The sequence below is a fragment of the Hypomesus transpacificus genome, chromosome 15, assembly GCF_021917145.1.
Source record: "Hypomesus transpacificus isolate Combined female chromosome 15, fHypTra1, whole genome shotgun sequence".
Lineage (NCBI taxonomy): Eukaryota > Metazoa > Chordata > Actinopteri > Osmeriformes > Osmeridae > Hypomesus > Hypomesus transpacificus.
Genome location: NC_061074.1, coordinates 336,651 through 459,150, shown reverse-complemented (window position 1 = coordinate 459,150; position 122,500 = coordinate 336,651). Strand labels below are relative to the sequence as shown.

General features: G+C 48.3%; 7 protein-coding genes and 1 long non-coding RNA gene across 10 annotated transcripts in view; 3 read left to right on the top strand and 5 right to left on the bottom strand.

Annotated features, from left to right (window-relative positions):
* Positions 1-1,113, bottom strand: part of hepacama (hepatic and glial cell adhesion molecule a) — a 3,227-nt gene extending 2,114 nt beyond the window's left edge. Inside the window, exon 1 of the mRNA XM_047035782.1 lies at positions 807-1,113. Coding sequence (XP_046891738.1) covers positions 807-915 — 109 coding nt within the window. The 5' untranslated portion in view covers positions 916-1,113. The remainder of the gene's footprint in view (positions 1-806) is intronic.
* Positions 1,114-5,304: 4,191 nt separating this feature from the next.
* Positions 5,305-14,871, bottom strand: LOC124477402 (neurogranin-like). Of its 3 annotated transcripts, none has more exons than XM_047035141.1 (3): positions 14,611-14,871; positions 9,968-10,169; positions 5,305-6,313 (listed from the first exon to the last, which is right to left on the bottom strand). In XM_047035141.1, exons 1-3 carry the CDS (start codon positions 14,821-14,823, stop codon positions 6,258-6,260), a joined length of 471 nt encoding a protein of 156 aa, XP_046891097.1. In that variant the 5' UTR covers positions 14,824-14,871; the 3' UTR covers positions 5,305-6,257. The 3 variants fall into 3 exon arrangements, with proteins under 3 accessions (XP_046891097.1, XP_046891098.1, XP_046891099.1); XM_047035142.1 differs by having other exon boundaries at positions 10,014-10,169; positions 14,611-14,868; XM_047035143.1 differs by lacking the exon at positions 14,611-14,871 and adding an exon at positions 11,521-11,618.
* A 114-nt stretch (positions 14,872-14,985) lies between these two features.
* LOC124477874 (sodium/potassium/calcium exchanger 1-like) lies at positions 14,986-17,997 on the bottom strand (the record flags this gene model as incomplete). Its single annotated transcript, XM_047035944.1, has 5 exons — positions 17,917-17,997; positions 17,405-17,624; positions 17,230-17,300; positions 16,971-17,035; positions 14,986-16,462 (listed from the first exon to the last, which is right to left on the bottom strand). Coding segments are annotated over exons 2-5 (1,767 nt in total), but the record flags the coding sequence as incomplete, so codon positions are not given.
* A 90-nt stretch (positions 17,998-18,087) lies between these two features.
* LOC124477724 lies at positions 18,088-23,670 on the bottom strand. Its single transcript, XM_047035701.1, has 10 exons — positions 23,497-23,670; positions 22,709-23,053; positions 20,532-20,591; positions 20,230-20,277; positions 19,679-19,783; positions 19,534-19,558; positions 19,313-19,356; positions 19,168-19,218; positions 18,862-18,974; positions 18,088-18,577 (listed from the first exon to the last, which is right to left on the bottom strand). Exons 1-10 carry the CDS (start codon positions 23,540-23,542, stop codon positions 18,431-18,433), a joined length of 984 nt encoding a protein of 327 aa, XP_046891657.1. The 5' UTR covers positions 23,543-23,670; the 3' UTR covers positions 18,088-18,430.
* A 1,441-nt stretch (positions 23,671-25,111) lies between these two features.
* Positions 25,112-78,827, top strand: si:ch211-286b4.4 (SCO-spondin). The gene is made up of 102 exons (XM_047035943.1): positions 25,112-25,136; positions 25,178-25,808; positions 25,937-26,024; positions 26,269-26,460; positions 26,664-26,751; positions 27,001-27,177; positions 27,269-27,370; positions 27,873-28,064; positions 28,340-28,450; positions 29,100-29,292; positions 29,383-29,519; positions 29,792-30,016; positions 30,270-30,411; positions 30,596-30,719; positions 31,317-31,508; positions 31,631-31,768; positions 31,915-32,097; positions 32,620-32,814; positions 33,262-33,410; positions 33,724-33,892; positions 34,332-34,466; positions 34,789-34,941; positions 35,026-35,227; positions 35,343-35,483; positions 35,787-35,972; positions 36,425-36,623; positions 36,823-36,956; positions 37,282-37,467; positions 38,103-38,252; positions 38,673-38,852; positions 39,096-39,212; positions 39,450-39,599; positions 39,690-39,842; positions 40,306-40,521; positions 40,931-41,035; positions 41,376-41,520; positions 41,619-41,830; positions 41,929-42,147; positions 42,472-42,578; positions 42,668-42,821; positions 43,087-43,186; positions 43,749-43,918; positions 44,139-44,372; positions 44,715-44,902; positions 45,250-45,370; positions 45,564-45,714; positions 45,890-46,029; positions 46,291-46,437; positions 46,560-46,688; positions 48,138-48,293; positions 48,939-49,055; positions 49,294-49,455; positions 50,075-50,293; positions 50,695-50,880; positions 52,587-52,709; positions 52,993-53,208; positions 53,840-54,018; positions 54,163-54,265; positions 54,399-54,557; positions 54,680-54,842; positions 55,237-55,340; positions 55,589-55,768; positions 55,897-56,109; positions 56,851-57,030; positions 57,324-57,515; positions 58,019-58,168; positions 59,002-59,105; positions 59,241-59,443; positions 59,863-60,083; positions 60,281-60,427; positions 60,908-61,072; positions 61,240-61,391; positions 61,770-61,938; positions 62,162-62,270; positions 62,987-63,123; positions 63,199-63,324; positions 63,564-63,743; positions 66,746-66,970; positions 67,127-67,253; positions 67,470-67,669; positions 68,082-68,294; positions 68,392-68,537; positions 69,423-69,550; positions 70,386-70,530; positions 70,881-71,013; positions 71,099-71,245; positions 71,579-71,705; positions 71,852-72,063; positions 72,391-72,553; positions 72,734-72,822; positions 73,847-74,013; positions 74,360-74,489; positions 74,644-74,876; positions 74,975-75,035; positions 75,775-75,903; positions 76,019-76,354; positions 76,548-76,684; positions 76,780-76,886; positions 77,146-77,225; positions 77,730-77,758; positions 77,971-78,051; positions 78,254-78,827. The coding sequence occupies exons 1-102, from the start codon at positions 25,112-25,114 to the stop codon at positions 78,620-78,622; spliced, it is 16,506 nt and encodes a 5,501-aa protein (XP_046891899.1). The 3' UTR covers positions 78,623-78,827.
* A 2,177-nt stretch (positions 78,828-81,004) lies between these two features.
* Positions 81,005-92,574, top strand: scn3b (sodium channel, voltage-gated, type III, beta). Its single transcript, XM_047035295.1, has 9 exons — positions 81,005-81,700; positions 82,438-82,507; positions 83,428-83,506; positions 83,674-83,807; positions 84,148-84,237; positions 85,892-86,055; positions 86,343-86,568; positions 88,912-89,050; positions 91,690-92,574. The coding sequence occupies exons 5-9, from the start codon at positions 84,189-84,191 to the stop codon at positions 91,694-91,696; spliced, it is 585 nt and encodes a 194-aa protein (XP_046891251.1). The 5' UTR covers positions 81,005-81,700; positions 82,438-82,507; positions 83,428-83,506; positions 83,674-83,807; positions 84,148-84,188; the 3' UTR covers positions 91,697-92,574.
* Positions 92,575-115,254: 22,680 nt separating this feature from the next.
* LOC124477486 (myelin-associated glycoprotein-like) lies at positions 115,255-117,695 on the bottom strand. Its single transcript, XM_047035296.1, has 6 exons — positions 117,363-117,695; positions 117,017-117,116; positions 116,358-116,460; positions 115,979-116,032; positions 115,582-115,680; positions 115,255-115,506 (listed from the first exon to the last, which is right to left on the bottom strand). Exons 1-6 carry the CDS (start codon positions 117,598-117,600, stop codon positions 115,492-115,494), a joined length of 609 nt encoding a protein of 202 aa, XP_046891252.1. The 5' UTR covers positions 117,601-117,695; the 3' UTR covers positions 115,255-115,491.
* Positions 117,696-121,456: 3,761 nt separating this feature from the next.
* On the top strand, positions 121,457-122,164 carry LOC124477487. Its single transcript, XR_006957153.1, has 3 exons — positions 121,457-121,679; positions 121,792-121,843; positions 122,018-122,164. It is a non-coding gene; the product is annotated as an uncharacterized LOC124477487 (long non-coding RNA).
* The last annotated feature ends 336 nt before the right edge of the window (positions 122,165-122,500 follow it).

The window sequence follows — 122,500 nt, the reverse complement described above, 5'->3', positions numbered from 1 at the left end:
GAGAGAGAGATGCTCTTTGTGACTGAGCAGACAGGGACAAAGACACAGGGTCTAGTGATTCTGTTAACAGCAGCATGACACAACCCAACACACAGCCACACAACCCGCCGTCCAGGCCTGCTTGAACAAGCTGTTTGGATCCAACCAGGTTCTTCCAGGTCCCTGCCTCATCCTATCCCCTCAGATAACAACAACAAAACTCCGGACAACCTACAATACTTAAGCTACACATCTCCCTCTTCTGCCCCTGCCCCAACCTCAGTCCAGCCCAGCCCTAGCCTCAACTCCAATCCCAGCCCTTGGCCCTGCCTCTGCCCAACCCCTTTCCCTTCCCCCATCCCCCAGATAGTCCCAGCCTGGCCCTGTCCAGCCCAGCTGCAGGCCTGAATAGAGCTGCCTTTTGGAGCCCGTCCACCCAGCAGCGAGGCACTGCCAGGACAAAGTAAGCCCAACAACACCAACTGGGATGTACTGGATTCTACATCACTTACTCACAATATGACACTGTACTCATCAGCTCGGACACAGTGCTCAAGAAGTGTGTAATGTAGAGAAAAGATTCAGTTATTTAGCTTTACGACAAGTAAGGTCATTGTTGAATTTAAACAGCTTTGTTATTGATCCTATAAAACAAGATCCTTCAAATTTGTCGGTACATATGCAGGCCTCTGACAAGACACCTCTCAACTTTACAGACTTCACTAAGTGAATGTAGTCTCCGGAGCAAACACACAAACCAAACGAATCCTCAAGTGTTGTTCTCGTCCAAAGTTGTGTCAGAGTTGTTAAGTTTGAGCAGTAGTTACCTGAGGGGAGAATCAGAATCAGAATGAGGAGTTGAAAGCCAGACAGATGACATGGATAAGGGCTGTGTGTGGGGGGGTCTGCAGAGTTGCTCTCCTCCTCAGTCTTCATCTTGGGGTTGCTGAGTATCTCTCACGCCGCCCAAACATGGTTTAGCTACTCCAGACACGTCTCTCTCTCTCCTCTCCTCCGCTCCTCTCCTCCTCTCTCCTCCGGGCTGTTCTGCCTGAGGACTGTCTGCTTTACTGATCTGCCAGCCTGCTCAGTGCCTCTCTCTCTCCTCCCCTGCTCTCCTCTGTTCCCTCTCTCAACCCTCCTAACAACAGCCCTGTGTGTGTGTGTGTGTGTGTGTGTGCGTCTCTGTGTGTATGTGTTGCCTGTGTGTGTGTGTGTATGTGTTGCCTTTCTGTGTGTGTTTGTTGCCTCTATGTATGACAGACGTAGATGGGCCCTTCTGTTCTACCTCATCACGGGTTTCCGGACCTAAGAGTGCAGCACAAGTTGTTTGTTGATCTCTGTTTCTGTCTAACTAATGTTTACTTCCTGTTTCAGCTGAAATGCATCGCTCTGTTTCCGGACTAAATCACCCATATCCCAAATTATATAAGCATCAGTCTTCAGATAGTTTAGATTGAAGATACATGGAATGAATGCAAACAATAGCGTACGGCAAAACAAATTGATTCAGTTGCTTTCCTGGAATCCCTGCAGAGGTGCACTCCAACTGAACTAAAGCGTCTCTGCAAAGAATCTACTTGAAGCTCTGAAATGAAAAAACAACCACCTCCCCTGCCTCTTCTAAGCACCCTCTCTACCCCCACCCCCCCGACCCCCTCCAAAGACTGACAATAAGCCCTCGATTTATTGCCCTGTTTTCAATTCCTACTGCCAAGCAACAGCCCTTGTGCGCGCAAACACACACACACTTACTTGGGTGCGCACACACATGCACTTACTTGGGTGCGCACACACATGCACACACAAGTATCCTCACACACAGAGTCCGCACAAGCACGCTCCTGTTTTTCACACATGGCGTGTGTTGTTTCCAGAGTGCCCTCTAGGTGGCGCAGTAAGAACAGCAAACAACCAAGTTCTGAACAGACCAGGAGGACCTGCTCTGGGAAGGCAGAGATCAGACACACCACGACACATCTCGTCACGGCTGATCTTCTCCTGCTCATGCGGCTGTGCTGCCCCGTGCAGTAAATCCATCTGTCTATCTGACTGCAGCAGGATGAGCGGGAAGCTCGCGTCGCGGCTCGTTTCGGATGTGTCAGAGTTCATGCAATACCCCGAGTGTCACTCTATGTCTCGTCGGATCAAAGTGAGGCCGCAGGCCGCGTCTGTGGGATTGATGGTGACACACGTAAACATGAGAGGGAACTCACCCACAATCGTCTGCACTAAATGGAGGAGGAGGAAGACGAGAAGGAGGAAGACGAGAAGGAGGAGCAAAGAGGATAGTGAAGAGGAGAAGCAGAAAGAAGAAGAGGAAGAAAAAGAAGAGGAGGAAGGAGGTGGAAGAGGTGGAGGGGTAGAAGAATGAAGAGGGGGGGAGGAGGAGGGAGTCTGAGAGAGCTACAAAGAGAGCTGTGATCAGGAGTTAGACGAATGTCACTCAGGTCGGCTGCAGCTGCTGGAGGAAATCTCCCAGAGTGCTTTGCTCTCGTCCCTTTCCTCTGTACTCCCTCAGATCAAAGTCGGGGGGCCACGCTCTCGCACTGCCCGGGAGCATGTTGGGGAACGGTGGCCCACCCTCTGGCCTCTCATCTTCTAAAGGCTCTAAATCAGAGAGAATCGTTCCACGTCGATGGAGAGGACGAGAAAAGGGCAATGGGGTGAGAGAGGGGAATAGAGAGAGAGAGTGTGTGTGTTTGTGTGTCTCTGTGTGTGTGAGAGAGAAAGAGAGAGATGATATGTTTGTGTGAGAGATTGAGAGAAAGAGAGTACAGTATCTTCACTGTCATGACACCTTGTGTGTGCCTGCATGACTGTGTGTGACTCAGACTGTCATCACACACGGAACCTGAACAACACAGCAACACACGGGACATGCTGTCATTTCAGGGTTGTGATGATGGCCATTACCTCAGATTCCCTCAGAAAGGGTTCCTGTCAAACTTTCATCGCATATAACTTCAGACTGGTTTCTTATGATTATCCTACTTCTTCTTTCCAAGGGAGTTAGGTGGAAGGACAGTTGGGAGGGAGGGAGGGAGGGAGGGAGGAGGGAGGAGGGGGAGGAAATGGAGGGAACAATGGTTCACACAGATGTTTTGATTCTTCCCAATGGAGATATAGTCAATAATCCAATGTGTTTTTGTTGTTTTCTAAACCAGTTGTGTGTCAAGCAAAAACAAATCTAAGTTTCATTGTGTTCAACATGAGACCTGCTAATACCCTCCAAACTATTTTTCAATTTTAATTGACAGCTTCCTGGAGATGGTATGTTATGTTTAGAGGTGTGTGGGTGTGTGTGGGTGTGTGTGGCTGTGTGCATTTGTGGCTGTGTGTTTGTGTGTGAGAGAGTGTAGTGTGTGTGTGTGTGTATGTATTTCGTATTGATTCTTTACCAGCAGTAATTAAACTGAGCTGACAAGCTCACATGGAGCCATCAGAGGTGGAGTTTTGCAAAAAAAAGAGGGAGAGAGAGATGCAATAGAAGGGATAGGTACAGTATGTAGATGGAGGGGTGAGAGAAAGAGAGGTGGATGGGGGGAGAAGGGAACAGTGGATGAGGAAGAGCTGTCTTGCCTTTGTGTTGCCATGGAGAAAAGCAGTTTTACGTCTGTTAGTTAAATGAAGCCTTCCCTGCTGCTGCAGCTGGTGATGGAACCCTGAGCATGTCCATTATGTGTGTTTGTGTTGGTCTGCGTATGTCTGTACCAGACTGCCTGAGTGTGTGTGTGTGTGTTGTGTTGTGCAGGGCTGAGGCTCAGATGTGAGTGGGTGTGAGCGTGGGAGAGCTGGGAGTCTGATAATGCTCCTGCTCATTTCTCACTTCCAGCTTCTCTCTCACCCTCTACTTAGCCCATCCCTCAGTCTCCCTCCCAGCCTCTCTCTCACCCTCTACTTAGCCCATCCCTCAGTCTCCCTCCCAGCCTCTCTCTCACCCTCTACTTAGCCCATCCCTCAGTCTCCCTCCCAGCCTCTCTCTCACCCTCTACTTAGCCCATCCCTCAGTCTCCCTCCCAGCCTCTCTCTCACCCTCTACTTAGCCCATCCCTCGGTCTCCCTCCCAGCCTCTCTCTTAACCTCTTTCCCGGCCTCTTTCCCAGCCTCTCCCCGGGTGTGGGAGGGTAGACCACCATGCACCCGTTAGCATGGTAAACACACAACCAAGCCATCAGAGAAGGAGACACCACCTGACACTAATCGCAGCACTTTGATCCTGAGCCTCCGCAGTGACGCAGCACAGAGGTTTACAGTAACAAGGCAAACAGAAAATACAGCAAGCCACGCTGACTTGTCTGCATGTGTGTTTGTGTGCGTGTCATCGGATGCGAGTTATTCCTGAAGTTTCCCTGGAGACCGTATCCATCGATGTGGCTCTGCTTCTCTGCAGCCTGGTTGTTTACACTCTCCAATTAGCAGTCGTGTTCAGAGTACAGGAAGCTGCCGTCATGGCTGAACAGGAGTGCAGCTGTCTGGAGAGTCACTCTCACGCTCACAATTCTTCTAGTCTGAGCCGGTCGAGTCGATCCAGTGACGCACTTTTGAGTTCCACTTCATCGACCAAGCAAAAGTCATTAAAATCTTGGAGCATTGCCGGTGTTATTTCATAAATGACAACTGACTGGGTTATCAATGACATGCCAGGAGTCCTGAAGTCGTGGGCACCTCAGTAGTGGGCTATCCAGTCAACCTAACTAGCCTGACCTTCCAGGGATGATAAAAAAAGAAAGGGAAAGGTTTCCCAGACTTGATGAGGTTAATGTACACTATGGCTCCATGGCTCCAGGTACACAGCAGTGTATATTTTATTCATGGTCTGTATATGGTCCTCATTAGCTGGTGAGAACCCCCAGTGGGCTTCCCCCAGTCCATGGCTTCCATTTACAGAGACAGAGAAGGGCAGACTGCAGGGTTAGCATGCCCTAGGGCTGGCCTCAGTGTAACATTTACCATGTCATGAAACATGGAATCATATAGATACATTACAACCCCCATTTTCTCAGATTGTCTTACAATTCTGTGTGACCCTAGAAACTTGTGTTTACTTCCTGTTTGTTTAGGAAGCTTTAGTGTCAGTGGTGGCCTTGACAACCAGGTTGTGACTGTAGGCACCAGGGAGTGTACTGATCCAGCTAATAGCACTAGATGAGGATGACCATTGGCTGAGCAAGGCAGGAAATGATGCAACATAGAGCAAAAGGCTAGAGCTCAGCTGAAATCTATTTCTAAAGAAAATCTGACATTGAAAGCTCAGTGCCAGTTCTAGCTAATACTTGTAAGAACTTTCCATTACAATGATCAACAGAGGAAACCAAATAGACAGATGTTTCATAGATTTATTCAAGTACAGCGATTACAATCAGAGCCTTTATTTAATTCAACACAAAGCATGACTACAGTGTACACTCACAGGAATCCAAACATCTGATACACCTGATTAATGTCCAACATTTTATACAAAAACACACGTGAACACCCATCAAAACAAAACCAAGGCTACTGCACGTCTCTAAGAATAGGTTGTATGCGAGAGTCTGAGAAATAAACCAACTGCATGCTTACTGTGCTGGAAGATCAGATTTGTAGAAAATTCTGAAGTTAACTAAGAAACGGCAAAATAATATTTGTGCTTTGAAAGACAAAATCACTGCAAATCATTATCTATATCCTATAACCTGTAATTAAATACAAACATAATAATACAGTATTCATTATGGTAATAATCATTTATGAATCATACAGTTAGGTGCAGCGAAACTGATAAATAAATACGGATTAGGCTTCACACAAGCACAAACAATAACGAAAACAAAACAATCATTCAAGCCGTTTGTAGGATAAGTCTAACAATGATGCACACCAGCTGTCTGGTGATCCTCCACAGACATGTGAAACATGCCCTGTTTAGCTAAAGGAGGACATTCATCTTCACATTCACAGATCCTCATCTAAAGTAGCACACTAGCAGAAGTTTCACAAGTACATGCAGTGAGTTGCAAGATCTGGGTCAAAGACAGACACATCCACACTGATGAGGCTTCTGGAAGCGGGAGGGGTGTTGGGGTTCACACACTCACATGACGCACAGCGGCCCTCCGCATAAGGGATCACACTACTGGATTTTTGTGGTATATAGAAAGTTGCTCCCCGGGTATAAAGGTATGCCTGAGCCAGCCAGCCAACCAAACATGCTTCTCTACCTCCTCCCCCTCTTCCTCTCCTCCCCCTCTTCCTCTCCTCTTTCCCACTCCTCCTCTTCATCCAGGTCAGGGCTGTCACTGCTCTGGCACAGATGTGTCTTCCAGCTCTACGCCCCCTGATCCTCCGGGCTCTGGAAGTAGAGCAGGCAACATTTTAGCGGTGCAGATGGCGAGGGCACTTATACAGCCTCTGAAAGGAACACAGTCCTATTGAAATAAAAATGACCTGGAGAAGTCTAATAAAAGTTACGGAAACATAGGGATGGCAGGATAGACACTAACACTAGGAGGTTTAGATCAGCATGTTGTGGCTTAAAGAAGAACTGGAGAACTTCCGAGAGAATCTGGATGTTGTGGTATAGAATTAGAATGTTGTGGTACGGAATCTAAATGCTGATGTTTAGAAGTGGTTTGCATGGAATCGGAATGTGATAGATAGGGGAACGGAATATTGTGGTTTAGAATCAGAAAGCTGCAATAGGGAGACAACATCTTTCAGTTTAACCATGTGGTCGAACCTCAAATAGGCTTACCATATCCAGTTTACTGTAAACTGGATATGGTAAGCGTACTTTAGGTGTATGAAGGAATGAACCTGACCCAGAGAAAGGGGGTATCCTCCAGTGGGAGGGGCTAATGCTCCATCCTGCTATGACAGGTCCATTAATTCTCCTTGCTCTCCCAGGGATAATGCACCTGAAGTTAAAAATAAACCCCCACCTAAGATGCCTTTCTTCTGGCCGGCCTGCCTGTCTGCAAGGATTGTCTGTCTTCTTGCTTGTTTGTCTACACACCTGTCTGTCTGCTTGTCTGTCTGCTCCCTTGGTTTTAAACTGCTTTAACTGCTGAAACTGCTTATCTACCAGCCTGTCTGTCTGTCTGCATACCTGCTTGTCTCTTAACCGGCCGGTTGACCCGAATCCAGGAAAGAGGGACTCTTTCCTGGACCAGCAAAAACATGATGTTACACCTCGGTGGTTCCACCTACAGTAGGACTGAACCCTGGGATCTGCAGTTCTGAGCAGATCACGACAGTATCGCTGGTGCAGCTCCAGTAACGCATTACTGAAGGTAACCCATTCTCCTTCCTTGAAGCCTTCTAGAAACATTCATCTTCCCTCCTCCAGTCGCCCACCACGCTTGTCAAAGATGTCAGAAGCTCACAGGTTTAACTGCCTCCGTAGCTTCTATTCAAACCATACAGCAGCCAACAGTGCTTAATGCCAATAAGGAAAGACACACACGCATTGTACATCACTGTTAATCTGTATGTGACCTTTATGCGATGTTGATGTCATTTGCTGTATAAATGTTGCCATAAACCAGACTGCTGTATGATAAACACATCTACACCCTCTATTAATCTCTCCATCTCTCCCTATATTTAATCTCTGCATCTCTTCCTACCCTCCATTTGTCCCTACCCTCCATCTCTCCCTACCCTCCTCCTCTCCATCAACATGACAACTCCTTATTGAAACTTCACAGTTGTATTCCTTAATAACCAGTGAATAAAAGGTTTAACGGTAAGTTTCCATCAGGCTCTGGGGCCTTTGTGGAGTAATTAGAGAATGTAACAGAGCGCAGCACAGAGCTTACAGTGAACTGGGTCGTTAGGGAGCGTTAATAGGAGTATTTAATAATGGATGCCGTTGAAATGGGCTCCATGCTGGGTCTGGGGGGAGATGAAGGTGTGGATCTGCATCATGGCAGCAGGTTATTGGCAGGCTCTGGTGGAGATTATCACTCAGCTCTGCTGAACCAGGATAATAAGGTGATCAAGCACCGGGTATACATTAGCGGGATGTTTGACAAACCTGGCAACCCATCCTAGAATTACTTACTAGCTGTTTATTAATCTGTGTTTTTTTCCCATTCTTGTGTTCTCGTGAACCCGTTTGACGTTATCTTTCATGACCAAGTACTGTTCCAAGCCAAAGAACACAACTGACCAAGAATGGAAAAATGCCCAGATATGTTCTTGATCTACCCTTTTATCGAAAATGTATGGGTTGGTGACTTGGTCAGCGGGAACGCATGTGATTTCCATGTGAAGCCATTGCATTGCTTTCTCCATCCTCACAATCTTGCAGACCATTCTCATCAAGAACGTTCTTCTGAAGAACACAAGTAAGTCCTTAGTGTTCTTTGGATTAAACAGTCTTTGTCAATCAATTCTATGATTGTTAAAGGGAAGTATGTGTGTACTTTCTATGTAAACCTGGGATGTGTGCTTGCCTATGTGTGTATCACATGTAACTTTTAAATTTTAATTATAGCTTATGTTCACATTGCCCAGCTAGATGTTACAAATAAAGTAAACCTATTACTGTATATTGTTAGTATTATTATTATTATAGTTCCGTTGCTGTATATTGTTACTGTTATAGTTTTTATTACTAGTTGGAGACAACGGGGGACTGGCTGTTTTCATCCTTATTCGTATAAGTATAACCTACTTTAGAGTTCTTTCCCCTGGAACAGATTTCATGTTCCAACTGAGGGGGGCTGTCGTTGTTTTGGTGTGTGGGGCTGCATCAAATACCCTTTTTGCTCTGTTAAATTGCTGCACTAGTCCACACTTGACCGGTGGGGATCTCATTCTATTTTGACTGTAACTGTTAGCTGCTCCTGGCATTCTCTAATCCCTGCTCTCCTCTCTGTCCCCCCCCCACACATTCCCTGTGGTGTGGGGGGTTTGAGCTGTCAGGACCTGCTTGGTCGTCGGTCTGCCAACGCTGAACCAGGTCGTCACCCGGAATCCAGTCTCCATGACGGCCAACAGCGAGTTTCCCGGTCCCATCCAACGTCTATAAAGCCGAACAATGGATTTTGGTGTTTCAAAACCCATTGACACTGTATGACTATGTTTAGCTTGTGTTCTGCTCCTCTCTCTTACCAACCGTCTCTGGAGGAGGGGATCCCTCTCTGAATTGCTCCTCCCAAGGTTTCTTCCATTTTTTCTCCCGGTGGGAGTTTTTCTGGGAGTTTTTCCTTGTCTTCCTTGAGGGTTTAGGTTGGTTGAGGGGCAGTTCTATGGGCGCATGTGAAGCCCTCTGTGACATGCTTGCATGTAAAAAGGGCTATACAAATAAATTTGATTTGATTTGATTTGATTCTTTGTCTCTCTAATCCACTGTGTGAAATCTGACCCCTGGATATGGGACATGGTGGCAGTCAGTGCCTTTTCACCGCTCATGCCCAAATCTCAAGTTAATGACAGTCCGACCTGTGTCCCCCTTGTTAGGGTCAGTACTGAATCACTGACCTGTGTCCCCCTAGCTGAGTTGTTAGGGTCAGTACTGAATCACTGACCTGTGTCCCCCTGGCTGAGTTGTTATGGTCAGTACTGAATCACTGACCTGTGTCCCCCTGGCTGAGTTGTTATGGTCAGTACTGAATCACTGGCCTGTGTCCCCCTAGCCGAGTTGTTAGGGTCAGTACTGAATCACTGACCTGTGTCCCCCTAGCTGAGTTGTTATGGTCAGTACTGAATCACTGACCTGTGTCCCCCTGGCTGAGTTGTTATGGTCAGTACTGAATCACTGACCTGTGTCCCCCTAGCTGAGTTGTTATGGTCAGTACTGAATCACTGACCTGTGTCCCCCTAGCTGAGTTGTTATGGTCAGTACTGAATCACTGACCTGTGTCCCCCTAGCTGAGTTGTTATGGTCAGTACTGAATCACTGACCTGTGTCCCCCTAGCTGAGTTGTTATGGTCAGTACTGAATCATTGACCTGTGTCCCCCTCGCTGAGTTGTTATGGTCAGTACTGAATCACTGACCTGTGTCCCCCTGGCTGCCGTTGAGTGCCTCCCCAGAGCTGCTCACCTCCTCGCCCGCCTTCTCATCCTCCGGCTTCATCTTCTTCCTGGTCATGTGACCGCGGAAGCCGGCCTGGATCTTGGCGGCGGCTTTGTTGGCCTCGGGGTCGTCCAGGGGGATGTCCATGATATCTTCCTCCTCCTGGGGTGCACTGCATGGCTCCTGGTCCACACACGCACATGCCAAAACACACACAAGCACACACACACACGCGCAAACACACAGACATAGACAGGTACACACACATACACCAAGGTCAATGCAATCCTCATCTGAAGTGCATCCCAGGAGAAACATAAGAGCTAACACACAGTTCATCACAAACACAGCCTATGGATACTATAGTGATCTCCATGGCTCTGGACACAAGCCTGGATGAAAAACCTGACAAATACTTGAGTGCATTTGATTAATCTTATGTGGTGCAGTGAGCTTAGTCCCATAAAAGCCAGCTGTGACACAAATCACTTCAAATGTGCATTCAGTTAATATGTAAGTAACGGGTTTATAAAATAAATACACAACTCTAAATGTTATAATAAATTCCATTTTATAGATTTGTATTAACCCCCCTGCATGACAGTCCAGAACACAATCTTATTTCTGAGGTTGGCCTTAGGGAAGGGGGTAGGGGGGGGGGGGGAGGGGGAGGAAAGGGAGAAGGAGGTAGGAGGAGGGAAGATGGAAGGTTCTTTTCTTCTCCACCTCATCACGACAGTGAAGCCCAGCTTGCCAGCTTGACAAGCCTGCTCCCATGGGCTGCACCTCCTCCTCAGCCCCCCATCACCACCACCACCACCTTTCTCTCCCAGACAAAGCTGCCTGCCTGTCACCCAGTCAGGCTGCTCTGAGGAGAGCTCTGTGTAGGTGTGTGACCACCCACCTGTACCCTGCATCGCTAAATGACCCCCCCCCCCCCCACACACACACACACCCTGCTCTAAAAGAGTCCCAGACATATGCCAGCTCTCTGCTCTCTGTCCTGGCTGTCTCACACAGCAGGCATGGGGGGGGGGGGCATCTAAACTTGGCATCTATAACACCTTGATTTGGAAAAAAGAAAAAAAAGCTCATTGAAGTTTCCTTTTCTTTCCTATTTCCTCATGTGGTCAGACAAGACTTCTACAGTGGTAAGTTACGCTGGTTATCTGACAAGGTAGCTGCGTGCCACGTAACTGTGGACCACTCGCGTCTGAGCTTCCAGCGGAGGTCAGCAGAGTTTGAACACCTGGATCAGAGCTTCCAGGTGAACTTGTACTTCTACACAGAGCACAAGCTGACACAGCGCTACCCCGTACAGACCTGCAACTTCTGACAATCCTCCACCTTCGTCAAGCACAACACAACCACAAAACCATGCGCCAGCTCCATGAATGGAACCCCAAAATGCTATACGCGAAACTGAAATACTGCGTATCCATGAAAACACGTGCCTGAAAACCTGCATCTAGTAATATGCCTTTCTTGGGTACCTGCTATTACTGTCTAAAAGATATGATAGAATGGTACTCACATTATGGCAGTCCATGGTGACCAGACAGATCAGAGATAGCAGTCTATAGTTGAGCTGACACAATATGCTTTCTGTCTACTGTACTCTGGGCTCACTGAGATAACTCTCTCTCTCTCTATTCCTCTCTCTCTCTCTCTCTTTTCCGCTCTCTCTATTCCTCTCACTCTCTCTCTCTCTCATGAGTCTAAACTACAGATGCCTTGCTCCACTGAGAAAGAGAGAGGGAGGGAGGGAAGGAGAGAGAGGGAAAGTGAGAGAAAAGGGAGGGAGAGAGGAATAGAAAGAAAGAGAAGATGGAGGTGGAAAGGAGAAGAAGAGGGTGGGAGGGAAAGAGAGACCTCCCACGAACAAAGCCACCGTGGTGGTGTGTTTCGCTCATTAAGGTTTGGCAGCACGCTGCTGTGATCAGCGCCAGCTAAGGACAGCGCAGCGTGGTGAGACGGACCAATCGGGAGTTCACCAGTGAATAAGAAACCTATCTTTGAGTTGTGTAGGGATGTGTCACCATGGAGGGCTGAACTCAAACTGGCTCAGAGAGAGACAGAGAGAGAAAATATAATTTCATTTTGAATTGAAATTGAGAGGCAAAGAGAGAAAGAGAGAGAGAGAGAGAGAGAGAGAGAGAGAGAGAGAGAGAGAGAGAGAGAGAGAGAGAGAGCAAGTTATGGCATCAGTAAGTCAGAGTTGAACTCCCAATGAGTGCCCTCTCCCTACTTTCTACTGGGTCTCTGCTGCTTGGAGAGGGCAGCTGTCACACCAAATCCACCTGCTTCACAGCATACACACATCACAGGACAGATGGCCCGACACTGTGCACTTTCATTCTGTCATTCTGATTTTCTTCAGAGAAAACTGTGAAGACATCTCATGGTTTACCAAGAGGTGTGATAAATTGATTCGAGAGAGAGTGAGTGAGCGAGCGACAGAGAGAATGAGCTCTAACTAACAACCTTCTGCATCCCTCAGCTCATCCCAGCTGGCATGGCCGCCCACACTTCTCCTGCCCTCAACGAGGCATGGAAGGAAAAACAGCACGCACACACACAGGCACACACAGGCACACTCACACACACAGGCACACACAGGCACACACACACACACAGGCACACTCAAGCGCACATGTTCACACATTGGTCTAACTTAATCTATGACATGCCTGTCACTTCTGTGCCAGCTCTTTGGACAAGATGGTGTTTATCTTACGACAAATGGGTCATGCTTGGTTTCAAAGACCTGACTTGAGGCATAAATCAAGTGATTTAATCGTCCGTTCACGGGCAATGTGTTGACGAGGTAATGTCAGCCATTAATATCCATATGAAAAAGACATACGTAATGTATCGATGTGTTGTGCAACAGTGGCAATTAGCCTCCTTCAAGTTAAAGATGGTTGTACTGCGGAGTACAGGGTGAATCCATGGTGCTTCCAACAGATGGAGATGTGGGAATGTCCCTGGGAATACAGGGGTGTACTGTTCCAGAACAGGACAACATCACTGGACAAGACACCTGATCCAGGTCATAGCAGATGACCTACATGTGAGGGAGAGGGAGGGAGGAAGGGAAGCAAGGGGGCAGAGAGGAAGATAGGTGTTGTGAGGAAGAGAAAAGGGAGGCTGCAAAAGAAAAAAGGGTGGTGGGGTACTTGAAATGACGCAGAAGATCAGAAGAGCAATTTTGGCCGAAGAGTGAGACACAGCACAAGAGCAGCTAGGAAGGAAGGAAGGTTCTGGTGTTTACGGCTACTGCGCAATATCAAAGTACATGCTAACTATCCACATCTCTATCGTTCATCTAGTCCCTGACAAAACGCACAGGGGGAGAAGGATTTAGGATGGGAGAGAGTTTCCATGGTAACCCCATCTCCCTAACTCCCAGTTGGAACCTAGAGAGACTTAGTGAGAAGGGCTGGGTGTGACAGTAGCTAAACTCACTATAACTCACTGAGAAAACAAAGACATCAATCACAGCCATTAAAGGACAGACACACACAGACACACACACACACTTACAAAACCACCACTCACAAAACACACACACACAGACGCACGCAAGTACACACACACACACACACAACTGATACCAACAGCTATGAGAAATGTGCCTGGTTGAAGATGTGTTTGGTAATGTGCTTTAGCCTTCTTCAGAGTGACATTCAGAGTGTACCCGGCACATTCAGTACGTCATCTGAACGCCAGCCTATTTTGGGTCTGTGTTCAATCACCCAGGCTCTGGAGAGCCAGCCGGAGCTGCTGCAGAGGACCACAGTGATGATCAGAGGCGTCCTTGAAGGCTCTATGTAGGCTAGGGTGTGGTGCAGCCCTGACACAGGAAAGTGAACAGCAGTCTGCAGCCAGCCTGGCAGAGGACCACTCACCCCAGAGTGGCTGTGAGGTCTACACCAGGTGGGTGTGGGGTCTGCACCAGGTGGCTGTGGGGTCTACACCAGGTGGCTGTGGGGTCTACACCAGGTGGGTGTGGGGTCTGCACCAGGTGGCTGTGGGGTCTACACCAGGTGGGTGTGGGGTCTACACCAGGTGGGTGTGGGGTCTGCACCAGGTGGCTGTGGGGTCTACACAAGGTGGCTGTGGGGTCTACACCAGGTGGCTGTGAGGTCTACACCAGGTGGGTGTGAGGTCTACACCAGGTGGGTGTGGGGTCTACACCAGGTGGCTGTGGGGTCTACACCAGGTGGGTGTGGGGTCTGCACCAGGTGGCTGTGGGGTCTACACCAGGTGGCTGTGAGGTCTACACCAGGTGGCTGTGGGGTCTACACCAGGTGGCTGTGGGGTCTACACCAGGTGGGTGTGGGGTCTACACCAGGTGGCTGTGAGGTCTACACCAGGTGGGTGTGGGATCTACACCAGGTGGCTGTGGGGTCTACACCAGGTGGCTGTGAGGTCTACACCAGGTGGCTGTGAGGTCTACACCAGACCTTCCTGTCAAGAAACCAAGGTATTTTATGAGTCAAGCCTTAACAAAGGCTTTCTTTCTCTAGTGTAAGAGATTTGACCAATCAAAACAGGCTCATAGTATCGTGTGGACAAACAAACACACCTCATACAGCCGTGCTGTTGTGGAGAGCTTTACCTTCTCACCAGCCTCTGCCTCCACATCCTCCTTCAGGACTGCGTCTCCCAGAAACCTTGGCTCTTGGTGCTCCTCTTCAGCCGGGCCTGTACTCTGCGAGGACGGGACTGTGACCTCATCACCGACCGTGCTCAGATGGTCCTGCTCTTCAGGTTCCATTTTCCCATCCTCCGTGGGCACCTGAACTGGTGTGTCTGAGGCCTGCTGTTCCATTGGGTCCTCTTCTTTCTCCTCCTCCTCTCTCTTCTTCTCCAGTCTTGTCTCCTCCTCCTTCCCCTCCTCCTCCTTCCCCTCCTCCTCTCTTCCCTCCTCCTCTCGTCCCTCCTCCTCTCCTGGCAGCCTGTCCTCCCCCACCCCTTCCCCCTCCCTTTCACCCCCTGCTTCATCCTCAGTCCCGCTCAGGTCCAATCCAGTTGTTTCCTGTGCACCCATTTCCTTTTCGTCCCCCTCCTCACACGCCTTCTCCTCCTCCACCTCCCCTTCTGCTTCGTCGGTAGTTTCCTCCTCCTTTTCTGAGACATCTAAAGGATGGGACACATCTGTCCCCCTCCTCTCCACATCCTGCCCGCCCCTGGGTGTATCTTCCCAGTCTCCCTCCGGTGTCCTCTCTGTCCCTGCTGCTGCTGTGGGGGTGTGGTGGGCTTCCAACTCCCCGGTACTCTTTGATCTCCCTTCGTCGTGCTCGTCGGCCCCACCCTCTTCCTTCCCCGCCGTCTCATTGCTATACTGAAGATGCGCGCTCTCATCCGCCTTCATCCCATCGCCCTTCCCCTCGTCGTCGCGGCGATCCCTGTCATTGTCCGTGTCTTTCTCGATGCCTGAGTGGGCAGCATCGTGAGGACTGGCCGTCTCTACAGCCCCAGCCTGGACAGGGTGCTCCTCTGCAGGCTCTGTCTCAGCGCTGGGCTCCATCGCCTCATCCTGGCTCTGGACGTGCCCGTCACCCTGGTTTGGTGCTGCCGGCTGATGAGGTCCAGTGGTGTCCTCCTCAGTGACATCCTCGGGAGCCTGGACCTGCCCCAGACCTTCCTCCAGGGTCTGGTTCTCGTCACAGACCTCAGAGCCCTCCTCTGGACTGGCCTGGGCCGATCTCTTTGCATCTTTGCCTGCAGCTTCAGGTTGGTGCTGATGAATATCAACAGCAGTGGGCACACTTTCAAGTGTTTCCCGTGAGTCTGTTTGGGTTTCTCCTTGTTCCTCCTCCAGCACTTTCTCTGAGTGATGCATCACTTCCTGTAGGCTGGCTTCAGGGGAGGAAGGTTCTGAGCTGTCATGGGCCGCAAAGATCTCTTCTTCATCCTTCAGGTCTTGACTGAAGCCACGCTCCCCAGCGGCTCCTGCAGGTTGTCCTGCTGCCTCTCCAAGCTCCTCAGCACAGACGTCCACCCCAGCCAGCCCAGGGATCGAGGCCTGCCCGTGAAGCTCCGCCCACTCTTCCTCCTCCTCCTCCTCAGACATGGCCTCCTGCCATCCTAACTCGGGTTCTTCTCCTCCCTCTTCCGTCGTCCTCAGTCCTCCAGAGCCCTCGTCCCCTTCTGCAGCCCTGCCAAAGGAGGCCGGCTCGTAGGGTTCAGGCTCAGACTGGCCTCCATCTCCGTCAGTGGCACGTCCTTGGTCAGTGTCCGCTAATTCCTCCTCTCCTTCCTCCGTCCACCCTCTACCCTCGTCAGAGAAGTCGGCTGTGTCCGGGAGGCCTCGGCCTGCTCCATCTTGGGAGAGAGCCGGACTGGCGGGGATGAGGTCTTTGTTTGTGGCGTCCTCCTTCTCGTCTGAACCTTCACTCTCCGACAGCTCGGAACTCTCCCCACCCATAGCAGGACTGTTCTTGGCTTCAGATAACTCTATCTTCTCCCTGCAAAGGTTTAAATACACAGTACAATATGTTTAATATAACAAATGTTTTATTCAATTCACTGTAATTCACTACGTCTTAATTCTATATTATAGTCTACCTGTGGTGATTCCCTGCCTTGTCCTGACCATAGTCTTCCTCATCGCCTTCCTCAGGATCCCACAACTGCACCCCTTGTGTCTGGCTCTCATCCTAAGGTCCAGGTAATCTGTCACATTCTTAACTTCTGTTTGTCTGATCTCACCTTCTTTCAACCAACAATACAGTCCTTGATCATCTGTGGCTGATTTCCAATATGCAATATCTAAGGTGGCTCAGCTCTCTCAGGTCGCAACATTGATCGGCAGGACAAAGTATCTGATTAAAACCACATTTATTAAATATTTAACCAATTCTCTAAGCTCATTCCTATTCTGTCACTCAGTCGTCAGTTCCTCTCAGCTCCAGTGTGGCTTCAGCACAGTGAACTCACAAGGCTGGCTCACTTCAGCACAGCCAGGACACTCACTCTGAGCTGACACTGTTCAGGGAGGCAGCAGCTGGGACTTTGGTTGGACTGAGGCCCCTTGAAGACTGTGGAGGACAAGAAACGGATTAATGAAGGCAGGCCTACAGTATGTTACAGTATTATATTTGAGTTTCATGACACATTGAAATCTATTGGCAATGCATATGAATAATTAGTTAATCATTTATACATTTTTGATACTTATATACGGTACATTACTGCAGTGTAATGGGACAAAGAAAAACAACATGAAAAATACCTTGAATGAATGGTTGTTGTAGAATCTGTCTTCAAGTTTGGCAGCCCACTCTGCAGGGTCCATGCCACTCTCTGCATCAAAAATTTAAACCCAACAGAATTTGAGTGATATTATTTCTAAGTAAAACATGATCCTTAGCAAGACCGTTGATAAATAACCAGTAGGCGGGACTTACCTTCTCTTTCTTTGAGAAGAGCTTCGAAGTACAGGGCAGCGAAGGTTGGGATGTCTTGTGGCTGGTCTCGCAGAACCTCTTTAGCCAGAAGTTCCAGAATGCTTCCAAACCCGCGGGGAACCCGCAAGTGGGTGTTCGAGAATGGCACAGACATCGTCCCACTACTTCTGGTTACTTTAGTATGTGAGGCTCACCACTGTCCCTTGCACACACTGGTAAACTGAGTGGATGCATAAGGGGGACCAAGTTTCAAAATGTGCATTCAGTACAAATAGTCTTTTAACTATTAGTTATTGGGCTAAAAAGTTGTTATGTACTCCCATGTTGTCAAGCTAGGCCATCATAACTTGACTTACAATAGTCTAGTCTACAGCACCCTGTAATTAGTAGTAAACCAAGACCTTCAGTTGGTCTAACTTTTTCATTTCGGATCAAAACATCAAAAAAAACTGTCGCTATCTAGACAGACAGTAACTGCACTCTATCCACGTTGTAGGCCTGTACAAACTTACCTTTTATGCAGTTAATAGCAGTATTGCATACAAATTGTTACTGCCTTAAACTGTCCTGAATGAACAACTGCCAGTACGAGTGTTGTTGTCAATGCTTGTTGCTAGGCAACGCGTGGAGATACGGACACCGAAAAGGCTCAAGTAAATGAGGCAAATGGAAAAACGTTAGGCTTGTGTTTTTATTTAGCTTTAATTGACAAAACAAACACCAAAAACAGACCACGAAGAGTCTAATCCATTCATAAAACAGTTATATATCGTCACATCACACCCATCTTGTCAGTCTAAGAACAAATAGATTAAAAAAAAAACATTTACACGAAAAAATGTACAGGAAGAAAATAATACTATGTGGGAATACTATGTGAGTGTGCATGGGGTAAGGGAAATGGTGTTTGTAAATAGCTATATGAGCTTAATTTTTTTAAATTATTTCTCCCCTCTTCAACCCCCCTTTTTTCCATCCCCACCTTCTCTCCATGACTATCCCCCCCTCCACATTCATCCACCTCATCTAAGAGTAAGTGATGACAGCGTACTCAGAGCTGGTGCTCATCTTGCGGTTCACCTCCCTGGGGTAGGGATGCAGCCTGTCAGCAGACCTGCAGGCCTGGAGATTAGCACGGGGGTGGAGGCCCGGCCCAGCCTCCTCTCTCCAACACTGCAGGAGACACACAGCACAACCAGCATCACCAGAGAGCCCAAGGCTTGCACGTGTGTGAACATTGACTTCATGTTGACATTTCCACATTTGAAACTTAAGGTTTGGTTACCAAAACACAGTACAAGTTGCTGCTTTTCAAAGCTAGCTGAAAAGCTGTGTTTTGTTAGAACGTGTTTATGATGATTATGATGTACAGCACCAGTTGTGGGCAGTGACGCAACTTGTGAGTCTGGTGCAGCGTGTGGGTGTGATGTGTTGTGACGATCCAGAGTGCGACCCACCTCTCTGTGCTCCCCTGCGGTCAGGTAGGAGGCCGTGGTGAGTTCCGGTGTGCTGGATCCTCGGACAGAGATCATGATGTCAGCGTAAGGAACCTCGTGATCACTCTGGTCATCTAAGGGGACAGGAAGAGGAGGCCATCACACACACATATTCCCACGCTCACCCACACACACACCCCCCCCCTTCCCACACACACAAACACACATTCAGTTTGATAGGGGCAGCCCAGTACTGACAGATAGGGCAGGAGAGCTAAACTGTAGTGTATAGATCTATAGATAATGGATATTCATCTGACAGCTTACCGGGAGGTGTAATTCTCAGGGCCACTCTCTCTGGTACTACTGAGCTTGGGCCTGAAAGATATCAAACATTATCTTTAAAGCATATCAGGAGAATGGCTGCTTGGAGTTTTCCTCAAATATGCCTCAGGATACCTCAAATGTTTACCTGTCGTTGTGGGTCGAACAACCCTAATATTTTCTGAAGAAGTCCTGCAAAAGAGAAAATGAGTCTTGCTCACTGCCATCACATTACCTTGGCCTCATGGTTTATGGCTTAGTAAATACAGAATATATCACACAGCGAAACTTGTTTTTGAAAATAAATACTATTTTTAATAATACTAAATGATTACATTATTAATACAAATATGTAATCAGATTTCTTACTTGAGAGATGTAAAAGTAGGATTTCCTGAAACACACAAAGGAATTCACAGGCATTACTATTTGCATATGAAAGACAGCATTACTTTTCCATCTTTCTGAGACTGGTTTGACTGATAATATCAAACCTTTTGTGGGATATATTCACCTTTCGGGCCTCTACCACGACTCAAGCACAGATGTGCCGCTAGTACAGTCAACACCACGGCAACCACAACGGAGACTGTTGCTAACACCTTGACACCTGTAGACTCTACAATCAACACGAGTAGGCAGTTGGAACAAACAGCAGGCACAAGAGCAGTTGGTTCTGTAGGCCAACAGTGATTTCAAAATACATTTGCTTTGAATCAATTTAGTTTAATTACTGGTATTGTTATTTTATGTACAAACATATATACGTGTGACTGCTCAGGGCCTTTTGTTGTGTGTGTAACAGACGTGGTCTTGCAAGTTCCGTTAGAGGCACTGTCCGCTCCGACCAGCAGACGAACTCACCACCTCTGACTTCCCAAGCTCCACCACTACCAACTACGCCAACGAAAAGCTAGCAATTCGTTAACGTGGGTGGCCTCTTACATACTTAAGGAGTGAGTTTCACCACACACTGGCTACATGTGCACAGCAAATTAATTTTCGAAAATTGAATATAGAAAATAATACATAAAATAGTAATGTGGTATGTGTGTGTTTTCCTACCCTGATCCTCATCCTGCTCCGTTTTCACCATGGTGGTCTTAGAAACATCTGGAACACAGGGGATAGTAGCAAGTAGGTCAACCAACAGTCTGTTACATTCACGATAATATTCAGCATTTTGATTCATCATTGCTCCCTATGAATCCAATGTGCTCTGTTGATCTTTTAATACATGCTCCCTCAAGAAAGAAACACTGGTCTTAACAGTACTTCTGCTGAACAAATTATAATTTGATCACATTTGTGAATGATAGGAATGAATATTATAATTTGAATTGAGGGTGTATTAATAACAACCTCACCTGAGGCAGCTGTGGTCTCAGCTGGTGAAGAGACCATCTGGCCTGAGAAATCTGAAGTATCTGGGGGGAACAATGATTTACTTGGATGTCTGATGCCAGCTATGCACAGCAGAGATAAAACAGCATTAAAGAGCAGGTTTGTGAAACCTGACAGAATTAAAACACAAGAGACCTCCAGCTCCCCCAAAACACTCATCTGAAAACAAAACACCAAAAAAACATATTTTGTAAGCATATTTCTAATGTATTAGAAATATGATACAGTGCCCTCCAAAAGTATTGGAACAGTGAGGCCAATTCCTTTATTTTTGCTGTAGACTGAAAACATTTGGGCTTGACATCAAACGATGAATGTGAAACCAGAGATCAACGTTTCAGCTTTTATTTCCAGGTATTTACATCAGGATCTGATGCACAAATTAGAAAATATCACCTTTTTGTTCGAACCCACCCATTTGTCACGTGAGCAAAAGTATTGGAACATATGACTGACAGGTGTGTTTTGTTGCCCAGGTGTGTCCTATTACATACATTATTCAATCAATAAATACCACTGAATGTCTACACTCAGGTTCAGATTGGGTAAGATAGGTTTTGTCTATGCAGACTGTATTCAGAGGTGAAAACAACATGAAAACCGGAGCGCTGTCTTTGGGTGAAAAACAAGCAATTGTGAGTCTTAGAGAAGATGGAAAATCAATCAGAGCCATTGCAGAAACATTGGCCATAGCCAGTACAACCATTTGGAATGTCCTGAAGAAGAAGAAAACTACTGGTGTACTAAGTAACAGACGTCGAACAGGTAGACCAAGGAAAACATCAGCAGTTGATGACAGAAACATTGTGAGAGCTGTAAAGAAAGACCCTAAAACAACTGTTAGTGAGATCAGCAACAACCTCCAGATGGCAGGAGTGAAGGTATCACTATCTACTGTTCGCAGAAGACTTCATGAACTAAAGTACAAGGGCTACACCAGAAGATGCAAACCACTCATTAGCAAGAAGAATAGGAAGGCCAGGCTGGAATTTGCCAAAAAGTACAGAGATGAACCTCAAAAATTCTGGGACAAAGTTTTATGGACTGATGAGACAAAGATTAACTTTTACCAAAGTGATGGAAAGGCTAAAGTTTGGAGAAAGAAAGGAACTGCTCATGATCCCAAACACACAAGCTCATCTGTGAAACACGGTGGAGGTAATGTCATGGCTTGGGCTTGCATGGCTTCTTCTAGGACGGGCTCATTAATCTTCATTGAGGATGTAACACATGATGGCAGCAGCAAAATGAACTCGGAAGTCTACAGAAACATTTTGTCTGCCAATTTAAGGAAAGATGCAACCAAACTGATTGGCAGAGCCTTCATCATGCAGCAAGATAACGACCCAAAACACACTGCCAAAACAACAAAGGAGTTCATCAGGGGCAAGAAATGGAAGGTATTAGACTGGCCAAGTCAATCTCCAGACTTAAACCCTATAGAGCATGCATTTTACCTGCTTAAGAGGAGACTGAAGGGAGGAACCCCACAAAACAAACAACAACTGAAAGAGGCTGCAGTGAAAGCCTGGGAAAGCATCAAAAAGGAAGGAATGCAAAAGTTTGGTGACGTCAATGGGTCACAGACTTGCTGCAGTTATTGAAAGCAAAGGATTTGCAACTAAATATTAAGTCTTATTCACTTAAATATGTTTTAAGTATATCTGTTCCAATACTTTTGCTCACATGACAAATGGGTGGATTCAAACAAAATGTGATATTTTCTTAGTTGTGCATCAGATCCTGATGTAAATACCTGGAAATAAAAGCTGAAACGTTGATCTCTGGTCTCACGTTCATTATTTGATGTCAAGCCCAAATGTTTTCAGTCTACAGCAAAAATAAAGGAATTCGCCTCACTGTTCCAATACTTTTGGAGGGCACTGTATATACTAAATATAATGTATGTATTCTAAACTATTTTATATATAACATCTTTAAAAGACAGGAGTGGTAAACCCTGGAAGCAGCTCCTCTGCATGCAAGGGAATCATGTTGAGTCAAACAGACAGGGCTGTTGTACTGTTTATAGGGCACTACTGTCTGTCTTCGACCCTCCAGCATCTCCCCTAGCCTCTTCCATCGCTTCTCATTCAGCTTCTCCCCCAGCCTCTCCCGCAGCCTCTCCCCTCACCCCTACCTTGAGGTAGCTGCAGCTGCACCACCCTCTCCTTCCTGCGTGGCAGGCTCTCCTGCCCCATGTCCTCCGTGACACAAGTGTAGTTGTACCTCGTGTCGTTAACCGTCATGCTAGACACCGTCCGGGACAGAGAACAGAGGTCACCCTGGATGTTGTCCTTGGTGATGGACAGACAATGCGCGTCTTGGTGGCCCTCCAATGGGCCCCGTGTCAAGCCCCCCTGGACCCAGCAGCCCTTGATGAAGCCGGAGGAGCAGTTGTAGGTGCAGTTCAGGACCAGATCCTGACCCAAGACCACGCGCACTGTCTCAGGCCATGTCTGTGCACCCACACGTGACACTGGATCTGAAATGAGAAAGGCACACGATGCAGTCACTGAGCAGACTGATGAGAACAGAAAAAGGCACTGATGCAGAACTATTCAAACCCGCAATTAAGGATGCAGAATGAGTAGACCACAGAACGAAGTAACGTGAGTGATGAGAACATGACACGTAATCTTCAGTGCATGAAGGGTGAAAAGAGAACGATTGTACAAGTGAAGTCAGCAACTTTATATTCATAACATACGTGATAAAGAACGCATCAGCCCCATTATACCAGTCTGGAGGACGCATGTGAGGTGGATCAGAAAGGATTAGGTTCAGCTCAGTGCTGCAGCACTACAGTACAAATCCAAAGGTTGCAGGATCAAATCCACCACTTGTATGCTGCATTGGATATAAGCGTTTGCTATATGAACAACCTATTATGTTTTGGTAATATCATATCATATATATCATATTTACCTGGAATCAGAAGCAATGACAAGCTGAAGGAGACTAGCAGCATCATATCTAGATATTCGGGGAACTTTTTCAGACCTTTCAGATGAGTTGACTGAGCAGTGGCAGCAGTGATGGCTGTCTGGGTCTGAACCAGGCAGACGTAGGTGTAGTGGGGTGGGTAGGGAGTGGTGCTGTGTGCACCCCACAGATAGAAGAAAGGAAGTGGCTTTCAACAGGATGCCATGCTGGTGAAGAACGTGCAACTTTCCACGAGCAGAGTGTTGCTTTTGGAAAAAAATATCAGTTCTAACGACAACTTTGACAAGGCAAACAAGGCCACTGGGCTGCATACTGTTTGATGAAGGGATGAAGGGAACAACAACCTCCACCTAGTCCTGTTGTGTGAAAGCATCCCTTCTAAATATTCCCCCTTGTGTCAATCAAGTATAGTCACTCTGGAACAACTCAATATCACTTTCAGATTTGATTGTTTACCAAACGAACATGATATAAAAATCATGGCTTCACCTTCATTTTGCCACTTTTAAAATGTACAATGTTTTATTTATGGTTTGTGACATTCCTCATTTGGTTGACTGAGGTACAATATTTACAAGAAAGCCAAGGATGCACACAGCCACAATGCTCACCCACTCCTGGATGTGTGAGACATAACAGGAAGCTTCCCCCAGTGCTCAGAACAGTCAGAACCTTCTGAGTCTAACAGAGCACAGTCTCATGCAGCACCATATCTGCTCATTCACATCTGGTGTCTGCTTTGTTTAATTCATTGTTTTGCCCTGGATTAAGACACAATGGTTGTCATAGGACACACACACACCCACACATATAGACATACATATATGCATACACATACACGCACACACCTACACACCCACACACACATACATAAACACACACACACACACGCACACACACACACACTCACATACACACACATTGAACAGAAGTAAAGAAGGTTATAGGGACTAGAGTGTGCAGTGTCAGGCTAGCTCTCTAGATTCATCCATTATGAAAGAACCACAGCAGGTAACAGGAGACCATGTTGAATAGGATTCTGTTCTCTCAGCTGACAACGCTGGGCTCAGGTGACGCTTTCCTTTCACCTTGCTCTCCACTTTCTCTTCCCAGGGACAAGAACGCAGACACAGTCACTCTAGAGAGGTGGGCTGCACTGGGCTTCCACCCACCAGGCCCTGAGGGAGACAGGACTGGAGTGAACATCACCAAGAATGCATGTGAGGCGTGTTGTGTTTGTACTCTGTCTGTTGGCCTGCCGGATCAGTCCTCTGCCCGGACAGCCAACCCTGCTCTCTGGTATGTACTCAGCCTGCACTACGTGGTACATGACATTATCAGATTCATGTCTACTAGGGAAACCTGGGGCAGACTGTGCCCTTAAAACATACGTGTGTGATTCTATTTTATTTGTTGAGGGACGAGGCAGTCATTGATAACCAATACCTCTGTCTGTATCTAAATATGATTATTTATAGTTTTTTTTGCACACTTTATGTAGGTGTCCTGGGGCAGATTACAGACTTCGTCCTTGGAAGAGAGGATGGCATGGAGGCTGCTAAAGCTGGAGGAGAGACTGGGGGAGAGACAGGGGGAGATGCTGGGGGAGAGGTTGGAAAAGAGCACAGAGGAGAGGCCAATGAAGAGGCAGGAGGAGAGGCAGGGGAAGAGGCTGGGGAAGAGGCTGGAGGTGAGACTGGGGAAAAGGCTGGAAGTGAGTCTGAGGAAAAGGCTAGAGTAGAGGCTGGGGAAGAGGCTGCAGAAGAGTCTGGAGGAGAGTCCAGTGAAAAGGCTAGAGGAGAGGCTGGGGGAGAGGCTGCAGAAGAGTCTGGAGGAGAGTCCAATGAAAAGGTTAGAGGAGAGGCTGGGGGAGAGGCTGCAGAAGAGTCTGGAGGAGAGTCCAGTGAAAAGGTTAGAGGAGAGGCTGGGGTAGAGGCTGCAGAAGAGTCTGGAGGAGAGTCCAGTGAAAAGGCTAGAGGAGAGGCTGGGGGAGAGGCTGCAGAAGAGTCTGGAGGAGAGTCCAATGAAAAGGTTAGAGGAGAGGCTGGGGGAGAGGCTGCAGAAGAGTCTGGAGGAGAGTCCAGTGAAAAGGTTAGAGGAGAGGCTGGGGGAGAGGCTGCAGAAGAGTCTGGAGGAGAGTCCAGTGAAAAGGTTAGAGGAGAGACTAGAGGAGAGGCTGGAGGAGAGTCCAGTGGAGGGGAGGCTGAGGAAGCGGCTGAGGCTAGCCAGGACCTGTGTCCTGCAGGAACCTTCTTCTCCCATCAACTCTGCATGGAATGTCCCTCAGGACACTTGTAAGCCACATCAAAACCTTCAAATCACAACAACAAATAATATCCTGAACACAATTTCAGCCACACTGAGACACCATACATGGAGGGCTCTAGAGATGAAGACTATGTTTGCCTCTCCCTGCTTTCAGCTGTCTGGGTGGTGTGTGGGCTCCAAGAAGATGCCCTGCAGGAACCTACAACCTCTACCCTGGCCGAGGGAGCGAGGATGATTGCAAAGTAAGGGACGATGAGAGCCTGGAGGTCTGGAGGTTTATTCTAGAGTGGTTTGGTTGGATGAACCTGCTTTCCATCAATGCCTGAATTGAATCCTTGAGATTTGTCTTTGACATGGGACTGTACTGTATATAGACACACATACAATGAGAGTTCACTTATGAAGTACATATACAGATCCGATGCATTAGTTACTGTATGAATGCCTCGCTGTATTAATGTGTCTGATGTTGTGTCTGGTGCGCAGGCCTGTCCACCAGGCCTGGTCAGTGCTGAGGATAGGGTGGACTGCAGGCTGTGTCCAGCTGGGTTCTCCTGTGATCCAGACCAGGGGGTCCTCCTGTCCGTCTGTCCCACAGGACAACACTCTCCTCAGGGGGTGCTCCACTGCCTGCCCTGCCCCCTGGGGTCCATCTGCTCCACCGGATACCCTCAGAAGGTAGGTGAAACAGAAGCGATTCAAATCACAGACCCCTATGCATTGTACATCTACCATTAGACCAAAGAGGAGGAATCCCCCTCCTCCCAAGACTAAGACAAGCAGGTCTAGTTTGAGGGGATGGTGTCATTGCTCCCTTCTGTGCTCACCGTTGTTCTGGCCCAGCTCTGTCACCCCTGATCCAGCTGTGTGTGTCTCGGCAGTGTGGGCCAGGCCAGGAACCCAACAGGAACCAGACAGAGTGCACTTCCTGTCCACCGGGCCTCTACTCCACGGTGTGCAGTGCCCAATGTCTCCCATGTCCAGCAGGCAAGATACTGACTCTCTCTCTCTGGAACGGGAGAGAGAGATGACTAAAAGCGTGTTAAAGTATTATCCCAATGCAGAATAACACAGGGCTGAATTTGTCTGAGTGACATTCCCTTGTTTCCTTTCCTTTAAGACTCACCAGTGTACTTCCTGTGTCCATAGGACGTTACTGCCCAAGCAGAGGAATGTCTCAGCCTCTGTCCTGTCCTCCTCGACATTCCTCTCTGCCAGGCCAGACACACTGCTACTCCTGTGAAAACACCTCCTTGCCATGCGGGGGCGGTGTGGCGCGTCGATGGAATCCTACAGGACAGCAACATCCTGAGCTGTCTGATAAGCCAATCATCTGCCCTCCTGGAACCTACAAGAACACTGAGGAGGGGCCTGCCTGCCTGGTCTGCCCCTTAGGTCTGTGTGTTTGTACATTTGTGCCTGTGTGTGTGTGTGTGTGTGTGGACTGTGTGTGTGTATGTGTCTGACTCCATCCTGTCCTCACCAGGACACTACTGTGTTGGAGGGTCGGCAGTTTGGTGTCCAGCAGGCTCCTATGGTCCCAAAGAGGGGCTTCAGAGGCTGGGAGACTGCCCCCCATGTCCTGCTGGTAGGTCAACACCTCCACACCCTAACCTCCTAGTCTCACTGGAGCTACACCAGAACACAGAACAGCATGATGTACTGGAGATTAATGGTGACACCTAAACTCATAATAAGGTCTCATAAAGATCTCAAGTTTTCTAATGGTATTGATTATATATTTAGGTTTATATTTAAGTTTTGTAAAAGCATTTTCAACTTTTTATGATGCTGCGTGGAACCTTCTTTTGTTATTTCATTGTTGCAAATAGCTTGTTGAAACATCATTTAAAAAGGGTTCTATGAATACTAGGAGTGGGGGAAAAATCGATTCGCATTTGAATCGCGATTCAGTTTTCTAGGGATTCAGATCGATTCACAAAAAATATATATATATACGTTTGTTTTATTCTTGTACGTTTCATTTTGATTTGTGTATGACAAAAACACTTAACTGCTTATCACAGTCAAATAGAAACAAGTAACACTAAACAGCAAATCAAATGTATGCATATGTTCCCCTTCCCCAGGGTTCTACTGTCTGGAAGGCAGTGAGAGCAGGCCTGGCTCTCACTTCCTGTGCCCCCTGGGGTACTACTGCGAGGAGGGCACCGCCACCCCCCACGGGTCACCTTGCCCTCCCGGCACGGCGGGGGAACAACTGGGCCAGACAAGTAGGACAGCCTGCAGGAGGTGTGCAGAGGGACGCTTCTGTCCTGAAGGTGAGGACGGAGGAGGAGTGCTGAGGCCGTGATATCTGGACGTGGCATCACTTCAGATGTGTGCTCACGGCACATGGAGCAAGTCAAGTGGGAGCGACTGAGAGATGATATGAGAAAGAGATTCGTTCACTTGTTTTTTGAAAGATCTTCTTTTCAATGACTTGTTGCCTGTGTGTGCATGTATGTCCTTTACGTGTGGGTTTCTCACATATGTATGTGTGCTTGTGTGTGTATGTATGTGTGTGTGTGTGCTCCTGTATGTGAGTGTATGTCAGGCTCGGCAGGTCCAGGCCTGGCCTGTGCCAGAGGGAGGTTCTGTCCAGCTGGCATTCTGGAGGAAGTCACATGTCCTCGAGGAACCTTCACCCCTCACCAGGGGGCTATCAGTAAGGCACCTCTCCAGGGTACTGTTCCTGGTTAGGAGGTTTAACATTTAGAACAGGCTAGTTAGTGTGCTGATTCTCAACAGTGAAATCAAGCCTTCTGTTGATTCAATGCACTCATGATTAGGGGCGTCATTAGGCCCTTTTTACTGGGGCACGTGCCCCAGTATAAATCTGCTGTGCCCCAGTAAAATCTGAAGTTTGAGTTTTAACAATTTACTTTATTAGTCAGTGCATTAATTTAGATGGATAATCTCGGAAAAAGTTATGCAGTATCCCAATAAACGCTTGTAAAACTGTTTAACCGAAAACACAAACCTATATGCATGCAGAATTCCATGCCAGCACGCTCTTTTGAGCTTGCCAAATAGCCACTGCAGCACGGACACAGAGGTCCAGGGGGGTAATTCCAGAGAGCAGGTTATGCAACATAACAGTGCATTGTGCGCAGCAAGCTTGAAATAAAAAAAGGGATATGAATGTAGAGTTTGATGTCTAACAACGTCTCTGCTCATGATCACAGTAGAGTACACAATTATAATATAGAAGTGTAGTAGTGACCAGCATGATGAATCACCTTAATATTACAGTAAAGAAGTGTAGAGCCCCACCTACAATCCCCTCTCCTGCCCCCTCCCTTGCCCCCTCACAGGTGTGAAAGACTGTCTGAAGTGTCCAGGGGGGTTCTACTGCCCCAAGGGCACCAGTGACCCCATGCCCTGCCCTCCGGGCACCTTTAACCCCCTGGAGGGGCAGGACGAGCTGGGCGACTGCAGAGAGTGCCACCCTGGCAGAGCCTGCACACAGGTGGGGCTCCGAGCCCCGGACCAGGACTGCATGCAAGGGTACGTCCACTACACCCGACACCAAACACAGGACTCACAGGAAAACAATATTTAGCACCTAAGGTTCACTTCTTGTCCCCATCTGGTTAGATTTGTGTGTCCTCCTGGCTCCTCCACACCCAACGCTCCGGCCAACGCCTGTCCTCCCGGGACGCTGAGCGACCGCACTGACCTGACTGATCGCTCGCAGTGCCAACGCTGCCCGCCGCGATACGCTTGCCTACGGGGTAGGCCCACATGATATAATAATGTCATATATCCAGACCAAATGTCAGCCTTCTGGACATTGGCTGATCGTTTGATATTACATCTGGACCAAATGTCAGCCTCTGGACAGTGGCCAAATCATTTTCATTTTCATAAGACATTCTTGTCTCAGGCTACTGAATGGTGAGGAGCAAGTAATGACGATTATGATGACGATAACAACAGTGACAGTGATAATGGTGATGCCTTCCATAACCCAGAGAGAACCTGACGTCGTGTTGGTCGTCCCCAGGCACTGGGGGGCTCCAGAGGCCACCACTCTCCTGCTTCCCTGGGCACTACTGCCCCCCCGGCACCATGTTCCCCACTCAGCACACGTGCCCGGCAGGCAGCTGGAGCGGGCGCAGTGGCCTGGAGGAGGAGGCAGAGTGCCAGCCGTGCCCCCCAGGATGGTACTGCTTGGCTGGAGCAGGACACCCCACAGGGAAGTGCAGCTCTGGGCACTACTGCCCCCAAGGTACAGAAGCACATGTGGTTCAGAGAGCAGGACATTTACTTGATTACATTACATACGTATATAAACATTTTCACATATGTATGTACATATCATAGAAGTATTCATGTGAACACTATTTAATAAATATGAATACATTATAGAATAGCAAATCAGACCTTAGATTTGTGTTCATTTCTAATGCATGAAAACATTAAGGTGTTTTTGCACAAGCGTTATTTTAATTTGTTTTGCTTCCTGAATCTATTCCCACTAGGGACCATATATGGGTCCCAGTTCCCCTGCCAGGCAGGCTCCTACAGCACCAGGATGGGCAACGGGCGGAGAGAGGACTGCCAGCCCTGTCCTCAGGGGTCCTACTGCAGGGAGGGCACCTCGAAGCCCACACCCTGCCCACCGTAAGAGGGAGAGGAGGGGGGGTGAGAGGTGTTGGAGGAGGGGGAAGTGGGTTAGTGGTGGGTGATGTGGAGCTGTAGGAGGAGCAACAAGGACGTAATGTAATCTATTCTGTGTCCCCTATCTACCCTATCCTCTGCTGGCTTTCTCCTTGCGTCCTCCGTCTCCCCCTTCCTGTCTCCTCAGATCCACATTCCGCGAGCAGAAAGGAGGCCAGAGGCTGGAGGACTGCTCTGCCTGCCCTGCTGGCTATTTTTGTCCCCTCCCAGCCACCGTCAACCCCCGTGTGTGTGGAGCTGGCAGCTACTCAGTAAGTGACTCTCTGACTGGTGGACGGACGGACTAATGGAAGACTGGATGTGTTTATCAACCTCCTCTCATGTGGCCCTCTGATTGGCCTATTTTCCAATCGAGGTCAACATCACTGAAGGTTTTTTTTCTTCCCATATATGTTCTCTTGCCATTACTGTACATTCTCCTCCTAACCTTGTAAGTTCCCATCTTGCCAATGTTCATTCTCCTCATACCAACATATACTCTCCACCCTGCATTTATAAATTATCATCTCAAAGCCGTGATCCACTGACAGCGTTACTAAGAGAAATTCACTTACCGACATGTTGCCCCATACATTTTCAACGGTGGTCATGTGACAGACCAGTATGGGACAGCTGGCGTGTATCTCTACAGACCCGGAGACTTTGAGAGGGCGGGGTAACTGTCATTCATGTCTTATTTGGCCAAATCAACGGCGTATTTGCTAGGCTCACCCACACCACCACTATTCATACACCAAATTCAATCTTCAAAAACAACGCTTTAGTAGATCACTGCCTTTACCAATCCCCTAACCTTCTACGTTCTCCTCCTACCACTGTAAGTTCTCCCGTGTTCTTCCCTTCTCCAGGACGAGCGCTCGGTGGAGTGTTCCGCGTGTCTCCAGGGCCACTACTGCAGTAACGAGACCACCAGCGAGGAGGCCATGCTGAGGGTCATGGTGTGCCCCCCGGGCCTGCTCTGCTCCCAGGGCCTGGCCAGGGACCCCCAACGGTCCGCCACCCTCTGCCCCAGAGGGTTCTACTGTCCTGGGGGGGGCGTCGTAAGTGGCACGCCTGGGTCAACACATGAAAGGGCGCATCACAATCCACGATGCATTGGCTAAACTTGTTGTTTTGGTGTGGTTACATTAGCGCGGTATTGATCTCACCAGTGTTGTTCCAGGACCCCAACCCTGTCCCTTGTCCAAACGGGACCTATGGCGGGCAGCCTGGTCTGCGTGATGTGTCAGAGTGCGCCCCCTGCCCTGAGGGGAAGTACTGCTACTCCCAGCAGCCCCTGGAGGAACCAATCACACAGCCTGTAAGCTCTCTGCTGCCCCTAGTTGACCTGGGAAGAAAAGCTTGTTCGTATACCACATTAACATACATTGTATGTATATACTATTTATATCCTTCCGCACAGCGTTGTAGATGTTCCCATGTGTCTATGTGTGTGTGCATCTCCAGACAGGTGACTGCCCAGATGGCTACTACTGCCCCCTGGGCACTGGGCACCCAGGCATGTTCCCGTGCCAGTCTGGCCTCTACAGGAGCACGTCCCATGGTCACAGTGGAGAGGTGTGTGTGCCCTGCCCTGCTGGACACTACTGTGACAGGCCTGGAACACACACTGCCACGCTCTGCCCACAGGTACGCTCAGGGCTTTGTATTTTTTTTATTTAAACATAACTATAAATATTTTGGGCAGGTAAAATCTCTCTCACTCCTTCACTATACACCCTCATTACTCATTCTTTAATTACTCTCTCTCTCTCTCTCTCTCTCCTCTCTCTCTCTCTCTCTCTCTCTCTCTCTCTTCTCTCTCTCTCTCTCTCTCTCTCTCTCTCTCTCTCTCTCTCTCTCTCTCTCTCTCTCTCTCTCTCTCTCTCTCTCTCTCTCTCTCTCTCTCTCTCTCTCTCTCTCTCTCTCTCTCTCTCTCTCTCTCTCTCTCTCTCTCTCTCTCTCTCTCTCTCTCTCTCTCTCTCTCTCTCTCTTTCTCTCTCTCTCTCTCTCTCTCTCTCTCTCTCTCTCTCTCTCTCTCTCTCTCTCTCTCTATTTCGCTCTCTCTCTCTCTATTTCACTCTCTCTTACTTTATGGCCCCCGCTTTTTCTTGTATTCATTCTCTCTGTCTCTCTCTCACTTTTCTTTCTTCTGCCCCTTCTCCATGTCAGGGCTTCTACTGCCCCGAGGGCAGTTCTGCTCCAGAGCCGTGTGTGGAGGGCACCTACAGCCCCCGCCCTGCCCTCAAAGATGTGTCCGAGTGCGCCCCCTGTGGTGGAGGTCGTTACTGCAGTGGGGTAGGCCTGACTGCACCCACTGGGGACTGTGCAGAGGGCTTCTACTGCAGAGAGAGTGCCACATCAGCTGTAAGAGGGTGGTTCGCTGTTGCTAATACGATACATTTGGAGACCATCCTAATCTTCATATTAATCTTAATCTGATAATTAGGATAGCTATCTTGATGTCTTAACTATGTACCCTGTATTAGTGGGGTTGCTTCTCACTGAATGTACCAGTGAACTATTCTACAAAATGAGAAAACTTTTGATAAATGACAATCCAGACACAAGGAAGCACATTTTTATATGAGTGTTTATAGACCATTTGTCATCATTTGGATGCATTCAAAAGCAAGGTCTGTGCTGGCTCCCTCTAAAAGAATAGCCCCATTAGTCCGAATGTTATGTGCTATGTGTGTAGCTGTCTCTGTGTTTATGTGTACATATCTGTATGTGTTTGTTTATGTATGTGTGTGTGACTATGTCTGTATATATATGCCCATGTGTGTGTGTGTGTGTGTGTGCCTCTCCTAGACTCCAGTAGATGGAGTGAGTGGGGCCTTGTGTCCAGCAGGCAGCTACTGTCCCTCTGGCTCCCCCTTCCCCTCCCCCTGCCCGCCTGGCAGCTTCAGCAGCAGCTCTGGTCTCCGCAGCCCCCTGCAGTGTGTCTCCTGCCCCCCTGGGTAACTCTTCGCTCTCCCACCCCAGCACACACACACACACACACACTCTGAATCACGTTAAGGCTTCTGCAAAAGTCATGTAGCATGTGTGTGTAAAGACTTGTCTAACGAAGAGCTATAGCAAGTAAACAGGCTGTAAAACATATTGATTATTTATTGAATAATTTAATAGTTCATGGCTTACTTTCCAGGCGTTTCTAGTTTTAAACTGAAAACTAAAACCTGTGTTCAACTCCCTGAATACATATTTGTATCCCAGAATCAGGGTACCATTTCCTGTTGAGAAGCTGTTCTGTGTTTGTGTCTTTGTTAGCTCCTACTGCCAGGACTCCAACAGCACCTCTCCCACAGGCCCTTGTCTTCCTGGTTTCTACTGTACGGGTGGCTCTGCATCGCCTGTCCAGAATGAGGCTGAGGAGGGCCACTTTGCCCTCCAGGGGGCGTCCAGGGCCCAGCCATGCCCCCTGGGCACCTTCCAACTAGTAGGACCTTGCAGCTAGTCCTACACACTTCACATCATATCGAAACTCTGTTGTATAATAGTTATTGCATACTTGACTGTGTGTTGGACTTTAGACCTGATTGTTAGGGTAATAGTATTTCCAGATTAATCCCTTTGGACTGTATTGTTGTTATTCTGTGCTTTATAATCCTCTGATAGTTATTTAGTCTTGTCTCTCCACTCCTTTCTTCTCCCTCCCTGTCCTCTCTCACATATCCTCCCCTCTGCTCCCTCCTTTCTCATTTCCCCTCTTTCTCTCCTCTCCCTTATCTCCCCGGCCTCTTCTCCCGCACCCCTCCCCTCTCTCCTTCCACTTCCTTTCTTCCCTCCTCTCGTCTCACCCCTCCCCTCTCTCCTTCCACTTCCTTTCTTCCCTCCTCTCGTCTCGCCACTCCACTCTTTCCTTCCTCATCACTCAGGATCAAGGCCAGTCGCTGTGCATATCCTGTCCAGCCGGCCAGCTTTGCAACCAGACAGGCCTGTCTCGGCCCCCCCTCTGCCCCCCAGGACATTACTGTCCCCTGGGCACGTCCTCTCCCTGGCCCTGCCTTCCTGTCAGTACCTGCTCTAACATGATGGATAATGAGACAGACCAGAGCAGCAGTCTGTCTCAGCTCAGACAGCTCTGTCTGCTGAGGATGGGATTTTAATGCTGTGACTTGTATCTTTCATCACTTAGAAGCTTACCTGCTCCACTTGCAGAACGTTTGCTGTTTAAATTGGATTTTATTGACTGATGGACTGACGGTTTGGTTTTAATATTGGTTCGTGTGTGTTTGTGCATTTGTGTTTTTTTGTGTGTGTCTTGGATTGAATATGTGTGTGCGTGTGGGCGTGTGTGCGTGTGTGTGTGCGTGCTTGTGTGTGTGTGTGCAGGGTACCTACTCAGACCAGTCAGGAGGAGCAGAGATGCAGCACTGCAGGCTGTGTGAGGCAGGCTGGTTCTGCAGCAGGACGGGCCTCTCTGCCCCCCAAGACCTCTGTGAGCCTGGGTTCTACTGCAGCGGGGGGGCCACCACCCCCACCCCGGTACTACTGACACCCCACAGCTAAACACACCCCACCCCTAGACACACACTACCCCCTCTCAGCCCCATGTTGTGGATCCTCCAGGTGGACCAGGTCTCTGGCGGTGTGTGTCCCGAGGGCTACGTCTGCCCAGCAGGAACCAGGTTCCCCAGAGAGAGGCCCTGCCCGGCAGGGACCTGGAGCACCCAGGAGGGGGCCCCTGGCCTGGACTCCTGCTGGCCCTGCCCCCCAGGACTGCACTGCAACACCTCTGCTCTCACACAGCCCTCCGGACTCTGTGCTGCAGGTGGGGCCTGGAAGGGAGAACACATACTGTAGATGTAACATCCTCTTCACTGGGAGGCAGACTTGAAATGATGACTATCAGAAGCATCTTAAGATATATTTGATCTGTCCCCCAGGGTACTACTGTCAGGGTGGAGCTTCCTCTGCTACCCCATCTGATGGAGTGACAGGAGACAGATGTCCTGCCGGTCACTACTGTCCCATGGGCTCCACCGCCCCCATCCCCTGCCCTGAGGGCAGCTTCTCCAACATCACAGGTGGCCTCTCTCTTCCTGCTCCGAGTAGCAGACAGAATTAGTGCAATGAAATGTGATGGAATAAATACGTGACATAATTAGGATGTTAATATGATAGAATAGTTATGTTAATATGAATAAACATTATGGAATTAGAAATTGTAATAGGATTAAATTAGAACAGCAATGTGATCAAATGATCATTGCAATTTGATTTAATTCAAATTTAAATGTGATTAAATTACAATTTAAATGTGATTAAATTACAATTTAAAGATGCAATGTGCAGCTATGCTTTCCATCCCTACTACCCCATGAACTCAGGCTCTGAGGAGTGTGAGAACTGCCCTCCAGGCAGCTACTGCCCCCCCGGTGAGGGCCTGCAGCCCTGCCCAGCGGGGTACTACTGCCTCGGGGGCAGCATGGAGGGCATCCTGCCCTGCCCCCCTGGCACCTACAGCCCCCAGCCAGGTCTGGGCCAGGTGGAGCAGTGTCTGCTGTGTCCTGCAGGTCAGCCTACTGACCCACACGCACGTCACCTTCTACTGCCCTCTGACGGAAGGAGAAGGAGGTTTTGGAGTGTTTGACAGTTTGAGTACATGGTATAGTTTGTTTTTGTGTCCTTGCAATTCAGAAGTCAGTGAGTTGCAACACAACAAGACAGGAAGAGACACAAGACAAGAGCAGAATATGTAATATAAAAGTAAACCGTAGAGCTATGAAAGTGCATACAGGTCTGATACAGGTGTGCTAAGATGTTGTTCTCCTCATCCCTGATGGAACTGTCAAAAGCAAGTTTATGCTGGATCCCTGGAATGTCAAAGTTTCAACTGAACACCAGGAGTGTTTACACAGATCCATCTCATGAGAGTAGACCTATTTAATAATTCAACAAGCAAAATGAACAATCCACATTAGATGAATGCTATTTCTGAGGTTAGCTGTGTGTGTTTGAGTGCCAGGGCTGTACTGCGAGGACTGGGGTCTGGCTGCACCTACAGGAGCCTGCCAGGCAGGCTACTACTGTCTGGCTGGGATCAACTTCAGAAACCCAGACGGAAACATCAGCACTGGAGTGGGAGGGGCCTGTCCCGAGGGGCGGTACTGCCCAGAGGGCACCAGCCTACCACGGCCCTGCCCGCTGGGAACATTCTCTAATAGGTCCGTGAACAAACAATCAGCACCTTGGAATTGCCATATTCAATCGTCAGTCATTATCAACAAATGAGCGTGTCATTCACCAATGCCTTGACTAACATTGTATGTGTGTGGCTCTGTGTGTGTGTGTGTGGCTCTGTGTGTGTGTGTGTGGCTCTGTGTGTGTGTGGCTCTGTGTGTGTGTGTGTGTGTGTGTGCGTAGCCTGCATGTGAGGGAGGCCTCCGGCTGCAGCCCCTGTCCGGCGGGGCAGGTGTGTGGTTCTGAGGGTCTGAGCCGCCCCTCTGGGCCCTGTCCTGAGGGGTTCTACTGCCCCGGGGGGGGCAGCTCTGCTACAGGTAGGGCAGCTGGGCCTGGCCCCACAAACACCAACCTGGGCTGGGTGCCAGAGCCAACTGCACCCAGCCCATTAAAAACACCTCGTCATTCTCAGCCAAATAACTCTGCTGGCAGAGCAGATGAGCTGGCAGTAATGACTCCAGTCAATCAATATCACAACAATTAGGTTGATGATTGATCTGGATTGATTGTGGAGGTAGGGAAGTGGTGGTCAAAGTGTAAATGTTGTTCAGCAGTCCGACCATCTGATCTGTCTTGTCCTGACAGATTGTGGGTGGTTGGCTAGGTGTAATCTGTTCTAATCTGGTGTGTTGCACTCTGCAGAGCTCTGCCCCCCTGCTCACTACTGCCCCCCAGGGAGCGCCCAGCCTCTGCCCTGCCCTGCAGGCTCCTACACCAACCTGACAGGACACACGCTCTGCTCCCGCTGCCAGGCTGGCTACTACTGCCCTGGGAAGACCAGCAACTACACACAGTTCCCCTGCCCTCCAGGGTTCTACTGCCCCGACGGTACTACGGCAGACTGATAGCTGCTCCCACCTCTCGTTCTAATTAGGGATGCACCGAATCCAGATTTTTGGGGTTCAGCCGAATACCAAATCCACTGGTTAAGATTCTGCCGAATCCGAAACCCAATACCAGATCCTACTCCCATCCTCAGTCCATTAACACAGTAAACACATTAATGAAGTAAACAATGTCCACAGCAGTGTATTTTGTTTTATTTATTGTTTAGGGTCCTTGCCGACACGAGCCAATCAGCATTGCAAATTGAAAGTACTGCCAGATGATACTTTTTCTGCTCACGCTCAAGTTCCATTTTCACTTTCTCTCAGCCTACTGCATTGAACGGTCCACCTACGTAAACACCTTCCCATGATCAACAACGGCGTCATTATGTCGACTAGCGTAGCACACGTAGTGCAACGGTAGAGTTCGGGTTCGGTGGAAAAAGATTCTAAGCCCATTATTCGGCCAAATCCAAAACCGAATCCTGGATTCGGTGCATCCCTAGTTCTAATACTGACTCTCTTTATTGACTACTCCCACTAAACTCAGTGTGACAACACCATACTAGTCATAAGCCTGTAATGTCAGTAATGATGCACATCTTGTGTGTGTGTGTGTGTACGTGTGGTGTGCAGGCACCAAGGACGCGACCCAGTTCCCCTGTCCCCGAGGCTACTACAACCCAGAGCCCATGACCCAGACCCTGGACAGCTGCCTGCCCTGCCCCCCTGGTCACTACTGCGAGAAGGAGCGTCTCACCGTCGTGTCTGGGAGATGCAAGGCAGGTCAGTGGTCCTCCGGGGGCTTCTGCCTCCTCTCATGCAGCAAGGCTGGCTCACTGCAGCCTCACCCTCTGTCCTCCTCCTCTGAAGCAGCCAGGCTGGCTCACTGCAGCCTCACCCTCTGTCCTCCTCCTCTCATGCAGCAAGGCTGGCTCACTGCAGCCTCACCCTCTGTCCTCCTCCTCTGAAGCAGCAAGGCTGGCTCACTGCAGCCTCACCCTCTGTCCTCCTCCTCTCATGCAGCCAGGCTGGCTCACTGCAGCCTCACCCTCTGTCCTCCTCCTCTGAAGCAGCCAGGCTGGCTCACTGCAGCCTCACCCTCTGTCCTCCTCCTCTCATGCAGCCAGGCTGGCTCACTGCAGCCTCACCCTCTGTTGTTCTCTTCCTCCCTCTCCTTCCCTCTCCGTCCCCCGTCCCCTCCAGGCTGGTTCTGTGTGTCCGCAGCGTGGAACCCACAGCCGTTTGACCTGGACAACTACACCAACGCCAACTGCCTGTGTCCCGCCACCTCCACTGGGGGGCGCTGTCAGGAGGGCTTCTACTGCCCCTCGGGCAGCTCTGAGCCCCTGCCCTGCCTGCCAGGCACCTTCTGCAACGTCTCAGGTAGTGGACATGACATCCCTCTGATAGACAGGTTGATTGACAAGGCTGTTTAAGCGACAATGTTATTTAATTGACAGTAGGTCTACTGTTTAATTGACTGTGCTGTTTAACAGACAGTATTGTTTAATTGACTGTTCTGTTTAATGACAGGGTGTAATGGTCAACAATCCAGTTTGATTGACAGAACTGGTTGATTCTCAGTGCTGTTTGATTGACTGTGCTGGTTGTCTGTGTGGCCCCCAGGTCTGGCCCTGCCAATGGGCCCCTGTTCTCCAGGTTTCTACTGCACAGGGGGGGCCACCCACCCCAGGCCCTCGGATGGACGGACAGGCGGTATCTGTCCCCCTGGGACATACTGTGGTAAGGCTGCTGACAGACGTGGAACATGGTTTGATACAATCTTTCATTTTTCTCTTTTTCTCACTTCTTTCTTTCTTTCTCTGCCTCTCTCTCTCTATCCCTTCTCTCTCACTTCCTCTTTCTTCCTCTGTCTCTCCCTGTCTCTGCCTCTCTCTCTGTGTCCTTTCTCTCTCACTTCCTCTTTCTTCCTCTGTCTCTCCCTGTCTCTGCCTCTCTTTCTCCTTCTCCATCCCCCAGGTTCGGCTACAGGGGACCCAGAGCTGTGTCCAGCGGGTAGCTTCTCCCCAGTGGAGGGATTGTCCAGACTGTCTGACTGCCAGCCCTGTCCTGCAGGCTCCTACTGCAGGGCTGCAGGCCTCCAGAGCCCCTCTGGACCCTGCAGCCCAGGTGGGTCCCCGCAACGACCCTGCATTGTCACCTGTTCCATCATCTGTCATCAGAGCTGTCTTCCAAGTGTATGTATCTTCTTCCTTCCAGGTTACTGGTGCCCACCTGGTCAGACCCTGGCCACAGCGTGGCCATGCCCAGCAGGACACTTCTGTCCCCTGGGTAGTGCAGCCCCTGAACCCTGCCCCTCTGGAAGCTTCCAGGACCGAGAGGGCCAGGCCGCCTGCATGGTGTGTGAAGCAGGTAACCACCACTCTCCCTCCTTCATGCAACAGCATACGCACAAACTAAAGAGATCTTCCAGAAGAAGTCGAAGATCAATAGATGTGGAATAGATTAAAGATGAATTTTCACTTTTCCACTGCATGGTACTGCCTCAACTGCACCCGACTGCAAATCTTGTACCTGGCATCTGATTTGTTATACCTCCTACGGGGTTCCAAGTGATCTGAGGTGACATTAAAAGTTTATGTGAAAACCCTGCAGACAACCGATTGGTAAGAGAGAATTGTGGCAAAGAACCTCATGTACAAACCTGTCATTTTTATATTGCCAAGCCACTGTTATAGTGGCAGCTGTCTATGATAGTCATAAAACAGAATGACATATTAAAGGGCTATATAAAGAGAATGCCATTTTATTTGAAAACTGGAAAGCTAACAATCATATGAGTACAGAAGCCTACCCTCATCATATCTCCATGCAGGCTACTACTGTGACCTGAGGTTGGGGCTTGCAAACGCCTCCCTGCTGCGCCCCTGTCCCAAGGGGCACTTCTGCCCCCGAGGCACCTCCCTGGCCACTGAGCACCCCTGTCCTCCAGGCTCCTTCAACCCCAGGGAGGGCTCCCACAGTCAGGCAGGCTGCCTGATCTGTCCCCCTGGTCTCTTCTGTCCCTCTGGAGGAGTGTCAGAACCTGCAGGTGAGATGGCGACCAGCCCACACACAGTGTCCTACATGTTGTCCTACATGCCGCCTGCTTGGCCACAGTGTCTCCTCGGGAACCATTATTATTTTTAAACCTGGAACATTGGAGCTGAAGTTGACATGCCCGCAGCTCTGGTCTCAAGCTAGCTGTACTGTTAAAGTGTGACAGGTGAGGCAGGAAGGTGTGTGTGTGTGTGCCTGCCTGCCTGCCTGTCTCTGTGCGTGCGTGTGTGTGGTTGCCTGCCTGCCTGCCTGTCTCTGTGTGTGCGTGTGTGTGGTTGCCTGCCTGTGTCTGTGTGTGTGTGTGCCTGTCTGTCTGTGTGTGTGTATTTCTGTAACTGTGTACTGCATATGTGTGTCTGAGTGTTGTTCCAGGAAGTTGCTATGTACCTGTCTCCATGTAGGTCCCTGCCTGTCAGGCTTCTGGTGCAGGGAGGGAGCGTCTTCGCCCAGTCCTGAGGACAGACAGGCAGGTTCCCTGTGCCCACCAGGACACTTCTGTCCCTCAGGTACCCTGTCTCTGCAGCCTGACTCGCTCCAACACACTCTGCTACCTCTTAGTCAGCTGATGGAGTTCTTACCATAGCTGAGATGGAGGAGGTTGACTTGCCAGCTTCAGCTGGACAGAACTGTGTCTTGTCCTAAACTATTCTATTCACTGTATTAATAATGTCAAAGGACATTCTGAATCGTATCCTAAACAATTCACTTCATCATCAATCCCAAAGTAATTTCAACTTCAAACATTATTTCATTCATGAATTGTTTTCATTCTGAGGTGTTCTCTGTTTTGACTGCTGCGTTACTACTCTGTCAAATATGACCTTTGACCTGTGTGTGTGTGTGCAGGCACCCAGGCCCCGATGCCCTGCGCGGGGGGGTCCTGGTCCAACAGCTCTGGGCTGGGGGCACAGGGGGAGTGCCAGCTGTGTCCTGGAGGGTTCTACTGTGATTCTACTGGTCTCACTGTCCCTGTGGGTCTCTGCAGTGGAGGGTACAGAGACACAGTCACATTTTACATTTGATTCATCTCAAGCAACATGCAAGTAGTGCATATGGAGAGTACAGCACTGTGTGTGTGTTCCTATGCAGCTATTACTGCCTGGAGGGAGCGGTCTCCCGCACACCTTTGGGTGGCACCACAGGTGGGCCCTGTCCAGAGGGACACTATTGTCCCCCAGGAACCACTCTCCCTGTGCCGTGTCCACCGGGGACCTACATGACTGAAACACACGCCTCCCAGTGTGAGCCCTGCCCACCAGGCTGGTACTGTGTGACAGGCAAACTGCTGCTCTGTCCTGCAGGTCAGTACAGACACATCTAACACTGACCAACGCACTAACCCTAACTAACACTAACACACAACACAAAGCAGTGTGTAAGTGCGTGCTGTGTCCTGCAGGGTTCTTCTGCCCCGGGGGGGTGGGGTACGAGTGGGGCGTCTGCCCCGAGGGCAGCTACAGCCCTGAGCCCGGCCTGGCGACGGAGGCCCAGTGCAGACCATGTGACCCAGGGCACTACTGCTCCATCAGGAACGCCACCTCCGTCAGCGGAGAGTGCAGCGAGGGATACTACTGCAAATCTGGAAGCTCCTCCCCTCAGCCCCTCACACAGTCTGCAGGTGGGCCCCTGCACACACACACACGTGAATACACACGCACACACACATATGCACACTCATACATGTACGCATACACACAATTATGTGCATAAATACACAAATACAACATGTGTGTGTAACCATAAACACACCCACAGCATACACACACACACACACAAACACAAACGTGTGCACAAAGACACTCACACACACACACATCAGAGAGAACAATCCTGGGGTCTAGAAAGGCCCGGGTACCCAGCATTGATCTCCTCCCTGACTGTGCTGATGGCTACTGAGTGATATTGACATGCCTCTAAGCTCCTGTGCTCTTCTCATCTCCAGGGGAGGGGGGCCCTTGCCCCCCAGGTCACTACTGCCCCCGGGCCACCTCTCATCCCCTACCGTGCCCTTCCGGAACCTTCTCCAACCTCACCAAACAAGTCTCACAGGTAATGAAGGTTGAGTACGCTCAATATTCCTGTCATCTGACTGACCAGAGGGCTGAGGTTGTTGTTTTACCTGCCCCCACATCCCTAAGGATGACTGTCAGCCATGTTCCCCTGGATACTACTGCCATGGCGAGGGCCTGACAACGCCCACGGGGGCATGCTGGGAAGGGTTCCTCTGTTTGGGAGGGGCGGAGCGACCAGACAGCCCAGTAAAGGACCACAGAGGAGGACCCTGTCCTCGAGGTGAGGAGGGATGGAAGGATGGAGGGGGGGATGAGAGAGGAATGGAGGAACTGATTCAGGGTAAGGACAGGGGGATGGAGGAAGGATTAAGGGAGGAATGGAGGAAAGGATGGAGATATGTGTTATACCCTATCTTTGCCTTCATCCCTCTCCCTCTCCCTCTCCCTCTCCCTCTCCCTCTCCCTCTCCCTCTCCCTCTCCCTCTCCCTCTCCCTCTCCCTCTCCCTCTCCCTCTCCCTCTCCCTCTCCCTCTCCCTCTCCCCAGGTTATTTTTGTTCTCCGGGTTCTGCAGTTCCACAGGACTGTCCCCAGGGAACCATCAGCACAGAAGAGGGACTCGCAATCTGCAGCCTCTGCCCCCAAGGGTAGATACTGTTACACACATACACACACTCATTCACACCCTCACAAACACACACACACACATAACACAGACAAACACACATACACATATGCACACAACACACATACACTCACGCACACACTCACACATACGCACACAAGCACAAAAACACACACACACACAGAAACACATAAGTTATCCAACATCAAATAGATATTGGATGTCATCTCGGTTCTCAAAGGTAAACTAAACAGCCACTGTGGCACACACAGTTCTCACTGTGGAGGCTCTCACTGAATAATTCTTCCACTCTGTCTCTTTATCTCTCTGTGCCCACTATTCTCTCTCTACACCCACCCCCTTTCACTCTCTCTCTCAATTCCGACCCCCTCCCTCTCTTTCTCCTCATGCCCACCCTCCCTCTATCGTTCTCTCACACTATGCCCACTCTTCCTATGTGTACACCTCCCCTTCTAAAACGCTCTCTCTTTCTCGCACTTCCTCCCTACCCACCCCCACCCAATGTATTTATTTGTGTGTTTTCAACACACACACACACACCCACACACACACACTCTTTCCAGTTTCTACTGTCCAGGTAACAGCAGCTCACCCTATGAGAGCCATGAGTGTCCAGCCGGTCACTACTGTCCAGCTGGAAGCTGGTCTGGGCACCAGAACCCATGTCCTGCTGGGACCATTAACCCCTACACCAGGATGTCCAGTCTGACGGCCTGCCTGCCCTGCACTCCAGGTTCTATTGATTTGAAAAGCTTTTAAAGATTAGCATGCCTAATCTAATGATTACAGTAGTGACCCCCGTGGGATTTAACAGGAAAACCATCAAGTTATCGACAACCTAAGGATGTCATGGTTACACTTCTACTGTGGCCTGATACCGTCTCTTCCCCCTCTCCCCTTTTTTCTCTCTCCCCCTCTCTCCCACCTTCTCCACCCCTCCCCCCCTCCTCCAGGCTGGTTCTGTGGCCCCCCAGGTCAGAGGTCACCATCGGGCCCCTGTACCGCTGGGTTCTACTGTCTCTCTGGTGCCCTGTCTCCCTCCCCTGAGGACGGGCCAACAGGTGACCGGTGTCCTGGAGGTCACTACTGTCCCCCGGGGTCCTCCGCCCCCCTCCCCTGCCCCCCTGGCACCTACAGCAACCACAGCAGCAACACACAGCTCTCTGCCTGCCTGCCGTGCCCTGCAGGTGTGGACTGGGATGGCTAGCGTGTACAGAAGACACTCTGTTCCATATCAACTCCCCATAGACTACTGTTCCTCCTTTAAGAACTGATGCATTTACCTACTGAATGTTGTTTGCCCGTTTTATCTCTCTCTCTCTCTATCTCTCTCTCTCTCTCTCTCTCTCTCTCACTCTCTCTTTCTCTGACTCTCTGTCTCTTTCTCTCCCTCTCACTTTTTCTCCCTCTCTCTCTCCTCCACCCATCTCTCTCTGCCTCTCCCTCTTCCTATTTCTCATTCTCTCTTCCTTTTCACATCCATGATTTCTCTCTCCCTTCTCTTCTCTTCCTCCTTTTTCATCCTGCAGGATTTATCTGTACCAGCAGAGGGCTCCCTCTCCCTTCTCATCTCTGCCCAGCCGGCTCCTACTGCCCTCCCGGACACAACAGCAGCCTCCCAGCCTCCGTCCCCTGTTCCCCTGGGCACAGGTGCCCTTTGGGCAGTGCCAGCCAGGACCCATGCCTACCAGGGAGCTATCAGGACCTACCTGGACAGGTGAGTAGGAGGAGGAAGAGGATGGAAGAGAAAGGTGGGGGGGGGGAGAGGAGATGGAGGCAGGGGAAGAGGAGAAGAAGGGGGAGGAGAAAATGGAAAGAGTAGATGGAGGAGAAGGAAGATCAAGGAGGAAAAGGACAAGAAAGGGGGAGGAGAAGAAGAGGAAGGAGGGAAAGAGGAAGAGGAGAAGAAGAGGAGGGAGGGAAAGAGGAAGAGGAGAAGGAAAACGAGGAGGTAGATGAGAAGGAGAACAGGGAGGAGGGGTAAGGAAGAGCACGCATATGAGATGATATTCAAGAACATGTCTCGTGTTTAAGGAGTCTGTGTTCCTCGACCCCCGTCCTCAGGCAGAGTGTCGGACCTGTCCTGCAGGGTCTTACTGCCCCGGCTACACACACCCCCACACCGGAGAGAGGACAGGGACTCACTCACCCCTGCCCTGCCCCAACGGACATTACTGCCCCTCAGGTACAGAATACAGATCCCTCAGGCTAAAGACTTTGAAACAAAATATCTGTCTGCTACCTTAGGTCCTCAAGAGAATAAAGAATAAATGTGTCTAAATTTGAATATCATGAATGTTAGTCCAACCTGGAGGACACAGACAGTGAGTCGTGCTGTGTTGCCATGCCATCTCTGGATGTTCTGTCTCTCTCTCCAGGTACCCGGGCCGGAGTGGAGCACCCGTGCCCAGCAGGTACGCTGGGTCCTGGGCTGGGCCTGCCTGGTGTGGCTGGCTGTGAGCCGTGCCCTCCAGGGAGCTTCTGCAGCTCTGCTGGCCGAGCTGTCCCCACAGGGCTCTGCTCTCCTGGGTGAGGCTCTGCATCTCTCACCCTCTCCTCTCCCCGTCTCTCTTTGTCACATGACAGTCTCTCACCTTCCCCTGACTGTCGTTTCCACCCTCTCTCTCCGTGTCACCTCCATCTCTTCCCCTCCTCTCACCCCCTCTCCCGAAATACATTTTCTCGCTCCCCCCTCCCCCTCAAGCTACGTGTGCATCCAGGGCTCTGTCTCCTCCCAGCCAGCAGGAGGCCCGACAGGTGGCAAGTGCTCTGCTGGGTCCTACTGCCCCCAGGGTACCAGTCACATGCTTCCCTGCCCTCCTGGAACCTTCAGCCCTGCAACAGGTGACATTTCCACTGAGCTCCAGTCAATATGCACGTTTTAGCTGTGGTGGTTGGGCATGCGTGGTTTCATCTGGTCAGCTTAAGTTACACCGTGACAGACCCTAGTCAAGGTTAATGTGTTTTGCTTGACACAGATAAATCAAATAGGAAACATGTTCCATAGTGTGGCCCCTGGTCAGGGGGCTGTGGTATAACAGGGTGTGACCTCCTGGGTCTCTTCCTGCCAGGCAGAGTCCTCTAGTCTGGGTGTGTTGTGTTTAGGTGGGCTGTCTCTGGCTGCCTGCCAGCTCTGTCTGCCAGGACAGTACTGCTCTGAACCGGGCCTCGCCGCTCCCTCCGGACCCTGCAGACCCGGGTTCTACTGTCCTGCTGGCTCCAGAACTGCCACGCCACGCCAGAACCTGACAGGTTATACTGCAATACTGCTAGACCACTGCAAAACTGCTAGAATTGTGAACTCGTAATCCTTGGGTCTTACGACATCACTGTTAAACAACTGCTAAATGATTCATTATTATCCATGATCTCAGTGACAGGGAACAGAACCTCGGCAGCTCTGCCAGCTAATGAGGAGATTCCAGGGCGTATCCATGGAGACCTGTGTCCTGGAGGGCATTACTGTGTTGAAGGCAGTGACCAGCCCACGCCCTGCCCCCCAGGTAGGATAATGTACAATGACTCTCAGATAACACATATCCCCTCCCCTCTCCCCAAGGTACAATATAAATACTGTATCTGCCCCTACTTACCAGGTGGGGTACTGTACATACCCACCCCTGCCCCCCAAATAACACAATGTATGTACCCTTCCCTACTCCCCAGGTAAGATATAACACACCCCTCCCTGGTCCCCCAAGTAAGATATCTGCCACGCTCTGCTGCCTGTAAGGCACTTGCCTGCTGTCTTTGCCCAGTTATGACCACCACAAGACCCGTGGTGCTACCTCACAGGCCCAGCCTTCATTAACTCCAGCTGCTTTCAAGGTACCTGCTCTATAGGGTCCCTCTGGCTACAGTGTATCACCGCCCTGCTCCCCAAGGTGCTCTGAATGATGGGTCCCTCCTACAACGTATGAGGGATCGTACAACAATCACTCCAGCCTGCTCTTTGGGGCTAGTAGTATCAGTCTGCACACAGGACCCCCAGCTCCCCAAGGTGGTAAAAACGAATGGAGGAGCCAATAAAGCTGTCAGACTGGCCAGCCACTTAAAGGAATTAGGTACCGAATGTCGCTGGTGCGTTGGCCTGCGATGCATTATGTTGTTGTTCTGGTTCGGGCGTGTGTGTGGGGGGGGGGGTGGAATCAGCCCCAATCCAACCTTGCAGATAAGAATTGATCATCATAATAAACGTATGCTATATTCTACCAACTATAACTGCCACTTTAGGTCACCACAGTCATTAGATACAGTCAACATTTGTGACCTGTGTTGTCTCCTACATACAGATACATGATGCTGTTACTTTGCTGAAAGCGGAGCCTAAGTGTTTCTGCAAACCAATGACCATATTAGGATCTGTTTCTACTGCAGTCTGTCTGTGCTGCAGTGTGGTGTCTGGATTTGCTGCAGTCTGTCTGTGTTGCAGTGTGTCTGTGCTGCAGTCTGTCTGTCCTGCAGTGTGTCTGTGCTGCAGTGTGGTGTCTGGATGTGCTGCAGTCTGTCTGTCCTGCAGTTTCGTGTCTGGATGTGCTGCAGTCTGTCTGTGTTGCAGTGTGTCTGTGCTGCAGTCTGTCTGTCCTGCAGTGTGGCTGTGCTGCAGTGTGTCTGTCCTGCAGTGTCTCTGTGCTGCAGTGTGTCTGTGCTGCAGTCTGTCTGTCCTGCAGTGTCTCTGTGCTGCAGTGTGTCTGTGCTGCAGTGTCTCTGTGCTGCAGTGTGTCTGTGCTGCAGTCTGTCTGTGCTGCAGTGTCTCTGTGCTGCAGTCTGTCTGTCCTGCAGTGTCTCTGTGCTGCAGTGTCTCTGTGCTGCAGTGTGTCTGTGCTGCAGTGTGTCTGTGCTGCAGTGTGGTGTCTGGATGTGCTGCAGTGTGTCTGTCCTGCAGTGTGGTGTCTGGATGTGCTGCAGTCTGTCTGTCCTGCAGTGTGGTCTCTGGATGTTTTTGTTTCCAGGCTCCTTCCTGAGCAGGCTTGGAGCTGAGGCAGAGGAGGACTGTGAGGCCTGCCCCCCTGGGTCCTACTGCCCCTCCTGGGGTCAGACCTCTGCTGACCTACCCTGTCCCCAGGGTTGGTTCTGCCCTCAGGGGTCATTCTCTGGACAGCAGTCAGGTAAGGGGTCACCAGGGTTTGGGAGGTTGGGAGGGATGTAGGGGTGGGGGACCAGAGGAGGGAGAGGAGATGGGGGGCACATTTTACATAGCATAGCTGGATTCGTTTATGCATTTTGAGTGAATTGTGTAGCCACGGTGATCAAGAAGAGCACAGAGACGTCCTCTGGTGAGTACACAAAATTAAATTTGCATCAAGGATCTACCGCCCACCGTCATAGAAAGAGGGAATTCATGAATAAGTAAAATATGACAACATTTCTGGATCCCTGCTCTCTATTCAAGCCAAAGTACACAGAAGGAAGTTTCCAGAAATAGTCTGACTCCTACATGCTGTTGTGTAGTCATGGTCACCTGCTCTTTGAATCCCATCTACTTGCCTTTTACTGGATCTCCATGCAGGGGCTATGACACGCCAAAGCGTTGCCATGACGCCAACGCAGGTCCTCACAACTGGGGATTGTAGACTGTCTGGCTGACTGAGTAGTTAGCTGAACAGCTGGGTGATTGATTCGTTGGCTGACTGTTAGCTGGTTGGCTGGCTTACTGATTAGTGGGCTGACTCGCTGGATAGTTGGCTGACCGTTTGGTTGGCTGACTAATTCATTGGCTAACTGATTGGCTGGTTGGCTTCTCGTGTGTTCAGGCTGCCAGTGCCCGAGAGGTCACGCGTGCCCGTCTGGGAGTTCCGTGCCTGCATCCTGCCCCCCTGGCACCCACCAGTCCTCCCCCGGCCAGCCCAGCTGCCTGCCCTGCCCTCCAGGTGATCCTCTGTCTTCACTATCAGTACCTCATGTAAACGTACATACTGACTGTAAGTCATGTACTCAGACTTACTCATAAACACATTAATACATAGTCATGTCTTACTCCTATGACAATGGCTTCATGCCTGCCTGTGTTTTAACATTGTCAACAAGTTGGCTCAACAAAATCAGTGAGAGAACTCTTAGTCCGGGTGTCCTAAAATGCCTGCTGTTCTTCTGGCCGTGTCTCCCCAGGTTTCTACTGTGAGGAGGGGGCCATGGTGCCCACACCCTGCCCACCTGGCCACCTCAGCCCAGCCGTGGGCATGACCTCCCTGGACTCCTGCTCCCCTTGCCCCCCTGGGTCTTACTGCAACAGCAGCGCTCTGACGGCCCCCTCTGGCCCCTGTGGTCCAGGTCTGGTCACAGACAAACATAGACACAGGGTCCATGCCCTTCTCTTCACATTGGAGTCCCCTGTCCTGTCTGATATGTGTAATATTTGTGGTAACACTTTAGATGAGCTCACCAAATTCATTATTTATTAAGCAATTTGTTAATTATTAGTTAACGGTTTGTTCACTATTGGTTATTTGTTGTTCATACAAAATGTATCATTAGTAAAGCGTTAGTAAACCTAAACCCTAGCCCTAAACCCGAACCCTAACCCTAACTGTGTGAACAAATGCTTTAATGATACATTTTGTATAAACAATAAATAACTAATGGTGAACAAACCGTTAGCTAATAGGTAACAAATTGGTTAATACATTATGAATTGGGTGAGCTCATCTACAGTGTTACCATATGTGTTTATCTTCATGACGGATACCCCTATCTCTCTTCCATGTCTTTCTTCCCTCTGTCTCTCTCATACCTGTTTTTCCCCCATCTCTCTATCATGCCTATCTTTTCTCCATTCTCATATCCTCCTCTCCCCTCACTCTCTCTCTTTCCCCCTCCCTCCCTCTCTTCCCTTTTCCCCCTATCCCTCCATCCATCCCTTTGTTCTCCACTCGCTCGCCCCTCCCGACAGGATACTACTGTCTCCAGGGTGCCCCAGATTCATCTCCAGTCTCCCAGTCTTTTGGAGATGTGTGCCCAGCAGGACACTACTGTCCCCTGGGTAGCCAGTCCCCCAAACCCTGCCCTGCTGGGAGCTACCTCCAGGAGAGGGGGGCCTCCTCCCTGTCTCACTGCCTCCCCTGCCCCCCTGGAATGTACTGTCCCAGCCCTGGCTCCTCTCAACCAGCAGGTGTGGAATTAAAACACCCAGTGGTCCTGCCCATTAGAAGTTCTTCCCATTAAAAAGGGATTATCAGTTATGCTTATTATAGGGCTTTGGGAGTCTTGAATAGAGGGATTAAGAGTCCTGAATATTAAACTTTCACCAATCAGCAATGGATTAAAGTGATTTTACAACCGTTTTCGTTGAGACTGGCCCATTAGGATTAAAATCGAATCAAAACTTGAATCAAGTAATACTCAAAGGATGAATTACATTATTATCAAAGGAGTTGACTTTTGTGTTATGTTTTATGTTTCTTGTTCCATACATACCGTTGGGAAAGTTTGGATTTGAACATGAATCATTACGCTCCTGTAAAAAGTGTCCTTGTCTATGCTTGATCCCCCCCGACCACCCCCCCTCTCCAGGGTTGTGCTCCGCCGGCCACTACTGCAGGGGGGGGTCCGTCAGTTCCACCCCCCAGGCAGACCCCTCCCTGCTCAGCTGTCTGTGTGGGATCATGGAGATGTTTAGCTCCCAGCCAGACCTCTGCTCCGGGGGGGACACCCACCCCCTCAATGACACATCTTGCCCCCTCACTTCCACTGGACCAGGTACACTGACACACAGAGGACCCACCCCCTCAATGACACATCCTGCCCCCTCACTTCCACTGGATCAGGTACACTGACACACAGAGGACCCACCCCCTCAATGACACATCCTGCCCCATCACTTCCACTGGATCAGGTACACTGACACATAGAGGACCCACCCCCTCAATGACACATCCTGCCCCCTCACTTCCACTGGATCAGGTACACTGACACACAGAGGACCCACCCCCTCAATGACACATCCTGCCCCCTCACTTCCACTGGATCAGGTACACTGACACACAGAGGACCCACCCCCTCAATGACACATCCTGCCCCCTCACTTCCACTGGATCAGGTACACTGACACACAGAGGACCCACCCCCTCAATGACACATCCTGCCCCCTCACTTCCACTGGATCAGGTACACTGACACACAGAGGACCCACCCCCTCAATGACACATCCTGCCCCCTCACTTCCACTGGATCAGGTACACTGACACACAGAGGACCCACCCCCTCAATGACACATCCTGCCCCCTCACTTCCACTGGATCAGGTACACTGACACACAGAGGACCCACCCCCTCAATGACACATCCTGCCCCCTCACTTCCACTGGACCAGGTACACTGACACACAGAGGACCCACCCCCTCAATGACACATCCTGCCCCCTCACTTCCACTGGATCAGGTACACTGACACACAGAGGACCCACCCCCTCAATGACACATCCTGCCCCCTCACTTCCACTGGATCAGGTACACTGACACACAGAGGACCCACCCCCTCAATGACACATCCTGCCCCCTCACTTCCACTGGATCAGGTACACTGACACACAGAGGACCCACCCCCTCAATGACACATCCTGCCCCCTCACTTCCACTGGATCAGGTACACTGACACACAGAGGACCCACCCCCTCAATGACACATCCTGCCCCCTCACTTCCACTGGATCAGGTACACTGACACACAGAGGACCCACCCCCTCAATGACACATCCTGCCCCCTCACTTCCACTGGATCAGGTACACTGACACACAGAGGACCCACCCCCTCAATGACACATCCTGCCCCCTCACTTCCACTGGATCAGGTACACTGACACACAGAGGACCCACCCCCTCAATGACACATCCTGCCCCCTCACTTCCACTGGATCAGGTACACTGACACACAGAGGACCCACCCCCTCAATGACACATCCTGCCCCCTCACTTCCACTGGATCAGGTACACTGACACACAGAGGACCCACCCCCTCAATGACACATCCTGCCCCCTCACTTCCACTGGATCAGGTACACTGACACACAGAGGACCCACCCCCTCAATGACACATCCTGCCCCCTCACTTCCACTGGATCAGGTACACTGACACACAGAGGACCCACCCCCTCAATGACACATCCTGCCCCCTCACTTCCACTGGATCAGGTACACTGACACATAGAGGACCCACCCCCTCAATGACACATCCTGCCCCCTCACTTCCACTGGATCAGGTACACTGACACACAGATGGAGGGTGGGGGGGTCTTCGGCTCCTGGTTGTCTGAAATGCACCTCATTCACGTGTTTGCCGTCTTCATATGACACATGACACAGCCATCTTGGTTGCGTCTCAGTCATGACAGTGTCATGTTCTCAACCTAGATATAGTATCTCCTTCCCATCTCGGCCATCTGTTGTGTGGTCATATGCCCCCCCCCCAGATGGAGCTGAGCTGTGGATGGAGGTGATGACAGGGTCAGAGCAGACCAGGACAACTCCCAGCCCTCCTCCCAGCACCCTGGACTACACCTGTATCAGCTTCAGAGGAGACATCTGCCCCAGAGGTAGAAACCAACAAGATTCTCGCAGAACATTCCACAAACTTCTCATGTTCTTGCGATGTGGTCTGTGCTTACTGCTGTCTGACTTCCTCTTCAGTACCTCATAATAGCTAAAAGTGTTTGTGGCTGTCTAATCTAGTGTTGTTCATTTATACTGTAGCTGTCTAATCCAGTGTTGTTGGTCTGTAGCTGTCTAATCTAGTGTTGTAAATCTATCCTATAGCTGTCTGATCTAGTGATGTAAATCTATCCTATAGCTGTCTAATCTGTCCTGTCCATCCTGTAGGTTCCTACTGTCCCCCCGGCTCCTCCTCACCCCTGCCCTGTGAGGCTGGCTCCTTCTGTGGGCAGACAGGTCTACATGTCCCCTCAGGACCCTGTACCGCAGGGTTCTTTTGCCCCAGGTACTCTGCTGCCCCCCACACTGCTCCCTGCCCTCAAGGACACTACTGCCCCCGGGGTACGCCCCTCCCAGTACCCTGCCCCCCAGGAACCATGAAAAGTAAGAGACTTCTGTACTGCCTAACTACTGGTAATGAGAAGGAAAAATATTTTTTCAATATTAAGATCATTTCATATGTTTTGTGTGGATTGTCCCTTTAGCAAACCCTAAGCAACAGACCTGTCACTGTAGTTAGAAACAACATGAAGCTTTGGAGAGAGAGAAAGAGAGAGGTAGCAATAGAGGGATAGAAATGGAGAAAGAGAGGAAGAAAGGAGAGAGAGCAATAAAGAGAGAGTATGACAGAGAAAGGGAGGGAGAGAGAGAGATAAAAAGAGAGAGAGAGAAACAATCTGAAGTGCACAGCTGTCAAACACTCACTGGTAGAGCGATACAGTACGGAAACACACACCCCTCTACACAATTCTCATTACAGCCCTACACGTTATCATCCTCATTTATTTTTGGAATGCAGACATAGTCAAGTATTAAACCACTGAGTGGTGTGAGACCCTATAAGTGCATGCACTTGTGAGCAGATGCAAAGGCCTATGAATAGTTCAATTGTAATTATCACTCCATGCCCACAGATGATCAGTTAATGACTCTTTTCATAAACATGCTTGTTACATTCCCTGTATCCACTAGACAAGGTGCATGATTGAATGTGTGTGCGTGTGTGTCCTCTTAGATTACCCAGGTGGCTCTACCATGGAAGACTGCCAGCCTTGCCCTCCTGCTCTCTACTGCCCCCTAGCAGGCCTGTCTGACCCCAGCGGCCCCTGTGATCCAGGCTACTACTGCCCAGGGGGACAGAGCTCACCTACGCCCAGACAACATGCCTGTCCTGTGGGACATTACTGTGAGGAGGTCAGGCACACGGCTTGGAGCACTGTCATTCAGGATGGATGTCATAGATTATGGATGATGTCTATGGTATTGAGTTGATGGGGTTATAGAAATGACAGGTAGGCATCACGTTAATGATCTGGAGAGTGTGTGTGTGTGTTTCAGGGCAGCTCCAGAGAGAGAGCCTGCCCTCCAGGCAGCCACCAGCCCAATGAGGCCCAAGACAGCTGTGAGTCTTGCCCTGCCGGCTACTACTGTCAGAAACAAGGTAGTCTTACCCATAGAAGGATGGATGGGTGGATAGATGGATGGGTGGATTGATGGAGGGTTATGGACGAATGCATCGTCTTAAATAAACATGTCTCCATGGTTCTGTCATTCCTCTTGCTCCCTCCCTCCAGGGATGGCCCGGCCCAGTCTATGCGAGAGAGGATTTTACTGCCCCGTTGGATCAGCAAATCAGCATCCGTGTCCGGCAGGTTTCTATGGCAACCACTCTGGATTGGCTAGTGTATCCGATTGCCCCCCATGTGACCCGGGGACATTCTGTCAAGGAACAGGTGCTGTAGTTGTTCTGAACGATATAATGCTGTTTTACTGTCTCCAACTTCCTGTTTGGCATTCAAGTGATGAACTATAAAGTTTGGAGTGTGAAATGAAACATCTGGTTCATCTCCTGAAGGGCTGACATCACCCAGCGGCCCGTGTGCTGCAGGCTTCCTGTGTCTGGGAGGGGCGTCTCAGTCCTCTCCTTCAGACAACACCACCGGCACTGTGTGCCCCCCTGGGTCCTACTGCCCTGTTGGTTCCTCTGCTCCAACACCCTGCCCCAAAGGCACATTCAGGTACAAGGCCTTGCAGGTCTAACTTTAGGAGAACCATTGAGTGTTTCAGTGACTCCCCTGGTCCTCCGGGACCCCCGAGCAGCTCTCCCCTCACGCTGCATGGTGAATCATACAGGAAGCTTTGTGCAACTCAACAAGGGGTTACTTTTAGCAGCCACGTTTGTTTATTTGTTTACCTAAACAGTCACCTGCGCATCCTCACATGCGTCCCATCACCGTCAGACTCATACATATTGTATCATGTTAAAACTCAGTTGACCTGTTTGAGGTCTTTGTTGTCTCAAAAGGTGAGGAGTGTTGTTATTGTGCACTCATATTAAGACAGGGAGTCTCAGGGACACTAGAAGGACCTTTCCTCAGCCTGTTCAATGACATGAGTGTGTGTGTGTTGCAGTGAGCAGAACGGTCTCTGGGAGGCGTCCCAGTGTCGCAGCTGCAGCCCAGGGTTCTACTGCGCTGAGCAGGGCCTCTTGACTGGTACCGGACACTGTCTTCCAGGTGAGTCCTCTGACACTGAAATATTTTTCTAATTCTCCCATGTCGCTAGACGATTCCGCTCTGGATTTGATCAACCTCAGGATTAATTGACATTTCCGTCCCGTTGAATTTAAATGTTACTTTTGAGGTGTTGTCGCTGTTTCTGCTATCGTCCTCAATGTTGTGTTGTTGTTGTTATTGATGATCCCGTTTGTGGAGCCAGTTGTAATGTTTTTATTGATAAGGTTGTCAGATTTATTGTTTTCCAGGTTTTTACTGCCTGGAAGGCTCTCAGAGTGCAGCCCCAGAGCCAGGACTGTCTGGAGGATTGTGTCCCCCAGGCCACTACTGTGAGAGGGGCACCAGCGTACCTATACCCTGCCCGGCTGGAACTCAGCGGAACCAGACTGGAGGGATGACCAGAGACGACTGTACCCCATGTCCTGAGGGTGAGCTGGGGGTGATATTACCATGACCTTGCCCTTGAGCTGACCTTGAAGGTTTTCATTTTCACTCTTTTATTATCTCACTTCCTACTTCCTGTTCCTGTCACATGGTTTCCTGTCTGTCCAAACAGGCTGGTTCCAGGAAGTTGCGGGCCAGAGGGAGTGTCTCCCCTGCCCTCCCGGGTTGCACTGCCAGACCCACTACACCAGGGGGAGCCCCAGCGGGGCCACTGGCCCTCAGCCCTGCCCAGAAGGATACATCTGTCCTGGAGAGGGCCCTGCCAGCCAGCCCCTGCCCTGCCCCAGAGGCACCTACAGCCCCGTCCAGGGCCTCACCACACCAGGTGAGGGAGCACTTAAGAAAAAACCTCAGACCATTGACAATAATCATAAATAACCTGCTATAAAATCCTCATATATCCTTCAGGTCTGGGACTGGAGTGGTCAAGCATAAAATACCCTGAACTAACCAGACAGGGACGAAGCTTACTACTTGACTTACAATCTTCTTAATGGTTGCCATCGGCTGAACCACTAGATTTTTACAATCTTGCTAATGGAGAGTCAATTCCACTGAAAATGCCTGAGCTTCCATGCATGTGTTTATCTGTTTATCTGCCCTATAAACATGTCCATCTGACTCCTGGAAATCCTTTAAACTTTTGTTTAAATACAGTACTACACACCTAATAATCTCTGCGAGGCAAGGCAATCAGTCAGGGTCTGATTTCATTCTGACTCTAGTTCTCCAGTCTGTAGTACTACAGTTTATTGAGCTCCTGTATAGTATGTAGTCCTTCAAACTATAGTTTAGTCTGTAGTTCTTCAGTCTATAATCCTTTAGTTTATAGTTCAGTCTCTAGACGTGTCTGTAGTCCTACATTCTGCACCTTTTTCTATAGTCATTCAGTCTATAGCACTGTCTATTGTCCTTCAGTCTATAGCTCTGTCTATTGTCCTTCAGTCTATAGCTCTGTCTATTGTCCTTCAGTCTATAGTCTTGTGTATAGTCCTTCAGTCTATAGTCCTGTATAGTCCTTCAGTCGATAGTCCCTCAGTCTATTGGTCTGTCTGTGTCTCTGCAGGTGAGTGCCTGCCGTGTCCTGCGGGCCACTTCTGTGGTTCTGAAGGCCTGGTCCAGCCCACTGGACCCTGCACTGCTGGCTATCTGTGTGTGACTACAGCCACGGTGCCCAACCCCACTGACAACAGAACCGGGTCACCTTGCCCGCCTGGGTGGTTCTGCCTGCTGGGTCTTAGAGCAGGTCAGTTTAAGGTTCATTACTTGTTTTTTCTGATATCTTTCAAGGAGAAGGCCTGCCTTTTTATCCCACACAGTTCATCACACACACACACACTACAGCTTCTTTAATGAGCTGCTGCAGAAATACGGTTTCAATCAACAGGTACTGATAAGCTGTCAGTGTAAGCCTCTGTCTGTAGGAACTACTCAAACATGGCTTTGCCTCAGGTTGTGCTAAGGGATAAATTAGAAAAGGGAGGGGAAAAACACAACAGGATGTGACAGTTACCATACCAACCCATGTGAGCCCTCCAGGTGACTGCTGGGCTGGCTTCTACTGTGACCGCGGCTCCAGCCGACCCGACCAGACCCTATGTCCCCCTGGGTCCTACTGCCCCGGGGGTTCCCCGTTGCCCCTGCTCTGCCCTGCCGGTACATACAGCCCCAGGGCAGGCAACACTCACCCGGACAACTGCTCCTCTTGTCCTGCTGGACTCTACTGCCGAGGTGAGAAAAACAGTGGCGTACTGTAGTCTTGATGATGCAAATCCCCAATATAAAATGATCCCTGATATGTGAATAAGGGACAGCAGAGGACATAGGGAGTCTTGTCTACAGCAAGGCTGCTATTTCACGAGACTTCACCTTGAAATGAAAGGTCCACAAGCTAGACACAGACCTCCGGACCATTAACCTCACATTCTGGTCTGGAAATCCATATCTTTAAATAAACAACTCCAAGGTCAAAAGTATCCAATAAACATGTAGCACAGTTTTCTTTTGGTCACTACTGTAATTCTGAATGAGGCTGGCCGTGAGTCGAGGGCGTTCCACCAGCTGTGGATGTCCCTGGTGTTGTGGTGTTGTGTGACCACAGTTCAAGTAGTGTTGTGGATGAATGTACTACATGTCTTTGTGATCTTTTACACACATACAATATATTTTACCCACATTTAAAATAAATGTAATACATTACATTCCTTACGTAATGCTCCCCCCTTCTCCCCCAGGCCAAGGTGTGGTGCAGCCTGAAACGTGTCCGGTAGGTCACTACTGCCCCACAGGGCTCCCTCTGGGTACTGAGTTCCCCTGCCCCCCTGGCACCCTGCAGGCTGCTCCAGGAGCCTCCAGCCCTGGCCACTGTCTGCCCTGCCCCGCTGGTAAGACACATTGAGACAACAATGATCATCTAATCAGAATAGGAATGATCATGTTAGTGGCTATGATGATGATAGCCTCGCCATATAGGTACTGAGAACACTTCCTACTGCAATAGAGACACAAAATCTGTCTGCTGCTGCTGAAGTACTGATACTCCCTACACACACACACACACACACGCACACACACAAGGAGGAGGATAATGACCAGAGATGGCAAAAGTAAACACATACTTCACTCAAGGACAGGACCATCATTCACTAGTAGAAGTAGTAGCACTTCAATGTACAGATATTTTTGTAAAAAATTTACGGAGCAAAAGTCAAAAGTTGACAAAAAAAAAAAAAAGTCTTGATTTGTGTTTTAATCTTTTTTTTCTTCTTAACAATAATACAAAATTGTGTTGCCCCCAAAATATATGTATTTTGATTGATGGGTGGGGGGGGGGAAATCGGCACCCCGCCTGTAAGTGGCGCTCTGGGCAGTCTTGTTAGTTGCCATGTCTAGAAAATGCCCTTGCATAGAGATAATGACAATAAGAGCTAGTCATAGTGGTGATGATAATGCTATTCAACGCCACCCAGACACCTGCAGTTGCTACTGTTTGGCAGCCGTGATTATGAGTGACTGCAGATCCCAGCCAGGGACAGTAGCTATGATGGATGGACTCCCTCATTGTGCCAGGAAGGAGAGGAGAGATCAACTGTAGCCCTGTCACTGTAATTATCCATCCAGGGAGTTGGTCAACTGGGATGTGAATGTACTTGTGTATGCATGGGCGTGTGTGTGCATTTGTGTGTGTGTGCGCGTCTGTGTGTTTGTGTGTCTGCAGGCCAGTTCTGTTCCCTCCCAGGCCTCTCCCAGGCATCAGGACCCTGTCAGGCCGGATACTACTGTCCGCCTGGTGCTTCCAGCCCCAACACTACTGGATACCAGGTACACTCACCCTGTTACACTACTGGATACCAGGTACACTACACTACCTTCTATTCTTCACTAGCTTCATGACCTCAAAGCACAGTAACACAACAGTGTCTTCTCAGCTCATAAAAACCTGCCTATTCTCCTCAGGGCAACTCCAGCACCACTGCCTTCTGCCCCCCTGGCCATTACTGCCCCCCTGGGACGGGCTCCCCCCTCCACTGCCCCCCCGGCTCCCTCTCCCCCTCCCCGGCCCTGCAGAGGCGGGAGGACTGCCCGCCGTGTCCGGCAGGACGTTTCTGCAGCGCCCCGGCCCTGGTGCTGCCTTCAGACACTGCCCAGTGTGACGCAGGGTAAACCTGTGTGTTCCTCTTGTCTACCTGTCTGCTGGGAGGGAGGCCGGTGGGGCTGTGGGGTGGGGGGGAGAGGGGGAGAGGGGAGTTAATGAGGGGTGGGAAAGCTCTGCAAGTACTGGAGCTTTCCGCCTGACTGAAGCCATGTGCGGAAATGATACTGTTTATATGACTCATCATCGGCCTGTTTTTGTCCCTCGTTGTGGCTGACCTGGAAAGTAAATGACAGATAATGTTCTGGCTGTAAGGGTTCTCTGTCTGAGGATGTCGGGTTAAATGGACAAAGGATGTACAAGAACTAGTCTGATTGAATCAAATGTTATCAGACGGCGTGTTTTGATTCTATCAAATGATCTAAACTTAATTAGAAGTGTACAGCTGTTCACACGGATTGCTTCTCTCTTCATCTCCCCGTCCAGGTACGTGTGTTTGGGCGGGAGCCCCACTCCGCGCCCTGTTGATGGTGTCCATGGTTACCCATGCCCGGCGGGGCACAGCTGTCCTGTTGGCACGGCAACAGAGACACCCTGTGAGCCTGGGACCTACAGCCCCAGTCCTGGCTCCGCCCACTGCCTCACCTGCCCCAACGGAACCATGTGCCCCTCCCTCGCTACCCAGAATCCATCGCTCTGCCCTTCTGGTGAGGCTCATGTTGTCATGGAAACACTGATGTACTCAGTCATTGAAAACTCTGTATCCACATTTCTCAGCGTGGTTTAATTCCATCCACCTCGCATTGAATAAACTTTGAGATATATACTTAAAATCAAAGTGTGAGCAGCATGGACCACCATCCTCTTGAGTGTGTGGTCCCTCTGCTCCCTCTGCCCCCTTCAGGACACTTCTGTCCGGCCGGCTCATCTCTGCCCCTGGCCTGTCCTCCAGGCTCCCTCAGTAACCAGACAGCAGCCTGGTCTGCCTCTGTCTGCAGGGCCTGTCCTTCTGGGGTATACTGTAGCTCAGCTGGGGCCACAACACCGCAAGGTATCAACAACATCACCTGCAGTATTCACAACATCACCTGCAGTAGTCACAACATCACCTGCAGTAGTCACAGCATCACCTAGAGTAGTCACAACATTACCTAATGTAGTCACAACATCACCTGGAGTAGTCACAACATTACCTAGAGTAGTCACAACATCAACTGCAGTAGTCACAACATTACCTAGAGTGGTCATAACATCACTGCAGTAGTCACAACATCACCTGCAGTAGTCACAACATCACCTAGAGTAGTCACAACAAGAAGGCAACAGATACAGGCTCTCTCATTCAGTAGGCTCTTTCATTCAGTACAAAACATTGAGATTGACAGGCAGATGTCTCAATGGGATAGATTTGTGGAGTTTTTTATGTACTCAAATAATTACTAGAATAGTGCGAGACGTGATTTGTCATTTGATACCCAGTTGATACATAGTTTAAGATGTATTTCTGATCTGTGTTTGTTGCCACGCCCAGGCCCCTGTCAGCGTGGTTATTTCTGCCAGGGCGGGGCATCAGAACCAACCCCCGTCCACTCAGACAGTTTCCCCGGGAACGGACCCTGTCCCCTGGGTCACTACTGCCCTGAGGGCTGCCTCTCTCCCAAGCCTTGCCCTCCAGGCAGTGTCAGGAACAGCACAGGTGCGTTTGATTAAACTACCTGTTCAAACACCGAAGACTGTCACATTGGGTTTGGTGCATCAATGAATCAAAATAAAGTGTACTAAATGTTTCTGACTTCCCAGCAGTTTCCAACTGCTGCTGTGGTGTTGTTGTTGAGTTTATTCCTGTTTTCTGTGTTCCTCCAGGTGGTGTCTCTCTCGAGGGCTGCTTTTCTTGCCCTCCTGGGTGGTACTGTGCCAGAGAGGGGCTATCCTCCCCCTCGGGTCTCTGTGCTGCTGGCTTCTACTGCCCATATGACTTCTCCTCCACCACCCCCTACGCTGTCCTCTGCCCCAAGGTAGAACCCATTATCTGTCCTTCACTCCCTCATCCCTCCATCCATCCCTCCCCCTTTTTGAGTCACCCTCCTCTATAATTGTTCTGCCTCAGGTTAAAACTTTAATCACCCTCCTCTTCCCTTTATCCTTCTCTATTTACTTCTCCTCTCTTTATCTCCTCATCCCTCTCTCTCTCCTTCGCTTCCTCTCATTTCCCTCTGCATCGTCCTTCTCTTCCCCCCTCTCCTCTCATCCTCTCTCCCTCTCTTCCTTATCCCGTCATACATGGCTCTCCTCCACTCCTCCACTCCTTCCCCTCTTCTCATCTTTCTCTTCCCCTCTCCTCCCCACCCCCTCCTCCTCTCCTCTTCCTCCTCCTCCCCTCCACCCCTCCACAGGGCCACTACTGTCCAGCAGGTTCTCCCCTGGCCCTGGCCTGTCCTACAGGAGAGTACCAGCCAAAGCCTGGGTCAGAGCTCTGTGTTCCCTGCAGGCCAGGCTTCTACTGCGAGGAGGCTGTCGTAGGGGACCCCTGGCCCTGCCCACCGCACGCCTTCTGCCCTGCAGGTATCCACACGCACACATATGCATTGCACACACACAGTACCAAATATCAGAAGCGGTAGACACACACTCACATGCACTGATATGCTCACACACACACACACACACACACAGACAGACACACCCAGTATTAAATATTACCAGGCTTAGACACACAGACACGCACACCCTGGAGAGTTCAAGTCATTCTGAAAACATTGAATACCATCCATGTTGTTGTTGCCAGGCACCATGGTCCCCCAGCCCTGTCCCAACGGCACGTTTACCCCCCCAGGCCAGGGGGGGCTGCAGGAGGAGAGGGAGTGCCTGTCCTGCCCCCCAGGGAGCTACTGCAGGCAGGGGCACACAGAGGAGGAGGAGTTTGACTATTCTTATCACCTGCTCACAGACCCACTGGCCCCATAGCCTGCTGTCAGCTTTCATCTTCTGTTGCGTTCTGCTCTCTGTTCTCTCTTATCGCGTCTCCTCCTCTCCTCTCTCCTCTCCTTTGCTCCTTTCCTGTGTTTTCTTTGTCCTCTCCTCATCTCCACCTCCCCTCCTCTCCTCCTCTCCTCCTGTCCGCCTGTCCTTTGTCCTCTATCCGCCTTCCCTTTCGTGTCCTTTCTTATTCCTCCTTTGCTTTCTTGTCCTGTCCTCAACTCTCCATTTATCTCGTCTCGTCTCATCTGCTCTTATTCTCTGTCCTCTCCTCCCCTCCCCCTTTTTTGATACAAGTAATTAGCGAGGCCTCCAGCATGTTCTGTTCACCAGTTCTGGTTCAGAGACAGGCAGGGCTCGTTAGCACCTGGGATGTGTCATAATGATGTATATGTTCTCCATGATGACAATATGTTCCCGGGCAAGCGAACAATGTGTATTCATGTCCTGTGATCATGCGACTGTTCTGTTCGTTATTGAGCGTGTTTGTGTGCAAATGTACAAGTATGTAAATGTGTGTCTGCACACTGCAGGCATCTGTGTATGAACGTGTGGGTGATGAATGCCGGCGCAGCATCCTGTGCGTGAGCATGTCTTCATGGTGTGTTTTCTCCCCTGTGCTCTCTGTGCTCAGGGCTGGCCGTATCCAGGCTGCGTGTGCTGAGGGCTACCTGTGTGCGTCTGGCAGTGCAGAGTTCACCCCCAGGGGGCTCCAGGCTGACTGGAGCCAGTGTGAGTGGGGGGAGCAGTGTGCCGGGCCTTGCCCTCCAGGTGAGCCCAAACTGCCTCCGACACACCCGCTAGATGATTGATCAGTTATGCTAATTATTGATCCGTCACCATCAGGGTTCTATTGCCCTGAGGGCACAGTGAGAGCAGAGGCGTGCCCTGCCAACACCATTAGAACTGCCCCAGGAGGGGGCAGTATCCAGGACTGTTTGCCTTGCCCTCCCCAGCACTGGTGTCTAGCAGGTTGGTTTTGCACATAATACATGAGGACATTGTGAATAATCGCTGTCTAGAGGCGTTGCTGGTTTTGGATACACTCTATCTTTCTGTTTCTCCCTTCTCTCTCCTCTCTCTCTATTTCCCCCTCCATCTCTGCCTTTCTATAGCAGTGTCTGTCTTTTTCTCTCCCTCCTTTTCTTTCCCTCTCTTTCTCTATCCTATGTTCTTTCTCTTACTATACTACTCTGCGCCCCCCCACCCAGGTGACCCAGTCCTGCACCTGTGTCCTGTAGGCCACTACTGTGATGGGGTGGTGGGGATGGACCATGGAGGAGGGGCAGGGCCCAGGCCGTGTCCTGTCCACTCCTACAGACCCTCCCCTGGGGCAGGCAGCAAGGGAGACTGCCTCCCCTGTCCTCCTGGATACCATTGCAACTCTACGGGTGAGAATGCGTTGCCACAAAAGTCTAGGCCTTGAGGGTGAGGAGACTGGTGCATGTGGGGGGTGAGGAGGGGTGAGGTTGAGGGATTTGAGGATGTGGAAGGCTGGAGACTGAGTCTGGTTAGGGCTCAGGCTGTGAGGCTGGGGGATGAGGAGGAGTGAGGCTGGAGACTGTCTGGTTAGGGCTCAGGCTGTGAGGCTGGGGGATGAGGAGGAGTGAGGCTGGAGACTGTCTGGTTAGGGCTCAGGCTGTGAGGCTGGGGGATGAGGAGGAGTGAGGCTGGAGACTGTCTGGTTAGGGCTCAGGCTGTGAGGCTGGGGGATGAGGAGGAGTGAGGCTGGAGACTGTCTGGTTAGGGCTCAGGCTGTGAGGCTGGGGGATGAGGAGGAGTGAGGCTGGAGACTGTCTGGTTAGGGCTCAGGCTGTGAGGCTGGGGGATGAGGAGGAGTGAGGCTGGAGACTGTCTGGTTAGGGCTCAGGCTGTGAGGCTGGGGGATGAGGAGGAGTGAGGCTGGAGACTGTCTGGTTAGGGCTCAGGCTGTGAGGCTGGGGGATGAGGAGGAGTGAGGCTGGAGACTGTCTGGTTAGGGCTCAGGCTGTGAGGCTGGGGGATGAGGAGGAGTGAGGCTGGAGACTGTCTGGTTAGGGCTCAGGCTGTGAGGCTGGGGGATGAGGAGGAGTGAGGCTGGAGACTGTCTGGTTAGGGCTCAGGCTGTGAGGCTGGGGGATGAGGAGGAGTGAGGCTGGAGACTGTCTGGTTAGGGCTCAGGCTGTGAGGCTGGGGGATGAGGAGGAGTGAGGCTGGAGACTGTCTGGTTAGGGCTCAGGCTGTGAGGCTGGGGGATGAGGAGGAGTGAGGCTGGAGACTGTCTGGTTAGGGCTCAGGCTGTGAGGCTGGGGGATGAGGAGGAGTGAGGCTGGAGACTGTCTGGTTAGGGCTCAGGCTGTGAGGCTGGGGGATGAGGAGGAGTGAGGCTGGAGACTGTCTGGTTAGGGCTCAGGCTGTGAGGCTGGGGGATGAGGAGGAGTGAGGCTGGAGACTGTCTGGTTAGGGCTCAGGCTGTGAGGCTGGGGGATGAGGAGGAGTGAGGCTGGAGACTGTCTGGTTAGGGCTCAGGCTGTGAGGCTGGGGGATGAGGAGGAGTGAGGCTGGAGACTGTCTGGTTAGGGCTCAGGCTGTGAGGCTGGGGGATGAGGAGGAGTGAGGCTGGAGACTGTCTGGTTAGGGCTCAGGCTGTGAGGCTGGGGGATGAGGAGGAGTGAGGCTGGAGACTGTCTGGTTAGGGCTCAGGCTGTGAGGCTGGGGGATGAGGAGGAGTGAGGCTGGAGACTGTCTGGTTAGGGCTCAGGCTGTGAGGCTGGGGGATGAGGAGGAGTGAGGCTGGAGACTGTCTGGTTAGGGCTCAGGCTGTGAGGCTGGGGGATGAGGAGGAGTGAGGCTGGAGACTGTCTGGTTAGGGCTCAGGCTGTGAGGCTGGGGGATGAGGAGGAGTGAGGCTGGAGACTGTCTGGTTAGGGCTCAGGCTGTGAGGCTGGGGGATGAGGAGGAGTGAGGCTGGAGACTGTCTGGTTAGGGCTCAGGCTGTGAGGCTGGGGGATGAGGAGGAGTGAGGCTGGAGACTGTCTGGTTAGGGCTCAGGCTGTGAGGCTGGGGGATGAGGAGGAGTGAGGCTGGAGACTGTCTGGTTAGGGCTCAGGCTGTGAGGCTGGGGGATGAGGAGGAGTGAGGCTGGAGACTGTCTGGTTAGGGCTCAGGCTGTGAGGCTGGGGGATGAGGAGGAGTGAGGCTGGAGACTGTCTGGTTAGGGCTCAGGCTGTGAGGCTGGGGGATGAGGAGGAGTGAGGCTGGAGACTGTCTGGTTAGGGCTCAGGCTGTGAGGCTGGGGGATGAGGAGGAGTGAGGCTGGAGACTGTCTGGTTAGGGCTCAGGCTGTGAGGCTGGGGGATGAGGAGGAGTGAGGCTGGAGACTGTCTGGTTAGGGCTCAGGCTGTGAGGCTGGGGGATGAGGAGGAGTGAGGCTGGAGACTGTCTGGTTAGGGCTCAGGCTGTGAGGCTGGGGGATGAGGAGGAGTGAGGCTGGAGACTGTCTGGTTAGGGCTCAGGCTGTGAGGCTGGGGGATGAGGAGGAGTGAGGCTGGAGACTGTCTGGTTAGGGCTCAGGCTGTGAGGCTGGGGGATGAGGAGGAGTGAGGCTGGAGACTGTCTGGTTAGGGCTCAGGCTGTGAGGCTGGGGGATGAGGAGGAGTGAGGCTGGAGACTGTCTGGTTAGGGCTCAGGCTGTGAGGCTGGGGGATGAGGAGGAGTGAGGCTGGAGACTGTCTGGTTAGGGCTCAGGCTGTGAGGCTGGGGGATGAGGAGGAGTGAGGCTGGAGACTGTCTGGTTAGGGCTCAGGCTGTGAGGCTGGGGGATGAGGAGGAGTGAGGCTGGAGACTGAGTCTGTGTTGAGAGTGTAGGCTGAGGCTGGGGATGATAATGTGTGTAATGGCGCTGAAACAAAGGATGCTCAAGAACATATTACCCCCGGCAACAGCAATGAGCAAGGTCCTTGATCAATTACACCAAAGTAATCTCATCATCTAATTTCCTTCTGGAACATTCACCGCTAGCGCTGGGATCACTGGATCTCCCATATCATACTGACCTTTAATAACCACTCTAATCTCTCTCTCTCTCTCTGTTTTTCACCCTCTGTCTCTCTCTCTGCCTCCCTCTGTCTTTTTCCCTCTCTCTCTCTCTCTCTCTCTCTCTCTCTCTCTCTTGCACTCTGCCTCCATCTTTGCCTCTCTGTATTCACTTCATGTGCAGCCTGTCTGTTCAAGAGGATAACACTACACTAGGGTAGCACTACACTTACTGAAGATGAGCACTTGATCATTGCGTCATTTTCTTATCACTGGTTGTGACATCTGTGAAGCACCTTGTGGATCACAGCTAGATTCAGGATATCCCACTCAGCCTACTGGACTCTCTTCAGCCTGTCATCTCTCCTCCATTCTGCAGGTCTGTCAGACTACTCTGGCCTCCCCTGCCCCTCAGGACACTGGTGCAGTGGCACAGGCCCCTCCATCCTCTGCCCAGGGGGCACCTTGAGGGCCCAGCCCGGGGCGGCTGATCCCAGGCAGTGTGAGCCATGCCCAGGGGGCAGCTACTGCCCTGACCCCCGGACCTCCGGCCGGCCCAACCTGGAGGGTGTAGCCTGCAGGGCTGGATACCAGTGTCCTCCTGGTAGGTTGGTGGCTGGTCCATCCTGAGAGCTGCTCCATGTGGTTTGACCTGCTTGTTCTAATGGTCGTGCGTCAGTCTGTATTTGTGTCTGTGTGTGTGTCTGTATGTGTATGTGTCTGTATGTCTATACATTCCTGTGTGTGTGTGTGTGTGCAGGTGCTCTCTCAGAAAGGCTGTGTAAGCAAGGCTCATACTGTGGGCCACAGACGGCAGATCCCACTGTGTGTCCTGAAGGCTTCTACTGTCCAGAGGGCTCCTACACCTACAATTCTGTCAAGCAACTGTAAGTCCAGTCCAGTCCTGTTCTGTCTAATCTAATCTATTCCAGTCCAGTTCTGTCCTATCCTGTCAGATAAGTTGAAGCAGATAAATTGTGCTTCCAAATGAACAACTCATTCATGGAGATACAAGCTAAGCAGAGCTTCTTGTTTTTAATTCACAGATACAGTTTATGAGACTTGAAGAGGAATTCTCTCTCATTTCTATATAACCCCCGCAGGTGTCTGTTCCCCTACTACTGCCCAGCCAACAGCTCCACCTTGCAGGTCTGCGAGGGGGGGTCGATGCCCCTCAACACCAGTGGGCCCCGGGGCTCCCGGGAGCACTGCTGTGCCATGTGTGAAGGAGGGTCATACCGCCCCCGCCAGTCCCCCCAGCCCCACTGCCTGCCCTGCCCTCCAGGCTACCACTGCCCCCCAGGTACTGCCTCTAAGACGCCCTCGCCTGACCGGCCCACTCCCACCAACTGCCATGTTACCCTGCAGCAGTGGTCTTAAACAGTGGTCCTCAGGGCCCCCTTTCCTGCATGTTCTAGATGTTTCCCTGCCCCAACACACCTGATTTTAATGAATGGGTTGTTAACAAGCTCTATCGAATTTGAGAGACCAATAACGAGCCATTCATTAGAATCAGGTGTGTTGGAGCAGGGAAACATCTAGAACATGCAGTACAGTGGGCCCGTAATGTCAAGTCAGTGATTTTGTTTTTTACCACCTCCAAAGGGGAATATGATGCTGAGTCAGTGCTGTGGTGCCATACACGACTGTAGCAAGGTCAGCTTCGGGTTGACCGGGGTAACCATGGTAACCCCTGTCCCATATATCTTCTACAGGATCAGAACGTTACCACGGTAACCCTTGTCCCCTTGGCTACGTGTGTCCCCCGCGCTCCCCCTCCCCTCTGCCCTGCCCCCCTGGTTCCTATGGGAACCAGAGTAACGCTGGTCAGCTGGAAGACTGCCACCCATGCCCGCCTGGAACCTTCAACCATCTGCCAGCCCAGAGAGCCTGCTTCCCCTGCGGCAGCTCCTCCACCTCCCTGCCAGGTCTGTCCTCTCTTCCCTCACTCTCCTCTCCTCCTCTGTTACCATAACTACATACACATTTACATGCAACCCTTACCATACCCTGGTGACCTCACAGGCTCCTCCTCCTGCACCTGCATGGGTGAGAATCGCGCTTTCCAGCATTCCGACGGGTCGTGCGTGTGCAGAACCGGCTTTGTCTTCTACGACGACTTGGACTTCAGGAGTTCCAGCGCTGACAGCCCTCAGGACTGTCAGCCAGAGGTGAGATAGACGGGCCCTTTGGAATCCCTCTCCTCAACCTGTCTTCTGTCCCCAGACTTTCTTTTGAAAAGTTCTTCCTATGGTCACCTCACTTCACCACCATTCACATCGATCCTTACAGAAGTTTCAGAATTAGTTTTCGACCCGGTCAGTCAGCAAGGCGCCCTTGGCTATTCTGTTTCTTTCACCCTGGTTGATTTATTACCAATCTTGATCGCAGTAGGGGCTCCGGGTTATTTATTTATTTACTGGACTTTTATTTTGACAGCGGAGTCACACTGAGAACCAAGGTCTCACTGGCAGGCGAGCCTTGCAGTCACACAACTTCATTCAAGCCAGACATGAAAGTACAGATTTGAAAAAGAAAACAGTCATAAAAACAGGGCTATAAAACTCCAATTTAAAACAACTAACATATAAAAACAGAAGTCAAACGAACATCATATAAAATTCACAATTTCATCAATAAAAAAGGTCCTTGATAAACTCTTTAAAAACTCTCAGGAGGCAGTTCAGTGCCCCATCTTTAATTTACGTGATGTTATTCCACAAACAGAGGACATAAAAAGAATAGACTGTTCCAGATAATAAGAGTGAGGTAAGACCTGCAGCATTGAGGGAAACAGCAAGTAACATCTCCAGGAGTCTCACTCTGGCACAGAACATAAAGGTTAGCCTCAGTGTGTGCTCTATAGCTGAGCCATTATTACATTCTGCAGTCTGGGTTTCTGTTGTCCCCAACGGTGTGGTCCAGATGGGACCAGCTGGCAGTGTGTTTGGCGGGTGTGTTGACACAGTGTTCTACAGGCTAAATCTCTGTGGTTCAAACCTGTGTGGTCCAGGTGGTGGACGTGCATTACACACACCTGTCTGTGTGTTCCACAGGTGAACCGTCGCTGCTCCGGTGGGCAGGTGCGGCTGGCGGCCACCAGAGAGTGCGTCTCCCCCTCCCTCTACTCCTGCAATACCACCTGTGGCCTCCAGGGGGGCTGGCTGGATGTGGAGATGGGCATGTGAGTCTGGAGACCCACGCATATCTCACTGTTATACTGGCCCTCAGTGACCATGCATGGCTGTAAAGCAAATTACGTCTAGTGCTGCTTTAATGCCCTGGTGGTCCTTTATAGTTAAATGCTCTTACAGCTAAAAACAACATCCACATGCCGATAGGCCAAATCGATAGGATTTGAGCTCTATTGAGGCTTTCATGTCAATTTGTGGTCAAAGAGCTCTGTGAAAGAGAGAAACGGTGGCAGCCCTGCGCTGGGTCCCTGCAAGCTGGGGAACATTCCCATCATGTGGTCTGTTGTCTGCTGACCTTTACCTCACCCATCTGGAGAGCAGCTTAGAGCCTCGGGTCTGTAGGAGGCTCTGGTAGAGATGCAGCACTGATGTACTGTACACATACTTGTTGTAAAGGATTATGTTTGATCCCTCTGTACCCTACCTCTCTACGTCTCTCTCTCTCTCTCTCTCTCTCTCTCTCTCTCTCTCTCTCTCTCTCTCTCTCTCTCTCTCGCTCACTCTCTCTCTCTCTCTCTCTCTCTCTCTCTCTCTCTCTCTCTCTCTCTCTCTCTCTCTCTCTCTCTCTCTCTCTCTCTCTCTCTCTCTCTCTCTCTCTCTCTCTCTCTCTCTTATGTTAACATTTAATTAAACTTCATGAATCCCAATTCAAATTCAATGCAAAACAGCAGTGATAAAATGTCCAAATGACTGAAACAACTGACTCTGCTTGGGAACTGCAAGAAATTCTACGAAGAAGAAGAACATGCATGTGTGTGTGTGTGTGTGTGTGTGTGTGTGTGTGTGTGTGTGTGTGTGTGTGTGTGTGTGCGTGTGCATGCACAGCTGCCAGTGTGAGAGATACGTGTCAGCGGAGGAGCTGTGCGGTCTGTCCTGTCTGTCCAGTCTGCCCAAGCTGTCCGCCCATCTCTCACCTGACGGACAGCTGCTGCTGGGCATCCGACGGAGGGAGGAGAGGGTCGGGACCAGGGTGAGGGAATCAGGGGGCAGGGGAGCACAACCATCTGCATCCACAACAGAGGACATTACAGCTCACAGGCCTGATCCACTCATCTAATCCAGTCATCTGATCCTGTCATCTGCAGCCTGGGGTCACATCCCTGGGGGCCCGACTTCAATCGTGTCATCCAGAAATAGCTCTAAGCACTCTATATGTAAAGCTGTGTTTTTGCTGAATAGTCATTCGATAATCTGTTATCTTTTATCCATTGTATGTACTGATGCCACTGTACTCTACAAGTCACGTTCCTTGAAGCTTTTAGGAGATTGTATTTTATTGTCTATATGTTTATCTCTCTTTAACTGATGTTTTACACATAGAAAATGGCAGAGGTTTTGGGTCCAGACGTCCATGTCAACAACATTGGAAACATCCACTTTGTGGAGTTTGGTTCTGGAGGTGTGTTCGGTTGGATTCTGACCAACATGGTCCTCATTGATCGGTTCTTATCAGGTGAGTGAACTAAAACCATTGTGTGGAAAACCTAATTGTGTCACCGGCCCAGGAACTGTTTGCTCATTGGCTCCTTTGTCCACAGAGCCAATAGAAGTGTTCGGCGCAGGCTCCAGGCAGAGGAGAGACTCAGAGAGCAGAGGAGAGAGGGTCCTCCCCCGGATCCCCAACCCCATCGTCTGCCTTTCTTCCAATGACATGATCATCTTCCTGCTCACCATCAACCACACTGGTACTGCATGCAGACTACAAAGACCACTCTCCTCTCTAGCCCACCCCTCTTCTCCCCTCCCCTCTTTTTCTCTCCGTCTCCTCTTCTCTCTTCCCCTCACAACTCCAACAACATGATCATCATTCTGCTCACCTGCCACACTATTCCTGCTCCCTGTATAATCCAACTGTAAATGCAGATCCTATTACTGATCTAGGATACGGTATTGTAATGTTACGTAGGTACATTGACGGTGTAGAAAATTACTTTAATTGAAATAAAAGCTACTTCATGAGTTAACATATAGCTCTGGGCCTTGGTACTACATGGTTTCTTGTAATGATGTCCCATCAGATCGAGATAGCAGCCATTTCCCTGTTTACCAGAAGGACCACCTGTTTAATAGTAACCCAGGCTGGGACTACGGGCCTTTCAGAAGACTGGAGATCTTGATGAGACAATCCCAGTTCAACTCTACCAGGTAGTACAAATAGACCCAGTTCAACTCACCAGGTAGGACACATAGACCCAGTTCAACTCACCAGGTAGGACCAATAGACCCAGCTCAACTCTACCAGACAGCTTCACACAACCTAACATCTTCTCCTCTTCTCCGGTGTCCTCCAGGTTTGCTCATGTGTTCTCCGAGCCAGGGAAGTACGTGCTGCTGGATAACGCTGTGTCTGAGTGGAGCGTGGTGGTGGTGGTCAGTGAGGAGGGCACGGAGTGTGACCCCAGGTCGTCTGTCTTCCAGCCCATGACCCCAGCACTGCTGGTCAGACACGGGGTGGTCAAGCAGCACAGACTCAACCTTCTGCCAGACTGGGGGATCATAGTGGGTGGGTAACACACCAGTCAGTCCTCCACACCACCACGCACAGCGAAACGTGTGTGTGGGCGTGCATGCACGCTCACATACACACACACCACACATACACACACACACCACACTAGTCTGGATGACCAAACTCGCCGTCTTGTGTTCCTAAAAAAGACCATAAATAGTATATCAGGAATACAAAAATATGTATAATACAGAAATATTTGAAAACCACTTGATACATTTCTCCTTGTGCACCTTGCTGAGTCATGCTGTGTCCTTACCCCTCCCCATCCCCTCCCCTCCCACCCCCCCACCCACCCCCCCTGTACGTACGTGTGTGCAGGTGTGCTGAGTGTAGTGCTGGTCATGGTCCTGGTTGTGACCACCACTGTCCTGGTTCTGAAGCCTAACCGGGCCAGGCTGGTGTCCCAGGGGAGGCCCAAGCCTCGCTGGAGGAGCCTGGGTGAACCCTGCCGCCCCGTGGAGTACGTCTACAGCCAGGAGAGGTCCGCGGGAAGGGGGGTGGAGGAGGAAATAGGGCGAGCAAAGAGTGGGAGTGAGAGAGAAATAGACAGAGATATAAAGAAATAGAGAGGGGAGAAACTTCAGCAAGTTCAATCAAATATATTTTTTGTGTATGAAGTGATGTGTGTGATGATGTGTGTGTGTGTTTGCTTGTGTGTCAGTATGGACGCCCCAGGCCATACCAGCGTGCTGGGCAGCAGGGGAGAAGGGGAGGGAGCAGAGACTGAGGAGCCTGCAGTCTGCCGAGGAGGTAACCTTCAGGAAGGACTACCACATGCTCAACACAACCTAGAACCAACAGTAGCACATTGTCCTTGACCCCTAGCCACTAAACTCAGTCTCTAGCTGAGGAAATAGTCATAGGCCCTAGTCCCTAGCCCCTAGAACCTGGTCACTAGCATCTAGTCCATAGTCGCTAGCCTCTTGCCCCTAGCCCATACAACCTGGTGACTATCTAGCCCCTATTGGTTAGTCCTTAGCCCCTGCCCCTTGTACCTAGTTCTTGCTCCTTTGCCCAAGTAGCTTCCAGCGATGAGGTCACTAACTCTAAACTCCTCAGCCACTCAGGAGAGTCGCTCCACTGCGGTACACTTCCACATCAGTAATACACCACCCTCTAATGAACACTGGATGATAAAATCCCCAAACTACACAGATCTTATTAACAGAAGTAATGTATTCAATATATAATTTTGTATAGTACACAGACAAAGTTTGACTATAAATTTGAATTTAATAACCTGAAATTCCAGTATTATTATTAAGCCTGTATGATAAAAACCCCTTTCTCAAACCGAAATAGATCCTATTCTAAGTAGTATGTTCAATAGATTTTTTTCAAATATTACGCTATATCACGAGTGACCAGTCAACTATAAATATAATTTTATCAGCTTGAATTCTAGGAAGTGTCATAAAGCCATTCCAGTAAACTGCCGGTGCAGTTTCAAAAGATGGGTCCTCACTGTTTTCCTCTACATTATTCATGCTGTCTAATAGACCAGTTAAACCACCATTATCAGATACGCCTCCAAACCACCAGACAAGGCATCATTTATGATTCATGATGTAACCGATGACGAGGTCACTTCCAGTTCATCCACTCCATCCTAATCGTTTTGCCAATTACGTTATCGCTTTTTGTCCTTTTCTCTTTCTCTCCTTATCTCTCTGTATATTAAAATACATGCTCTTTCCCCCCTCCCTACTCCCCTTTCTCCGGTCCATTTTTACCATTCCTACTGTTTGATTTATCCACCCTCTCGTGCCTCCAGACCCTGGCGGCATATCTGGGCGGGTAGAGCTTGAGGAGTTCAACGTGAAGACACTGTATGACAAAATGGAGGACCAAAACCTCCACCTGGCCTCCCAGCTGGCGCGCCACCGCAAGGACACCCAACAGTTCTACAAGCACATGTGCCAGCACACCGACGCCCTCAGGGTAAACGAAAACAAAGTTCACCAGATACTTGTGAAGGTGCACATCCTGGTATTTCTGACCCGGACACAGCACTGCTGGGTTGGCTGAATGAAAGCTCCTGGAACACTTGGAGATAGACACGGCCTGCTCCAAACAAGACGTTTCATAACTGTAAACAGTTCTGAGTACTTTAGGTGTTTTATGGGTGAGCTGTGAGTGTCTATTGTATGTGGTGTGTGTTGTAGAACAAGTGTATTGTGTGTGGATTGTGAGTGTGTTCTGTATTGTGTGTGTGTGTTGGAAAGTGTGTGTGTCTTGCTTAGTGTGTGTGTTGCGTGTGGCTGTTTTTAATGTATCTTGTGTTCAGGATGTGTTGGAGAACATGGATTCTAAGAAGCTGAGTCAGTTTAAAGAGCTGCTGGACCGTGATGTCATGCAGGGTAAAGCCTGCACCAATAGCAAGATAGAGGGAAGTAGTAGCGTCCAATCAGCTCAGGGTAAAAACATGAAACACTTCCCATGTTCGCAATAATAATGTATTCTCAAAAACAAAACAGTTTCAAACAAATATAAACTTGTAATGTTCATCACAAAGCCACAAAGCACCTTGCTAACTGGCTCTGTTTGACCTTCTTGGGTTCCACTGTCCAGCTGACCCCAGTGTGTTTCTACTGGGGGCTTTACTGCGGTCTGTGGAGGCGCTTCTATACAGGCTGACAGGGGAAGCCTGGCAGGACCAGAACCAATACCAGGACCGGGATCAGAACCAGGATCCGGATCAGAACCAGGACCGGGGCCAGACCCTGGTGGGACAAGCACACTGTCACTCAGAGGGTGGGGAGTGTGAGCTTCAGGCTGGGTACACACACCCTGACTACACCCAGGTACACACACCCTGACTACACCCAGGTACACACACCCTGACTACACACTGGTACACACTGAGGGTCTTTTTACTGCTTTCTGTCCTTCTGTGTGGTAGTTCTCCTCAGGTCACCTGACCCAGGCTGGACCAGGCCCAGGAGCTGCCTCTCATGGCTCAGGTACGACACCTCAGGTTCCACACCTCAGGTACCACACCTCAGGTAGAACACCTCAGGTAGAACACCTCAGGTACCACACCTCAGGTACCACACCTAAGGTACCACACCTCAGGTACCACACCTCAGGTAGAACACCTCAAGTAGAACACTTCAGGTACCACACCTAAGGTACGTTGAGGGTTTAGGTTGGTTGAGGGGCAGTTCTATGGGCGTATGTGAAGCCCTCTGTGACATGCTTGCGTGTAAAAAGGGCTATACAAATACATTTGATTTGATTTACCACACCTCAGGTAGAACACCTCAAGTAGAACACTTCAGGTACCACACCTCAGGTACCACACCTCAGGTACCACACCTCAGGTACAACAACTAGACCACGGAACACATAGCTCACACTATCACATGACTTTGACTTGGCTGAAAAACCTCTGGATTTACATTGTAATAATTTGGAAGACGCTTTTAGCCGAACGAATGGTGCATGTAAAATGTACAGCAGGAGATTTGATTGACTGAAAAAAAAAAAAAAAAGTTGGAGATAAGACAGTAGAGCAGTACTTTTATGAATGTAGGTACTGCACTTAATTTTCAGGTATCACCTTTAGGTTTTGTTTCAATTTTTCTCATTCTGTTCTACATTATGGATTGGCAGAGCAACAATTATGTTTATGCAGATAATGCTACCCTTGAATTATTGTTTAAATCATTTAAAAAGTTAAAGAACGGTGTTGTCTTCCAGTGCACTTGCAGAGCACAGCTCTCTGCCTGAGTGACCAGGACCTGTCCAAGCTGGTGGCTGTGTCTCCTCTCTCCAGGACTCTGCAGGACATCCAACACTCCCTTCAGAACCTCACCTCAGCGGAACCCGGTCAGATCACACAGGAAACCAGAGACCAAGAACGTGATATCACCAAGTGATATCTTTGTTGATCTTTTCTCCTCTCCTGTTCTCTCTTTTATCCCTCCTCTCCTTTGCTCCCCAGCCGTTGCCGAGCAACCATCCCAAGAAGAGCAACCATCGCCAGGACACCTGAGCCCGGTCGCCCTGAGCAACCTCTCCCCCCAGCACTGTGCCGTCTTCCTGTTTGGCTGCCAGGTCGTCCGGCTGCTCAGCTCCTCCCCCACATTCCCGCCTGTCCTGCTCCTATTGGCCAGATCACTTCCTGCTTCCTCCCATGATGGCGTGCAATTGGCCCACTGCGCAGGGGACTATTATTATGACTCCTCCCACCAGGTGCTGTACCTATCTGAGATAACTCTGCAGGATGTTGGTCAGTTTATCTCCACCATCCTGCAGGCTATGGCCTACCTATCTTCAGGTAAGAGTCTAGATAACCTCTCACTTAGATCCTTCACTTTGCAAAGACACTGAACGGAAGTTTGCTGTACATGTTGTCAATGATACAATCACTATAACATTCAGAATCATTTTAATAAGGTATATTTTAAATGAAATACCATATGATAAATGGACCATCAGTTCAGAGCAAAATGGAGGACGTGTCGTTCTAGGTTCCAGGTGTGTGACAGGTCATTCCACCCTGTCAGGTTCCAAGCCCCAGAGCTTTATGCAGACTCTGCACAAGGCCATTTCCGCCATCAGCCGCCAGCTCTTCCACTCCTCTTTCACCAGCTCTGCCTCCACCCAGGTATTCCCCCCAGGCCCCGCTATCCTTGTGGGTTGCTCTCGGTCGATGCCAGGGTGGTGGTGGAGGTCTGACGGGCCGGTCTCACTGTATGACAGGCTAAGCCCCGCCCCTTAGAGGAGACAGGGAGGACGTTGGTGGAGGACTTCATCAATGTCAGGGTTCCCACGGAAACACAGTTCACAGAACATCTGCTGGCGGCCAGGTGAGCGGCCGGGACATCCAAAACAAGCACACAGACATCAAGTGTAGTTCACTGAACTAACATCCACCCAACTTGAATTTGTGCAACGCGTTATGAAAATTAGCTGGAGAGATATTTTACACATACAAGCATTAACATTTTTGTCCATCACTTTGGATAAACGTGCCTATTTAAATACGTGAAATGTGCATTTCATGTATAGAAAATCAGCATCTGAAACTAAATTGGCATCACATTTTTGTCTTCATGTGTCCCTCAGGCTCCAAAAGTATCACTACTTCAAGGTGGAGCAGCTCTTGAAAAGCCTCAGGCAGCCTGTTTCTGCGACCAGTGAGAAGGGTACAGTTACCTTCATGTGTAATGCTAAATATAGTCTTTCTTTTTATTGATTCAATCGGCAGTAACACTTTTAGATTCAGGTGCTTGTGGAAGGAGTTCATAGGCAAAAAGGCCTCAGCAGGTTGGTTTTACATCTATGAGTCTTAATAACTCATTCATTTAACAAAGCATGGCATGGGGATCTTTATTAACTATTAACGCACACTTACAGCAAACACCAAGATATAAAGTGTCACCCAAAATGCTCTATCTTCATATGGAAAATCCTCTGACATTTCATTAGGAATGCTGCTACTATCTTGCAAAAATGGGCCTCTTGCAAAAATCAGTCCATGTTTCTATGTTCATCAAGTGGCGATTGTACAATTGTAGTTTAGTCATTATTCCAATATTCGATAGCATAAGGAAAGAGAATACTTCACATGACATCCAAATATGTTTCAGATGTTTAAACCCTGAGATGGTCTGAAACGTGTTATGTTGTTGATGCTGTTTTTGTCCTAGGTCCTTCTCTGCACACTACACCGGTTGAGGTAAGCTTATCTGCGCTTTTCACCCTGCAGAAAAACAATTTTCCACGTAATATAATAACCTCCCTTCATCCATCCTCCCTCCTGCCAGAATTAAACGAATGATTGCTTTACCCTTTATAGTCCTCTCCTCCACACTCTCTTTGCTTAGCTTAGCTCTACTCCCCTCTAATCTACTTTCCTCTCCTTCCTCCTTCCTCTCCTCTCTTCTCCAGAGGTCCTGTGTCGAGCAGGAGATAGACCATCTCAACCATGTGTTCCTCCAGCTAAACCTGCAGCTCCATAGCCACATCCAGGTAGGTACGCTCCTGTAATGTACTCTACTGTACTCTGCTGTACTCAACTCTGTTACTATACTCAATGTTACTCTCCTCTAGTGAACTGCACTCTGCTCCATTCCACTCTATTCTGCTCTATACAGTATTCTACTCTACTCTACTCTGCGTAAGTGTATTTTCCTAAATGTAATGAATGCTAATCCCGGTGTTGTTGGTCCAGGATGAGGCAGCAGGACAGCCATCTCTGAGCCGCAGTGGAACAGTCCTGCTGGAGCTGAAGAGACAGTACATCTCCCAGCGCCTGGACCAGCTTCACAGCCTCCTGACCCGGATCTCCCAGAACCAGCCGGACCAGGCAGACCCAGACCCCCAGCCCAGGGACCAGGCACACCCAGCAGGCCCTGGGGAGCACCCCCACACCCCTGTCCTGCCTGGACACAGCCTGGACCAGGAGGAATACAGTGGGGCCTTGTCTCCTCAGAGCCCCACCCAGGCTGGAGACAGTCCAGCCCTGTCTCTCCACAGTCCCAGCCAGGGGGCGAGCCAGGAGGTGCTGGGTGGTCTGGTTGCTGGGGGTCATGATCCCTGAGGCACTGAGATGACTTGGACATGCCCCTGAGAGGAGGAGGGCAGGCAGCCAAGATGGCCGTACCAGGAAACTCTCACCTGGGGATGTGGGAGACTGGGAAGGAGAAGCAGGGCTGTGTGAAGAGTCCTATCTCTCAGTGTGCTACTGGGTGTTGGTGTGTTGCTGAATTTTGGTGTGTAATATAGCCATCCTTATTAACCAATAAATGTATTTGTTAAAGATGACCACTGATTAGTAAAGTATTTGGTGAGCAGTGGTGTTATATCCCTTGTTCTTTTTATGAAGAAGATGTCTCCATGTCTCTTATAATGCCAGGGCTAGTCTTTACTCATACAGAGACGCAAGCAAACAAACTTCTGTTGTTAAATGTGACCTGGCTGCAGCTACCCCAGAGGTTGTAAACAGTCCCTCGCTTTACCAATAGTTTCCAGGTCAGAAGTCACACAGTCCCTCTGATGGTACCGCTGCCTCCCTCCCATGATTCAACCAAAATCAAGTTATCCAGAGGAACAAGGAGGTTGACTTCCGGGTATGTATAAACGCATAAAGGAGGAAGTTAGAGATTCACTTTTTATCTGGACTTGGCTTGCACTGCAACATTAGCAAACACGGGAAGTCCCCCTCCCCTGCTGTGTCACGTGATGTGTCACAGATGACGTATGAGAGTCTTTAGTCTTATGTGGTTTCACATTTTCTTATGTGGTTTCATATTTTCACCCTGGAACGATGAGCGATGACCACCTCGTTCCGGAATGTTCCCTAGTATTCCTTCCTCTGTATCATGTTCTAGGGTATCCAGGGCTTTCCCAGCAGCTCTCCCCATGAGGCTGCCAGTTCTACATTTACATTTAGTCATTTAGCAGACGCTCTTATCCAGAGCGACTTACAGTAACTACAGGGACATTTCCCCCGAGGCAAGTGGGTGAAGTGCCTTGCCCAAGGACACAACGTCATTCGGCTCGGCCGGGAATCGAACTGGCGACCTTCAGATTACCAGCCCGATTCCCTCACCATTCAGCCACCTGACTCCTAGTTCTAACACATACATATATACCCATAGTGACCATGGTTCAACTCCCGGCACATGTTGATTTCCAGAACATTCTCCCCTCCCCTTTTCTCCTGGACCTGTCTTTCCCTCTCCTGATTAACATCAAAAAAGAAGAAAAACAACACCAGCGGGTCTCTGTTTGCTCTTCCTGGAAAAACCCAGTCCTTCCCTCCAGCTGGCAGCCTAGTTAGTGAGCTGTCCCCAGAGCTCTGATAATAGATGATGAGTGCTCCTCTGTCTCTGAGGGGCTTGCTGAGCTAAAGCCCCAACAGGCCGGACTGTGGACAGATTGATACGGTCAGCTGGACTGCCCCTCAGTAGCTATCATTTTTGTGAAGCAGGGCCAGGATGATGCCCTGGTCGGAGCCCAGTCCTGCTGGCTCCCGTGGCCGACAAGGGCTATCTGTTAGATAGCCAGCGGCGACTCACCACACCTCCCTCCTTCCTGCGCCCGCTATCTCTCTACTTGTCATACCTCTGTTGGGCGCGTGTCAACACGGGCAGGACAGTCTTCCTGAAGGGATTTTGTGAGCTTCTCAGTTATTCCTGCTCTAGTTGCTTGATTCCACAGCAGCACGCCAGAGTTATTTACGGAAACGGGCTGCATTCGTGTGTGTGTGTGTGTCCAGCTTGGCATGATCTATTGGCAGCTGCCAGCTCAAAGCTATTCCTGACAAGATGTGCCCTGTGTTGCATGTTGTGTCACCTAGCCTCCTTTTTTCCCCTTAATGAAATGACAGTCCAATATTCATGTCCACATACCTACTCCACTTGCTAATCCAGTTTTTTATATAATACAATATATTTAGGTGAAATTTACATTTGACTGCCTTTCAGGGAAGAGCATGTGGACCCTTAATACGGTCCAGATTGTCATTAAACCAGATTGTTTATCGAAAGCTTCAGTCCAGTATCTTCTGGTAATTTCCATGCTTTTCTACTGCTGCCAGCATGCTGTAATCATACAGTAATCTTGAAATCCTTCCAAATCCCTGAAAATCTGGATATATCTTCTCCCTAGAGTCTCTGGAGAACACAGACAAACACACTTTCTCACTCCCTCTCTTTGTCACTTTCTGTTTGACCAACACACACACGTACACACACACCAACACACACACGTACACACACACCAACACACACACGTACACACACACCCTCTCTCCCTTGCTTTTTCTCTCTGTCACTTTCTGTTTGAACATGCATACACACACACACTATAGCAGTCTTGGGTACATTAATACTGTTGCTGTTTGATTTAATTTGCCAGCTCAAGGGGCTGTCCCAGTTTGCAGTCTTACATTTGTGCAAAGCTCTCATATAAGCTGGAGCTGGCTACCTATTTGTCATTGTAAGTAGGGTACCAGGGACTGTAGTGAGACTTGCTAGTGTGGAGATGGCAGAAGCACTACTAGCTACATCGCTCTTGTGTGTTCATGGTTTGGATCAGAAGTTATATCCAGGCTTCTGGATTGCATGCTCCTATTTGACCCCTATTATTTGATTAGGTTGATTTGAAGAAACTGTGGATAATGTGATATCGAGTGTCCTTGTCATGTCTAGTTGATGGAAGTGAGAGTGGGTGTGTGTGTGTCGGGGGGGATACATTTCTAGAGCTCCTGGTAGTGGATTGAAGGGAGAGAGAGAGAGAGTTTGGCACTGAGAGAGTTTGAGTCAGTGAGAGGGAAATATACATTAGATGGGAGAAGTAGGGAGAGCGGAACAGAGAGTCCTGAGAACTTTCCATTTGCATCCATTCTGAGTCATCAGAACTCTGCGACACGATCGTTCTGCATTGCAGTTGCCATGGTATCCTCGTTTCCAGGATATGGCGGCACCAGGTCTGCCATACTTAGTCTCTGATTGAGGGGGATTGGATGGGAGTGGAGGGGGGCTTAGCCTCGCCTGGCAACAAAGCAGCTCCACTTCTACTCAAATTTGTGCAAGTAAGTGAAGAAAAAAGAGATAAATCAGATAAATCAATCAAAAGACAACACAAGACAAAGAGAAAAGAGAGACCGTATCAGGTAAGATAACATCAAATAAGTAAGACCAGCCTGCCTATGTAGTTTATCCACACATGCAAATCCGTACAACTGGAGTGAGATATGTAAAAATGAGACATAGCAATCAAGAGACCATATGAAAGAGAGAGAATCATGATGTGACTGTGTGATGAACCCAAGCCTACCTATGTAGATGCACGTACAAATCTGTGAAGTGTCATTGTGTGTCATTGTGATGAGAAGAATAATGATAAGAAGAATTACATAGACATCCATCAGAATTAAAACCTTATAATCCATGATGATTTCTTAAATCCTTGAATGTACCCTTTTGGCCTGAACTCCACTGATTCTCTACATACATTGATGCTTAGATTAAAAGGACATGATCTGATGGTTACGTGGATTGTAATCTAGATTATAATCTAGACCCGAGGGACATAATCTCCATTCTCACCAAGATGTATAAATGGGAAAAAAAATTCTAGAAGGGATACCTTTACTCAGTGATAACCTGGACTTGTATAGATCATGTTTTAAGATTGTGCCACAGATTTGATTGTATATCAATTCTAAATTGTCAGTCTAGTCTATAAACTATTCTAAATTGTTTCTGCACTTCTGCTCTGTTCAATGTTGTTTTATTCTAGGACATTCTCTTACGTTCTATTACATTTTGTTCTAGTCTATGACATTATCTCATGTTCTACTCTATGACTCTCTGTTCTATTCTCTCCTGTTGTGGCTCTGACCCTCAGGGATAACAGAGGGAGCAGCAGACAGAATGGGCGAGGATCATCATCACCCATCATCCACCAGCAGCTTCAGGTGATCAGGGACAAATGTCAGAGACACCATTCTTTAAAAGGTCAAGTCCTCTTCCTGCAAAACACTGGGCCATTAATCACGCTTACGATAGGGCACGCTAATGTGCAAAAGTTTTTTTCATCTGCTTGTACAGTAGGTCCTGCAGTGCTTGTGAATCGTGTACTGTGTGAATGTACAGTGTAGTCCTGCAACCACAGTATGTTTGGAAGCAGACATCAGAATGTATTTAGATTAATAATAATAACAATACTATGAATAATAATATAACAATAATAACAATTATTAATACATGTGTATTTCAATTGAGTACAAACATTTTGGAAACCAACTGTGTGCATCTAGGTGGCATGTTGTTGTTGTCAAGATGAGTTAATATTGTGTTGAATTACAAACACGGGACGCACACACACACACACTTACATACAAACACACGTGCGGACACACACACAGGATTTAAAGACTGCACGAGGGAGGCTTCTGATCTGTCACAGGGTTTGTGTAGATGTCTGGAGGGGAGAGAGAAGCATGCAGGGTTAGATTTGGCTCACTGGGCTGGTACGAAACATGCTCATCAGTTAGCTGCCATCTCTTCCATACACAGCTGTATAACATGCTTATATAACACATTACATTCTCCTGAGGAATTGAGGAGTATGGAGATCAGGGATGTACAAAAGGCTTAAGTAGAACCACTGTTCTTTATCCACACAACAGTGTACTAGTGCTAGAGATAAAACTGTTGGTTACACCCTTCTGGTACACAAGCCTATTGTCTTAATTTTTTCATTATATTACCGGTCATAGCAACTGAATTTCAAACGAAAACCAGTTGTATCCAATTATTTTCTTGCAACGAGCGTCTGATTGATAACTGACGTCAACCAGCATTATTCTGTTAATTTTATTTCGCTTTCCAACAGGACCATGTAGGACTGGGACCAACAATACTACAACAGGGAGTGACACGCATGCGCATCAAAGAGAAATACACTCCTATTGGTAAGTGGCTGTTTATTTAAAAAAAAAACAAAGGCAGTGGAGAGCGGCGCAGAAACACGTTATCTGCGGACGGTTCCTGTTGTTTGAAATAATCTGGAAAAGGATTACAATAATTTGTATCGGTGTTATCGGGATTGTTACGTTTTTATAATGTTCTTTTCCTTAAGTTGGCGTAGAGAATAGTTCTTGAATCGCTTCCAATACCCGCAACGCACAGACAAGTTGTCGCTGCACCGCCTGGAATCCACAGGTTTCTCACGGCTTTTTTGATGCCGAAGCTCCGGATTCACAGTACAAGATAGTGAGTGTCCGCTTTATGTTTCTCAGTAGCCTACTTTATTTTAGAAATCTCACATCGTCAACAACAGTTCCCATATAGATTTACCTGTATAATTGCAATCAATACATTTCTTACAGTCTATTTTTTCATAAAGCTTCACAACTGTTTAAATGAATCATCAAAACAAAATAAAATTGTTTATATTAATTGAAATATTTGCATTTTGTAGGTTAAACTAAGCTCTTTGGATAAGTGGCAAGTTTAGAAGGCCTAACTCAATGCGTCGCTGTCCATGGTCCTGAATACATCAGGAGGTCTCACAAAAGCTCACGAAATCTCATTTTTCTCTCATTGTGGACAGGCAGAGTTTCCCCCCAAGAACCATCGGTACAAACGTCCACTATGCTAACCAGAGCAGTAGTGCGTTCTCTAATTCTTCTGGTTGTAGTTGGTAAGTGTTGTAGATGTTTGTGCCCTAACCCTAAACCTTAACATTCAGCAGATGTTTTTATCCAAAGCAACATGAAGGGGGGATTTGAACTAATTTAACCTCTTTATCTGCCGTCAAATGTTGTATCATTGAGCTATACCGACCCCCTCCCCATATTACAAAGTCACTGGTCAAATCCTCCCCTTTACAATGCTTTAGGTATATGGGTTTGCCAAATAAAGGATACCGCACACTCCGTCTTTCTCTGTTCCTGAAAATAGAATAGTGCACTCATTCAAGCTCAGGGGGCCAAGCCTACCCAGCAGTCAGAACTAGCATGAGAAGACAGCTAATGTATAGATTTTTCTAGAGGCAACATTAGGAGCTTCCTGTTGGCCGTTTCCTTCTGTGTGTCTCTCTCTCTCTCTCTCTCTCTCTCTCTCTCTCTCTCTCTCTCTCTCTCTCTCTCTCTCTGTGTCTGTCTATCTCTCTTCCTCTTTATGTCTTTCTATCTCTTTTTGATTTTCTTTCTCTCTGTCTATCTTTTTGAACCTCTTTCTCTGACTCTCTTTTTTTGTCTCTCTCTCTCTATCCTCTCTCTCTCTGTTTTGTGCCTCTCTTTATTCCTCCCTCCCTGTCTTTCTCTGTTTCTGCCTCTCTCTATTCCTCTCTCTTCTCTCACTCACATTTCCATCTGGTTGTCTGCTCTCTCAGAAAGGCTGGAGATGTGATCAATGTTGACAGTGTCTACCCTGCAGCTTTGTGGGTTATGTAAGCGCAGCTAGGCCTGCCACAGTCATGCAGGACAACACGGTCCTGACACACATCCCTGGTCCCCACATCTTTACATCCCTCCGTCCCTCAATCCCACAGCCCACTCTTATATCCGTCCTCTCCCACCCTCCCTCATCATCCAGCCACCTCTCAATCCTGCATTCCTTCACTCCCTCCACTCCCACCTATCCACCCAACCACGGTCCCACATCTGTCAGTCCTACAATCCATCATCTCCCACCGTCCCTCCATCCCACCTTATATATATATATCTCAATCCTACACTCCCTCCTTCTCTTTACCCACCTCCAGTATTCCTCCCTCCCTCCATTATGTAACTACCAGTGCACTTGTCTGGATAATGGTGTGTTCTCTGTGTGTGGCCTCGGCGCTCACTGGCCTGTGAAATTGTGTTTAAGCCCACAGTGTGATTTAGTTTAACAGTGTGTTATCTTTCAAAGTGGTGGCGTCTGGCAGGCCATGGGGTCGTCTGGGCTGGAGAATAGCAGTGCTGTGGTCTCCTCATTAGGGTGGGGGAGGTTGTGGTGTGGTGCTGGTAGGGGAGGGGGGTGGGGGGGTCAGCAGATTGTTTGATAGGATGTACAGCAGGAGCAGTAGAGGATCATGGGTAGAATGAGGTCACCGCTCGATGATGGTCTGGATGATGCAATGTGGCGTACTCTGGAAGTAGATGTTTTTGTGGGTGAGAGTTAGGGCCGGCCTCTGCCTCTAATTGTGCCTCTGCCTCTAATTGTGCCTCTGCCTCTTTTATTGTGTCTGACTCTGACTCACTTCTGCCCCTACCTCTTTTGAACTCCACCTTTGCCTCTTTCTCTATCTTTATCTACCCTTTTCTCTACCTCTGTCTTCATCTCTGCCTCTTTCCCTTCTCTGTCCCCAGTCCACCCCAGCCAGTTGGTGTGTGTGGATTTGGAGTCAGAGACGAATGCCGTTGTGGGGAACCCCATGAAGCTGATGTGTATCTCCTGTATGAAGAGAGAGGAGATCACCCCTAAGACAGAGGTGGAGTGGTCCTATGAACCTCCCGGACAGAAGCCAATCACTGTAGGTTTCTCCTGGTCACATGATCCAAGACCTGCATCTATCCATGCATGTTTCCACTGTCTAACTGATAATGTGTGCATGTGTGTATGGGTGTATATTTGTGCTTATGCATGTGCACCTGTGTGTGCATCTGTGCATGTGCATATATCTGTGTGTGTGTGTGTGTGTGTGTGTGTGTGTGTGTGTGTGTGTGTATGGGTGTATATTTTTGCATATGCGTGCACGTCTGTGTATTTGTGTGTGCGTGTGTGTGTGCATATGGGTATATGTGTGTGTGTGTTTGTCAGATCTACCGGTATAATGAAGGTCCTCTTGCGGTGGAGGGGCCCTGGCATGGCCGCCTGCTGTGGAATGGCAGCAAGGACCTCCAGGATGTCTCCATCAGCATCAGGAACGTCACACTCAATGACACGGGGAACTACAAGTGCCTGGTCTCCCGGCAGTTTGTGTTTGACTCCTACAAGCCCTTGTTCAGTCACAGCAAGGTAATCCATCTGGTCGTCAGAGAAGAAGGTACGCATCCATCCTTCTCCCCCTCCTTCCCATCTGTCATTCCTCTCTCTCTCCATCCCTCCATCAGAACCCCCTTCGATATTTTCCCTCTAAATTGTTCTAATTAATTCCCCTCTTCATCCATCCACCCTCAATCTCTCAAATTACAGTGAGGGAAGGAGAGAGGCAAAAAGAGGGAGTGAGGGAATGAAGGAGAGAGAATCGTAAATGGACTGCATTTATATAGCGCATTTAATGGTACACCCAAAGCACTTTACATTTTACCTCTCCTTTAGCCATTCTCATGGTGACGGAGCTAGGCGCTAGGCTGCCCATCAGGAGCAGCTTGGGGTTCAGTGTCTTGGTCAAGAACACTTTGATACATGGTCAGCAAGAGTCAGGGATTGAACCACAAACTTTAGTGCCATCCCAGGCGGGGAGTTAGGGAAGAGTCCTCTCTCCTTCCCTCACTCTCTTTTCTCTCCCTCTCCCCTTCCCTCTCTCCCTATCTTTGTCCTTTCCGGTTCAGTACAAGCTGAGCTATTTGCTGTGTGATGTGTATTCTTATCTATACAGTTCACGATGTGCAGAGCAGCTAGCTCCCGCACACCCCCTTCCACTCCCATTTCCTGTTTGTCTGGCACCTTTGGCGTTTTCTAACAACTGTTAACACAGATTTGAATAAAAAGAAACATTTTAAGACATTCTTAAAAAAATGTTTATGCAATAGCTATTACTAACGATTACCACCCCTCCTTAGTCTCCGTGCTGTCACTGTGGGTACGTGTTTTGCACCAATAATTGTGTTTTTGTTCTGTCCTTGTTGTTGTTGCTCAGTGGAGAGCAGTAGTTGTCAGGAAAAGGCTTTATTCTGACCAGCTACTATACTGTGTTTATTAAGCTGGTAATGTACTGACTTTGGTCTGTCTTCATGCTGAATGCTTGTCTTGTCGAATGAATAGTCTCTCACCTTAATCAAATATACAAATCATGTTGTATATTTGTTTTTGGCCACGTTTTTTCTTTATAATATCTCTATGTGTTTCTCTGTGGATTGTCAGAGACACACATATAGATGGTTGTATCCAAGTGGTTGGTTTACGTCAATGAAAGAATACATCTAAATGCCTATCTGACTTTCCTTTTGTAATTCACACAATACCCTTGTATACCACATAACAATATATACATGTGTATATATATTGTACATTTTATTTATCACATGTTATACTCATTTCATGTTGGTGTCAAATTGCAAAAATCCATTGTCTATCTGCAGATAGACCCGTAGCATCACAATGGACAAGGCTATAATGTTGCTAATGTCATCTGTGCCTTTCCCAGTCAAGTCAGGCAGAGCGACTGATTGTGGTTAAACTGCAGTTTAGTCAATCTTTTCAAGGAATCACCTTACATTAATGGTATTTAGCAATTCACTGCAGAACGTTATCAGATTAATGGATTTTCATTAGGAGTCACGTTTCCTCGTCATAGATTTCAATCATTTGAACTTTGACAAACTATGAACTAGTCTGTGGCATTTACGATCATATTTAATGATCTTGACTTTTGACACAGCCAAAGTATTTTAATCCTATGCTGCATGTCTGCCTGTGCTATAGCTGTAATGGACTTGTTGGAGTTTGGCACCAGCTCATCAGCACTCTTTTTTTGAAGGAAGGACTCTTATTTTGAAACAGAAATAATAAATAATAATAAAAAATATCTGTGTGATTCATATGCTATTTGTACAGTATACAGACCGTATAAGTAAACTAAATTGTTATTACTCACTTCAGGATCAATTATTTTACTTAATTCTAAATTTGTGTGTCTAATAACAAGGAGAATATGAGTTTTACTGAGAATGTACAGTAGACAACTTTTTGGCAATTTACTAACAACCTTGGTTTTAAAAGTCAGCACAATCACTTTATCCTGGGACCCTTCCTAGTAGAGAATGATGAATGCATGCAGGGAACCACCCACATCATCAGAGGAATTTGGTTTCTATATCATAGCGTTGCGAATGGTAGTTTAAGAGTGTCGCATCATAATCTGTCAACAACAGGTTGGCTCTTTGGATATTTTACAAAAACGGGTGAAAATCCCAGTTTGACCGATATGGACCAAAGACTCCTCTCATGTGAACACAAGGCATGCTTTTCCATCTCCAGCGGACTGAGTCTCACCTTGCCTGACTTCCTGTCCACTAGAACTGTGATACCTGAGACAGGGGCAGTTCACCTCTCATATAGCTTGAGATCTGGGGAAATGTTTTACAGTAATGACTGTTCTGGTGTGTGTGTGTGTCTGTGTGTGTGTGTGTGTCTGTGTGTGTGTGTGTGTGTCCTGCCTCCCCAGCCATGGAGGACACTGCAGCGCTGTACTCTGAGATCATGATGTATGTGCTGCTGGTGTCCCTCACCTGCTGGCTCCTGGTGGAGATGGTCTACTGCTACAGGAAGATCTCCAGGTCGGACGAGCAGACACAGGACAATGCGTAAGTACACACACCACTGAGAGAGAGGGAGGGAGGAAAAGAGGGGGGGGGGGGGGGAGAAGAGGGAGAGAGAGGGAGGAAGAGAGGGGAGAGGGAGAGAGAGGGAGGGAGGAAAAGAGAGGGGGGAGGGGGAGAGAAGAGGGAGAGAGAGGGAAGAGAGGGGAGAGGGAAAGAGACGGAGAAAAAGAGGGCGGTGAGGGGAAAAAGTAAAAGATAGTGTCTAGTCAGAGAAAAAGTGAGTGATTAAGTGAAAGGAACACACTTTCTGTCTGACTCACACTCTGAACCCACACCTGTGTATTAGACTCACACACAGACTCTACATACACACACACACACTGTGTATTACACACACACACAGCCTCTACATACACATTCTAGACACACGCACACACACTGTGTATTAAACACACAAACTATATGCACGCTCTACAGACAGGGATATACATTCCTGTCCTGTCAGCACCCACATGCTCTCAGAGCATGTGCGTGTGTGTGTGTGTGTGTATGTGAGAGTGTGTGTGTGCATGAGTGGTGTGTGACCGGAGAAATTATGCAGGGAACATGTTTAAAATCCAATCGCGTTTGTTGAGCCTTCAAGCTTGTCCAGCCAGTGTGATGACATGTATTATCTCCAGCTAGTCTGTACAGTATTATGATGAATGGCCCATTGGGAAGGAGCCTGTAATTCCTACATGCTGTTGTTGCACAATTCATCAGAACGATATGCTGGCGATGAATTGCCCGGGGTGATTTAACGGTGGTCATGCTGAAAAGCCATGGATTGTATCAAATGTATTGTGTAATATCTATTGTGTTATATTCACTGTCTTAAAGATATTGTGTGATAGACACACTGAATGTATGGTGTATTCCAGTGACAGATTGTCTCCCCTACACGGGATACAAGAGGCTGATGTTCACAGCACGTACAAGCGATCGTGTGTTCAGATCAATATCTCCACAGGGAGGGAAGTCACTTGGTTCAAACAGACTTGCATCTGCTAGAGATGTAGCTTGGATGGTTAGTTGCTAAATGTGTTTTAAACAGACACGCCATGCACTCTGATCTCCGTGTCCAGCTAATGGGTATTGATATCCAGTCTCAGAGACGCTGCATTAAGTTTTGACAGCAAGTGGAGCGTTCCCTCAGTACTGATGGAGTTTAATGGATCGGAACCACCTGAGTAATGCTACTGTGCTGGGTGCCCTCCCCCCCCCTCTCTCTCTCTCTCTCCCTCTCTCTCTCTCTCTCTCTCTCTCTCTCTCTCTCTCTCTCACTCACTCACACACAAGTTACACTTTTCATTACGCACACACCTTCTTACACACACCAACACACCTTCTCCACACATGCATTCACACACTCTCATACACCTACTTTACACACACACAAACACACACACACTCACATACTCCTACTCTACACACACACACTCGCACACACACTAACAGTACTCTCCACACACATTCACACTCTCACAACACCTACTTTGCACACACATACTCACACACTTATACACAGCTAATGCATTGTTCTAGAAGGTTCCAAAGCTTTGGGTTTGTTAAAGGGTCATAGATCACACACCTTATGTAAGTAAGGGACAGATATTCACAGCTGAACCTTGGGTATTACAGACATTCCTGTCTTAGAGAAACAACAGAGGACACGCCAGCCATGTCATGACAGTGTTTTCTCACATATTCTATGAAGTGCAATTTAGTTCATATAATTCTCATATCAGAATCAGGCTCCTGTTTTAAATGAGATTCGCCACATTGTGATGATCAAATGTCTTGTTGTGGTGTGACTACATTCAAATGGAGGCACCCTGGTGTTTAGAAGAGTGTCTTCAGGGTCTTAGACATGCCTGTGTTTTTGCCCCCCCCCCCCCCCGCCATGCTTTCTATAGGACTGACTACCTAGCCCTCCCCTCTGAGCAGAGAGACAGCCTACCAACCCCCGCGACCACCTAGTAACAGTCTTGACTGTTACAGACATGACACGGTATTTATAAAGTGCCCCCCCCCCCCCCCCAGTCTGTGTTCTGAACTGGTCCGGAACACCCCCTTCCTCTCAGATCATCCTGTGTTCATCGCCTCGTCCTCCACACTCCTCTGTTCATAGTCCATTTTCACGCTGTTGTTCCCAACAATCCTTGCCCCGTCCCGTCATCTGCGTGACTCCTCCACTCTGTCTGCTGGCATTTAACATTCGTTCAACATTTCGATACTTTATCACAACTGTTGTTCTCTTCCCCAGTCCTTCTTTAAATCAATGTAAGAACTAAGCTGTCCTCCAAGGGAATGGATGATCACCCCCCCCCCCCCCCTCCCCTGAACAGTTGGCATCACTAATTTCAACAGTTGAGGATTGAATGTGATTGCTGTTGTTCTCAGCTGTCACTGAGATAGGAGCTGTGCAAAGTTAAGAATGAATGAATGCTGACAGCTCAGAGTTTTCATGTTTCATGCCATGTTCAAAGGCACAACAACAGACGCTGCCTGGAGTGACTTCTGGAAGTTTTCACTTCACATAACTCCCGTAGTTTAGCGTCTTCGTTAATTGTGTTATTGAGATCAGGGATTGAACAACAATTGAAGAGAAAAATAAAATGTGTTTTTATTCTCTGTTTCAGGTTCTGACCAATCAGACAGACCTTTTGCTATCACTTGACGGAACACTAAGGGCCAGGGGACAGAACATTTTGTGATGTCATTTAGAACTCCCATCAGCCATGAAGGCAACCAGGAAGTCTGCCAAATCTTTCCTGTGATTGGTTGAGTGCAGGGGGGTGTTCCAGCCAAAATCTCAAGTGCTTATTTACTCTCAAGAACTTTCACTTGCTTCACCGTCATCCCAAAAAAGCTAAAGACAATTTCAAAAATTACTTTTGTTCAAATAATGAATAATGGATACATTTTCTTTTTCTCTCTTTTTTATCAATATGTGGGACATGATTTGACGTTTTTGCTTTTTGGTTTGTTTATCTTTACACTTTTGATACAATGAGTTTTTTAGGTCAAATGTTTTGTTTGACTTGTTTGAGTTTTTACAGAAAATGGATTTGCATACATTTTATATAGGTGGAACATTCCTGACATTTGTACCGAGAGACAATGTTTTTATGCCCACAAGGTATTACACAATGAAGTTATTCCAAGACAATACTACACACACACTGTATAACACATTACAAATGTGTAATGTGTCCACGGTTTGAATGTCAAATGTATCCTCCAATAAGTCTCCTCTTGTCAGCACGCTCCATAATAACCAACCTGCCTTTTTATATTTGTTTTTGCTTTTTTCATAATATAAGATTCAGACATGAGGGCTTGTTTTGCTATTGTCTGCAAAGCCAGTCATATTGCTGTAAAGGCAAACTGTGTTTCTAGTACTCTAGTGACTGTAAATGTATAAGCTTGTGTGCAATATGTCTCAGAGGGTCTCTGTGTGCTTCCTGATTCATGCAACTGTGGAACACAGTAAGCTCTTTCCATTGTGCCGTTATTAAAACAATGCATTCAATTTGCCGTAAGGGCTTCATTTCTCTCTCTTTCTCTCTTTCTCTCTTTCTCTCTCTTTCTCTCTTTCTCTCTCTCTCCTACCACCAATCCTCTATCTGAGGTTACTTTTTCTTTTTTTTTTTTTTCTTTTGTCTGTTTTCTATTTCTGCCCCACAATCAACACCACACTCTCCAGCTCTCAAACAACAGTGCAATTACACTGTTCTCTTAAAAACACAAAACACTGGGTGCCCTGTCACTCAGAGACACTTCAACTACAGAGAAAGCGTCAATGCAGAGGGCTGGAAAGCATTTGTCCATGCCTGACTTCCAGACAGACTTTTAACATTTTCAATAGGAGGATAGGTGGTTAGTTCTAGCCCTCCATCCTTAGTTGGACCATTAATGGGCTATTTCATTTTCAATGTAAATATGAACATGAAAGAAACCCATTTTCAGGACTGCTTTAACATGATAGGGGCCTGGTTAGTTACTGGAAGACCAGAGCTGATCTATGGCACCAGTCTGTCGGTGTGTGTGGGGGGGGGGGGACCTGGCTACTTACTGGAAAAAACCCAGAGCACAGCGTTCCACAGCCGTGACAGATTTAGCAGCTGTCGCTATAGCAACCCAGGCAAGCCCTCAGCGGGTGAGCAAATCGTCTGGGTCTGTTGTGTTCTGCATGATGTGTGGCGCGCATGGTTCTTCAAATTACAGTCAGACCATGTTTAGCCACCTCAAACTACAAAGTCAGAACTTGCTTAGCTACCTCAAACTACAGCTACCTCAAACTACACGGTTACACTGCTCTGCTCCCTCAAACCTCACAGTTAGGTATTTCTTATTGGCCACAAACCACAGAATTAGACTCTGCCCTGCTCCCTCCAACCACACATTTAGACCTTGGTTAGCTACCTCAAACTACACTGTCACACTGTTCTGCTCCTTGACCCTAAACAGTCAGACTTTTCTGAGCTACCTCAAACCCCGTAATCAGATTCTGCTCTGCCTCCTCAAACCCCAAAGTAGGCATTCCTTTGCAAGCTATGTCAGTCTACACAAACTCCTCTGCCGTCAAGCAGACTTGGGGAGATAAAGTACCCATGGCCCTTCAGGGACCTATTTGTTTTCCTCAAATTGCAATAAAACATTCCAATGTAGCAATAGAAACAGCTCCCCACAACAGAAAAGCTCCCCAAGGTTCTGCCTTTGATATCAACTAGAGGGTTCAGTGGTACAACTCAGTTTCATGACAGATGAAAAGGTTTTCGGTCCGTTGTAAGTTTACATTTAGGGATGTAAGTGGACTGAGCTGAGGAGGCTTCTGGAACCATGTTTTCCTCCAGGCTTTTCAGCTGCTACAGATCGCTCTGTTTAGCCTCCCCTCCAATACTGTACTGGGGCGCCTCCAGCATCCAGAGCTGATTGCTCCTGTAATCCATGATGCTGTCTCTGTAATAAACAGATCTGCTCAATATCGTCTGTTCTTCTCCCGCCTGACAGCCCCCAGAGCAGACAGATCTCCAACGAGGACGATGTCTTTACTGAAATACGGAAGCAATTACAGCAGGGCGCCGGAGCTGCAGCTCTGATTACAGATGACGTCTCCATCACATAATTTGCTCCCACACAAAAAGACCCCCCCCACACGCACATGGATACACACGCCCACGCGCACATGTATGGACACACTGACGCATGCACGCGCAAACACCCTTCCCCCCACACACACACACACCCATTCTGCCCACATACACAAATGTACACACGCACTCCACACACAAACAGTCCACACGCATATACCCCCCACATTCACACACACGCGCACAAACACAAACGCACACACAGTCTCCACTCCCCCAGCTGCTGCAGCAGAGGCATGATTATCAACACTCCCAGCCGGCAGCAGCTCAAATCCAATTCTCACATAACAGTTTGGTGATAACACTGGGTCACCCGGCTATTTCATCATTCAGCTGCAATGCAATTACGGCTGCATTGCTTTGCTTGTTATTGCCAATACATACCAATTTCTGAGCTTTTAGGAAAAAACTAACAGTTGACGGATGGCATAGGCCTTTACAGAAGCCCGTATTTAGGCTAATTGTGTTTTAGTCATATAAGCTCTGATTCAATTGAGGACAATCACACTTGCTATTTCCTCCTGGCTCTCGTGGGGGTGAAGGCAGGATGAGGGAGAGCCTCTCACTGTCACCCGCATCACGGCTACCGTCAGATGGGCCCGATTCAAACCCCTTCTGACACGAGTGTCTGTATTTGAAATCTCCACTCAGCCACAATGTCATAATCATCACTATCGTCCTGATGAGTTGGATCAATCCTGCATGCAGGGTCTTTGTCTCCCTCTAGTGGGTGACACAGATAGAGATTCTGTGTTGGAAGATGGTAGTTACGACAGTTAAAAAGCTACAAAGCCACTTAGACAATAGGTCCATGATTGGCAACAAAACAACTACACCAAGAGCCACTACTTTCACACAATGTTGGTAGCCAATAGCAACACTTATCAGAGCTGAGCTGTTATTAAGTCTCTGCACACTCCCCCCTTCAACGAGATTGTAAACAGGAAGTGAACTCGACTGTTGACTGTTGACCATATATGGAGCCTGGTTAAGTAATGAAGGATGGTTGTTGCTTGATCAGAGAGGCCGGCCATGTCATCAACCCGTCCAGCAGTGACTCAGCTGGACAGATGCACAGACACCTCTCTCTCCTAAAATCACACGTATTGATCGGGGATCAATAGCCACCCTGCTGGCTTGGGACCATTTATCCTCTGGAGATTCAGTTTTGTGATGGAAGACAGGCTCTTTGATAAACCACGAGTGCTACTGTAGCAGCGTATTGGGTATCCTGGGTCGTCCTTGCCCCTTCTCCAGCACCGTGGTTCTATCCTCGCTGGAGCACGTTGTCCCACTGCCAGGGTCAAGCCAGGCTGAGTGGAGCCACACACTTCAGCTGGAATGAAGCTCCCATCCTATAGCTCTCTTCCTGCAGATGTGTGCCAAAAAAAGAAAAACATTACAGTTCATCGATGCAAGCACGCCATGGATTTGTTGTTTGGGAGCTGTTTCAGGGCTGTTAGTGGGCTGTTTCAGGGCTGTTAGTGGGCTGTTTCAGGGCTGTTAGTGGGCTGTTTCAGGGCTGTTAGTGGGCTGTTTCAGGGCTGTTAGTGGGCTGTTTCAGTGCTGTTAGTGGGCTGTTTCAGGGCTGTTAGTGGGCTGTTTCCAGACTATTTCGGGGAGATTTCAGAGCTTTTAGACCCAGCTGTTTCAGGCATGTGTTTTACAGCTGTTTGAAAGCTGTGCTAGCCATAGGCATTGAGATGACTCAGTCATCTTCTACTATGAATTGCGGGGTATCCAAAGCTGAGGAGGTCCAACCATCACATTGAGGGCTCTGGTTTAATACACTGATTCACACAATTATAATCCACCAGTTTCAGCGCTTGGCTGGACAATGCTGCTGACTTTCTTTCCTTTTTGAAAGCTCAATAGGTTCTCTTTCCCTCTCTCCCTTCACCTTCTCTTTCTTCACCTCCTGCTCTTCTTCTTCCTCCGTACACACACCTCCTCTCCTACCTCTTCCTCCTACTCCTTCTCGTCACATCCCTCCTCCTCTTCTTCCTTACATCCCCACCCCTTCTCCTCCACCACCCTTCAGGGGCACAGTGCCCATGCAGGGTCCTCCAGGACACCGGAAAGGGAGTTCCCTGTTTGCCCCCCGACCCTCATCCGATCCCCTGCTACTCCATAAGAGGGTGTGGTCTGGAGAAGGGAACCGTGGAGAGTCTGGGTGCTCTGTTTCTGCAGATGACACTATGGGATCTGGGCTAGTACATGCAAGGCTATCATGGGCTGTTCATCAACAGAAGAGACAGTTTCATGGCGAGGTAATATCAATACACAACTGACATAATTATATGTATGGTCCAGACTCTCCATTATTGAACATAAAACTTAACAACATTAAAACTTCAACAGAATTATCCAGCTTTTTAAATATTTAGTAGACGATTTACTGCCAACGTCGTTGTGGTGTTTGTTGTGTTGGTTACCATAGTTAAGCTTTTTGAATCTTCAAACGCTTGTATGTCTGTGTGTGTTTCCGGGCCAAGGCTTCCATTTGACTTAACAACTATCTGGTTTGATAACATCTATAATTTAAAAGCATTGATGTTCCCCTGGAACGTAAAAAGCCATAACAATTGTCATAATATATGAGAGTACAAGAGATTCGTTCACTGGTTATAATCAATTAGCATTTTATCCTCCAGGCAAACAGCAGTGTTTTATGAGCTTGCTCTCAATTATTGATTAAAGCAGTCAAACAATAAACAGCCAGCAAAAAGAAATAAAGAAAAAAATGGGATATCAATGTCACTCACAAAGTTGGCAGAAAGATTTCATCTGTTTAGATGGAACTTCCCTGCATGGTGTGTATCTATCTGAATAGAAACAGGGTTGTTGTTGAAGAGGTTGAGTTAGGAAAGAAGACCTTGAGATATCCAGGGCTCATTCGGGTCATGGTGACTTCAGTTTGTGACCTCACTCGCATTGACGCAGCGAAAGTATGCAACATCTTTCTCTCACGGCAAACCATCTGCTCCTCCTTTTAGTCCGTTCTATCAACTAACTGCGTTGTCGTCACATCTCAATTTCCCATACTTGAGAATATTTGTCCATGAATATCATTGACTCTGAGGATGTCATTATCCTGTTGTCACTGTTCTGTCCATCACGGCCACCCAACCTTCTGGCTCAACCTCCAACTCCCTCCCTCATTTTCTCTCCCGCTGCGGAGACACACACACACACACACACACACCAACTGCAGACGAGTCGCCGGCGAACTCTGATGCTTTTCTGTCAGAACTACTCTTCATCCTACCTTAGCTGTCAGTACTCAGGGCCACAGCCTCCTCCAAAACAACCTCAACGTTAATCAGATTTGAAATAATGCAAATCTCAACAGTTCTTTTTGAAGGTGATCGAGCTGCTCATTAATTGAGTTTAATTGAATCACTGTTGACATGCGTTGTTTGCTGGTGAGCGATATGCTTGGGGACTTAAGTAGGGACTGGATGTGCGTGAGACCCAGTCTCCTGTAGTACACAGTCAAGCATAGTTCTACACTAAGTTACAGCGCAGAAGCCCCAGGCCACCAAGACACTCCTGAGCATAACACTAAAGAAGTTTGGGGAGGTTTATCTAAAAGCTGCCAACATAAACCACAACTGTGCCGTTAGAGGTTTAGTGTCTGTTTCCTTTGTCCTTGGTGTATCCCTGAAAGATCTCTCATGTGTTGTTGTGAATGCGTTCAGTATTGGAGGAGCTGTTGAGGATCCTGTCAGATAGCTGATACCCAAAGGGAATATTCACCAGCGAGGCACAACGATACACAGCCCCCCCCCCACCCCCCACCCCCACCCCCCCCCCCCCCCAGCTCCACGCTACGCGGCCTGAATTATGAAGCCATGAATTAAACAGCAGATTCTCCATATCTACAGTCTCCTCTCCTCCCCCATCATCCCTCCCCTCGTCCGTCCGTCCCATTCAACCACACTTCAAACCTGAGATATCTTTGATTCGGCAGACAAAGGCTCGCCTTAAATAAAAAGAGCATTAACAAGTCAGGCTTGGCGGTGAGTCAATGGCGGAGCCTGTGAGCACTGCTGGCCCCTCAGAGCGGTGACGTAGAGTCTCTATTGTTAGTGAAATGAACACCTGGCTGACACAGACCTGCTAAACCACGGCTGTGTAGTCACACACACCTGAGGCCCTCCACCAGAACTGACACACAACACAGTACACAGTACCCAGACGTTGGAGTTACATTGCCAGCTCGCCCTGCTGTCTCCTCTCCTCTCGTCTCCTTTCTGCTCTCCTCTATTCTCCTCTCCTCAGGTCTCCTCTCTGCTGTCCTCTATTCTCCTCTCTCCTCTCCTCAGGTCTTTTCTCTCCTCTCCTCTATTCTCCTCTCCTCAGGTCTCCTCTCTCCTCTCCTTTATTCTCCTCTATCCTCTCCTCTTGTCTCCTCTTTCCTCTCGTCTCCTCTCTGCTCTCCTCTATTCTCCTCTCCTAAGGTCTCCTCTCTCCTCTCCTCTTGTCTCCTCTCTCTTCTATTCTCCTCTCTGCTCTCCTCTATTCTCCTCTCAACTTTTCTCTTCTTTTCTCCTCCTCTCGTCTCCTCTCCTTCTGAGAGGAGGTCCAACCACAGCTTAGCAACAGGGGTCTTGATTCAGTCTAGCTTCAGTGTAGCCTAACTCTCTCACATTCCAATAAAAAAAAACTCCATTATTTATTAAACTCAAATCTAATTGGAGCCCATGATCAGACGTAATGAGCAATGCCAGGAGAGTGGAGTCATGCTTCCCATCACTGATGATCAAAAAGCAATTCATTAAAACCAAGTCCAGCCTTCCTTCACGTCAGTACAAGAAACGTGGGAAGAATCAAATCATTCATAATTGAAGAAGAAGATCATGGATGCCACCAAACCTCCTTTCCAAAGGAAGGAGCTCACCTCTTGTCAAAACTCATTTCCCCCTAAACCAGAGGGACCAATTAGCATTTAGAACACTCAAGGCACCACGGTGGACTGTCCAATCAACTCCAGTGCAGAGCTCCTTGATTATCATAAATTCCAGTTGAGCATCTCTTTGGGCTTTCAAGATGGAGATGGATGCTAGCGTCGCCTGGGTTGTAGCAGCTAATTTGCAGAGCACGCTAATGAACACATTGGATCAATAGAACTTCACACAGAGGCATATGTTACTTGGCTATAACTCCACTTGAGACAACAATCACCAGCAGGCGAACGGTGACCTTCCCTGACGAGACTTCAAAAGACGAGGGAAACGCCACCAGAATGGTGTGCTGTAGGCGGTAATTAAGCCCGGCCATATTGTCAGCCAACAACACCAATTAAAAGCAGAGTGTGACAAAGAGGAAACCAATTAGCTATGAATCTGCTCTCACTCGTATCGAACCAGAACCAGTGAGAACCTGACTACCCTAATGGTTAACGCATGGAAAGCCTGACCTTTAAAGGAGGTAAAGAAGTAACTCTGTAGACAACAAATATCTGATACCAGCAAGGTCAGCTGATCCTCACTGTCTGAGCCCGGCTGTGGGTGGGTCTCATTAGGCCTAGAGGTTCAGAGGAAGAGAGAGAGACACAGAGAGAAAGAGAGAGAGAGAGAGACAGAGAGAGAGAGAGAGAGAGAGAGAGAGAGAGAGAGAGAGAGAGAGAGAGAGAGAGAGAGAGAGAGAGAGAGAGAGAGAGAGAGAGAGAGAGAGAGAAGAAAGAAACAGAGAGAGAGAGAGAGAGAGAGAGAGAGAGAGAGAGAGAGAGAGAGAGAGAGAGAGAGAGAGAGAGAGAGAGAGAGAGAGAGAGAAAGAAAGAAAGAAAGAAACAGAGAGAGAGAGAGATAGAGAGGAAGAGATGAGGTGTTGGCTACACTTCCTGCATGTAAGACAGCCACCTCAGTCTCTGGGCCTGTTTCGTACTGCGTCCTGTGACTGATTACCATCTACAGCGTGATGAGAGGAGAGGAGAGACGATCAGAGGAGCCTGTCCATGAATTCATAGACCCGACACGAAATGGCCCCGGCTGCCAACTATCTCGAAAAATATATTTGAAACAAAACGGATGGTAGAATCCAGTTGGGTCCTCTGTGTTGTTTGAAGTGAATGATGCGCCTGAAGCGTGTTCCCGTCTCTTAGAAATCGGATCTGATTCCTTTTAATTCCTACCAGACACCATCAAGTTCATCCAAGGGATTGTGTCTGCTGCAGGACTTTGGCTGTGCGTGTACTCACACATTCATGTAATACCTCTCTTTCTCTCGCCCTCTCTCTTTATACACCATGCAATACTCTCACACACACACGCTCTACAGGCCTTACAATACCCACACACACTCTCTGAGGACTATCCAATACCCACACACACTGTCTCACTGCCTCTCTCTGTCTTTTCCATCGGGCATACAATACCCGCACGTACTCTCATACAACAAACACACACACTCTCTGGGATTGGACCATAACATATCCACAAACACTCCCTGCGGACTACATTACCCACACACTCTCTCTCTCAGTGGAACAGCTTTCTCTCAGTGGACCTTCACCTAGAGGGGCTGACTCTGGCAGCCACATAGTACATTCCCTGGTAAATGATTGTGAATGGGGCCTGGTGAGAGACAAAGTGTTTTCTACTTGTGAATTAACCTCTGACAGGTTCAGGAGCCAGGAGCCCCATGCAGTGTGTTGTTTCCATCTCCTTGTGGCAGCCAGTAAACACATTGCTCTTTCCAGTCACATACGACATTATCCTGTGTCCTTTTCCCTCCTCGCACAGGGCCCAGGGACAACCATGTTCAAAGCTGTGATGGTTTAGCCCAGAATGACGGTCATTGAACGGAATACTGAGTGGAAAGTTCTGCGGCTTCCTCCCAAAGGTACAAAAACAACAACATTATTGTACTTCATTGGCAGTAAAGCAAAGATAGTATGTCACATTTCTTATAATTACCATAATGGAATATGTAAATGTGGTGCTGGTGGGCATGTTGGTGTGTGAGTGTGTACATGTGTGTATGTGTGTATGTGTGTATGTGTGTTTGTCGTGTGTGTCTGCGCCTGTGTGTTCTCGCTAGAGCTTCCAATGCCCTTGATATCGGTTTTCGGGAGGATGTTTTCATGTACTAAGGACATGTTGGAGAGAATGCCTCTTATCTCCTCGATGTAAACATTGAGAACCTTTGAATTTGGTTTACAATTATCCAATAGTCCCTTGGAATTTCTCTTCTTTGTTTTCATCTAGCAGTGAGCACCACTCACTCTGGGATCCACAGCCCCACCCCACCCCCTCAGTCTTTCTCTCTTTATCTCTCTCTCTCTTTATCTCTCTCCCTTTCCTTCGCCTATCTCTTCCTTTTTTCTCCCTCTCTTCCCCCATATATCTGACCTCTCTCTCTAACTCTCTAACATTCTCTCTCCCTTGCTACCTTTCCTTCTCCACAGGATAAAGCATCAATACTGTACTGTACAGCCTTGTGGTGATTGTATTCTGAATATGTTGCACGCGTACTTGCTTGCCGGATCGATTTGCATAATCTACTTTCTTTAATCTCTCTCTCTATCTTCTAAGGGTAGAAGTGGCAGGATCTCGCATCAAATTAGTAGGATTCAGTCAATGTCCTTAAGTTGGGTTACTGACTCCAATAGATCACAGGGTGACTTTCTCCCTCAACTACCTGAGTTAAAACAATCCAGCTCCAGACCTCCATGATCAGCCCTCATCCACTCCACTTCCTTCTGGGATGGGGGCGGTTCTGGGCCTTCCGGAATCAGGTGTCACTGTCACTGGGTGGATCTCAAGGATTCCAATGTGCAGTGTAACAAGGTTCAGACAGGCCTGTTGTTCCAGTCAACTTAACCCTAACGACACCAACAGACTGGACTTTTTATTCATTACTCGTCAGACTTGTGTCAGAGCCATTCACTCTGAACCTTACCAGAAGAAAAATCTAAAGCTACTGTTCAACACATGTATTGTCTTTGTTGTCACAGTTCATACAGGTTATTCCATATCTTAGGAGGGGGGGGGGTCATCTCCGTGGGGTTCCATGAGGTCTAGTTCCTCGACTCTGACAGGCAAAACACACAGAGCCAGGGGTGGCGTCATATCATGGTTGAGATCCAAGCCTTGCCAAGGGGCCTGACGACTGGCAGATCCCACTTTGAACAGCAAAAGGGTTCAAAAGAAACCAGGAGCGAGTATGCATCGAACCTGGCATCCGGAGCCTTCTAAATAGAGAAGAGAGAGATAAAGAGAGAGAGAGAGAGAGAGAGAGAGAGAGAGAGAGAGAGAGAGAGAGAGAGAGAGAGAGAGAGAGAGAGAGAGAGAGAGAGAGAGACAGGGGGAGAGGGAGAGGGAGAGAGAGAGGAATTTGACCAGTATTGTTTACAACAGGATGTTTGTGAAATGCCCCTTGAGCCTTTGCCAGTATTTGATTACAGTCGAGCAAAAGCCTGAATAACTGAATGATTGATATTCAGAGGAGGGTTTCCCTCTGACCGCCCATAGCTGGGGAGACAGCAGGAGGCCTCACATCTCTGCTATGTGATGTCAATTCACATTAACCATGTCCCCAGCCTCATCTTTCCGCCATTTTTTGTCTCTTGTTTTCTTTTCTTTCTCTATTTTTTTTCTTTCTCTCTCTCTGCCTCTCCTTCTCTCTCTCTTTCTCTCTCGGTCACACGCTTTTTGAGCTTGTTACTCCAGCTTCCTGAGGCTGAGGAAACCGAAAGAGGAACCAGGAAAGGAGCTAGGAAATGAACTGGGACAAACGGTCAGTCGGCCAGCCCACCAGTCTGCCAGACTGACAGTCATTTAGGACAGGAAATGAGGCAACAGCATGCAATATGGACTTCATCAATGGAGTCACCTCCAATGTCTCCAGTCTCCCAGTCTCCCAGCTCTCCAGAGCGCCAGGCTTCACACTGACTTCATTAGGCGGCTGGCTCACCCAGCGCTAGACATGTGACGGGGGGTGACACCTTAGTGACAGGAGAAGAGATGAGAAGAAGTGAAGAGGAGAGAGGAAAGGAGAGGAGAGGATAGGAGAGGAGATGAGACAAGTAGTTGGCCCGTCCTTTGATCCTGATCATATATATGATGACAGGTTGCTAGCAAACACACACACACACACACACATCTCTGTGGCTGCTGGCTCACATAGGCAGCTCAGTAGTCCGTAGAGTCAGCTGCAGTCCTTGGGGAAGGAGAGGGCAGTCCAGAAGGGATCTTATGTAAATGCATCTCCATGTGTCTGAGAGGCCATGGGGCGCCCTCTGAAAACACTTGATTGTGCTCGGGGTAGAAACAAGTCACTCAACGCACATCAAAAGATACATAATAAATGAGTATACATGCTGCAAAAATAAATAAATTTCAGAAATCTAGAACAGATGTATATGGTACAGGTGCGAGAAATGGAAGGATCTACCATGTGCCTGTAAACCTTATGAGTAGAACAAGCAATACTTTATCATTACCTCATCTCATATTATTCCTTGTCATTTTCTTGGTATTATTCACCGTATTTCTCTGTATTGATTCACATTACAGAGGGACAGTTGTGGAGAACCGGTCACCTTGTCCTCAGTGTGCTCAATTGATATCAGTCTGTGATGAAAGACCATCTCCAGGGCAGTTTGAGCCTGGTCTCCAGGTGTAGAGGAGGCTGGAGCCCCTGGATGAAGGAGGTCTTCTAATGTGTTGAGCCTGACATGTAATAGAACTGTCCTGTCTGTGGGTGAGAGCTTGGCATATTCTGTAAGACATCCGTTGGTTGAATTTCAGCTGTTATCATTGAGTCCTTCATGAAGATCATTGAAAAGAAAAACATCTCCTGACCTTCATGCCTCAGAGCCTTTGCGGCGGACCATATCCATGTCTCTGATCTATTCATTATTCTCCATTTGTATTTCTGGTCTGGTGTCACTTTCTTTTCCCTCGGCTAGCCGATGAATGTTAGAATCTCCCGAAGCCCAGACAGAAGCCATTGGGTAAAGACAGCTTTATCTTCCACAGGTGCTGTGCAACAAATACAAATCTGGAGGACCTGGAGATTTTGATCTATTGTATCATACATTTATGTTAAGAACATAGCTGTGTATACATGTGGAAATGAGGACTACTGTTTGAGTAGGGTGACTTGCAGCCAATTGGTACGGCCGTGAAAATTAATGCATGACATTAGGCATGCTGCTGTATGTGAGTTTGTTTCGGCTCCTGGGGATACAAGGTGTGTGTGTAGGTGTTTGAGCACGTGTGTGTGTATGTGTGTGCGTGCCCATGTGCCTGTACGTGTACGTGCGTGTGTAAGTACAGTATGTGTGCTTGTGTGAGTGAGTGAGTGAGTGAGTGAGTGAGTGAGTGAGTGAGTGAGTGAGAGACAGAGAGAAGGAGCATGTGCAGTACGGACGGTCTCCCCGGGACCAGAACTCTCACACGCACGTAGCTCCTGAGGTCTCACAGTCCAGCACGTTGCGGCAGCTCGCCGCACCTCGCCCCAGCTGGCCCCAGCTCTTCCAACTCCTGGGGCTCTCAGTAGACTCATGTCAGCCATGACCTCTATCACACATCTGCACACACACACACACACACACATCCCAAGCTGTCACTGAGGTACTCTTTCTTATGTCCCTTTTGCACATTCTGGATTCTAATCTAGCATCCCCGCACCTCATCCTCAATGTTTACACCTCAGACGACCAAAACAATCTTCCCTCTCCCGGTTGCTGTGTTGCTCAGTCGTCATTCAGCCTGTCCTGCTGTGGGAGGAGTCATATATAAAAGGAGATAAGCATCCCGACTTGGACAGGAGCTATTTACACGGCACACCACTGCTGAAAGCTTCCAGACTTACTGCCTCCGCTTACACACACACACTTAGACACACATATACATGCACACAGGACACACACACGGACAAACTCACATGGACACACACACTAGCGGACACACTCACGCACACACAACCCCCACAGACAAACACAATGTGTGTCTGTGTGTATGTGTGTGCTTACCTGTTACACTGTAGCTTAACCTTGGTAAGCACACTGCGAGGATGTTAAATAATCTCTTATTAACAAGAACGATTTTTTCTTGAAAGTATCATATGTTCATTAATATTTAGTGATTGGCTTCCTACTGACCTAACTTAAGTCTGGAAAGTCTTCCCTTCCTAATCTTACACCTCCTCCTCCTCATCCATCTAATTTGACTTCCTCTCTCCATTCTTCTCCGACTCCCCATAGTTTCTCTCTATTAATCTATTCTCCCCATCCCTCCCACCATTCGCTTCTTTCTTTTTTCATCCCTCCGTCCTACCCCCATTTACCCTCCTTTCTACTCCCCTACTGTCTCCTTTCCTTCACCTTTTCCTCCCGTCCCATCTTTCTTCTCACCTCCCCTCCTTCTCTCCTCACCCCTCCTTCCCCTCTTCTCCCCTCCTCATCCCCCTCTCCCCTCCTCTCTTCTTTCCTCCGTCCCTTTCCCAGGAAGTTTGGCTGTCCTCTCTCATTTTCAAACACATGTAAATTTTTCTGGCTGGCATGTCAGCAAGGATTCTGACAGTAATCATAACAATCTCTCTCTCCTGCTATGTGACTCACTCAATCTGCCACTCCACCCTTCTCTCAATTAAATTGGAAATATAAATGTAAATAGCTTTATTGGCACAGGATAAATGGAATCTATTGTATCTCTCATACACCATCCAATTCTTTCTCTCTCTCTCTCACTCTCTCTCTCTCTCTCTCTCTCTCCCTCTCTCTCTCTCTCTCTCTCTCTCTCTCTCTCTCTCTCTCTCTCTCTCTCTTCTCTCTCTCTCTCTCTCTCTCTCTCTCTCTCGCTCTCTCTCTCTCTCTGTCTCTCTCTCTGTCTCTCTCTCTCTCACTTTTTCTGTTCTGTCTGTTCTCGGCCCATCTCTGAAGTGAACATGGTTGTTTAATGAATACATCACGCCGGCTCTTCATCCTCACTAGCTCCCAATTACAGTTAGAGTCTGAAATAAACCTCCTCAACCTCTCAGTGCTGAGAGGGCTCTCCTGCTCACACTGTTCATTAATGCAGCCCTCGTCCATACTCTTCTCCCTCGCTCTCTCTTTCTTGCTCTCACTTTCTCCATCTTACTCTCTCTCTCTCTCTTGATGTCTCGCTCACTCTCTCTCTTACTCTCTCTCTCTGTCTTGCTCTCTCTCCTTCTCTCACTCTCCATCCTGCTGACACTAGGGTATGCCTAATTCAGTCTTTAGAGAGATAATGAAATCCAAGTTTGAACTTGGATGTGAAGGCTGAAAAAGAATCATCTTTTGGGGGTGGGTATTATTGACTGCACTTGATTCGTTTCACCCAGTGCGGCCGATCAGTCCCCCGAATCAAATTCCCCTACTCAACTGAGGTCAGTGTCCCACCTCCAGGGCTGTGGAGATCAGAGGAGAGCATGGTACTGCATGGGCGAAGCACATAGATGTTTGGAGAAGAAAGTCAAGAGAACCAGGTTCTCCAGGCTCTCCAGCCATCAAAGTGACTGCTCAGCGAACTAAAACCCTCCAATCCCTCCATCAATATTTACTGTCAGAATGTAAATAAATCAGTCGAGAACGATTAGGGCGGTTTTGGAGAGAACCGCACTGCAGTAAAACTGTTTGAGTCGTCCGCCGTAGCACGGAAACAGCTTCATCTATCTATCTGAGACGAACACAATGGGCCCATAAACTATGCTTGACTGTGGGAGTGCAAATTCCCCGCACCAACAACTACATTGATGAGAACACTGGGTCATGGAGAAACTGCTGAGCTCACATAGGGTGGGAGGGCTTAGGGGAAGCATGAAGTGGGAGAAAAAAGTCCATTGCTCCAAATTGTGAATTTAGGTCTGTCGGACCATGTGACTGATGTTCTTTATGTAAGCGGAATCTGTAGAGGAAGAGAGAGGGTCTCACTCGGCTGAACAGAAATGGGACAAAAAAGAACAGGTCCTCTCCATGAGAGATGGAAATAATGAGTCTGGTTTCAACAGTGCTCGGCCCCCCCCTGCCCTGCACGTCCCCCTGTCCCAACCACCCGCCTCCCCCTCCCCACCCCTCCCACCATGCAGTGTTAAGAACCACACCGTGAAATATTAAAGGGGAAACCACTTTAAGATGCGTCCGATCCCCCTGTACTTTGCAGAATAACATCTCATCTGCACCCAGCGGAACGGAGGAGAAGTCAGGCGCAGGGAAACCTTTATGTCACAGCCTGATCCCCAACAGCCTGACCTTTCTCGTCCTGTGTACGTTGGCCTCTGTGAGTCCTCCAAAACAGGCCACAATGCCTGTTTAGAAAGTCTCTGTTGAATACTGAACTTTGCCTTCACTCTGCATTTGTTAGATGAATGCAGTGGGCACAGCCATCGGGAGGGTTGGGGGGGGTTGGTGTATGGGTTTCCAGCCATGCCTGGATTCCAGGTCACCAACCGTTTTGCCTATGTGTCACTTCAGAGGATTGTGTGTGTGTGTGTCTGCGTGTTGTAGAAGAAATTGAATTTTAATTGAAGAATCTTCTGTCCTTATGCTATTCACTAATCAATAGAACTAGTCATTGGATATTAGTTAATATGTTCTCATGTGTGTTTACTATTGATAAGAGTTGATTGTGTCTTTTTGTCAGGCTGAATAGATGTCCAGGCTATGGAGAAAGTTCTGGGTAAACGTCCCTTGTGATGACTTCAGGGAGAGCTCCACCAATGATCACTCTCTGCCCTGAGAGTGGTCATGGGCTGGGAGCTGGGAATCTCATTCTCTGTGACTGTCGTAACACCATTACTGCCTGACTGTCACTATCTGTATTTACTTTCTTGTGCCCTATAAAAGATAGTCCTCTGGTCCTCAGAGCTGAGAGAGACATGATCGAGACCTAAACCTGGGGTTGTGTTGTCATTTATTTTCTGCATTTATTGTCTGCTTTTCTCTCCCAAACTGCAGATTGGTAATACTCATAAAATCCAGAACGTAACTGAGTTTAGTCACTCCGTTAATGAAGAGAACGACCGAACACTGTCTTTATTAGTGTGTGAGCGCATGTGAGTCTGCGAAAGAAAGTGATACAGATATACAGAGATGGATGGAGAAAAAGGAAAGGAGGGGGAGAGAAGATGAGGGAGAGAGAGAGAGAGTGAGAAAGAGAGAGAGTAGATTACAGTTCACATAGAACTCAGATGGGATTTGAAGGGTGATAATGACTTATACACACACAGAAACACAAACACACCCATGAACCCACGCACACACACACACTCTCACACGCAATCTCACCTCCACCCACACACTTACAGCACTGTGACAGACACAGGTGAACAGTGCTGTATTTATCCAGAAGCATTATGGGTCTGTGTAAATGGTTGATACCCACCCAAAGGTAGGGTATCAACCAATCATGTCAGCTCCCAGGGTGGACTGACAGATTTGGTGTTCTAACAGGATATGACCACACTGTTTCTTGTCTGTTTGCTCAGATAAAGAGAGGTTACATCTCCAGACACAGGGCTGGAGTGTAAACCTCCGAGAAGGCAGATCTTTATTATTGTAGAGTGATTTTTCAAGGACGTGGTTGGAGGGTACACTAGTTCTCCAAGGACAGGGAAAGCCCTACCCTGCAGCTTAGTTTGCCCTTGGATATGAGGAGATCTGGGGAGCTACTGTACAACCACACTCAGAGCTATTGATCTCAGCCCATGGATCCAACTGGAAGGCTTAGATTGTGGTTTTGTAATCCTTCATCAAATGGAATATGCATCTGAGAGTGTGTATGTCCTCTTCTATAATTTATAGGCGTACATCAGGTATAATGGATATGCTGAATGACCAGAGGAAAACACTTGAACCATGCCTGTTGAATAATAATCGATATGTAATTTGTACAGGGTGGTAGAAATGTTTTGACCCTTCCTGGACCTTCCATTTGATTTGGGTGTTCTGATAAGAATTATATTTTTTATGTATGAATACCTTCACATTTTAATTCTTTATCAGACTGCTTTCTTTTCTGGCGTGAGATTGATAGAGACTGTTGGTTCTATCTTCATTGATTTAGCATTCTCGAGTTAATGCCCCATATTTAGTGAAGGGAAAGGCATTGTGTTCCAATGTCATTACAAAATGGATCAGGCTTCTGCTGTTTGTCAAGGCAGAAATCAATACTGCTTATTATTTCCATAGTTTCTCTACCACCTCATTTTGCAATAGGGATTCTTAAAATCATTGCTCTCCACTGTGTGTGTGTGTGTTAAAGAGAGAGACAGACAAACAGACAAACAGAAAAGGTAAGAGACACAGAGAGAAAGAGAGATAGAGATAGAGTGGGAGGTGAGAAAGATAGGTAAAGACAGAGAGAGAGAGAGAGAGAGAGAGAGAGAGAGAGAGAGAGAGAGAGAGAGAGAGAGAGAGAGAGAGGGGGGGGGGGGGAATATAGAGAAGAAAGGGGGGTACATATTTGCCCCTCTAATCCTGCTCAACAGTCTGAAGATTTGCTGGTGTGACCTTCACTTGTCTCTAAGGTTGCAATAAACCATGACAATTGATTTTCATTCGAGGCATTTTGTTGTAGGGGTCCAATTCCTCCCACCTGATACCTCAATGAGAAATTCCTTACTGTCTAACTGGAAGAGATTATTTCTTAAGATTTATTAAATAATGCAGCTGTTCAATTTAACTGCCAAACAACCTGTCACGCCAATCATGCAGCCAACCAGTTAGGCAGCCAGGCAGCCAACCGTTAGGCCAATCAAACCATCAACCTGCTGCTCGGTTTGGCAACCCAGCAGCAAACCTGACCTTGAGCCGCGTGACAAGCGGGCAGATGAGCGTTTCCGAGTCAAACGTAACTGGCCCTTTTCCCTTCCGTCGACACAGACGGGAGGGGGAATAACTCTGAACTCTGGACCGGACCGTCAAAGGTGCCCTATTCTTGGACTCCGGTGCAATACATTAATTTTATGGGTTTTATCATGAGGAATCAATTATTTAGATAATTTACTCTCGTTTTACAGTTTGAAGCATACGGGTTCATTATGCACTATCCTCCCTCCCTCGACTCTCCATCCTTTCCGATCTTTGCTCATCTCCCCTCCCTTCTCTACACTGACAAGTGACGTTTATGGCGAGCCGGCGCTGCGCCGAGACAGCTGGAAACTCAACCGTCGCAAACTAAACTGACAGGACAACGTTCCGATGCGACAGATTAAATCCAATTACTTTTTGTCTTGAAAAATGTTTCAGAGTCCTGGTTTTATTATATCGGTTGAGTAAATCCTGAATTCGTGGTTTTAATTATTGAGACAGACTATGCTGCTACATATCGCTCTTTTGCTATACTCAGCAGTTCATAATTACTTTGTATCAGTGAATAAGCACATCGGAAGCGAGGATGGACGCAATTAATCTGTTTGTGTCTCTCTTATTCCCTGACTTGGTGGGATATTTAATTGCAATATTTTTCTAATGTGAATTTCCAGCACCAGCAGCAGCTTTATTAACTATTTTACCCGTTCTCTTTATGCTCTCTTTATCATTCCGTATTTCATGATTTATTTCCCTAGGTCTCTGACTTTATGTCCATGCTCCTCCCCTCATTGTCCCCCATCTCTCCCCGTTCTCTCTCTATCCCACCCTACCATCTCTATTTCATTTTATCTTCCCCTGCTCTCTCTCTCTCTCCTCTCTCTCTCTCTCTCTTCTCTCTCTCTCTCTGTCTCTCTCTCTCTCTCTCTCTCTCTCTCTCTCTCTCTTTCTCTCTCTCTCTCTCTGTAGATACCGGTGATCCCTCAGTTCCAGAAGAGGGACACAGACAGTATTTCCCTTTATGACACAGAGACTAGCTGCACAGTGACAAAGAGAGAGAGACAAAGAGAGTGAGACAAAGAGGCCGTCCCACTCCCAACCTGCCACCTCTCCCTGAGCTCCGCTGGTCTCCTCGGGAAACACACTTCTAGTGTCTCTGTCCAGGGAATGGGTAAACAGAAAAGCAGTTGTGAAGCCCGGCCACGTCTGACTACATGGTCCCTTATGTATCCCAAAAAAGAAAACAATCTTTTTCTCTTCCTTTGGTATCTCCGTAACTCTCTCTCTCTCCTCACATCTTCTTTCACATCTTTTCTCTCTCCCTCTGCTGTACATGTTTTGGCTGTGAAAGCTGTGTGTATCACAGATGTTAGCATGCAAAGTGCCCCAGTGCTAATGAGTGTACTATAAATGCTTTATGAGACGGATAATATGTAGTTTACAGTGCGGCCTCAATACACATGGAACCTTTCCAGATTAACCAGCTGCACTGCAGTCTGTATGAATGGACTCATGGCTGATACACTATAGAAATCAGCCAGGACTGAAGCATTATGATGCTGTTTTAGCTGTTTAGAACTGGTTTCTCTGTAAAGTTAGTGTGTGTCTGCCAGGCCCCCTTTTCTGACCCTCCTTTCAGCCTGCCTGCCTGCCTGTCTGTCTGCTTTTCTGTCTGCCTGTCTGTGTGTCTGTCTGCCTTTCTGTATGGCTGTCTATCTGTCTGCTTTTCTGTCTGCATGTCTGTGTGTATGTATGTCTGTGTGCCTTTCTGTATGCCTGTCTGTCTGTTTGTGTCTGTGTCTATGTCTATGTGTCCGTCTGCCTTTCTGTCCTCTGGTTGTCGTGCGCGGGATTTAAACCTCCTACCTCCTGTGCAGAATGCCAGCTCTGTCTTTGGGACTGAAGAGGATATCCAAGGATACTAACTGGGGGTGGGGAGGTGGGGGGGGGGGGTTATTCGGGGATATATCTCATGTCCTGAACACGCATGCTCATCAAACCCCAGATCTAAGCCCCAGCCACCTGCCCTCCCATTCAAAGGCACAGGGGTGTGGAGTGTGCCTGCATCGGCTGGCCTCTGCTCGTTTTACTGTAAAGAGAATAGTTCTCCTCACATCTCCGAGAGGGACCTGAAGGATGGATGTGATGGGTGGTGTGTATGCTGCTGACTCAAACCCCAGGAGCTAAGACCTGACAGGCGGGGAGAAGGATCCTGCAGGCGCTGCAGAGTCACGCATGCAGGTTAGAGTTGGTGGTCGTCATACCGGACAGATACACACACACCACACACGCACACACACACTTCCTCTCTCACCCTCCCATAAAAGCTGACTCCTTAATGTTTTCAAGATCGTGAACTTTTTAACTTTTTAACTCTATAATATAGAGTGGAACTACACGTGGAATATGTTCCACGTCTTTTTTCGTCTATTTGTGTTTTATTTTAAAGCATGCTGGTAGGGGGCAGGCTGGTATTGTATTTATAATTAATGACATCCGACGGTTTGCATCCAGTCGACGGACTGTTTCATTTAGCCAAGCTTACAGAACCTGCTATTACGTAGTAACAGCAATTATTTTTGTTTGGGGAGGAATCATGAGCTCCATTGTAAACGGTTTTCTCCATTGGTGGGGAGAAAGAGAGAGAGAGAGAGAGAGAGGAGAGAGAGAGAGAGCGGAGAGAGAGAGAGGAGAGAGAGAGAAGAGAGAGAGAGAGAGAGGGAGAGAGAGAGAGACAGACAGTGAGAGAGAGAGAGAGAGAGAGAGAGAGAGAGAGACAGAGAGACAGAGAGAGAGAGAGAGAGAGAGAGAGAGAGAGAGAGAGAGAGAGAGAGAGAGAGAGAGAGAAAAGAGAGAGGGAAATAGAGAGAGAGAAAAAAAAAGAGAGAGTAGATTACAGAGATAAGGGGGGGGGGGGGGGGGGGGGGGGCAGACCATTTAACTCCGTAATTCTCCAAACGAGAAGAACAGCAGGGACAGAAACAGAAGCATCTGGTGATCTCAGTCACCTCAAACTTGTCTGACAGATTTACGCTTCAGAGTACAAGCGAGAGCACCGCTCTGCCTCGGACTCTCATGAATAAAGACCGTCACCTCTGGGCGTCCTCCTCACATTAAGGAGCTAATGACGCGCCCTGTTCGGATAATGTGATACTTTTTCCTGGTGACATTAGCTGTAGGTAAGAGACGTACCAGAAACCTCAGGATGAGCTGATACAAAATACTGTAGGCCTAGACGAATACAGGATATGGGAGCTTTTGGGAGTTTTCATCACTCAGAAATGGACATTTAAAACATGAACATTCCATGAACAAGTCAAATATTTTCATAGTTCGCAGCCATATTTAAATGCGGTAGGCTACAGACTTTTCTCCTGTGGTTTCAAAAAATATAGCCCCGCCTTAATTTTCCACCGTCTCAATTTTTCCCCGTTACAGTTACACAGCACCTCGCGCCTCCGTCGGTACTGAAGGTTACCCTCGTGCGTATGCGTAAAGCTCTCGGAGACAAGACGGATTCTCCGCTGATTCCACCTCCCCTATGCGCGCGAACGGACAGAGATCCGGCAGCATCTTTCCAGGATTTTTCAAAAACAGAAGCAACACCGGAATACATTTTTTAAAACAATGTTTTCGTAAGCAGTTCACAGTCTGTATGATAGCTAATTTGCTGACACCACGTATGGCATCTCTGCGCCCTTGCAGAGTCTAATCATTATTGGAGAACTATAAGGAAAATGTATCAAACAAACGGAAGAAACCAAAGCCGCTAAATGTGGACATCTGTGTCACTTAAACGGAAAGTGTCCACATTTTCTTTACAACACATTGTGACAAAAGATTAGATGCATCATAAATATTCCTCTCTATTTTCATAACAAGTTTATTAAAACAGCAAAAAACATGAGCCACTGAAGAGAGTGAACTGGGTTATTGACAGTATGTCTATGCAAGATGTCATTAACAGTCATGATCTCTGACATGTAACATTTCAATTATTGTCATTTTATCCTGGCAGTGTTGAGATCATCAGAATGCCCATGTCACCCAAAAATGTAGGCCTATTTGATTTATTTGACAATATGTCTGAACCACTGCCGTATTACTGTTTACTGTAGTGTTGTACAAATGGCTGACAGCATAATAATTACATGCAGGGTATTTACATACAGTATTCATATGGGGTCCCTTTACCATTGATTTGTAGCTTATAAATATTAACATTAGACAACCATTATCGAGTTAGCCATTAGTTTCACATCAGATAAGTAAAATCAAATGTCTTTGAATAGCACAACCAAATGTTACTTTGTGTTTTTCAAAACCTATGATGGCACCCAAAAAGAAAAAGAAAAAACATGAACTTCACAACTCACAACCTTCTTAGAACACTCAGCTAAAAGTGATACTCCCAATGATCCGTTTCTTATGATCTATCAGCACTGTTTAAATACATACAAACATTGTCTCAAAGAGATGCGCTTTGGCCGGTTGAACAATGGAGAAGTTTATTGCAAGAGAATAAAAAACGAAATATGGGCAAAGGTCAACATTAAATCACAACTGCTAATGGCTATTTTCCCCAGAGTAAAACAATGCAGTCAGTGTCTTAATGTAAATGATGGAGAGATTAGCAGGAATACTCAAATTGTGCACAAGTATAACAGAGACCACTACTTGACAGTTGCTACGTAATGCTTGTGCTTCCACCATCCTCTAAACAGTACCAGACATATATTATATGACAATTCCCTTGAATTTCAACAATATAGTGCTGATTCACAGCACATTATATAATTGAAAAACAGATCACAGAGATGAATGCTTCAACTGGATAATGTCGTTCTTGAACCAACCTTAATATACTTATTTTTAACATGTCTTCAAATATGAATGTGACAGAATCTTGGTCAGGAGGAGAGAAGGGTCTTCCTCCAACAACAAGATTTTCAAAATAAAAATAAGAAAAGACCAAATCCCATTCCCTGACACTTCGACTGGCAGCGGACACAGAAGAGTAGAACTGACACCTGGAAAGGTATGTTATTGTACTACAAGGAGTTTAGTTAAGGTGTAACTCGGACTGAGGGAGATACAGAGGGGAGAATGTTTCTGCTGTATCCAACACTTAATGGCCACATAACTGTGTTGAATGTGAAATGTGCAATAATGTGAAAATGGAGAGAGAAACCTGCAACTGGTCGGGACTTGTGAGGCCATGTGGTGTTACAGCTGGGAGACAGGTACTGTGATATCAAAGAGCTTTTTTACATTGTCCACTGGGCTGTGCTCTGGTCCAGCAAGTACCAGCAGATCCAGATAGAGAGGTATGACTGGGGTGGCCCTTGCAGAACTGGGTGGAGCTGAATTTTGGAGGGGGGGGGGGGGGGGGGCGGGGTACAGTAAGATATTAACAATCTTTGAATACAATTGTTATCCAGAGTGGAGGAAGACACAGTTAAGGGGGGGGGGAGAAGAAAGGGGCACATGACTGCCACTGTGTCCCATCAAGCCGAGGTATCAGGGAAGGATCGCGATTCATTTGGCCTTAATCTCAGTATAGTCGCTGCCATCATCATCCTCCCTGAAGCCACTTCCCTAGATCGCCCCCCAATAAACTCGAGGGCAGCGTAGTTCAATTCTGTCCTCTCCAGGTCTGCAAGAGAGCCCACATGTTGATAATCCCCCTCTTCTCCCTGCGGACCGAAGAAAAGAAACAAGATCACCATTTGGGTGTCACCAAACCCACCTCACACACATGAATGACGACATGATCCACTTTTTAGAGAAGAGCGTTAGTCTTTTTTGGTCAGCACAGGCACTGACAAGGACAATGAGGCATTTTAATATTTCAGGTTAGCAAAGATGCAGCCATGCATCAGCAATTTTGGAAATGATGGGGTCATACATAACAAAGAGGCTGTTGCACGGAAGATGCAAATCTTTTGCTTACATTTTGTGTATTTTTAAGAAAGGGGGGTTTGGGGACCTTACCGTGCTCTCCTCTAGAATGGAGTTAAACTTTGAGCCCAGCAGCTCAGTCTTAAGCTGTGCAAGAGTTAGGGAAGAAAAACAGAGACAGAAAAATGCAGAGAAGCAATGAAAGCAGGAGAAAACAGTGTTTTGTATAGGCATTTGTTGCGGCCATTTGATTGGTAGTAGGAAAGAAAGGCTGTAGGATTACTGAGGATCTACAATTCCAGAGGTCATGTATCAATTGATGAGCACTTAAAAGCACTTGAAAGCACTTGAAAGGCACAATAGGGAAAATGTGGGAGGCCATGCTATCAGCAGCAGTCTGAAAAGGACCATCCTACCGATTCTTCTCACAGTCAACATCATAACCATCATCATCATCATCAACATGTCTCACCACTTTCTTCCTCAGACTGTGTTTGTCCTTCTTGACTGCGCTGTAGAACAATGCTGGGTTCTCCAGATTAGAGACCAGGTTCTGCCCAGGGTTGCCATTCTCTCTGGGGGACGGAGTCACATAATCAAACTTGACCTCACTACATCTAACGCTAGGCTACACTCCAAGCCTGGGCATCCATTTTGAAACAAGAGCAGTGGATCAAATTGATTAATTTCAGGCCAGCTGTGGTTGGGGTCGACGGATGATTGTGGAATGGGTTTAGTTGCTGCGCTGACACCCATCATCAACATGACTTGCTGTGGACAAGTTGTTTGTTGTTTTGATCCAGAATCTGAAGCCCCTGTAGGCTTCCTGGGTTTAGCATAGCAGGTCAAGGATAAAAGTGCCAAAGCAGTGCCAAAGCAGTGCCAAAGCAGGGTACTGTGCCTGTTAACCACAGCAATAGTTAGTCTGGCTTGCAAACCTACTCTCCAAGACAGCCAATGCTCAGGAGTATTGACATTTTTTTTTATTAATTTTTAGCCAAAATTCATTAATTAATTATGACAGTTTTTGAAATGGATGGCAAGGCTTTAGAATTTCCATGTCAAGAGGAAAATGACTACTTTTGACTGATGTGGTTTTGCCTTCTCCCCTAGTTAGTCTGGGATACTCACTTTTTGTTGTTGTGGCCCACGTATCTTACTGCTGCAATGATGAAGGCTATGACTGCAACTCCCCCGATGGTGCCTACTATCACAGCCATCATGTACTTCTCTGGAATGAGACATGAAAAAATAACTATTGTTACTAATAGTTACTGTTACAGTGGCTGCAAATTAACACATATTCTAGTTCTGCCACATTGTATATTGTATTTATTGTTTTGGTAGTTCACCATTTATATTCAGGCTGGTAATAGTCTGTATTTAATGTTGGATTAGCTAAATCCTGTATTCATACACTTTATTTGTGTCTTTCAGTTTGTCCCAGCAATACATCCAAACCGGTGTGATGACTTACTCTCTTGCTGCAACTCTAGATGAACACTCTCTGTCCCGTACATGTTGGTGATGCTACAATGCACATTGGGACCGCCGTTGCCAGCCCGCTCTCCTTTCTCCCGTAACTTGATCATGCCCGTGGACGTGTGTCCATCCGTGTGCATGTAGTAGTTATAGCGTTTATCTGTCTCATTGATGGTGATGTTGACGTCGGGCAGGTAGAACTCAATAGTCGGTTCAGGATTGCCGGTTGCCATGCAAACACACTGAACACCCTCTCTCACCACAGTGCACTTGGACTCCTCCAGGAGCACAGGGGCGTCTAGAACCAAAGGGCAAGACTGACATATCTTATCACATAAAAGGGTGTGGCATGGTGATGAATGGTGTCTACTCTACTGTCCTGTTCTATAAGATCATAATAAGGGTGACCGGATACAAAGAGTTAGTCCTTCCATTTCCCCCCACACATGTTCAGCTATATGACAAACGCAGAGCAGAAAGAGAGTATGAAGACGACACAGGAAGGTACTCCATGGACGTGTCACAAACTTGAGGTTAATTGTAATAAAAAAGCAGCTACTGTATTAGAGCCGGTCAGAGAATAGGCCTGATTACAACTAGCCACTCCCACAACCTCAGGCTGTAACAGGGAATGGGGGAAGGGGAGGATGTAAGAATCTACTGGCCAGGCCTGTGATGAGCGTAGTCCTCTCTCTCAAAACTGGATAGGGAGATTAGATGAGGACAAGAGGAGAGAGAAGCGAGGCACTGGTCATTTGTTCATGTTATGATTCATTCATTCAGCATGACATTCGATGAACATGACTGAGCTTTCACCCACATTGTAAATTCATATATATTATAATTGTTCCACGTACAATTATTCACAGTCCTCGGATGCATGCTGCAATATTGGCACTAACTCAGCCACACACATACACACCCAATCACACACACAGAGACACATGTACTCACACGCACACAAATGCTCACACTGATCTGGTCACACATCCACACCAACTCACCCACTCACACACACACACACACGTATACTAAACAAGCTGTCTAGGCAGACCAATAAATCATTAACCCAAAGTAAGAGCACCACAGAGGGATGGGTGATTGATTGTGTGAAAGTATGTGTTTACGTGTGGGTGAGTGTGCGCATGCATTCAAGCTACTCCTAAGTTTGTGTGTTTACGTTCCATTGTTAAGGTAACATAATGTCGCAGAACAGACCAGACCACACATTGCTCAATAGCAGCACAGAGTGCAAGGCTATAGTGCAGCTATGTCTTTCCCAAGCACAGAAAGAGAATAGCCCGTTTACAGAAAAGATTGGTTTCTCTTTCTCCTTCTCACACACACACAGAGAGGAAAAAGCATTCAGACCTACCCAGAACAGTACGTTGAAGATAATCATTAAATACTTCACACACTTGATTCCTCCACCAAGCGCCATATCAGCAACCGATGTGTGAGATAACAGAAATTTAACGGCAACTAGCGGTAACTGAGCAACACAGATGTCTCCTATTGCAAAACGGAGAGAAGAGAATGAGGAAGTGGTAATAGCTGTAGAAAAGGAAAGTCTCAGAGAGTACAATGCCACGCCTCAATAAAGTCACCTGACACACCTCACCGCAGGTAGAACGCGCTGTAATTAGAACCCAAAACACACATCTAGGTGAACTGCTGAATGTAGTGTGTGTGTGTGTGTGTGTGTGTGCGTGTGTGTGTGTGTGTGTGTGTGTGTGTGTGTGTGTGTGTGTGTGTGCTAGAGCAGTTCAACCATTAGTGCTCGACTGGATCATGTTGGGACATGCAGATCATAATAATCTAAACCTGATGGAACCAGTTGAGTTGGTGCTGCTCAACATGGCTCTGTGGGTTAATGAACTGAAGATGTTCTGAGTGGATCGGAGTGACTGTGATTTGGTTAGACTACAGATCCTGTGTGATTGAGGGAAATTAGGTTAGCTTGGTAAATCTTATCAAGATGGTTTGACCTGCTGTTCTCTGATATCACTGTGAAACTGGCCAGTGCTCTATAAATTTACACAAACACCCGCACACACGCACGTACATTCATGCACGCACCACAAACCCCCTCTAGATTCTGTGCTGCCCTGTAATCGACTGTTTGCTGCTGGATTACTGATCTATCTATAGCTGTTCAGTGTTCAGATTAGAGACCCACTCAAACACGCTCGTTCACACACCCAGCACGCCACTCCCCTGCGGGCATTAAATATAGGCTACACCATCCATGAACGCCAAGGAGGTTATTTATTACGACTGACACATACTGTCGGCTGCGTTTAGTCACGACAACGCGCCTCTTTACGTCACGTGACTCAGAACAGACCTCCGAAATTATTTACTATGTACTCTGTTTGAATCCCCCCTCTTCCTTCCTCCCCCAACCCCCTGTCCTGGTCTGAACTAATGAAAGGCCGAGAGAACAAACTCTACGGCAGGCGTTGGAACTGGGTCACTCGGCCACTGGGGATTAGTCCACTAGTTCTAAGCAGACTGCGCGACCCCTCAATGATCAGGAAATGTGAAATAATGATCTTAAAATACAAACTTATAGCCTAAATATAAATAGGCTACTTGTTGTTAACCGACACCAGTGCCCCACGAACAGCTGCATCGCAACCTATCGTTCAATGGTTGAACAATACCCCCGAACAGTCACAGTCTGCTGTCCCACCTGGGATTGCCTAGTTTGTGTCCTTCACGGCAGAATGCAGACGCATGCACACACACACACACACACACACGCACACACACATACACATTTGTATCGCTTCCAACAATAATAAACATTACACTAGCCTACAGATTTGCTAATGCAATACGTTGCACAAGCAATGCTTACCCAGAAAATCAAATTAAACGCGAACATCAGATATTTGACGCACATCTCTCCTCCCGACAGCGCAGCCATACTGATACTTCTCAGATAGATCCTGAATGAGCTTCAAAACTGTTTGGGAAAGGGGCACAAGAAACCTCGTATAAAAATGTAAAAAGACTGTTTCCCTCCGCGCCACACGTAACGCTTCCTACTGCCGCTGCGCGCCTCTTGCTCTGCAATGAAGGTGCGCGTGTAGCGGTCCACGCTACGAGCGAGAAAATCATGGGCTGCATAGCAATTGCTTTCAGTCTGTATCTCTGTGGTTCGGTCTGTCTGTCTATCTGGTACACAGCACTCATTCTTTTTTTCTTTCTTTCTTTCTTCTTTCTTCTTTCTTTCTTTCTTTCTTTCCTTCCTTCATTCCTTCTTTCTTTCCTTCCTTCCTTCCTTCCTTCTTTCTTTCTTTCTTAGATTTCTTCTTTCCTTCTTTTCTTGCTTTCTTCCTTTTCTTTCAGTTAGAAACCCCTGTGTCCGAATTGTTTGGTAAATTGTGTGTGCTATATTTGAAATGTTATGTCAGATTTATTCACCGTTGTTGGATTTGCTAGACTCCATACATTAGATAACGTGCATGACGTCATCTCTTTCAGCGAGGAAGATCAAGGCATAGAATGGCAGAGATGATCCCCCAATCAATCAAACAGAATCAATTCGAGTTCCCTGCGATTAAACGATTAAATAAATTATGAACGGTCATATTTCTTGATTTTGTGCACCAATCGTGAATTGTAAAAGATTTTCACATGAAATTCGATGGGATGCCTCATTTGTTATGTCTGAAGCACAATTCGATTAGAGTAAGCTGTGTTTTAAGTGGTGAGTCACTGGTCTTTTGGAGTCCTGTTATTGTGTGAGATATGTGCGGTGAGTGAACATGTTTTCTGCCTAAGATGTTTGAGTTGGCAGTAATGTGTGTGTGTGTAGACTAATCACTCAGCTGGGCGATCAACTGGTACATCCGGGCATTGTCTTGGTGCCCATAGCACGGGAAGGTTCGTCAGCAGGCCACAGACTGTGGATTTAATATTCTCTCTCTATTGGCACTATCAGGGATGGGGGGGCAGGGCCGGTGACTGGTAGAACGATGGGAGGACACATTTCTGCACACACACACATTATGCACACACACAGACACACACACAATCATTAGATAGGGGAGGGGGGCTTCCTATACTATAAAACCAGTTCCCCCCCCAGTTTCTCTTGTATGGAATGAGCTCTTCCTTGGTCACTCGGTTTGAGTTAGAATGTGTGTGTGAGAAAGGCAAGGAGAAAAAGGAGCTTAGAACTTGACTAGGCTTAAACTTCAGCGTTCAAGTTGGAATTTATTGTGGATCCATGGTTTTTCTCTGGGCAATGTGCACAGACAGGACCAACTGAGAGGATCTGCTGAATATATGAGATATGGAGGTACGTTGGACTGATACATGGCTTCTCCGCTGTTGGATATTGTGGCAGGAGACAAACTAAATTGTGTGTGTTGTGTGTTGATGATGATGGTGTGTGTGTGTGATTGTTTCAGGTTTATAGGTGCGCAGGGTGGAGAGAGATCTTGGTTCTCCTAAACCTGCTGGGTGAGTTATCACCTCCTGACTGAACCTAACCCAAAGAACCGAGTTCAGACTAACGAGAAGCATACCTGAGCCTCCTACTTGACTTACAGTTATCTTAGCTACCAGCCACTCAGAACGATATTCAGCTCTCATGAGTTTTTGAATGGTCCGTAACAAGCCATGGTGTGTGTGTAGTGTGTGTGGCTGGACTGTCCGGGCGCTGCAGTCTGTTTGGTCGCCATCATGTCCACACCTTTGATGGAGTGGTCTATGAGTTCCCTGGAGACTGTAGCTATCTACTGGCGGGAGACTGTCGCCATCGCGCCTTCACTCTGTTAGGTATGGCCCACACACACACACACACACACACACACACACACACACACACACACACATACACACACACGCAGACTCATAAAACCTTTGTGTATGCGTATATGTGTGTATATCTATGTATGTGTGTATGCATGTGTGTTTGTGTGTCTATGTCTGTCAATGTGTCTGTCTATGAATGTGTGTTTGTGTGCATGCCTCTGTAACGTGCGTGTGCATGTGGGTGTGTATGTTTGTTTGTATGCGTGTGTGTCTATGTATGTGTGTGGTATTGTGTGTGTGTATGCATGTATGCATGCATGCGTGTATGTGTGTATATCTATCTATGTGTGTATGCATGTGTGT

Coding starts and splice junctions, on each gene's coding strand:
- LOC124477724 (XM_047035701.1), bottom strand. CDS start 23,542: ATGATGCTGCTAGTCTCCTTCAGCTTGTCATTGCTTCTGATTCCAG. Junction 20,278..20,531: donor TGAGACCACAGCTGCCTCAG/GTGAGGTTGTTA, acceptor CCTGTGTTCCAG/ATGTTTCTAAGACCACCATG. Junction 19,357..19,533: donor CCTACTTTTACATCTCTCAA/GTAAGAAATCTG, acceptor TCTCTTTTGCAG/GACTTCTTCAGAAAATATTA.
- LOC124477402 (XM_047035141.1), bottom strand. CDS start 14,823: ATGGAACAGCAGGCCTCAGACACACCAGTTCAGGTGCCCACGGAGGAT. Junction 10,170..14,610: donor AGGCAGAGGCTGGTGAGAAG/GTAAAGCTCTCC, acceptor TGTGTGGACCAG/GAGCCATGCAGTGCACCCCA. Junction 6,314..9,967: donor CGGCAGCCAGGGGGACACAG/GTCAGTGATTCA, acceptor CTCTACTTCCAG/AGCCCGGAGGATCAGGGGGC.
- scn3b (XM_047035295.1), top strand. CDS start 84,189: ATGCTAACCAGAGCAGTAGTGCGTTCTCTAATTCTTCTGGTTGTAGTT. Junction 84,238..85,891: donor AATTCTTCTGGTTGTAGTTG/GTAAGTGTTGTA, acceptor CTCTGTCCCCAG/TCCACCCCAGCCAGTTGGTG. Junction 86,569..88,911: donor TCTGGTCGTCAGAGAAGAAG/GTACGCATCCAT, acceptor CTGCCTCCCCAG/CCATGGAGGACACTGCAGCG.
- LOC124477486 (XM_047035296.1), bottom strand. CDS start 117,600: ATGGCAACCGGCAATCCTGAACCGACTATTGAGTTCTACCTGCCCGAC. Junction 117,117..117,362: donor TCTAGAGTTGCAGCAAGAGA/GTAAGTCATCAC, acceptor GTCTCATTCCAG/AGAAGTACATGATGGCTGTG. Junction 115,681..115,978: donor CCATTCTAGAGGAGAGCACG/GTAAGGTCCCCA, acceptor TTCGGTCCGCAG/GGAGAAGAGGGGGATTATCA.
- si:ch211-286b4.4 (XM_047035943.1), top strand. CDS start 25,112: ATGCTGGGGGAGAGGTTGGAAAAGA. Junction 27,371..27,872: donor CTGCCCCCCATGTCCTGCTG/GTAGGTCAACAC, acceptor CCCCTTCCCCAG/GGTTCTACTGTCTGGAAGGC. Junction 45,715..45,889: donor ACAGGGCTCTGCTCTCCTGG/GTGAGGCTCTGC, acceptor CTCCCCCTCAAG/CTACGTGTGCATCCAGGGCT.